This window comes from Gossypium hirsutum, chromosome A08, assembly GCF_007990345.1.
Source record: "Gossypium hirsutum isolate 1008001.06 chromosome A08, Gossypium_hirsutum_v2.1, whole genome shotgun sequence".
Lineage (NCBI taxonomy): Eukaryota > Viridiplantae > Streptophyta > Magnoliopsida > Malvales > Malvaceae > Gossypium > Gossypium hirsutum.
In genome coordinates, this window is record NC_053431.1 from 1255539 (window position 1) to 1396338 (window position 140800).

Sequence of the window (140800 nt, forward strand, 5' to 3'; positions counted from 1 at the left end):
TCATGGGAATCCGCGCGGCTATGGAACGCAAAATCAAGGTACTTGAGGTATATGGGGATTCGGCACTGGTAATTTATCAGCTCAAAGGCGAATGGGAAACAAGAGACCCTAAATTGATTAGTTACCGAAGGATAGTCCTAGAATTGATTGAGGAGTTTGACGACATCACTTTTTGTTATCTCCCACGAGACGAGAATCAGATGGCCGACGCTTTAGCTACATTAGCTTCCATGATCAAAGTAAATAGACCAGAGGATGTGAAGCCTATCCAAATGAGCATTTATGATGCTCCAGCCCACTGTTGTAATATTGACGAGGAAGAAGAAAAGGACGACAACCCTTGGTATCAGGACATATTGCGATACGTGAAAAATTGTGAATACCCGAACCAAGCAACTGAGAATGACAAGAGAATGTTGAGGAGGCTGGCCAGTGGTTACGTCTTAGATGGGGAAATCCTGTACAAAAGAGGAAAAGATCAGGTGCTGTTAAGATGTGTAGACGCTGTGGAGGCCAAGCAGATCTTGGAAGAAGTCCATGATGGTATTTGTGGAACACACGCTAACGGTTTCACAATGGCCAGACAGATCATGAGATTTGGATATTATTGGTCTACCATGGAAGGAGACTGCATCAAGTATGCTAAGAAGTGCCATAAATGCCAGATTTACAGAGACAAAATTCATGTGCCTCCATCACCTCTTCACGTCATGACTTCCCCATGGCCTTTCTCCATGTGGGGCATGGACGTCATCGGGCCGATATCGCCAAAGGCTTCAAATGGACATCGTTTCATTTTTGTAGTGATTGACTACTTTACTAAGTGGGTAGAGGCTACTTCTTACACCAACGTCACAAAGACAGCGGTCAGCAAGTTTCTAAAGAAGGAAATCATATGTCGGTATGGAATGCCTGAAAGGATCATATCAGACAACGCATTAAACTTGAATAATAGCACGATAGCAGAGGTTTGTAATCAATTCAAGATCAAGCACCACAACTCATCGCCATATCGTCCGAAGATGAATGGTGCGGTGGAGGCAGCCAATAAAAATATCAAAAGATTGTGGGGAAAATGACTGAGACCTATAGAGATTGGCACGAGAAGTTGCCATTCGCCCTCTATGCTTATCGAACGTCCGTCAGAACTTCTACCGGGGCAACACCATTCTCTTTGGTTTATGGAATGGAGGCAGTGCTACCAATTGAGGTTGAAATTCCCTCTCTCCGAGTTTTTTCAGAACTAAAGTTAGACGAAGCAGAATGGGTCCAAGCCCGATATGATCAGCTGAACTTGATTGAAGAAAGGAGGTTAAGAGCTATCCGTCATGGTCAAATGTACCAGAAACGAATGATGCGAGCTTACAATAAGAAAGTTCGTCCTAGAAACTTCCATGAAGGGGACTTGGTACTGAAGAAGATCCTTCCCATACAAAAGGACTTCAGAGGAAAGTGGATGCCAAACTGGGAGGGACCTTATGTAGTAAAAAAGGCATTTTCAGGAGGGGCATTAATTTTAACTGGGATGGATGGCAAAAGCTTGCCCAATCCTGTGAATTCGGATTCAGTGAAGAGGTACTTTGCCTAAAAAAAAAAAAAAAAAAAAAAAAGGGGAGAGGCCAAGGCGAAAACCCGCAAAGGGCACCTTGAGACCAAAGGGGCTTTGAATTGAAAACCTAGGAATGGGCAATTCGAATTTTCGATCAAAGTTGAGGCATAGAGTAGTTTTGTCTTCTCCGAATTAACAAGAAGGAGAGATGCTACATCTTGGGGCATCAACAAAGTCTTTTAGGATTTCTAAACACAGAGTTTGTGCAGAGAAGCTCATGCTGCGATATCTGGGGCATCTTTTTTTATCTTATTTACATCTTAGCAAAATTTGCTATTTGTTCATTTAAAGCTCCGCTCTCAATAAAGTTCCATCTTATTCATTGTGATAATCTTTTTTATCTTATTCATCTCGTATCTCAGCAAAATTTGCTATCTTGATTTGTTTGTTTAGAGATTTGCTCTCAACAAAATTTCATTTTGTCCATTTTGATAATCTTTTTCAAGCATTTTTTCATTGAGATAACGATTAATGGACTGACAATACACATACAGAAGGAGTTCTGCATCTTACTCTGAAAGTTTCTAAATAATACGAGGACCTGAAACAGGACTATTGTTTAGAACTAACCAAACCTAAGGGTTGGAAACATTGGAGGAAGAATAGTTCAAATTGCATCTATTTCTTTAGGTTTTCTGTCAAAGGTACTGGCTGAACAAGAAGACATCAGTGATAGAACCTTGATGAACAATGAGGAATGACAACCTAAGCATTAAAATGGATCATTCTCATGACGTTCTACAAATATAATACATACACATCTAGTTAGGAGCATTTGATTCATTCTGATCATGTCATCCTAAACACTAGGCATAAATAGGTCCATGAAATGGATTTTGCAGGTCATGTTCCCCAGAGAACAGGTCAAAGAGACTAATCCTATACCCCTGAAGTTACAGTGGGATAGATTGAAGTCATTAAAGTAGATCTTGTCTTCTTGAATTGGCGTGAAGTAGATCGAAGATATCAGATCCTATCTTCCTATATTGGTAGGAAGTGGATCGAAGATACAGATCTTGTCTTCCCATATTGGTGGCGAAGTAGATCGAAGAAAGCAGATCTTGTCTTCATGTATTGGCGTGAAGTAGATCGAAGATATCAGATCCTATCTTCCTATATTGGTAGGAAGTGGATCGAAGATACAGATCTTGTCTTCCCATATTGGTGGCGAAGTAGATCGAGGAAAGCAGATTTTGTCTTCATGTATTGGCGTGAAGTAGATCGAAGAAAGCAGATCTTGTCTTCATGTATTGGCGTGAAGTAGATCGAAGGTAGCAGATCCTATCTTCCTATATTGGTAGGAAGTGGATCGAAGATGCAGATCTTGTCTTCCCATATTGGTGGCGAAGTAGATCGCAGAAAACAGATCTTGTCTTCCCATGTTGGTGGCGAAGTAGATCGAGGAAAGCAGATCTTGTCTTCATGTATTGGCGTGAAGTAGATCGAAGAAAGCAGATTTTGTCTTCATGTATTGGCGTGAAGTAGATCGAAGGTAGCAGATCCTATCTTCCTATATTGGTAGGAAGTGGATCGAAGATGCAGATCTTGTCGTCCCGTATTGGTGGCGAAGTAGATCGAGGAAAGCAGATCTTGTCTTCATGTATTGGCGTGAAGTAGATCGAGGAAAGCAGATCTTGTCTTCATGTATTGGCGTGAAGTAGATCGAAGATATCAGATCCTATCTTCCTATATTGGTAGGAAGTAGACTGACGATGCAGATTTGGTCTTCCCATACTGGTAGGAAGTGGATCGAAGATGCAGATCTTGTCTTCCCGTACTGGTGGTGAAGAAGATCGAAGAAAGCAGATCGACGATGGCAAATTTTACCTCCCTGACTACAGTGGAGTACATCGAAGCCGATAACTCTATCTCCCTGCATTCAACAGTGGAATAGAGTGAAGAGCACAAATCTTATCTCCCTAAGCAATAGTGGAGCAGATCGCATCAAGTCTTATCTCCCTAAGCAGTAGTGGAGCAGACTAAAAACACAAATCTCATCCCCATAGAGTCGTAACAGAGTAGATTGAAGCTTAGATCTTATCTTTATGAAGTTACATTGGAGTAGATTGAAGCTACAAGGCATATGTCAGAAAATGTAGTAGACTGAATCTAAAGCTACAAGATGCAGTGGATTGGAAGAAGATTATCTGAACCAGAAGAACACCAATGAAGTCAAGACCCAGCAAGACCAGGCAAAATTGGCCTTTCATTATGTCTTTGCTCCATTCCCGTTACACGACAATGAGCAAAGAGGGGCAGCTGTACAGGCCAATTTTGGGCCTAGCCCAATACCCAAAACCAACACCAGCCCGAAATAGCCTAGCCCGATAAGCCCAAGTCTCCAAATTTTTTGGAAAGCCAGAAACCCTAAGGTTTCTGGCGCCGTTGCCCATACCCTGCTCCACTATGGTGGCCCCTTACCCCCCTCGTCCACCGCGCCCACGACCTGCAACAGAGACAGAAACAACAGCAAAAGCAGCATGCGAGGAATGGGGGCAAAGAATAAACAAAACAGAAACGAAAAACAAGAGAAATGAATCGGCTTTAAAAAGCCAAAATCAAGAACAACAGAGGACCTTTTTTTTTTCTCTTTTTTTCTCTCTTCGGGAGTTTTTCCTTTCATTTTTCAATTGTAGTATTACTTAAGTATACAAGTAATAAAAGCAGATCGAAGTAAGAAAGACCAAAAACAGAAAAGGCAGAGATCTAAGGTCCCTTTTTTATTCCAAAAACTCATCTATTAGATATTTTTTTACATAGCATAGGTTTAGAAAAAGGAAATAGCAAAAAAATAAAAAATTTTACCACGCGGTGGCCGGCGCCGGCGCCGGCGAGCCTCCAGCGGCCGTCCGGTGACCCCCCCTTCGCCGGAAATCGCTCCGGGCTCCCCTCTCCTCTCTCCCTTTTCTTTTTTTTTTCTCCCTCAGCCTTACAAATGATTTTTTTTGAAATTTTTTGACTTTTATAGGGGGTCAAAACGCACCGTTTTGGACCCCCAGTTTAAACAAATAAAACGACGTCGTTTTGAACGCGGGTCGGGTCGACCCGACCCGCACCAGGGAGGATCCGCGTGTTTTTCTTTGGAAGGGCTAATTGCACTTTTAGCCCTTCCGCTTTTTCGGGAGTTTACAATCAAGCTTTTCTTTATTTTTAATCTGGCTCCATGGTTTCGCCCCGAATTCATTCTGGTCCCTCATGCTGCGCAGCGTTTTAATACTTGGGTTTATTGCGCTTTTGACCCTCCAAGTTGCACGCGCGTTACAATCAAGTCCCTTTTCTTTGTTTTCATTTTAAATTGGCCCTACAACTTCGTTTTTAATTCGATTTTAATCCTTTTTTCGTTTATTTTTGTATTTTTATCAAATATCCTTGTTATTTTTATATTATTAGTATTATTAGTATTACTATTATTATAACTATGTACTAGTGTATATTTTTATTACGTATGTGTATACACATATATTTTTGTATTTAACGTTTTTCATTTCACTTTATTTTAATATTTTATTAATTTTATGTACGTCTCTTTTATATTCCAATGTTATTATTATTATTATTATTATTATTAGTTTATGCTTTGTTATATATCTATATATTTATAATATGTATATATACGTACTTATACATACTTAAATATATTTTTTCACATTTCATAATTTTTATACACTTACATATATTTATGCATATTTTACATCATGTACATACTTATATATTTTACACTCTTAAAAATGCTTTTTGTATATTTCACATATTTTATAATTCACATACATATATTTTATATTATCATGATGTGTAAATATATAAATACACATTTACATTTTTTAGTATTTACCGATTTCATATATGTGTACATACTTATCTATGTTTTCATATTCTTAATTTATATGCATTTCTTATCTTATGGCTTAAAATTATATGCATATACATTTTTACATAATTGTATTTATTGTCATTATTGTTAGTTGTTGTTTGTTTATTCATGTACACATGTGCTTTTTCTAAAATGTTAGTCCTATTTATTTATTTGTATGCTTTGTAATCGCCTCGTCATTTCATTTTGCCTATTGTATTGTTGTTACTCACTTTACTTTGCTCACCTTGTTGTATTCGTTATTGTTTTGTCAAGCATCGACACTAAACACCAAAAGGAAAATTTTCCTAAATAAGGCAATATTTCGCGTTTGGAAAATCGAGAAAACGTGCCCTAACGTGCTGGGTTTCGATTTCTTGTTCGACCAAATAGCCAAATATCCTTTTTAAACTTTTAAATAAGGCAATATTTCGCGTTTGGAAAATCGAGGAAACGAGCCCTAACGTGCTGGGTTTCGATTTCTCGTTCGACTAAACAGCCAAATATCCTCTTAAAGCTTCAAAATATGGTTTCATTAAACTATAAGGTGATCTTGGTTTCGATGGTTTAGGGTATCGTGTCCTAATGTGCTAGATGTGATATTCCTTCGGAACAAGAGAATCTTATATTTCAATTCACGTTATCAGAGTTTTCTTTTAAGGATCGCATTTTTAAAACCCTTCAAATTTTCAATTTTCGACACTAAGACACTAATTAATCAACTAGGTACCAATTTTGGGCGTATCGAGGGTGCTAATCCTTCCTCGTGCGTAACCGACTCCCGAACCCGTTTTTTTTAAATTTCATAGACCAAAATCTTTGTTTTAATAAAAATTAAATCGTTTATTGAAAACAACCACTTTTCAAGGTGACCCGATCACACCTCGTCAAAAAGGATCGGTGGCGACTCCCGTTTTCATTCTTTTTTTTAATCCAAGTTGACCCCGTTTTCATCCAAAAATGGTGTCAACATATGAGATTTAAATTTGATTCAATTTTTACAAACCATTAATACAATTATCGTCATAATATCATTTTATGTTTATGTATTGTATATATAAATAATTATATTTATCAAACATGAAAGAAAATGGATGTATTTATTCTTTAAATTGTGTACAATTGAATAAAATCAAAGTGTCATGTGTGCAATTAAATTAAATTAAAGTTTTCATTAATATAATTGCATCAAATCAAATCAACAAAGTAAAAAAAATAAAAAACAAAAAACTACACAAGCAAACTTATGATTAGAGCTGTTCATGGGTCAGATTGGGCGTAAGCATAATAAGAATGCACTTTGTGCTTATCCAAGCTTAGCCTGACAAAAAATATGGACTTACAATTTTGTCCAAACCCACTCATATTTATAAATAGGTGACCCAAGCCATTTTAAACCTACCCAATTATTTTTTAAAAATTTTTTATTTATTAAAAATTTTATATATAATTATCTTTAAAAATTTTTTAATGTTTAAATTATAGTAGTATTATATGTTACTATAAATTTAATTTTTATGTGTTATAAAATACATAATATAAAAAAATTAAAAATTAAAAACGAGCTGGGCTTGAGCTTTAAATGTTTGATTATAAGCTTCACTCATATTTTAAACGAACCTAATTTTTTTACCCAATTTGATTTTTTGAGCATAAAATTTTTATCTAAACCCTCTAAATTTTAGATAAGCCTTCGAATTTAAACCAATAATCTAACTTATAAATAAATCTACATAAAATAATATCATTTATTTATTTTTATTGTAGTAAAACAAAACGCTTACATCATTTTAAACCCTCTTGTGAATTTTTTTTTCCTCAATAGAATAATTGCTGTGGGAATAAATAGTGAGGATGTTGTGGGCTTGGGGGCATGTAGACTGAAGCAGTAGCTAGTCTTGAAGCATCTGAGTTTAGTTGTGAGCTCTGTAATGGCCCATTCACCTTTTATTAATATTGGTATTTGGTCACCCTCGGTTAAGAGACTGATTCTTCAAAAATAAAACTCACAAAAAAAAATACCCTTCAAAAATAATATTTATTCTGGATGATTTAATATGATTTTACCGTTTAATAAAATTACAATAAATATAATATAAATTTTATCTATCAAAATTTGTCATATCAAATCATTAAAAACAAAAGCTAAATGTGATATTATATATGAATCTATTGATATGTTGAAATAATTAAATATCGTGATTTTAATATTTCAAATTAACGTAAATCGTTTTAGAAAATATGACTCTTTTTTTGGAAGATGAATGTGCTATATGTAATTTTCTAATTTGGAAATTGTATTAGTCTAAATTTTTAATTAGGCCATCATTAATCGAAATTTAATTATTTGATTATTTACAATTTTTTTAACTCATACTTTGAAATTCAATTAATTTTAATCTAAATTACTTTTATATTATGAACCTCATACGTATAAATGACGACACTTTCATATTGTCTATGAATATATTTAATTTTTAACATTTAAAACATTATACTCTAATTTGTAGCAATGAGTAAATGTGAAAAAAACAATAAAAATCAAGGTTTTTCAGGTGTCATAGCTAATGATGGTGATTTGAGATATAAAAAATGATGATGGCCATGGTAGAGAGTAGCATATGGGTTTGACCAGTAAAAAAGAGAACCCCAAAATAAAAGTGAAAAAAAAAACAACAATCAAAAGAGAATGAGACCACCTCTATGGCTTTCTTTAAAATTTCCTTTAATTTCTTTGTTTTTCTTAGCCTTAATGATGACCATTGCCTATGGTACTCAATAAATCACATATTGTCTCATCCTTTTTTTCTTTTGTTTGGGTGTAAATTCACTCAGTCAAAGCCATGCATGGTGCCATTCATTTGACATAGTGTTTCTCTTTTCTCAGCTTTCCCAGTTCCATCAAGTTAAAGTACCATCAAGGGTAGTAGTCTTGGATGTAAGTCATTATAAAGATACATATGAATTCCTCAAAATAAAGTAATATCAAGAGTGGTAGTTTTGGTGGGTGATAACCCCGGCCTAGCCGTTCAGACTGAGTTCAGAGAATTACAACATCATATTAATAATTTAACAAACTCATAAGATAGATAATTTAGAATATCTAAATCCAGATACCCATCAGAATAACTTTAGTTCACAAACGTCTTAAATCCATAATACAGTAGTGACATGATCTCATATTAAGCCTAGCAAAAGATAAGGTTGACCGAGCTGCCGCGACATCGATCCCATTCAGTGTAATGGTTCACCTGAAAGCCAAAAGTAATAGAGTAAGTGGTAAACTCAATGCGTTACAGAAAATGTACTATTAAGCTTTCGTACGATCATGAGGTGATCTTATTCGGAGTACCAGATAGTCCTCAGTGCTCACAGTATCCATATAAACGAATCAATTATACCTAGTTAATACAGACTGACGGTAGCAGCTTATTAACATGCTTAATCAGATATCAGAACAGATTATAACAAAATTTCCTAGTTTCCATCCTCTGTACACCATCTCTGACCAACGCAATACACCATTAAGGACATTCAGTGTCCATCCATCCTTACGCACCGTAATGTGTCGATTTGACACGTTACAGAATCACATCATAGATGCTAGCACAGTTAGCGTTAAACGCTAAATTCAGATTTAATCAGAAAGTGGCAAACCACTGTTCAGAACAGAATACTTCCTTCTCCGTATATTTCCAATCCAACACATTTAGAATACAGAAGCTTACGTATTACTTAGAGATTATTTGTCAGAAATCAATTACATATTAACCGTAATTTCACATTGTATCTCATTTTGTATCAATCATATAATAAATAGTCAAGATTACTCAAAGTAATGATTTTGGTTGCAAAATGAGCTTTTGAAAGCTCAGTTGGCTACCACACGGCCTGGAAACACGGCTGTGCCCTTACTCGTGTGGTCCACATGGCCTGGCCACTCGCCCGTGTTGTGTACCCGTGTGCTACCAGTCAAGAACCAGAGAGTTACACAGCTTGGACACACGGTCGTGTCCTTTCCCATGTGACTCACACGGCCTAAGCACACGCCCGTATGATGGCCCGTGTGGTCCTTAATCAATAACAGTGAGTTACACGGCCGTGTCTTGTTTCCGTGTTAACCCTATACCAACTTGGTCAGACACGGCCGGAACACACACCCGTGTGCTAGCCCGTGTGGCCCTACTTCGACAAATAGTAAGTTACACAGCCGGTCGCACAGCCTTTCACATGCCTGTGTGGCTCATACGGCTTAGCCACACACCCGTGTACCTGGCCGTGTGGTGTTGACAGTCACTATTTTCGTCGACCTAAAACCTGCGAAACTTGCAAAATTGTTACGCACTTGATTTCTCCTTGTCGGAAATGGTTACGGAGACTAACCGGACCCTAATCAATCATTTCACAACCAAATTCACAAATCAATTTCCACATTTCAACAACATTACTCAATGTCAAACATGTCGACAACTTCAACAACACACTCTTATACATTCCAGTCTTACCGAAATTCAGCAACGATCACGAATATCAACCTGCTGTTGTTCCTTGCCAGTAGTATTCCCGTCTATAGGGAAAACAATGATCGTTTATTAGCGATTCATACAAATCACAGTTTATTTGATTTATAACAATTTAGAAACGAAAAAAAACAAACATGCAACGCTCACGTTAGCAAATACTTACTCAACGGCCCTCTGACTAGCAATTAGCAACAACACTTACTGATTTCGTACCCATCTTGACCGTAAATTATATATTAAAAAAAAGAACGCGAAGAAGAAAAAGAAAGGAATGGGAGTTAAAGGAACAAAGAAGCAAATCTATCGTTACTTAATTATCTAACTTCCACTTAGCTTTTCCGGCATTTAGCAAAATTTTTCTAATGCATACAAGGAGACTCGAACTCAGGACCAAACAAAATATAGATTAATGCTTAACCAATGAACCAACAAACTCATTCTTGTCTTAGTATTGTAACAAATTGAACTTAAGCGGCAATGCTTGCTTATAGGTAGTTTTAAAAACAATAAAACTTTGACAGTGCAATTCGAACCCCAAACTTTAAACACAAAAGCAGAATCACAAAACTAGAAATACAGAAATTAATTACTACAGATTTTTCCCAGTTAAAAACTAAAAATTTCAGGGCATTACAGTGATTATATTGAAGCTATTACGAGGTTTATCGATTCTCGACGAATAACACTTTTTAAAATTTTTAAAATCTCCTCAAAACTATTTATGGTACCCATGCATTTGATAACTTCTTATAGTATTTTCTCAAGTTTCACTAATTCTCTCAAATTAAAGCACGATCAAGTAGTAGTAGCTTTGGATGTAAGTCATTATAAAGATGTATATGAATTCCCTCAAATTAAAACACTATCAAAGGTGATGGTCTTCGTGGGTGACAATATGAGAGATGTTGAGGGATCTGTTGGCTCTTGATGAATGATACTTTATAATTTTTTTTCAACGAATCAAAATTCCTTCATCAAATTTGTCTATTAAATTTACTTTGAAATTAATATTTTAAATGTAAAAAAACCCTTCAAGATCATAGACTATGGTCATTCCCAACTTTTTAATTACTTTGTTCTAATGCATGGTCAATAAGAGGAGAGCAAGCAAAGCTATGCAAACGCAAGGGTTAAGTTATTGGGATGAGTTGTGGTTTTTTGGGTGAACACCCTTGGGTTCAACTCTCTACATTTTAAAACTTGAAATCTAACTCGATTAATTTATACAATTACTCTCTAACTTTTCGAATATATATATATATAAACTGAATCTTTAACATTTAAAATAATTTTATGAACCCTTCATATTTTTTTTTTTATAAAAAAAGGGAAAAGTGTTGATAAGAGCTAGTGTAAGCATATGGTTGCAAAAGCTTAGACAAGCAACATAACAACTAGTCATGGTGGAATGGAAGTTGAAAAAAGGATTTGGGTGTAGAAGAAAAGGAAACTATCTTTAAAGAAGAATTTTCACTAACATTCTATTTGTATACCTAGTGGGTTTCTTTTAGGGTTTTGGGGTCCTCTTTGTAAAGGTGCATATGTACCTAACTCCTTAAAATTGATTAACCATGGCTTGACCTTTTATGCTTTTGGCTTTTTCTTTGGTGAATAAAAGAAGACAATATCATGTTTTCCTTAGAAACAAAAAAAAAAAAAAACTCATCTCACTCTTTGCCCCCATCTTCCAGTTCTTTATGCTTGTTACACTACTTTGAGATCATTTCATCATTAAACTTTGTGCTTAGGGTTGATAAATTGAATACAATATAATTATACATCATGAATACAAATAAAAATTTTAAATTTTGATCGAGTTTTAGCTTAGTTGACATTGTTGTTATTGTAACAATCCAGAGGACATGAATTTAAGCGCATTTAAGCACATTTTTATTCTAATTTAAGGGTTGGGAGTAAGAAATATATGTATAATGGATTGTATGAAACTGTGATTCTACATCATCCTTATCCCTTTCCAATAGAAGCATGACAAATTAGATTTTTCCTTTTAATTTTTAGCATTTTTAGTTGGATTTAAATTTTTTCAGGAGGAAAATGCTGGAAATCAGGAGGAAAAATCTTATTTGTCATGCTCTTATTGGAAAGAGATGATGTGGAATCACAATTTCACACAATCTTTTTTCTCTCTCTATATATTGGTAAATTCAATTCCATATGACATGCAAAGGAAAAAATGTTGACATGGGAGTCAAGTAAAGGTTTAATTTGTTCTAGATATTGCAATTATTTTACTTTAACTTTTACCAAATTAATATTTATATATTACATTTATTAGTTTATCAATTTAAATTGTAAATGTTATTAAATTTAACAAAAAATTACAAATTCTATAAAAATAGTCAAATTAAAAGTTTTGGAATTTTTAAATATTGATTATAAGGTAAAAAAATTGAAAAAACTTAAAATGAGGTTAAAATGAAATTTTACAAAATTTAGGAGGGCTAACCCTGCAACCCCTAAATTCTCCCTTGCTATATGAGTTCATTTTTGACACATTGATAGTAGAGTTTTTTTAACTCCACACATTGAGTTAAAAAAATGTAATTTATATAAATCAAAGTAGTTAGTATCACGTTGGTAGACATATAATTTCTCTACTGTTATTGGTACGTATCGATCTATTTCGGTGTACCGTTTCAGATTTTATCAATATTTTTAAAAAGAATTAAACATATGTATATAAAAATATTTACTAATAAATGAAATTGAATAAATTTTAAATATAAAATATTTATCAGTTGTATAAAATACTCATTAATAAGCTCCACGTATAAAAATTCATCATTCAATAAATTCAAAATTAATAAGGAAAAAAACCAGAAGGGTGAGAAGATTTTTTTGATAAAAGAAGTTGAAGGATGAGTGAGGATTTTTTCTTTGATAATCAAGCGAGTGAGTTTTTTTTTCTTTTATATATTTTAAATGTGAAAATATGTCTTAAAAAAAGTTTTTACTTTCCAATGTAATATTTTTTATTGGTCAAGCCATATATAGTAAAAAATAGTTAAAATTTTTATATTTTTTAATACTATTCATGCAACGGCGGATGCACCATGTTCTGGTTAGTGCGATAAGTACGAACTAGAATTTTCACCCGTACGGAAAAAGTTGTTGCTTGTTCTGCGTTAGTATTGAAACAATGTGCACCGATTGGTATGACCGGAATCAATGCGGAACTGACTGAAGTTTCAATTTTTTTGGAAAGGAAAATTTAATGGTTATTAATTTAAAAAGGGGGAAATTGAATTGGTTTGATAAATTTATGAAGTAGGCGAAATTAAGTGAAAGAAGAAAAAGAAAATAGAGAAATGAGCATAGAAGAATAGGTAAATGCATGCAAATTTGGGACACTAATTATTGGAATTTTTGCATTGCTATATATTCAAAAGCAAAGCTTCCTCCTAAAGCCAAAAATCTAAAGTCTTAAGCAATGATGGAGTGGAAGATAAAGAGAATGAAAGGAAAGGGAGTGAAATGATGAGGTTGGAAGAAAATTAATTGAACCTTTTTAACTTTATATAATTCTTAATAAAATATACTTAAAATCTTTTTTTATTTAGAAAAGTAATTGATTAAATATGATTTTTTAAACAAATGTTAAGTCAATAAGCAATACTTTTCTTAATAGTAAAAGGGTATATGTTCGAATCATATCTGTTTTTTTTATAAAATATTTAGAATTACTTATAACCCCTCCTTAATCTATAAATAGGTGGATAATGCATATCAAAGTATTCAAATCTATGTCCTTTTAGATTAACAATAATACCCATACCAATCGAACTAATACTCAATCGATAGATTTTTTTTAGGAAGTAATTTCTTTATATAATTCTCAAAACCCTTACATAGAGGTAGATGAGAATGTAACGAACAAACAAGAGTCCTGACCCAAAAAAAAATATAATTTAATCCCTTTATAAATAATAATATTTAAAAATAATGAAATCATAAATTAATATATGATAAAATTATATTTTAATTTTTAAAAATTTTATAATTTAATTCTAACCCATCATAAAAATTACTAAATTTACACTTAATTAAAAGAAAACGAATTTAAACACACTCAAATTCATAACCTTTATATTATTGTAACTAGTAATTTGATAAACCGATCGAAATAACCTAATTTAATAAATTTAAACCATATATATGGCTTGATGGCAGACTTGATGGCAGACAAAAATGAGTAGCATGGAATAGATATACCCAAAAATATCACAAAAGAGACAATCACAATCCTCATTTTTTCCCCCTTTTTTGCTTGATATATAGATTTCCCATGGAAAAAAACCTCTAAAATGGCCACTTTCATATGATCATCACCACAAGTCTTCAAATTCCAATCCCCAAACACTTTCATCTGCAAAATCTGCACCCATTTTTATCGCAACATCAGGCACCAAAACCCATGCATTTTGACTCTTACTGTCCGCTCTAATATTGTCAAAACTGTTCCATTTTTTCTTCAGAAGCTCAAACTCCAAGGCTTATCAAGAAAAAACCAAAAAACCCTTTCCCATCATAAGTTTTAAAAAAACCCAGAGCCCCCAAATAGCAACGAATGACATAAAGAGAGTGTTCGTACATTATACACCTTTGGGGGTAAAAAAGGGGTTTGATTAAATCCCATGCATGGTGTTTGAAATTTTGAAGAATATATTATGAAGATGAAGAGTTCAAGCAAAAAGCTCATTTGCTTTTATTTGCTTCTTCTTTTGTATTTCCAGTCTTCTTTTTCTTCTTGTTCAAGCTTTGTTGTTTCAGCTTTTTCTCAACAGTTGATGCCTGTTGAATCCCATGGTGGGTTTGAAGCAAATGATGATGATGATCATGGTGATGAAGGTGAAGATTTTGGTGATGAAAAGAGAAAAGTTCATACAGGTCCAAATCCTTTGCATAATAGATGATTTTGTTTCCTTGCCAGCTATATATGCTTCTTCTTTTTCTTTCTTTCATTTTTTGTTCTTCTTTCTAATATATTGGATGGATATGAGCTTTTCTTTTAGTTGTTTTGTTTTTTAGGGAATTAATTTTGTGTAATATGAAGCCAATCAAGCTTATAGTTTGCATATAAATGATAAATAATTTTGATTATCAGTGATTTTCTTTTATATATATATATGTGTACATGTATGAGATCATTGTTTCTTGCCATTGATTGGGCTTGGATGGATGTTTTCTTCCGATGTATTTATTTTATTTTTTGTTTCGTGCTACAGGATTGTTACAATATCTAAATTTACCGTCACCACTATTATTACACTAAATTTTTGATATAATAACTGTGAATGATGCTTATTAAACAACATGAAACAATTCAATTACATTGACTAAATTCTAAATTACCCATTGTTCACTAGTGGAAGTGTACTATCACTTCTTCTAAATTTAAAATCCTTAATATAATATTTGGTATTTGAATTAAATATTTTTTAATTTGATTAGATATCTGAATTTGACATTTTTTTTCTTAATTTGATACTTAAGTTTTTTTGGATCCAATTTGGTACTTGAACTTAGCACTTCTTTCTAATTTGGTACTTAAGTTTTATTTTAGGTTCAATTTGGTACTTAAACTTATCAAATGTTATACAAATTACTTCAAAACACTAGCGATTTGTGTTTTTTTTTAATGAAGGGATGGAAATAGCTAATGTATGACTAACATGTGATAAATGACATGGAATTTAGTGGCAGAAACAATTACGATTATTTGGAGTTTCTTATGTTTTGCTAAACAATATGGTCAAATTTTACTTTTCATTAGGGCTGAGACTATTTTGACTATTAATGGCAAGAATGATTCGAGAGGGACCACATGCTTAAAGCATAGTCTAGTCTTCACAAAGCCCTCAATTCCATAAAAATATAGCTGGTGTTAGAGAAAAATTGTGTTAAAAAATTGTGCATTAAGATATGATTAATTGAATAAGAAAATAAGAGTTTTAAAACCCCAAAATAAAATAAATTCATTCATTTAAATTAATAAAAAATACATTAAATTAATTAAAATAAAAGTAATTGAACATTTAAAATGCAAAAAAAAAAAAAATCATGCTATCCGCCACATGTGGATCATACGTTAGTTATTTTTGCTACCTCATAAAAAAAACAACATTGTTAGCATACTGGAGTAATTTGTATAACATTTGATAAGTTTAAGTATCAAATTAGACCAAAAGCAAAAGATTAGGTGCTAAATTAAGAAAAAGTGTCTAGTACATGTACTAAAATGGATCTCAAAAAGATTAAGTACCAAATTAGGAATAAGTGTCAAGTTCAGTACCGAATTAAGAAAAAGCATCAAGTTCAAGTACCAAATTGAACAAAAAAGTCTAGGTATAACAAATTAGAAAAAAAAGTATCAAGCTCATGTACAAAATATTACATTAAGCCATCAAAATATAAGTGGTTTTGAGTTTTGTTGAGGGAGTCAACTCCTTTAGGAGAAGTTTTTGAAGTTTTGTCCATTAGGTACGTAGTTGACAAGTCCCCCCAACAATTGAAGGTATTGTCTCAATGTGGAAGTTTTGTCTCTCATGCTTTGCCAAGAGTCAGTGTGATGTGAGTGGTTTCTTGAAGGGCTTGATTCACATAGGAGTGCTTAGTTGGCACCTTCAAGACTAACGAAATAGGTGTTAGTATATAGACTTGTCACAGGCAGGGTCAGGTGGCCTACTCAAAAAGTGGAAGGGCTTGGATAAAAATATAAGCCCGAAAAATGGGCTTAGGTAAAAAAAAAGCTTGTTTAGAAAACAGGTTAAGCCTCGAGTAAGGTTTTTTGGGCTCGGGCCCCAACCCTAAATTGCCAAAAAAAAACCCTATTGTTTTGCTGCTGTTTTTCCACTATTTTGCTCTTGTTTTGCTGTCGTTTCACTATTATGTCACTATTATTTTGTTGTTGTTTTTTGGATATTGTATTACTCTTGTTTTATTGTTAATTTTGTTACTATTTTAGAGACATTTGCTTGTTAAGTTGCAACTATCTTAGTGTTATTTAAGTATAAAGATTTTTTAAATTTATTTTTAATTTGTTGGGAAACATTTATTTTAATGTTTTTAGTGTTTTCGATGTATTATATTTTCTATATAAAAATAAAAGAATTAATATGGACGAGCCGAGTTCGAGTTTTATCATTTTTATTAGGGCTAGGCTTAGACAAAAATTTAGGCCCATTTTTCAAGTCAGGCCGAGCCTAGGCTTATCAATCGGGCCTAGAATTTGTTAGGGCGTAGTCCAAACCCAACCCTGCTCAGCTCATGAACAACTCTATTAGTATAGGGCATGAGTATAATTATGTAAATAATTTGACTTGCGTGCAAGGGGGGACTCAAACCACAAACTCACGCTCTCAAGTAGCTTCATAACTGTTCTCATGCACGATACTAACACCTCTTTCAAGTCTTACAAGTACTATAACCAAGGCACTCTCAACTTTGTAAACCAAGCTCTTTGGATAGTTGCACACAATACACTGGCTCTAGATAGAGCATAGGAGACAAAGACTCCATTGAAAGATAATATCTTTAGTTGTTGAGAAACTAATTGACTATCCGAAAAATAACATTTCAAATGCTTCTCCTAAAAATACCAATCCCCTATACCAGTGTCTAATTCTCCATGACATAACCAACAAGTAGTACGTCGAACTACTAGCCCCATCTTTGTGTATGATCCATAGTGTGTAATCTATTTTGCACAGCTAACAATGTTATAAATGAATAAAATGTCATGGAACCTTCTCTTTCTTAAACTTGTTCTCAAGTTCAAATTTTATCGTAATTGAGTTTTTATTAATTTTATATAAAATATATAAAAAAAATCATCTTAATAAATATATAATATTTTGTACATAGAAAGATATTTTTAATAAATTTCCAATTGAATAGATGCTTGATTGATTCGTAACACTAATTCAATCAAAAATTTATATGTAAGTATAAATTTCGATAATGATTGGATTAAAATTTTGAATTTTTTATTTTAGAAAAATTACAAATATGTGAGTCTTGAAGGTGGGTGGTTTATCATATCTTTCTTGGCTGTAAATTAATTATTATGACTATTAAGATGTCAATTTTTCTTCTTTAATGATGGAATTCTTCATTAATAATTCTTAATTATACCCAGTTTGTCCAATATCTGACATGATGTCCATAATTAATTGTAAAAGTAAACTATCAACTTATTTGATGTTGATGATAGCTTAATTACCTAATATTTTGTACAATGATTTATTAATTAAATTAATTGGTTATTATTAGTGTTAGAGTTTTTGTGATTCGAATTCTGATTGAATAAATAAATACAGTGATAAAATAAATAATATATGAAATTTTATATAAATATTTATAATTTCAAATATGATTATAATTAGATGGGGGTCGAAATATTAGAATAAAAATTTTAAAATCTGAAATTTAATAATTTTTTAAATCTATTTTTAATTATTATTAATTATTAAAGCTCTTTTGAAATAAAAATCAATATAAAAAAAAGTCTTAAAAACCCATTGAACTTTAATTTCAATTATTATCATTCATGTTGGATATTTAAAATAATTTGGTAAATTATCTCGTTAATCACTTTAAATAGGAATCAATTTTATTTTGGTCATTTTAATATATTTTTGGTTAATTTCGTCATTGCCGTTTAAGAAATTGTTCTAATTGATCACTCTACCGTTAAATCCATCTTTTCTACTGTCATTTTCCTCATGCTACTCTTTCTTAAACTCATCTATTCCATCAACTTGTCGCACCTTCACTTTTAGGGTTCAAGATTTAAGGTTCGTAAGGTTCAAGGTTTAAGATTCGAGTCTTGGTTTAAGGTTTGGGGTTCAGGATTCAAGGTTCAAAGTCCAGGATAAAAAATTACCAAAATAATGTGTTAATTGATATGAAAAAAATTGTTAAAATGTTATTAAATAATTGGAAAAGGAACTATGGATGATGTGGTGAGAAAGGTTCATAAAATAATTTCTTATTTAAGGAGGGATCATTCTTTTTTTAGTTATTTTAATTTTTTTTATGTTAATTTAGTCATTAACGTTCAAGAAATCATTCAAATTGATCACTCTACTATTAAATCCATCTCTTCTGCGGTTAAATTTCTTTCAAATTTTTCTTCTTCTTTTTTTTCTTTCCTTTTTGACTTTTCTCCTCTACTCATCCTTAAACTCATCTCTTCCATCAAATTGCTACACCTTCACCTGATTAGCTCCTTCTTTTAAGGCTTATATATCTTTCTTTCCTCTAATCTTGTTTAAATAAACAAAATGATTAATTGTGGAAGTGTTAGGTATAACTTGGATTCAAACAGCTGTTAATAAGCTCACCAATGGCCTATATTCATTAGAAGTATGTATTTAAGACCCTTCTTCTTTCATGGAAAAAAAGAAAGAAACTTACAGTTGACATGGGTAATCCTTAGTGCCGATGTTTGTTGAGTTATCAAGCCAATATTTGACATGCATAAACCAACACCATCTCTCGTCAGTTGTAGAAAATCAACATCAACATATATTAGGATACTATGATTAGCCATTTTTCTCCTTGCAAGAAAAGACAATTCAACTTACAATAGATTGATTATATGTGTAATCAACAACAACATTCCTCTGTCAAGTTTCTGATAAACTATATATGGAAGAAATTCTCCAAGGGAATGCAATGTAAGGCTACTTAAGGAACAAAATGAGGTATAGAAAGATCAATTTATTTAAAGTTTTTGTTTTTTTTTTGGGGTGAAAAAACATAAACAAAAATACAACTTAAGAGATTCTAAAAGACACTAAAAGCTTTATCTTGCTGGATAGTCATAACCACCATTTCAGGAGGAACTTCAAATATCTGGAGTGGGGTCTGCCAATTAGAAAGATTGATATTTGCCAACTGGTCAACAATTAAATTACACTCTTTAAGAACATACTTAATTTCCCATTGATCTACAGAATGCAAAACTCGTTTAATTCTTCTAATCAAGGTAATGCCGGAGCCCATGTTTTCTTCCAAATTCAAGGCCTTGGCCACTTCTAGATTATCCATCTAGATCCTGACTCTCTTATACTCTTTATTTAACAAAATGAGAATGCCATCAAGAATACCCCCAAAGTTATGCTTCCAATGGTGAACACCTGCCTAGATAATGTGTGAATCTCAGGATCCAATTTTCATCCCGATCCTGAACCACTCCACCCGCTGAGGCATTTTCGGAGGCTCTTGCCACTGGTCCATCAGTAAATAAATGCACCCACTCATGTGAAAAGTGATGATGAATCACCTAAGAGCTTGATCTATTATTGGTCCCAAGCAGGAAAGGCTCAAAATGTTAGGCCCAACTGAGAGAGGACTTAAGAACATCATAACCCCTTCAATTAATATTTTGGAAGATGAACAAATTCCTATTCTTCCAAAGTTTTTGTTTTTGATTACTCCCTTTCAAGTTTTTTTACATTAAAAGCTACTCAAAATTTATTTAAATCAACGATTATTTGACCATTTGTTTATTTAAGTTTTATTTTAAAAAAAATATGTCTATTATACGTTGATAATAGTAGTAAGAATAATCGTAAAACAAAAAAAAATAAAAATTCCCCGATTTTGCGTGAAAAAACAATAATACAAGAAATTTGTGGCAATTTTTTAAAAGGTTAAATAACTCTTTCAATAGAAAAAATTTAGTCTTTTAAAAATTCAACTTGTACGGTGTGACAAATTGATGGAAAAGAAAGATTTAAGGAAGACTAGTGTAAGGAAGAAGATGAAAGAAAAGAGAAGAGAGAACGAGAAAAAAATAAAGAAAGAAAGGAAAAAGAAAATTAAAAAATAAGTAAAAAATAAATTGATATAACGGTGGAATAGATGATTGAGTGACCATTTTGATTGATTTCTTCAATTAAGGTGACCAAATTAACAAAGAAAATTTGGGATAACTAAAATAGGAATAACTCCCGTTTAGAGTGATTAATGGGATAATTTACTCAAAAAATTAAGGCTTAAAGTATGATTTAGCCCTTAAAAGTATATCACTTTTCTCACTTAGTACTAATTTTTTTTTAGCTTAGATTGATAGATAAAGTTACACTCTCTTAACCGGTTTAGTCCAACGGTGTTAACGGTGTTTAAAAAATGATTGATATGTGGTCAAATTAGATTTCTCTAGCTGGCACTTTCAACCAATTACAATGTATGGCTTCCTTGTTTATATTTATTTATAGATTCTACGAATTTTTTTAAATTAAAAAATAGATTTTTTTAAATTAGAAAATGATAAAATATATCAATATAATTTTCAAAAATTTTAAAAAAACCCTCAAAAAGTTTTATTTGAATTTTTAGTAGAAGGGGAAGAAGGGTTAATGTAACTTTTACTCTTTGAACTTAACAATTAGGTCCACATTAGTATCTGTACATTTTATTGTTCATTTTGATATCGAACTTAGCAACTAGGTCTATTTTAATCCTTAAATTTGACAAATGTAAAAGTTTAATGATGTGACACTTTGATATTGTGTCACATTATCATTTGAAAATTTTAAAAATATATTTTTAAAATTTTATGTGATGATGTTACACAATATCAAAAAGCTACGTCATTAAATCTTGATAGAAATATAGAATCTAAATCTAGGAACAAAAATTAACTTAGTTGTCAAGTTCAATTAGCAAAGTGTACCAAAAAATATAAATACCAACATGAATCTAATCCCCAATAGAGGTGTTCATGGGCCGGATTGGGCCCAACCATAATTTTAGGCCCGTTTGCTAGGCTTGAACCCGACCCGACCCAAAAACGCTAAAACTCGAGCTCAGCCCGTCAATATTAATTTTTTATATTATTTTTATATAAATTTAAAATATATATAATACATCCAAAAATACTAAAATAGTAACAAAATTCACAATAAGAGTTATACAATATTCAAATAATAACAACAAAATAATAGCAATAGCAAGTGAAATAGTAGCAAAATAGTGAAAAAAAAAAGAAAATAGCAACAAAATAACAAGAAATAGAAAAATCAAACAACCGTGCATATTTGGGCTTATCTAAGACCTAGCCCGTTTTTTAAATGGACATTATTATTTTAACATAACTCATTTTTTAGCTCTATATTTTTATTTTTACTTAAACTCTCTAAATTTTTGAGCAGACCTTTAGACTGGGCTAGGTGCCCGGCCCATGAACAGGTCTAATCCCCAAGGACTAAAATTTATATTAGCCCAAAAAAAAGTGTTTTATGACAACGTAAGAAATTAGAGGGAAATATGTGTAAACTAAAAAAAAACATATTTTTATTTCTTTGGCCGCCAGAACCCAAATTCAGTGCTCGCTTCCTCCTTTCTTTCTCACACATCTTTCGTTCAATTCATTACCTCTTAGTGAAAGTAGCCGACGTTCTTCCGTCAGAAACTTCCTCTCTCGTCGGCCAAAAGTAAGGGAACGCTTTTTCTCTTGGTTTTGGAGTTCAAGTAAGACCATTTCTTTCTTATTTAGTGGGAATTTATTACTTTAGGGATGGTATCTCATAGTGTATTTTCTTATTAATATACAAGTTTATCAAGTTGAGAGAAAAGTTTAGTTCATTTATGCTTCTGGGTAATTTGCTTTTTTATTGGTTGCTTTGTTTTTGTGCTGAAATTGTGAAAATCAGGGTTTTTTTCCCCATAAAAGAAGACCCTTTTTTCATATTAAAGAACTGACTTGATGTTGTTAACAATGGGTGTAAGTTGTTTTGAGTTTTCAATTTGGCGTTATAAAGGAAATGATTGATGTTTCTAAGGTAGTAAAAGGATGATTTTTTAGTGGGTTATTGAGGCAAATTGGTGTTGCTGTTGATTTTAGATAAAAGCTGGTTTAAGTTCTATGTAGATTTTTGAGCTATATATTTGGCCGAATTCAATGTCAAAATGATTCTTTTTCGATGCTTCGAAGTAGAAAATTTATAGCCAAGTTGCTGTAGCTGTTCGAATTTATGGTGAATGTTTTAGCATGAAATCTGCAAGTGTGAGAAACAGAGAATGGAATTGATCATCTATGGTATACGATGATATACTTAATCCTTTTTAATGTTAAAAAATTATCGTCTTAATAGTTCGATAAGATTCGAGCTAATGATTTATTCTGGTTATCGACAGAGATGTTATACATTATAGGCCTTGGATTAGGGGATGAGAGGGACATTACTCTAAAAGGTTTAGATGCAGTGAAGAAATGTGAGAAGGTGTACATCGAGGCCTATACGTCTCTTCTATCCTTCGGTCTTTCTACGGATGGCTTATCCACTTTGGTATTAAGAATATTCTTTCTTGATATATTTGTTATCTTTGAATTTTCAGGATTGTCATTTGTGCTCGAATTTTTAAAAAATGTCAGGAGAAATTGTATGGGAAACCGATTATACTTGCGGATAGAGAAATGGTTGAAGAAAAAGTAGATAATATTCTGTCAGAGGCTCGTGGATCCGATGTTGCTTTCCTTGTTGTTGGTGATCCTTTCGGGTATAATCATAGTGTCTTTCCGGTTTATGATAAGTTATTTGTATGTCATATGCTCTCGTTGATTTTCATCATGTGCTCTTTCGAGTATATATATGGAATTGCTTTTCTTTATTCTATTTGCATATAATCGTGGTCCTTTTCTTTTGTTGGAGATTCCAAGTGTATTGAGCTTCGATTACATCAGTAGTCTTTGTTCACCTCGAAATCTTTTTCTTAGTTGCTTAGCTTTCTCATTAGGCTTTTGATCGGGATAATTGCAGAGCCACAACACACACTGATCTTGTTGTTCGAGCAAAGACAATGAGGGTTGATGTCAATGTAGTACATAATGCATCCGTGATGAATGCAATCGGAATTTGTGGATTGCAGCTATATCGTTATGGGGAGACAGTTTCAATACCATTCTTTACTGAAACATGGAGGCCTGATAGCTTTTACGAGAAAATTGAAAGAAACCGCAATCTTGGATTGCACACACTCTGCCTTTTAGGTGAGGTTGCTTCATACCAACTCCTGTTTTAAGGTTTTTAATTGCACATTAACTTATGGATTTACGGGCTATTGTTGTATGCTCTGCCTGATTGGGGAGTCTTAAATTGATCATTCCCTTCTTCCTACAGATATTCGTGTAAAGGAACCAACATTGGAATCATTGTGCAGGTCGGTATCAGATGTTGCAGCTCGTACTGTTTTTTTTTAACTATGTATTATATTTCTCGTTTTTATATCGTATTATTCCAGGGGAAGAAAGCAATATGAACCACCAAGGTTCATGACGATAAACACTGCCATCGATCAGCTCTTGGAGGTTGAACAAAAGCATGGTAAATCTGGTGAGTACGAGGATATGACCCTCCAACGATCTTTAAAATTACAATTCCAGTAAAGCATAGTTTATGTTTACTTTGCATTGCAGCATACGATGAAGACACGAACTGTGTTGGGTTTGCTCGACTGGGAAGCGAGGATCAGATGATAGTTGCAGGCACAATGAGACAACTTCGTACAGTCAATTTTGGGGAACCTTTACATTGCCTCGTCATAGTAGGCAAGACTCATCCGGTGGAAGACGAAATGTTGGAGTTCTACAAGATTACAACCGAGAATCCAGAACAGAAAGGCAACGGGATCCCTTGAATCTTCCTCCTGGTGTGGATTCATAGGTTACTGTTTCTTTCGAAATCTATATTGAGCTTTGCTTTTATTTGGTTCCGAAAAAAAACAATTTTACGGTATGCATGTTTGTGGATTGAGACCAATATATACCTTGGTCTTTATCTACATTTTTGATGTCTGGAAATGAAAATGGAACACATTTTGAACTGTATTATATCAGTTTGGACTGATTTGTAATACTTTTTACTCATTTTTATTTTCTAGAGCTGTGTTAGTTTTCCTTTTATTGAAGAACTTATAATACATTTACACAATCAAATTTGTGCCCCTCTCTCTCTCTCTCAAATTTTTCTTAGGGTAAATTGCACCAAATGTCATTAAACTATTAATAAGTTTACATTTTAGTCATTCAACTTTAAAAAGTTGCAAAATGATCTATGAACTATTCGAAAGTTTATATTTAATATATTTTTTTAAACTCCAGCTAGCAAGCTTTTAAGCGATGATTGGTACGATGGATTAGTATCCATTGATGAGTAAAATAATATATTTTAAATCCAAATCGATTGAATAGTCAGTGTTAAAGATTGGAGAAGAAAGTTATTTGGATTTCGGTTTGCAAATTTATGACGTTTAAAGTTATTTCATGGAAAAAAAATTGTATAAAGGGAAGAAAGGTTTTCAATTGGTGTAGGTGGTGCGAATGAAGCTCACACAATAACGATTTTAATAGTTTAATGACTTAAATGAGAACTTTCGGATAGTTCAATGAACATTTTGTAATTTTTAAGTTGGGAGGCAAAAATATAAACTTACTAATAGTTTAGTGACCTTGAGTGTAATTTACCCTTTTCCATAATGTTATGTGATTAATATTTTAATAATCGAGGCGTTCAATTTATCAACATGATTGTCCCTGTTACACACCCAAAGTTTAAACACCCAAAGTTTAAAATCAATATGATGCTTCTATTATATCAATCGAAAATAAAATCCATCAATATACATATTTAAGAATTGAAATTTTTTTATATAAAACAAAATTTTCAGCTGCATAAATTTTAATATACACAACATATATGCATGCCATACTTTCAGCTGCAAATTTCAATGAATGAAAAACTTTGGTGTATATATACATCACAACATATACATGCATGCCAATTTTTCAGCTCCATTCTACAATAATTTATGAATATACCATTTTGATTGGTATATAAATATTGTTCCATTCTCATACCAAAATCTAAATAAGCTTACCATTCACATTCCAATGGCATTCCACTTCTTTCTAGTCCTTGCTTTACTCAATGTGAGCTTTAATTTTCAATATTTAGTATTAATTTGTTTTAATTAGGCTCACTTTTACATTAATGTGTTGTTGTTTTTAGATTGTATTTGCAAGGAGCCATGGTGCTATGCTTGAGGAAGATTTTTGGAAATCAATGTTCCCAAATAATCCAATTCCAAAGGACTTGAAATATATTTTACCATCACCTGGTTTGTATTCAAATCTCTATAAATATTAAAATTTTTATTAAGTCTGGTGTCACGAGTAAATCGGACATCAATTTAATTAGGTAATGACGAAAAACCCTTATTTTACAAAGTAAATTATATTATTTTGAGTGTGTTTTTTTTCATTTTACATCTTTTATATGGAATAATAAAGATACACGTGTAATAGGATTTGAACCCAAGTTTCTGTAGTTTTCAACGTTTGTATTTTACTATTAAACTAAAACATCATTTATTATTTACATCATTTTTTATAGAATATAATTGTTACAATTTTTTTTTTACCCTTATCATTTGTGTTTTGTATTTTAATTTCAGTTGAGGTGTCTAATTCCGAAGAGTTAAGCACCAAACGAAAACATGGAGATGAAAACTTAGGTAATAACCTTGAAACTGCGAAATTTGAATAATCTCATTATAGGTTTTGATCATATCTGTTCATTTTGATATAATGTCTAGAAATACTCATAGCGCCTCCCCAACTTATAAATTAGAGGATAATGCACTTTAGCGCACTCGAATTCACGTTCTCTTTCATTGGCAACAATGTCCAAGCCAATCGAACTAAAACTCAATTGACATCAAAGATAAATTATTAATGTTTCAAATTTTAAATATAATATTCAATTATCTTTTTTTTTGTATTATTCATGTCCGTTTTACGGTCCATATTCGAGGTTCGTGACTATTCCTCTCAACAATGTTGGCTTCAAAATTTAATCCTGTATTTTTCCCTTAAAAATACAATATGCCTTACCATCGCACCCATATAACATTCAATTATTTAAACAAAATTAATTAAACTTTTAACATTTAGAATTTGTTTGTAAATATTTTCATGCCATTTAGGCAGCATCGATGGACCACTTTATAGATATGAAGACCCATCTATAGGATTAAAAATTCCAAACTCTCAAAATTGCTATTTGCGAGGAAATTACATAAATGGGGAATCAATTAAAGGTAAATTATTTGATTTAGATAGTATAAGCATATTGATAAATTTAGTTTAATGTTTATATTTTCTATCAATTTAATTGTTAATTTTTTTTTAGTTGAATTTAATTCTTAACTTTTAAAAAATTAGTCAAATAGTTGTTTTTAATGGAAATAATAATTAAAATATTAAATTTTAACATTGTTAGCGCGACAACTCGCATGGAAGTCCATGTGCACATCATATTAACATAGCATCATTTTTTTTAAAAAAGCAGCATGGAATATAAGTAGACTGTCATGCCAGCTGCCATGTTTAAAAATTTAATGTTTTAATTAATATTCTCATTAAAATGAAATTTAAATAAAAAAATTAAATTGACAAAAGATGTAAACATTAGGGACTAGATTTGCATACTTTTTATATCCAAAATTTATCTATTTGAACTGAATTTAGGGAAAACAATCTCTGCAAAAGGCCACCAAGAGGTCTCTATTGAATCAGATAATATTACTTCAATCAATGAAACTACCGACATCTTTGAAAAGGATCTACGCCCTGGTAAGCTTGTGAATTTACCAAGTCTCATTACAGCAGGTGATAGAACCGAATTTTTAGCTGACCGAGTTGCCAAGTCAGTTCCCTTTTCAAGTGCCAAATTGCCTGAAATTTTGAACCATTTCTCGTTAAAACCTCAAACAAGGGAAGCCAACACCATTAATGAAACAATCAGAGGTTGCGAAAGAGCAGCCATTGATGGAGAACAAAAGTTTTGTGCCTCATCATTAGACTCCTTCATAAATTCAAGTATCTCGGTGCTGGGGAAAGAAATCCAGCTTCTATCAACCGAGCTTTCCAAAGAAACAAACAACCCATTATTTACAAATAGTAAGGGAGTACAAAACATGGGAGAAACCGAGCTTGTCTGCCATAAGAAGAAGTATCCACGTGCTGTATTTTTATGCCATTCCATCATCAAGACACCAGTGTATAAGGTTCCATTGATGGGCAGAGATGGGCAAATGGTAATGCTTTGGCGGTCTGTCACAAAGATACATCGGGTTGGAACCCAAAGCATATGGCATTTCATCGTCTCAAAGTTAAGCCCGGAACTGTCCCCATTTGTCATTTCCTAGTTAGAGATTCCCTACTTTGGGTTTCCAACTGAAGATGTCTTCAATGTCTCTTTGTTTATTTTAAGTGTGTTTGTATTTCCATAATCTCTTATGTTATTATGAATATTCAATAAGAATATGACTTTATCAAGTCTATTTGCGGAGGAGCTACCACCAAAACTTGGATATTTTGGTACTTAAATGTAACGATATTAACTTTTTAGTGTTTAATTCAGATTTTAATGTTAACTAGTGTAAGTTAATTGTTAATACGGTTATGGTTTGAATTTTCATTATTTTTTAACAGAATAAAATTAGTTTTAAGTATGAATTGGTTTAATTTACTACATACAATATAATAATTGTGGTTTTTTTTTCGGGTTTTAGTATTGATTTCATGAAACTTGATTATCAATATTATTAGTTAATTATGATTTTTCATCAAATCAATCCCAAAACTCGAAATAAACATTTAAAACTTAACACTATTATCTTAGAGTACTAAAATGTATAACTTTTATCAAATATAGGTACCAAATTGAACAAAATAACATAAATTTTGCATTAGAGAAAATGTTAAGCCAAAATTTAAACAAAATTCAGAAGAAAATTTTCATCTATATATATTAAGTTCATTTCTGTTACGCATGTACTTTAATAAAAAACATAGGTACTTAATATAGACAAAAAAAAGTTTTAAGTGCCAAATTGAATATAGAAGCCAGAGGTACTTAATTAGGATTAAAAAAAAACCTCAAGTATCAAATTGAAAAAACACAAGTACCAAAATGAGCATTGAAGCCAAACTCAAATACTAAATTGAGAAAAAAAACTCGGGTATCAAATACAACAATTGGAAACCAAGCAATAAAAACAATAGCTTAATAATAAGAAAACATTACTCTAACAATGAAAATAGTTTACTATAATTTATAATCTATAAGTCAAAAGGTAAACTCGACATGCCCATAATTTCTTATAATATACTATTTGGTACTTGAATTTAGTTTTAATGTTTAATTTGATACCTATTTAACTTCAACGTTCAATTTGGTATTAAAAAAGCATACTCTAATAAAAAAAACATAAGTATTTAACTGAGATAAAAAAAGGGTCAAGTACCAAATTGAATATTAAAGCCAAAATTAGGTATTTAATTGAGACTAAAGTATTTAGGTACCAAATTGAATACTGAAGCTAAACTCAAGTACCAAAGTGTATATTAACCCAAAGAAAAAGAACTATCCTCTTACTGTGCAAATTGTAGAATAATAAATGCTGATAATTTCAATGAATGTTGACTTTTGGTTGCTATTTTTTTATTGGCTATCCATTGACAAAAAATATGTATGGATGGGTATAAATATATGTAGCTTATTGCACCAATTTCATCCCAAAATCTAAATGAGCATACCATTCTTACTACATTCAATGTCATTTCATTTCCTTCTAGTCTTTGCTTTACTCAATGTGAGCTTTAATCTTCAATATTTAGTATTAATTTGTTTTTATTAAGGCCATTTTTTTACATTAATTAATTTATTAGTTTTTTCTCAGATTGTATTTGCAGGGAGCCATGGTACTGTGCTTGAGGAAGTTTATTGGAAATCAGTGTTTCCAAACAATCCAATGCCAAAGGCATTGAAAGATATTTTACCACCATCTGGTTTGTATTTAAAGTCTATTTTATTTTGAAGTGATTTGATAAAAAAATGTAAATTTAAAATTTAAAAAAGACGAGAAAATAAACAAAAAAATTAGAATAATTTTTTTGTAAAGTTGGAAAGTCAGAAAATCATTATACCTTAAATAAGACATGACATGACGACATTTTCTTAAGCTTGGAGCTGAAAAAATTCCACCCTTGTGTAATAATCCTATATAAGGATTGAAATATCTTAATGTTCTAAAATAGATGTTACTTGAACATTTCAGGCCAACCTGAAACTGCAAAAGTTTCTAAAAGCAATCATGGAAAAAGATTTGAGCTTAGTGGTAGTGAAGGAGATGAAGAAGATAAATATAATGATTTATGGGGGTCTAAGCTTAGTGGTAGTGAAGGTGAAGAAAGTGGTGAAGATGCATATGTTGATGATTGGAGGTCTAAGCTTAGTGGTGGTCAAGAGGCATATGCTGATGATTGAAGCTCTAAGCTTAGTGGTAGTGAAGGTGAAGAAAGTGGTGAAGATGCATATGCTGATGATTGGAAGTCCAAGCTAGTGGTGGTCAAGAGGCTTATGCTGATGATTGGAGCTCTAAGCTTAGTGGTAGTGAAGGTGAAGAAAGTGGTGAAGATGCATATGCTGATGATTGGAGGTCTAAGCTTAGTGGTGGTCAAGAGGCATATGCTGACGATTGGAGCTCTAAGCTTAGTGGTAGTGAAGGTGAAGAAAGTGGTGAAGATGCATATGTTGATGATTGGAGCTCTAAGCTTAGTCGCAACCATGGAAATGGTGAAGATGCATATTTTGATAATTGGAGGTCTAAGCTTAGAGGCAACCATGGAAATGGTGAAGATGCATATTTTGATGATTGGAGGTCTAAACTTAGTGGCAGCCAGGGAAATAGTGAAGATGAATATTTTGATACTTGGAGATCTAAGCCCAGTTCCAATAATGGAAACGAAGAATTTGACGATTGGGACCATGATTTTAGTGCCCGTCATGGAAATGGAGAAGAAGCACTCAAAGAATCCAAAGGTAAATTCATCGTTGTGGAATCCTAAAATTTTATCAATATTGGATGAGATAATTTCTCATATATGCATGAAAACTTAATAAGTTAAATATGAGAATCAAGTTATACTTGGGCTCATGCATTCTTTTTATATCCAAAATGTAGGGAAAATGGTTTCTTCAATCCATGAAACTATCTACTTCTTCCCAAGGGATCTACGCACTGGTAAGCTGGTGATTTACCAAGTCTCATAGCAGCAAGTGATAGAACTCCATTTTTGCCTGACCGAGTTGCCAAGTCAATACCCTTTTCAAGTTCCAAATTTCCTGAAATTTTGAACCATTTCTCGTTAAAACCTCAAACAAGGGAAGCCGAAATCATGAAAAGAACAATTGGAGTTTGCGAAAGAGAAGCCATTAATGGAGAACAAATGTTTTGTGTCAGATCACTAGAGTCCTTCATAGATTTAAGTATTGCAACGCTTGGGAAAGAAATCCAGCTTCTATCAAACCAGCTTTCCAAAGAAACAAACAACCCATTGTTTACAATTGCTAGGGGAATGCAAGACATGGGTGAAAACGAGCTTATCTGCCATAAGGAAAGGTATCCACGTGCTGTATTTTTCTGTCATTCCATCAACAAAACAACATTGTATAAGGTTCCATTGCTGGGAAGAGATGGGACAAAAGCTAATGCTTTGGCAGTTTGTCACAAAGATACATCGGCTTGGAGCCCAAAACATATAGCATTTCAGATTCTCGAAGTGAAGCCTGGAACTGTCCCCATTTGCCATTTCCTTGCTAAAGATACCCTTGCCTGGGTCTCCAACTGAACAATTATAAGATGTTTGGAATAAGTGAAAATGGTCTCTTTCTTTGTTTACTTTATGTGTGTTTGTATTTCAATAATCATCTTATAAGATGAGTAAAGAAGCTTGTATAAATGGCATAAATCATCACTCAACTTTCGCAAATCTTCTATTGTGGTGCATATATTTCCAAAATGTTGATCTTGATAGCTAAATTTTCATTCGGTTTATCAATGTGGTACCTCCTCGTAACACCATTAATCTTTGTTAGTGGTATTGTAATATGACCAACAAAACCGTACGTATGGCACTTTTTCCCATGTCATCATTTTTTTTGTCAATTTTAAAGGATTAAAAAATAATTTACCTAAATTGAGATTTTGCTTTGACTAGAATTTTTCTTTAATCTCTTTTTACTTTGTTTTAATTTTGATTTTAATCCCCTTTATTCAAGACTTCAGAAAAGCATGACACACAGGTAATTGGTTTGAATGTCAAAGAATGTTAAGGCATGATCTTATGCTAGAATAGGGAAAATGGCATGAAATCTCAAATTGGTACGTGTAATTGGGGGTCAAAGTGTCATATGCAAATGTTGCAATCTTTCTGTAATATTACAGTGTGTCGTCGTGACGAGCTTGATTGTCGTTGCGACGAGCATCCATTGTCGTGACGTCATTTTTTGCATCGTTGGGATGAAGAAACTTCTCTAGACTATGTCAGGACACCAAAAATCGCATATTCTCGACATGACTGCTGAGTGGCTTGGGCATGTTTTGAGACCTTTGCAAATAAGTCATTATTTTTATATAATAAAATTGGAGGCCTTAAACAAATACAAAGTGTTTTGAAAATTTACATGACTTGGTTTTCTACATTGAATTTCAGTATGGTAACTTCAATTTCTTAAAATATTTTATTTTGATGTTTGCAAATTTTACGAGTTAACCCTTAAACTTCGATTTCTAGTTAAATGAGTTTTAAATATCGTTTCGAGCTGAAGTTTTCACCAATGGTTTAAAATAAAATGCCTAATATACTAGTGGGACTAAATTCCTTGAATTACGAGTTTTCGCTTGTTATGTGTAAAATGACAGTTTTACCCCTTTTCTTAAATTGCTAATTTGTGTTAGTCGAAGCACGATTTAGGCTTGCATGTTTATAAGTACTTGATTAAGCATGATTTGATGGTCTGATGGTTGGTTTTATGGTGTGTTTGGATGACGGTAAAAAGAGTCATGTAAGTGGCTAATGTGACGTTTCGAATTTGGGTCAGTCCAGCTAGCCGGGTTTAGGGTGCCACATTTTACATTTCAATACCAACTTCAATGCTTACTCATTTGGCCCTTATTATTCGAATATAGACATGAGAATGGATAGCCAGATCTATATAACAAGTAAATCCACAATCCTTTGGGAATTGAGAATTTTTTTTTTTGGCTATCTCCAATTACCCGGCTATGATGGCTTTGAGTATTTGCCCATGATCCTCAAGGAATTGGAGCTAGTAATTTATTATACTGGTGACCCTATGACATGCCAACTATACTCGGATTACGTCTAACATCGTTTAATGGGGCATTATCATCATAATCACCATTGTCACACATATCATAATATCAATGTATCAATATTTATATACATATCAAACACAATTTCGAATATTCATCACATATTTCAACTATCATCACATCAAATCCATCATTCAAAGTTTATAAAGGAAAGATACCATTACCTCGATGTATATTCATATTAGATTATAATGAAAATTTAGTTTACAAAAGCAATTTGAAATGGAATTATAGAAGCACAAACCGCAGTAACTATTCAATGTTCACCTTTTCTTTTCCCTTTGTCTTTGATGTTTCGCCGTCATCTTTCACTGAGTTCGATAATATAGTTTCAAAAGACTATCAGTTTTTCAATCAAATTCACATATTGACATTAGTTAAACATAAATGTATTTTTATTCATTCTAGTCCTTATAAGCCCTATTAATCTGATGGCTTATAACCTTCGATTTTCCCAATTGAATTCAAAATCGACTTTATAAATATAGTACAAGGGGCTCCTATTATCATTATTTAAGATTAGACCTCAAAATTTCTATCCTTTACAATTGAGTCCTTAATAATACATAATTAATCAAATCATTTAAATTAAGTCCAACATTATTTGAATACTTCTTATTATATTTGTAGCATGTTCGAGCCATAAACTAGCTAGTTTCTAACATACATGTATTCTAATCTCTTAACATTCAAGTTCCTAAAACTCCAAACAATGGAAATTGAACCATAATTCCATTAATTCAATGATCAAGCAAATGGGCTTTAAGGATTTAGCATTAGCAATTAAAAATTTATCATTAATTCACGAAGAAGACTTAACAATTGCCTTAATTATGGATCGGTAATGGTAGAAAGCTTGAAGAAATTGGAAGAAGAGAAAATAGTTTTTCTCTTTCATCCCACTATATATATATATACATGATTAACATGGTGTTTAATTTAGTTCACTTAAGTAATATTACCATGGATTCACAATGGTTTAATTACTCCTAAAGTCCTTTGTTAAATTGCCATCTAAGACCTTGCTAAGTCATAAATCACTTACACTCATTTTGTCACATAACAATTTAGTCCTTGTATTATTTTTAATAATTGATTTAATTAATCAAATTCACTAATTTGACCCCCCTCAATTCTGTAACGTAATTGTTCTATTATAAATTATTTAATAATATGATTCATTAAATTCAGTTCAAAACCGAATTTTTCAACACCATTGGAAACCAAATCGTTACACCACAATCTGGGTTTTCAAACATGGGTCAAACACGTCCACAAAATCATTTAAGTCATTGCCAAGTTGAAATGGTTGAAAAGATTTCCAACTCCAAATAAAGCAAGTTATGTTGCCTGTTGAAGTGTTAGCCGAAGTAACCACTTTCGTTGGCAATTCGACAGCTACTTAAAAAAACATTTGCCTCAGTAATAAAACCTCTATCAAGGTTGAACAAGCCTTCAATATCTACAGCACAATTTCATCTTCACAAAGTAAACTTTAATCCATCTTGATGTGCTTAAATCTCATCAAATCAATTATCCTTAATATAATGATACAAAAGATCGTAAATTTAGTCCATCTATTCTTGGATTGCACATCTTAATATACAAGATAAGTAGGTTGTACAGGAATCCTTGAAAAGTCTTGTCCGATTCAATCTCTTATCCAATAATAAACACAAGATTAACTGCACAAAATCTTAAAAAATACAAGAAATATTTTGATCAAATGTACCGACAAATAAGACAAATTATAAGTCGACATAATGATAACTGAAATGAGCACTTCCACTGACACATATTCAATCACTTCAAGCACTTACCTTATCCATGCTCATGCACCATAAAAAAAATTCCATTTTCTCTTAAAACAAACCCCATTCTCTCTAAAAAGTATGCCTCTTGAAAAACTGTCATTTCCTTATAAAATTACAATTATTTTAAAAGTCATTTCCTTGAAGAAGTCAACTATAAAAGCGGCAATGTCAAAAGATAACATCATATGCAAAAACAAAGTAGCACTATTTTTTAAGAAAAGAAAAAGGTCAACCAATGTTTTCCATTTCTCTTGACAACAACTATTTAGTATTTAAGTTTTACCTACTTTTTTATATAATTTCTCACTAATCTTTAAATAGAAAAATAAATATATTTTAACATATTTAAATTCACGTTTTTCTGCATTAACAATAATAATGATACCAATTGAGTTAAAATTCAGTCGACAGATTGACATTCTTTTAATGTGATATTTTTTTTTCTTTTTCTTTTTTTTTGTCTGATATGATATTTGCATTTGACAAAAGTTATATATTTTTTTTATACCCAAATGCAATAATGTTAACTTTTTAATATTTAATTCGAGTTCTAGAATTGGTTGAGAAAAACTATTTGCTAATATTATTAGGTTTGTATTTTCATTATTTTGTTCATAAAATAAAATTAATTTTAATTGCGAATTTATTTAATTTTTTAAATAATTGTGATTTTTTTGAGTTTTAAAAATGATTGCTAATATTATTACTTACTTATGATTCTTCGTTAAATCAACCTTAAAACTTGAATTAAATATTAAAAATTCGGCATCATTATTTTACTAAATTATATAACTTCTTGTCAAATAAATATATCACATTAGACAAAAAAAAACCCACAAATATTACATTAGAAAAAAAAAAGGTTAAACTCAAATATAATACGATAGATTAATCCGAAATGTAAACAAAATTCAAAAGAAAAAAATCTATATATATATTGATAATATTTTTTATTATTGATGATGAATAAAATTATAATAACCCGTCGTGCGGAGACTCAATATTATGGTATTATTTGGTATATAAGTTGATTAAGTTGAGTCGGATAAAGTGTGTTATAAAAAATAATTTTGCAAAAAAGAAAAGTTAAATGTTAATTATAATCCGGTTTAAAGACAGATAGAAACCAAGAAATAAAACAATAGCTTAGCATTTAGAAAAAATTTCTCCAACAATGAAAGAAAAGTAATTATAATTATAAGTCAAGGGAAAATTAGACAACTAATGTCGATAATTTCTTTAGAAAGAAGGGTTAATATACCATTTTGTAATTGAGTTTAGTTTTAATATTCAATTTGGTACCTGAGTTTTTTTCTCAATTTGGTACTTGAATTTGAATTCAACATTCAATTTGGTACCCAATCCAAACAAAATTATGTGACCCAATAAATATTTAACGCCTGCGCTTTAATAAAAAATATAGGTACTTAATAGAGACAAAAAAATTAGGTACTTAATTAGGATTTGTTGAGTAATTTTGTGTATGTCTCATTAGAGGAAACATTCAGGTATTTATATATATTATCATTGTTCATGACTTAATCCCACTATTCATAGGACTGACATTTTAAGTAGGCCTCGAGCATGTTGGACATGTGTACCGTTCCAAGTTGCATGCTAGAGTTCGCAGTCTCCTCCATGCGAACTCCTTGGGTGTACGCGAGCTGGGACCGCGAACTCTTTTCGACTCCTGCAAGTTGATACCGCAAGCTCCTTTCAACTCGTGCGAGCCAATATCATGAGCTCCCCTAACTGTCCTCTCACTGTACGTCTCGTGTGCATCCATCTAGTGGGGTCTGGTCGGGTCGCGAGTAGGCAACCCGAAGCTTATTTGGATCTCGGGTTGGTGCCTATTACTGTATGACAAGATTAAAAGTTAAAGTAAGCACTGAAAACAAACTCAAGTACTAAATTTAAATAATAAAAAACTCAAGAATCAAATAAAATATTAAACCAAACCCTGACACTAAATAGTATATTAAACAACATAAAAAGAAAAGAAAAGAAAAGAAAAGAAAAAACTATTCTCTTAGTATGCACATTGTGAGCTAATAAAGGTTGATAATTTCAATGAATGTTGACTTTTAGAAGCTATTTTTTATTGGCTATCCATTTACAACATATATGCATGCATGGGTATAAATACAAGTAACTTATTGATCTATTTTCATACCAAAATCTAAATGAGCATACCATTCTTACTACATTCAATGGCATTCCATTTCCTTCTAGTCTTTGCTTTACTCAATGTGAGCTTTAATCTTTAATATTTAGTAATAAATTGTTTTAATTATATGGTCACTTTATTTTGTATTAATTAATTAATTTATTAATTTTTTTAGATTGTATTTGCAAGGAATCATGGTGCTATGATGGAAGAAGTTTATTGGAAATCAGTGTTCCCAAACAATCCGATGCCAAAGGCTTTGAAGGATATCTTACCATCATCTGGTTTGTATTCAATTATCTTATTAACTCTCTTTTAAAAAAACATTTAATTGTTTATTATAGAGTTTGGAAACACTTTTTCGTCGAGATGTCTAATTTTGAAGATTTAGATTTTGAGTTTAAACTTATCTAGAGATTTCGATGCTTCAACTAATATGCAGGGAAATAGTAATAAGTATATAATTGACGACACTCTTAAAAGTGAGTCCATTCTAGCACAAAAAAATAATATATCGATATAAAAAATGTAAGTTTAATCATTTGTGATATTTTAATGACTTTATATTTACATTTGTTATTTTTTTCTTCTTAGAAAAAGTAAGGTATTTAAGTGTTTAACCTAGAGTTTAGACCGTTTTTAAACATTTTTGCTTAGTTAATGTTATAAATTATATTGGGGTATTTTCAGATCCATCTAAAGACTTCAATGGTCCAACTAATTCACGAGGAACTCCTGTAAATAATGATAAGTATGTTACTGATGACGTTTTTAAAGGTGAGTCTATTCTCGCACACAAAAATAATTTATCTATGTGAAAAAGATAAGTTCAATCTTTTATGTTATTTTAATGATTTTATATTTACATTTATTTTTTTTTCTTAAAAAAGAAAAAGGTATTTAAGTGTTTAACCTAGAGTTTAGACACTTTTTTAGTTGTTCAGTTTTGGAGATTTAAATTCAAGAAATTGGATTTGATGTTGTAAATTATAATAGGAAATATTTAGATCCATCTGAAGATTTCAATTGTCTAACAAATTCACAAGGAACTCTTGTAAAAAATGATAAGTATGTATTTGATGACACTTTTAAAGGTGAGTTCATTCTCGTACAAAAATTAATATATTTATAGTAGAAATAAAAACTATGGATTTAGAATATAAATATGTGTTTAAAAATGACATACAATTAATAAATAATGAAATGTATGGTCTGAAACTAATTAATAATAACAATATATAAAATATGTACGATATTAAAATTAAAAAAATAGATTAACTTGTGACACCAACTCAATCAAATACATTTATTAATAAGAAATCCTATCACACGCGTATGCGTGTGGAACTATAGGTTTAGAATATAGATGTGTGTTTAAAAACAACATACAATAAAAACATAGGCATATATTTATTGTTTTTTAATTGAAAAGACTAGGGTACTATCGAATAATATAACTTATTTTAAATATGAAAAGTCATTTTTGTAGGCTATTAATTGAGTTGGTGCCCAGTTGACTCGTTATACTAACTCAATCAGGGATTATATTAATAGTATAGACAAAATTTATAGAGTCAATAAACTGTGAATATTAAAATAAAATAAAATAAAATAAAGGCTCGAGTGAGTGGTCAATTTAAATTTTTTTCAATAAAAGTGAATTGGGCTCAAATCTCATATGCATAAATTTAATCTTTCTAAATAGTAGTATACACATAAAAAAAAAAGAAAAAGAAGAAGATAGATTCAATCATTTGTGTTTTATATTTTAATGTTCTAAAATAGCTGTTACTTAAACATTCCAGGCGAATCTGAAATTGCTAAAGTTTCTAAAAGCAATCATGCAAAAGAAGTAGATGAAGGAAACGGTGATTGGAGGTCTAAGCTTAGTGGTGGTCAAGAGGCATATGCTGATGATTGGAGCTCTAAGCTTAGTGGTAGTGAAGGTGAAGAAAATGGTGAAGATGCATATGTTAATGATTGGAGGTCTACGCTTAGTAGCAACCATGGAAATGGTGAAGATGCATATTTTGATGATTGAAGGTCTAAGCTTAGTGGCAACCATGGAAATGGTGAAGATGCATATTTTGATGATTGGAGGTCTAAGCTTAGTAGCAACCATGGAAAGGAGGAATTTGATGATTGGAGCCATGATTTTAGTGGCAGCCAGGGAAATAGTGAAGATGAATATTTTGATACTTGGAGATCTAACCCCAGTTCCAACAATGGAAACGAAGAATTTGACGATCGGGACCATGATTTTAGTGTCCGTCATGGAAATGGAGAAGAAGCACTCAAAGAACCCAAAGGTAAATTCATCATTGTGGAATCCTAAAATTTTATTAAAATTGGATGAGATAATTTCTCATATATGCCTGTAAACTTAATTAGTTAAATATGAGAATCAAGTTATACTTGGGCTCACCGCTCATGCTTTCTTTTTATATCCAAAATGTAGGGAAAATGGTTTCTTCAATCCATGAAACTATCTTCTTCTTCCAAAAGGATCTACGCACAGGTAAGCTGGTGAATTTACCAAGTCTCATAGCAGCAAGTGATAGAACTCCATTTTTGCCTGACCGAGTTGCCAAGTCAATACCCTTCTCAAGTTCCAAATTTCCTGAAATTTTTAACCATTTCTCGTTAAAACCTCAAACAAGGGAAGCTGAAATCATGAAAAGAACAATTAGAGTTTGCGAAAGAGAAGCCGTTAATGGAGAACAAATGTTTTGTGTCAGATCGCTAGAGTCCTTCATAGATTTAAGTATTGCAACGCTTGGGAAAGAAATCCAGCTTCTGTCAAACCATCTTTCCAAAGAAACAAACAACCCATTGTTTACAATTGCTAGGGGAATGCAAGACATGGGTGAAAACGAGCTTGTCTGCCATAAGGATAGGTATCCACGTGCTGTATTTTTGTGTCATTCCATCAACAAAACAACAGTGTATAAGGTTCCATTGGTGGGAAGAGATGGGACAAAAGCTAATGCTTTGGCAGTTTGTCACAAAGATACATCGGCTTGGAGCCCAAAACATATATCATTTCAGATTCTCAAAGTGAAGCCTGGAACTGTCCCCATTTGCCATTTCCTTGCTAAAGATACCCTTGCCTGGGTCTCCAACTGAACAATTATAAGATGTTTGGAATAAGTGAAAATAGTCTCTTTCTTTGTTTACTTTATGTGTGTTTGTATTTCAATAATCATCTTATAAGATGAATAAAGATGCTTGTATAAATGGCATGAATCACCCCTCAACTTTCGCAAATCTTCTATTGTGGTGCATATTTTCCCAAAATGTTGATCTTGATAACTAAAAGTTTCATTCGGTTTATGAACGTGAGACCTCTTCATAACACCCATAATCTTTGTTAATGGCACGGTAATACACCCTTAACTAACCTGTTCATGGGTCGGGCCACCTGGCCCTGTCCAAAGACCCGCTCGAAATGTGAGAAAGTTTGGGCAAAAATATAAGCTCGAAAAATGGGCTTCGACAAAAAAATAAAAACTCGTTTAAAAAATTGGCCAGGAATTGAGTAAGACATTTTTGGCCCTGCCCGAATTCACTAAATGAATTTTTTTTTGTTTTTAATATATTTTCTTATTTTTTTCTCTCTATTTTGCTATCATTTTACTATTATGTTTCTACTATTTTATTGTTATTGTTTAGATATTGTATAAAACTTATTTTATTGTTAATTTTGTTATTATTTTAAAGACATCTGTTAATTTTGTTATTATTTTAAATGCATTTACTTGTTAAGTTGCATCTATTTTAGTGTTATTTAAGTATACATATTTTTTTAATTTTATTTTCAATTTGTTGGGAACTATTTATTTTGATGTTTTTAGTATTTTTGATGTATTATATATATTTTAAAATTATATAAAAATTAATATAGGCGGGCCGGGTCGAGCTCGGGTTTTAACATTTTTATCCAGGTCGAGCCTGGGCAAAATTTTATGCCCATTTTTCGAGCTGAGCTGGGCCTAGCAAACGGGCCTAAATTTTTAGTTGAGCCCAGCCCATGCACACCTCTAGGTAGGACCTATATATACATCTGATTATGTAATTGCTTTTGAAAATGATTCTGCATCTTATTTGCTAATTGAAATATATCTGAATTTGTATATGAGAATAATCTAAGATATTCTCTATAATATTCATGCATATGATGTTTGAGATATTTTGCATACTGAGCTTGTAAGCTCACATTTTGGATGTTTCCTTTCCAATAACCACCAACCATAGGGTGGATCGGCATAGCAGGAGCTCGGTTTATGAATTGCGATTTCTTTAAAACTATTAAGTTTATAAATCATTTTCATGTGGACTGTTTTAATTGGACTTTAAGGGACTATTATTGGTTTTAGTTTAATTCTTTACTTTGGAACGGTTTAATTATATTTTGAATGTTTTATTTCAAACTGCAAGGTATTGAATTTTCAAGATCGAAACACACTTTTCAAAACTATACTGATTTAAGATTTTTGCTACAATAAAATTTAAAGAATAAATATTAAATGATGTATTCTTCTAAAGTTTTGAAAAGGGACAAAGACAAGGTTTGATTTTGAAATGTTTTAAATTTAAAATTTTGGATTTCAAAACGAATTTATGCTCCTAACGTCTAGATTTGGTATGAGATATTACATAAATAATTATCATATAATGTAAATAAATGATTTTATATTTAGGTGTCAAGTGAACATATATATATATATATATGTATATTAGGCTCAGGAGCGGAGATAGAAAATTTTTTTAGAGAGGCCAAAATTAAATTTTATTTTTTATGATAGTAAAAATATAATTTCATCATTTGAATAGTCTATATCTTTATAATTTTCAAATAATTAAATCAAATTTTTATTATTTTTAGGGGAGGCCAAAATATAATTTCACCTTTATTAATTTAAAATTTTAAAAAATTATAAAAACCTAAATGAAATTCTTTCTATTTTAGAGGATTGAGTTACCAACCAACCCCTCTCTACGGCCTGATTAAGTTACACATATATACAAATATATATATTATTTGTTCTCAAAAGTCAACTATAAAATGGGCAATGTCAAAAGCAACATCTTTTACATCAACAAAGTAGAATTTTTTTTTTACAAGAGAGGTCAAACATTATTTTATAAGAAAATATATATATATATTATTTATTCTCAAAAGTCAACTACTCAAAAGTCAACTACAAAATTGACAATGTTAAAGGCAACATCTTTTGCAAAAACAAAGTAGAATATTTTTCCAACAAGAGAGGTCAAACATTATTTTATAGGAAAAAAAATTCTAAACAAAAACTTTGCTCCTAAAAAAGAGAATACAAAGTCGAATTTTAGAAAAAGTATCATCACGAATTTCAAACATGAACCATAAAATTAAAAATAGTATATTTTTTAAGTTTAAATTTTAAAAATAACATTTTTAAAAAGAGTAGTTACGAATCCTTTTCATAAAATCAACATTAAAAAACTGAGATATTTCTATTAAAAAAACTATCATTGGTAATTTTTCATAATAATATAGTCTGAATTATATTTTTATCATAATAATATTTCTGGTTAAAACCTCAAACAAGGGAAGCCGACACCATTGATGAAACAATAAGAGGTTGTGGAAGAGAATCCATTAATGGAGAGCAAAAGTTTTAGAGTCCTTCATAGATTTAAGTATCCCAAAGCTTTAGAAAGAAACGAAGAACCCATTGTTTACAATCGCCAGGGGAATGCAAAACATGGGGGAACATGAGCTTGTCTGCCATAAGATGGAGTATCCAGCTGCTATGTTTTTGTGCCATGCGATCAACAAAACAACAGTGTATAAGGTTCCATTGGTGGGCAGAGATGGGACAAAAGCCAATGCTTTGGCAGTCTGTCATAAAGAAACATCAGGTTGGAACCCAAAGCGTATGGCATTTCAGATTCTCAAACTGAAGCCTGGAACCGTCCCCATTTGCCATTTCCAACTCAACAGCAAAATGACGTCTCAATTAGGTGACAATTAATGTCTCTTTCTTTGTTTATTTCAAGTGTGTTTGTGTTTCAACAATCTTCCTGTAAGGACTACTTGATCATAAGCCAAAATTCGGGCTATCAAGATGGATTCATTAAAGTAAAAAGTATTTTGTCCAAACCCGAAATCAAACCTACCATACTTAACAAGTTGCCTTTTGCATGGATAAGTCTATAACATAACATCATAATATACGATTATATCAAAACCCTAAATATTTTTGTTGGATCAAAAGTTTCTCCAAACTTATATATTATGGATTATAGATATAACTTTTAGTACTTAAACTTGTCAATTTTTTCTAATTAAATATCTAAATTTTTTTATCCAATTTAAAATCTAAACATATCGACTATTATACAAATTACTCCAAATACTAACTATGTTAATTATTTATTTCATGTATAAGGTGACAAATGATATGATAGAAACAAAGTAGCACTATTTAGAGCAAGAGAGGTCAACCATAATATTTTTTATTCTCGGCCAAAAATTTAAACAAAATTCAAAAGTTAATTATATATTTTTAACATGCTCGGATAAATTTATACTGTTTTTATAAAATATAAAAAATATATTAATAATGAATGAAATAATTTTCCAAAATTAATTTTAATTATAGTCCGACACAATACAACTAGAAACCGAGTAATAAAAATAATAACTTTTTGACATAACGCCTATAACTATTCATAGCTCCTCCCCAACCCATAAATAGGAAGATAATGTGTTTCAGCGTAATTGAACCTACGTATTTCTGCATTGACAACAATACTCATACAAATTAAATTAAGACTCAATCAACGTAAAAACAATAACTTAAAATTAAGTAAAGAATTCTCTAAAAATTCTTATAGCAAATTAGTATGATTTATTGAAAAAGTCATAACAATTAAACAATGAGAGTTTAAGTTGAAAATTTATGTCATTTATGTTTGGTTCTATTCTATAATTCCTAGATTTTTAATTGAGTTTGATAGAAATAATTTGGCAAAAAGAAACTCAGTTTTAATATTGAGCAAATTCATCCCTATAAATATTAAAGTAGTTTAGTTTCTATCAGTTTTGAAAATGAGCAACAAATTACAACTAGTCGTAGGGTTTACTTTCTCCATCAATTTATCATACTTTTAATTGGTATAATAACAAGTTTAATCCTCGATGTTTACAAATTTTATTATTTTTATCTTGATTCTGAAAATTCAATAAATTTAGCCCTCATTGAAGGCTATTGCACCAATCAAAATAAATTGAGGGAAGAAGTGAACACAATGATTAATTGTCTTTAATTGCTCACCTTCGAAATTGAAAAGAACTAAATTAATTTAATATTCTAAAAAAAACAATTTACTCAATATTAAAATTGAGATGAACTGAAGAGATCTTTTCACCAAATAATTTTAATTAACTCTTAACAAAATTTAACATTTGAGGCACAGTAATTTTATGAATTGAGATAATCAATTCAATAGACAAAATTGTTTAAAAATACAATAAATTATAATGATTATAGATTATAGAATAAGGGACATTTTTTTCAAAAGAAGCAAAATTTTACAATATATGTCAATTGAGTCTTAACTCGATTGGTATAGGTATTATTGTCAATATAGAAGAACATAGAATAACAAAATTTTATTATTGTCAAAATTTTACTTTATACTCCTATTTATAAATTGTGAGAGATTATGAGTATTTTTAAATATGATCAAAATTTATAATAAAATTATTTTAAAAAATACAAATTATTTTCCATTTTACATTTAAAATTTTACTTTAAAAATAACTAATTTCATTTTTTCTAGAAAAAGTAATATTCTCTTACTATGCAAATTGTAGACTAATAAATGGTGATAATTTCAATGATATGTTGACTTTTGGCAGCTATATATATATATAGTGCTCCATTTTCATACCAAAGCCTTCAATTTCTTAACTCTGAAAAACCAAACTATTTTCCAATGGCATTTCATTTCCTTTTGGTCTTTGCTTTACTCAATGTGAGTTTTAATATTTTCTTAATCTCCCATATTTATTATTATTTGTTTTAATTAGCTTTCATTTTTACATTAACTAAACTCCCTTCCTTAATTGTCAAAAATATATCAACATTTACTCCATAAATTTACCAACTTTTCTTAGCTTGGTTCACATTAATTTTAAAATTTAACAATTTTTTTTTTAATTTTGATCTTTACAATGACGTGACACTTTAAGATTATACCATATCATCACTTAATTTTAATTTAGGATTAATATGAACATAAAAAATTCAGGAACAAGTTAAGAAAAATTATCAAAATTTAAGACTAAATGTTGATTTCAACCCAAAATCAAATGATTTTAGCTTCCATTAGACCACTAACAATATCATTTATTTCAACTTCAACTTATAGTTTCAAACTTGAGTTTTATTAATATAGAAGCTTAAAAAGAATTTCTTGTTTTTTTTTTCTAGATTGTATTTCTAAGTAGCCAAGGTATTGTGCTTGAGGAAGCTTATTGGAAATCAGTATTCCCCAACAATCCAATGCCAAAAGCTTTAAGAGATATTCTACCACCATCTGGTTTGTATTCAATTTTTCCAAATCACTATTAACTTATACATACTATAAATAGGATTATCTTTGTGATTCAAATCTTCAAAATATACTTTTAGTGAACACCCAGAATTGCTAAGTCAAGAGCTAGGGAGAAAAAAATTAAAAAAATATATTTTATAGCATTAATATTTGGTTCACCGATAATATACTTTTTTTTTTCATTCAGATAGCATTAATGGATCAATTAAGGATTCCAATGCTAGCTACCATGCAGGAAGTTATAGAAATGAACAATCAATCCAAGGTAAATCATTTTATTTCCATTATATGTACATATGTTAATGTTTAGGTTTTCGAGAACAGAATTCGACTATTTAAGCCAAATTAACTAAGCTTTAACATTTAAAATTTGAGTTTAAATGTTTTTAGATTATTCAGGTAATAGTACTGGACCATCTAAGGAATTTAGTGCTCCAAGCTCTCTAGGAGCCTACCAGGCTGGAAGTTATAGAAATGAACAATTAATCCAAGGTAAATCATTTGATTTTCATTAAATGTATGTATGTTAATATTTAGGTTTTCGAGAATAAAACTCAATTGTTTAAGCCAAATTAACTAAGCTTTAACATTTAAAATTTAGGTTTAAATGTTTTCAGACTATTCAGGTAATGGTACTGGATCATATGAGGAATTTAGTGCTCCAAGCTTTCTAGGAGCCTACCAGGCTGGAAGTTATGGAAATAAACAATCAATCCAAGGTAAATCATTTGATATCTATTATATATATATATTTAATGTTTACGTTTTCGAGAATAAAACTCAACTGTTTAAGCCAAATTAACTAAGCTTTAACATTCAAAATTTGGGTTTAAATTCAGATTATTCAAGCAATAATACTGGACTATCTAAGGAATTTAGTGCTCCAAGCTCTCTGGGAGTCGACCAGGCTGGAGGTTATGAAAATGAACAATCAATCCAAGGTAAATCATTTGATTTCTATTATATGTATATATGTTAATGTTTAGGTTTAGGTTTTCGAGAATAAAACTCAACTGTTCAAGCTAAATTAACAAAGTTTTAGCATTTAAAATTTGGGTCTAAATGTCTTCAGACTATTCAGGCAATAATACTGGACTATTTAAGGAATTTAGTGCTCCAAGCTCTCTAGGTGCCTACCAGACTGGAAGTTATGGAAATGAACAATCAATCCAAGGTAAATCATTTGATTTTCATTACATGTATATATATGTTAATATTTACGTTTTTGAAAATAAAACTCAACTATTTAAGCTAAATTAACTAAGCTTTAACATTTAAAATTTGGGTCTAAATATTTTCAGACTATTCAGGTAATAATACTACACCATCTAAAAAATTTAGTGCTCCAAGCTCTCTAGGTACCTACCATGCCGGAAGTTATGGAAATAAACAATCAATTCAAGGTAAAGCATTATGCCTACATATGTTAATGTTTACGGAGTATTCATACAGTTAGGGTTCATCTTGCTCATGCATGCTTTTTAAATCCAAAATTTAAGTCGTTGACTTGAACCAAATGTAAGGAAAATAATCTTTGCAGAGGCCTCCATTGATTCAAATCTCAACAACAACTTCAAAGTGGACGATAATATTGTTTCAGTCGATGAAACTACCTTCTTCTTTCAAAGGGATCTACGCACCGGTAAGCTGGTGAACTTACCAAATCTCATTGCAACAGGTGATAAAACTCCATTTTTGCCCGACCGAGTTGCCAAGTCAATTCCCTTCTCAAGCGCCAAATTGCCTGAAATTTTGAACCACTTCTCGTTAAAACCTCAAACAAGGGACGCCAACACCATTGGTGAAACAATCAGAGGATGCGAAAGAGCAGCCATTAATGGAGAGCAAAAGTTTTGCGCCACATCATTAGAGTCCTTCATAGATTTAAGTATTTCAAAGCTCGGGAAACAAATCCAGCTTCTATCAATCGAGTTTTCGAAAGAAACAAAGAACCCGTTGTTTACAATCTCCAGGGGAATGCAAAACATGGGAGAACATGAGCTTGTCTGCCATAAAATGGAGTATCCAGGTGCTGTGTTTTTGTGCCATGCGCTCAACAAAACAGGTGTGTATAAGGTCCCATTGGTGGGCAGAGATGGGACAAAAGCCAATGCTTTGGCGGTCTGTCATAAAGATACATCTGGTTGGAACCCAAAGCATATGGCATTTCAGATTCTCAAAGTGAAGCCTGGAACCGTCCCCATTTGCCACTTCCTTTTCAGAGATACCCTCGTCTGGGTTTCCAACTCAACAGCAAAATGAAGTCTCAATTAAGTGAGAATTAATATCTCTTTTGTATTTCAACAATCTTCCTATAAAATATGTGGAGCATTGCATCAACTATGAATTAAGAAGCTTATATATATATATATTATATATATGAATAAAGAATATTCATTTTTGGTGTAAAAAAAACTGGAGTTAGATTTTACATTTATGTATGCAGAAGGTCCATGATGTCTGTTTAAAAAACCGATATTACTTGAGCACAAGCCGAAATTTAGCTGAACGCCCAACTGGTTTTTTTTTTTTGTTACAAATAGATATGATTATGGGTTGGGCTGCTCGAAAGCTCGCTCAAAAAGTAAAGGAGTTTAAATAAAAATATAAGTGTTAAAAATAGGCTTAGTTAAAAAATAATACTTATTTTCTAAATGGCTCAGGCCTTATATAAGATTTTATGGCCCGAGCTCAACTCAAATCAATTGTTTTGTTGTTATTTTGTTATCATTTCGTTGTTATATTGTTACCATTTTATTGTTATTGTTGTGTTATTATTTTACTCTCAATTTGTTAAGAAATATTATTTTTAATATTTTTAATATATTTAATATATTATATTTTTTAATTTAATTTTAACGAATCAAGTTCGAGTTTAATATTTTTAATTTGAATTAAACTTAAATAAAATTTTAAATAGACCAAACCCAAATTAAAAAACGTACTTGACCCGAAAAACCCATTTAATTGATCAGTCTAAATATAAATATGTATTTATGAAGTTTATTTGTGGTTGCAAATTATTGATTTATTTATTTCCTTCTTTAAAAAAAAAGGGAGGAGAAAGAGTAGAATGTGCTCAATACGCGCATGATTTGGCGCGTGGATAGCCATAGCAACAATTGAAGAAGAGTTAAAAGGGAAATGCAGTAGACAATGGAAGAAGAACAGAACAAAACAGATAAAGATTAGATTACAAGATTATGTAAGAGATAATGAAGTAAACAAATAAATAAAAAAAGCACCCAATTGTTTGTTTTGTTGAAAAATCAATAGCATTTCCAGCTATGGCATTAGCTACTACTTGTTCTTCACTTCCCCTGTTTCATCTTTATCTTCAATCATCTTCCCCTGTTCTCTTCTTCCCTTCTTCTTCTCGTTTCAACCCAAAGAAACGATTCCACGCTCGAAGCACCACTCGCTTTTCTCGCGTTCTTGCTGTTTCGAACACTGCTTTAGATTCCAACAATGGGGCAGCAGCAGCCATTGGTTCTGAATCTGAAGACCCTTCTTCTTCTTATGGAAGACGATACTTCCCTTTAGCTGCTGTTGTTGGCCAGGTTTGTTGTTTATGGAATTTTGAAGGGATGGGAATGTTTTAGTAGTGGTAAAGAAAAATGGGTCGTTTGGTGAATTGAATTTTAGTGGTCTCTTTGATTTGATTAACTGTTTGTTATATAGGATGCTATTAAAACTGCACTTTTACTTGGTGCTATTGATCGTGAGATTGGTGGGATTGCTATTTCTGGTAGACGTGGAACAGCTAAGACTGTAATGGCTCGTGGATTGCATGCTGTTTTGCCTCCTATTGATGTTGTTGTTGGTTCAATGGCTAATGCTGACCCTACATGCCCTGAAGAGTATGAACATTGAACTCTTATAATTTCATTGCTGTATCTAGTAGTTTTCCCCTTTGATATGCACACATTCATGATGCAAATTAGTATGGGATTATACTGCAAGGGAATGTCAAAACAAGAGTTTTTGAGGGGAGGGTCTCGAACCCTCAACGGAAGGTATTGTCCCGTAGGAGTTCTGTCTTCCGTACTCCAAGGAGAGCTAAAAGGGGTTCACGGAAGTTAGACAGCACCTCGGTTGGTGATACGACCTGGTTGCAAAGGTAAGGCTAATATGCCTTGGCAGGTTGTATCTCCCGTGAGTTTGCAAGTCGTATCTCTACCAACCAAGACACTCCCTAAACTTCCTTTAGGCGCTCCACAGAGTACGGGAGACAAAACCCTTACGGAGACAATACCTTCTATTGAGGGTCCGAGACACTCCCCTCAACTAGAGTCATTTTGTTGTTGCAATCCTTATGTAGAACATATTGGTATTCCCTTGAGTAATTCATATGTGTCCTTGCACCGTTTTCATGATAGTGAATAGGTAATGATCATACCTTCTGTTGAGGGGATTGTCTCAGACCCTCAACGGAAGGTATTGTCCCAATTGGGTTTTGCCTCCCATACTCCGAGGAGAGCCCAAATGGGTTCATGGAGTTTAGGGAGTACCTCAGTTGGAGATACAACCTGCAAGCTCATGGGAGACTGGAGAGGTATCAGCATCTTCACCAACAGAGGTGCTCCTTAAACTCTGTGAACCCTTTTGTGCTCTCTTTGGAGTACGGGAGACGAAACCCATACGGGGACAATACTTTCCATTGAGGGTCCAAGACACTTCCCTCAACAAGAGTCATTTTCTTGTTGCAGTCCTTATGGAGAACATATCGTTATTCCCTTGAGTAATTCATATGTGCTCTTGCACTGTTTCGTGATAATGGATATAAGAGTTAATTGATTTCAGTATGAACATTGAACTCATATCTTATAATTTCGTTGCTGTGTATGTGAGTTTTCCCCCCTTATATGCAACATTCGTGATACAAATTAGTATGGGATTGAACTGTCAAAACAAGAGTCCTTATATCAGTATTCCCTTGAGTAATTCATATGTGTTCTTGCACCGTTTTCGTGATAATGGATATTAGAGCTAACTGATTTCAGTATATTACCTTTGAAGGTGGGAAGATGGTTTAGCTCAGCGAGCTGAATTCGATTCCAATGGCAATGTTAAGACACAAGTTGTTCGGTCTCCTTTTGTTCAGGTATGTTTCATGCTAGAAAGCCTTTTGTTATCAAGTTTGTTTTATTGTCATAATGCCCTTTGCCACTCTTGCTTAAGATACCACTTGGAGTCACGGAGGATAGACTCATTGGATCTGTTGATGTCGAGGAGTCTGTGAAAACAGGAACGACTGTTTTTCAACCTGGCCTTTTAGCTGAAGCACATAGAGGTGTATTATATGTTGATGAAATTAATCTCCTGGATGAGGGTATTAGCAATTTGCTTCTTAATGTATTGACTGAAGGAGTTAATATTGTCGAAAGAGAAGGAATAAGCTTCAAGCACCCTTGTAAACCGCTCTTAATTGCCACTTATAATCCAGAAGAAGGTGCTGTACGAGAACATTTATTAGATCGAATTGCAATTAACTTGAGGTACAAAGCTTGTTTTTAGATGATGGAATGAAATTTTTCGGTTTATACATACCTATCCCATTAATGTCAGACACTTCCTTTGCAGTGCAGATCTTCCAATGAACTTTGAAGATCGTGTTGCGGCAGTTGGGATCGCAACACAATTTCAAGAAGCTAGCAATAAAGTTTTTAAAATGGTTGAGGAAGAAACAGAGTATGCAAAGACTCAGGTAACCGTGCAGTTAGCAGTTTAGCTAGTTTGCCAGTCTTCTTGCACTTTGGTATTTAGAAGGATGAATTTTATTCCTCTTGTGCATTTATATTTTACAGATCATTTTAGCAAGAGAGTATCTGAAGGATGTTACGATTGGCCGGGAACAATTAAAATACCTGGTTATGGAAGCCCTTCGAGGCGGTTGCCAGGTGCTTTTATTCTTCAACCACTTTAGATAACAAATATTACTTTGAATCCTCTTATGATGTAACACCGAAAAGTTCTCAGTTGATGAGGAATCAATGTCCCGCATGCCTAAAAGCTAACTGAGTTTTTATTGTTCAACAACCATGGTTGTTTGGATGGACATAAAAGCAAAAAAGATGGTAAAATGAGAAAACAACTTGATAAAACATCCAACGTAGACTAGCAAAGAATAGGGAGTGGACTACCTCATTGTAGGGAAGTATATGTTGTACAAGCCATTCTTAAGCATAAAGCATAGGGATGATGTTTTTGTAGTTTAAGAACGACATAAAGTTGACACTTGAGCTTTTAATAATATTGATGATTGTGAGATATTATCTTGATCATGCTATGGAAAAATAATTAGTACTCGGAAATTTACAGGGACACAGAGCTGAGCTATATGCTGCTCGGGTTGCAAAATGCTTGGCTGCTTTGGAAGGACGAGAAAGAGTTGGTGTAGATGACCTGAAAAAAGCTGTTAAGTATTCTTACTATGATTTTGCACCGGTTATTTTGTAGGCACATCGATATGCAACAAATTGTCACATCCATTCATACCCGAACTTTTTATATGTTTCTTCTTTATGTCCAGATTTTTTTAAGCTAATCTTGCTTATGATTGCTGAAGTATTTGCGCCGTTTCCTAGTTCAATCCATCTTTCTATCATACTTCTGGTTCGGACTATATGATGTTTATGGATGGCATTGCTGGTTTTATTGAAATGTTTGCTAATCACTGGTTGTCATGTGCATGATTATATTGGTTTCATTTTGGAGAACAATATATAAATTTGTGTTGACATAATATATGATACAGGTGGAGCTTGTTATACTCCCTCGTTCGATTGTCAATGAGAATCCACCAGACCAACAAAACCAGCAGCCGCCACCTCCACCTCCACCTCCACAAAATGAAGATTCCGGGGAGGAGCAAAATGAGGAGGAAGAACAAGAGGTATGTTAACATTAAGATTTCAACAATAAGCACTGAACTTTGAATTTTGTTGAGGGAGGGTCAGCTCCTTCGGGAGAAATCTTTGAAGTATCATCTGCTAGGCAGCTGATCTAGTCCCCTAACAGCCAAAGGTGTTGTCCCTAATGAGGGTTAAATGGTACCATATACCCCAACAAGTGACCTATATGGCATAGATCAGGAGTTCGAATCCCACCAAGGGCGAGCCGGTTACGTCGTCTCTTGGTGGGCGGCCGTACGTTCACATACGGTCGAGGCACCCCCCTCCATGAACCAGACTCTCAGGGCAGCTGCTCATGGCACATTGGCTCTCCGCGGAGGCTGAGAACAAAACCCTTCCCGGGGGACAATGCCTTCAGTTGTTGGGGGACCAGATCAGCTATCTGGTGGATGACACTTCGAAGACTTATGCCAAAGGAGCTAACCCTCCCCCCCCCCCAAAAAAAAAAAACAAGTTTCTTAATAAAATTAGCCATTGGTTTGCAGGGGTTGTTGTTTATAATTAAACTAAAATCTACCCAAGTCCTTGCCATTGAGGATTTAACTATCATCTTTACTTCTATTTCAAATATTATCCCGATAAAATAAGATTACACAAAGTGCAGTGCTTTGTTTACAACAGGATGAAAGTGATCAGGAAAACGAACAACAGGAGCAATTACCTGAAGAGTTTATCTTTGATGCGGAAGGGGGTTTGGTCGATGAGAAACTACTTTTCTTTGCGCAACAAGCACAAAGGCGACGGGGGAAAGCTGGAAGAGCCAAGAATGTTATATTCTCTGAGGATAGAGGTCGATATATTAAACCAATGCTCCCAAAGGTCAGTCTTGTCTCTTTCCTCGATCATGCAGGTTGAACTGGTGAATTAGCAATCTTCTTCACTATTTCTGATCTTTTGTATGTTATATTTGCTCGCTCAATCTTAACTTCATTTTTAGAATAAGTTGCGTCGCTTGTACCACAGGGCCCTGTGAAAAGACTAGCTGTTGATGCAACACTTAGAGCTGCAGCACCATATCAAAAGTTGCGTCGGGAGAGAGATATTCAGAAAAGCAGGAAAGTTTTTGTGGAGAAAACTGATATGAGGGCTAAAAGAATGGCAAGAAAAGCCGGAGCATTGGTACCAATGAGCCTACTTCTTTTGTTTACATCTATTTGTAACCGGGATCACTCTACGGAGTTAAATAATTCTGGGGTTCATACATATCCATTTTATGTCAGGTAATATTTGTGGTTGATGCAAGTGGGAGCATGGCATTAAACCGAATGCAAAACGCTAAAGGAGCTGCACTTAAGTTGCTGGCTGAGAGTTATACAAGTAGAGATCAGGTAAACAAAAGAAACATTTGTTCTGTCTTTTCGAGCATACAGACCTTGCTAGTTGTTAATTCATTTTAGGAGCTTGGTAATGCTGAATAGGTCTCCATTATACCTTTCCGTGGAGATGCTGCGGAAGTCCTGTTACCTCCTTCTAGATCAATTGCAATGGCTCGAAAACGTCTTGAGAGACTTCCATGTGGTGGTGGCTCTCCCCTAGCTCATGGTTTAAGCATGGTATGTCTTGAAATTCCGTGTTAACTCCAACAGGAATGAGCCGACGAGATCAAAACTCTTTTGCATATGCTATCTGTGATTATGACTTGTCGTTAATGACTTCTACTCATAGCTTTTGTAGTATTGTTGCTTCAAAAATGTTGGTAAAATTTTTTATCTTTTGTAATATTTTGATAAAAATATAATCAGGCAGTCAGGGTTGGACTAAATGCAGAGAAAAGCGGTGATGTAGGACGTGTAATGATTGTTGCAATAACCGATGGAAGAGCCAACATATCACTAAAACGATCTACTGATCCCGAAGCTGCTGCTTCTGATGCCCCTAGACCCTCAGCACAAGAGTTGAAGGTAAATTATTGCATCATATCTTATTCTGAATCCTTCATATACAACGGTTTCAGGGTTTGACCAAACGGTTTTCATACGATTCGTGTGTCTAAATAAACATTGCAGGATGAGATTCTTGTAGTGTCCGGGAAAATATACAAAGCAGGAATGTCCCTTCTTGTTATTGACACCGAAAACAAGTTCGTTTCAACCGGTTTTGCCAAGGAAATTGCTCGAGTAGCTCAAGGTGCGTCTGCATAAACATCTGTTTGTTTTTACACATACGGAACATAACGATATCTCGTCATTGATTTAATCTTACAGGGAAGTATTATTACTTGCCAAATGCTTCAGATGCCGTCATCTCAGCTACGACAAAGGAAGCATTATCGGCTTTGAAAAGTTCGTAATTCTGAAGCAAGCATTATTGGCTTTCACCGACTCCATAACGCGTATGAATCGTATAATGTCTGCAATTTTTTGTGTTCCTCTAACATAAAACACAGTTTCGAGTATATGAAAAATGAAACCAAAATATATTTCATTTTCGATATTCATGTCTGGCACATATTTAAATACGATAAAATGAAACAAAATATTAAATTGTAACAAGAAATCTTCGGTTAAATTAATCTCTGCTCCCTTGAACTTTCACTCAATAATGCATTATATTCATTTCTCAAGCTGTGATATTTCTCACACAGTTCATTGAAAGCTTCTCTTCTCTCATCTCTGCTACTGTTTTTCTTCATTTTCGTCTTCGCCAAACGAAGCTTCAACGCTTCGATTTGTCTCTTGAGGTCTCGGATCCTTATCGTTTTCTCCTCGTGTTGTTTCTGAAGTGTTTCGATCTCTGATAGTTGCACTAAAGTTATTTCAAGTGTTTAGTGTTTCAGATAATCAAAAACCAAGAAACAGGTACGTATACCAGAATATGATTCTTCAAATATATGCTCAAACATGAATATTTTATTTAAAACAAGGGCTTATTTGAAAATATATATAAATTAAAAGTTAAGGGATATTTATAAACAAGGCCTTTAAACTTCGAAGTTAAGAGAGTGAGCGATGAGAGTTTTGTAAAAGTTTCGGAAAAACTTCAAAACCAATTTGGAATGACATTATTTAGCGGTTAAATTAATTGTTTTGATAATAAAAGGACCTTATTGATAAAATCTCGAAACTAATTAAAAAATGGCAAGAAGTTGATACCTTGATGATTGTAAAAGATGCCATTGCCATCCTCCATGATAGTTGCAAGGTCCTGAAGAATTTCTATCACGTATTTAATTATCTAAATATATAGATGAAAAAAAAGTAACTATTAATTGTTTAGTGAAATAAAGGTAAATTACATTCAAAGTCACTAAATTATTAGTAAATTTATGATTTAGTCACTTAACTTTAAAAAAGTTACAAAATAGTCCTTGAACTATTTCAAAGTTTTCAAAACCAAAACAGCTTTTTTCTCCAATCTTTTTTCTCCAATCTTTGATATATTCGTCAGATTGCCTTAAACAAAGATATAAACAATTGAAAGAAGGAAAAGCCATAGAAATTACCTCGAAAACTATAAGTACGGGAAGACAACGATAATTCCAAGTGTCGAATATGAATATATATTCAATAAGAAGTATGTAATTCTTTTAGATTTTTTTCCATATATATAGAGAACATTATTTGAATATAGATTGGACATGAAATCCACTAATGCATGTCATCCACGTGTCAAATTACATTTTAAAAAATTATCTTTTTTGACAGTAAAACACAACTCAAAACTGTCTTGTAATGAAAATCCCAGAAACAGCCGGATGTTGCAATGTTCTTCTTTGGTGGGCTGCCGCCCACAGTGTAAACACTTGAAGAACTTTGACTACAAACATGGAAAGTGACACCAAAACATGATAAAGAAAGTAAATGCTTTTAAAGACTTTTGGTCAAAATTCTACTTTTACTTCACATTCTCTGAATTTCTTTTTGTTGTATTCTTCGAACCCATTAATTTTAATCTTTATATTAGAGTAGTCAGTCTCATATCAGTGAATATCTCGATTTTTTATCGATATTGATACGTATTGATATTAGTTTATTTTAATGTATCGTTTTAAATTTATTAAATATGTATAAATATCAAATAATGAAATTAAATAAAAAAATAATTAGATAAATTACATTTATAGTCACCTAACTATTGATACGGTTTTTTTTTGCCACTCAGTTATAAGAAGTTACAAAATAATCACCTAATTATTCTAGCCGTAAGATATGGCTAACAGGAAGATGACATGATAACTTTTGAAATTGGTATAATAATAATTTAACCCACAATATTTATACATTGTGTTAATTTAGTCTTGATTCTAAAAAAATTGATCCTCAACGGTTACACATTGTGTAATTTAGTCTTTTTTTTTGTATTTCTTTATGACCGTTTTCACTTAAAAAGCTAAAAAAAAAAATTACCAACTAAATTTGATTGGAAATATACCAAATACGGAAACACCCAAAAATCCAAATTAATAATTTTCATCTTTTCACATTCTTTTAAAATTAACCCTCAATGTCACAAATAAAAGTAGAATTGCAAAAAAAAAGAGACCAAATTATACAATGTGTAAATGTTGAGGACTAATTTCTTTGGAACTAAGACTAAATTGACACAAGGTATAAATGTCGAGGGTTAAAGTTGTTATATTATACCAATTTTAAAAGTTGCCAAGTAGTTAGCAATTTAACAGTTAGTGATCAAAAAAGAAAAATTGGAATAGTTAGGTGACAAATTTGTAACTTTTCATAGTTGAGTGAACAAAAAAGAATTTTACTAATAGTTGGGTGACTACAAACGTAGTTTGCCCAAAAAATCATAGCATAAATTAAACAATAAGATTATCCCATACCATGCATATAACAATCCATAATTCAAAACAAATACTAAAAAATTAAATTTAAACTTACTTTTTGTACCAATCGGTGAAATCAACCGGTACGCCGATACCAACTAAAATTTGCACTGAAGCAGAACCTAGAATTTGTTGTTTCGGGTTACTATTAGAATAGAGCATTCTAGCTAGAACATGCAATACAGGAATGAAACTGACTACCTTGCTCTACCCTTTCCGATTTTTGAAACTTCAGTCTGTATTTATTTCTTTTACGAGTTGATAAAAAAGTTGAAAGGTTTGCAATTTGCATGCTATATTTATGTTATTTTCTGAATCATGTTGTATTTTGTATACTTATTTAAAATGATTCAATTTTAAAAAATATTTTATTTATTTATTTATTTATTAATATCTGTTTGTTTTTTTATTGTTTTAATTCATAACATAATTTATTATAGTAGTTTAATTTTTTTTTTTGAATAAAGTGTTTATGTCATTTTGTTTGTGCAAAATATTATAATTTTAATTATAATTATATATATATATATATTACTAATTCATTTTGACTTAAATTTTGACATTTTTGTGTATTTAAGTCGTCATCATTTTATTTTTCATAATAACATATTTTAATCATTTTTGTTTTTTTATGCTTTGATTCATTTATTATTCAAAAAATTTTGAATAATTATAAGTCGATTTGTTGCACAGAAGTTGTGGGTCCAAGTGCATTTAATCAAGCAACATGTGAATATAATTAGTTTGTACTTAGTGTCAATGTATCACTTGACTTAACAGAATAAAATTGTAAGTACTTACTTTGACCATAGGTACCTATAGTGAAAAAGTTGCATAGTCTAGTTAATTTTCTTTTATATAACCTCTAAGTTAAAATATATATATAATTATCCGAATCAAATCGAATTTATTTTTTATTTTTTATTAGTTTTTAATTTTTATAATATAAAAATAAATATGACACTTGTCATATTCTCAACTCACTTGTGGAATTTAAAAAAAAAATAGACTCATAGTTATTAAATAATTTTTTTGAATAATTTCATTATAACTTCTTATAATATCTGGGTTTTTTGTTTAAGACAATACTTAGAACTACCTAAAATCTCTCCCCAACACATAAATAGGAAGATAATGCATTTCAGCGCACTTAAACCCACGTCTTCTTGCATTGACAACAATATTCCTGTCAATCGAGTTAAGACTTAATCAACACTGTTATCAAATAAATTCCCACAAATTAGTTTCACGATGAGAATTTTTTGGGCTTTTTGGATGGACCCGAACTATAATTATTTAGAACTGAGTCTTGACCTGTCTATTCTGATCTATGAAAACTTATACTTATAACTCACGATAATCAATGTTGTGCGTTATATTGACATTTATTATTTTTGTTAAGTATGACTCCTATTTCAGTCAAATTTGAGAAATAGTCTTCTAGTTAAACTCTATTTATTTGTTTCAATCAAACTCTAATTAATCTAGATTATTTTATTATTATTTGACATATAAATTTAGCCTATAAATAGGCTCTTTTACAACCTTAGAATACACACTTATTAGATATTAGAACTCATAACACATTTAGAGGGTTCTTTGTTTTCAGGTTTTTCGGAGTTTAGTTTTTTATCTTCATATTTTGTACTCTTCGTTCTTTTGCCATTATAGTAAAATTATCTTTACTCGTAGTTTTTTATCCTCTTGGAGGGGTTTTTCACGTTAAATTTGTATGTTCAATTTCTCAATTTCTTCCGCTATTTTCACATGTTTGTTGCTTAATCAGGTCGATCCCCAACAACTTTTTACCGATTATGAATTTATAATTTATACATTATAAAATACTATGTTTATATTTTTTTTTCTAATATAAAATTTTTGCATCAAATCTAGTAGAAGAAGGTTGGGTACTTCATTTTAAGATGGTAAAGGCTTTTGTATTATCAAATTTATTGGGTAAAGTATTGAAAGAGCTCGATTTCTCTTAAGTAATAACTTAAGTTTGAATTTTGTAGATGAAAAAAATAACATCGAGAGAGTTTTATTTTTGAGTAATTAACTCGAGAGAGTCTCAAACAAAAGAAAAATAAAGACTTTTGTATTGAAGCCCAAATTGATTATATACTGTTTCACTTTTTATATTAAATTTTGATAAAATATACTACTAGTCACTAAATTATTAGCGTGTTTTTATTTTGGTCATTAAGCTATAAAAATTTTCAATTTCGAGCTTTTTTATCCCAATAATACAATATAATAATAACTCAAATTGTATGTCCATGAGATTATTTACCAAGATGGTACGTTTGCTACAGTGTTCTGTTAGTGCCACCTGACAAATTTCTCATTTTGATTGAAAAACTTTAATGGTACTATGACGGCACCAAGCTTTAAATAAGGTAAATTGTTTCATAAACCTTTCTTATTTATTATTTTCTTTTATTCCCCTTCAACACAAAAAATTTAGAGGCCTCTTACTAATTAGTCCCAAAAAAATTTTCTACCAAAAATTATTTTTTTTTTGTAAAAATGTTTATTCCAATTGGAAATCAATTTTATTTATTTTTCAAAAAATAATTTTTTTTGTTCAAATTATTTTTCATACCCTTAAAGCTTTTTAATCAAAATGAAAAATTTACATATCAGGTCCTTGAATATTTAAGCCATCACATTTCAGTTTGGTGTTGCCAATTTGTCAAGCTGCACCTGCATAACATTGTAGCAAACGTACCATTGTGATAAATAATCTCATGGGCATACCATTTGAGTTATTACTTCTTCTTCTTCTTCTTCTTCTTCTTCTTCTTCTTCTTCTTTGGTATTATTGGGGTAAAACAACCTCAATTATGTCACTAATGTTTTAGATCGTTTCTGTTTGAGTCACCTTCCATTAAATGGTTAACGAAAATGATAACATGACATTTTTTTAATTGGTATAATAACACATTTAGTCTTTAATATTTACACATTCCTTAAATGATTATTATATATTATGAAAATGTATAAAATATAAAATTCTCTTTTATATATATTGAGGAAATTGTACCCAAACTAGAAGTAAATAATATAACATTTCCTCAATATATATATAAAATATTATATTTCCTATCTCATTTTTTCTATAACAAAAATCCAAAGAATCATTTAAGAAAATTGACCAAGAACCCTGATTTATCACCAAAATCTTAGCTGAAATCACAAAAAGACATACCCAAAGGCAAGGGCAACCTGGATGAGGGATCTCCCTTAGGGTCCTCAACAGGAGGGACAAAGACAAATGGGTCCCTAGAAGCAAGGATACCGAGAAGCCCCAAGCCCTAGGTAGTCTTTGAGGAGAAACCGGAGCGTTAAACTGTTGCAGCACAAACAAAAAAATACCCATCCACAGATCAATTCAAAGCTCCAAACTCTGACCAAAGTCATTAAAACTTAGCACTTTAAAAAGAATCAACATTAATAATCCATTAACCCCAAAAATGAAAAGAAGAAGAAAAAAAAGAAGGTTCTTTGGTACAAAACAAGAAATGGTTATGGCCATGAGAAGTTGATATATGTTATTGATGTCCATGTTGCCCATTGTTTAGCTTCCTTATATGTTGCCTACTGTCCATTGGTTGTTGTTGTATAATGACGAATTGGTGAAGTTGTCTGGCATCAAGTGTTGGTTAGAGCTTCCATTCTACCTTAGTACATCTAAGTATGATGATGTTCTGTCATTTTTTCGTCATTTCTAAGAAGCCTACAAGAAGCAATATTGGAAGAAGAAGGTTAAACCTACTTCAAAATGAATTCCTTCCTTTTTTTTCCACAAGACTACGGGGGAGAATGTCTAAGTACGATATGTTCTGTCATTTTTTGTCATTTCTAAGAAGCCTACAAGACGCAATATTGGAAGAAGAAGAAGAAGGTTAAACCTACTTCAAAATGAATTCCTTCCTTTTTTTTTTTCCACAAGACTACGGGGGAGAATATCTAAGTACGATGTTCTGTCATTTTTTGTCATTTCTAAGAAGCCTACAAGAGGTAATATTGGAAGAAGACGGAGGAGGAGGAGGAGGAGGAGGAGAGTTAAATTCATTAAATTATTTAAAATTAGGATCAAATTGATATAATGTGTAAGTATTGAAGATTAAATGTGTTATTATACCCGGTAGAAAAAGGTCACGACATCCATTTAACGTAGAGGGACCAAAAGAGAAATGATCTAAAATATTAGTGATGAAATTGAAAATTTTTATAGTTTGGTGGTAAAAACAGAAACAAACTAATAATTTGGTGACTAATTGTATAGTTTAATCCTTAAAAGTTTTGGCTTAACTATGAAATTGATCCTAAAATTATATCCGTTTTTCAACTTAGGTACCTAAAATATTTTTCTTGTCAAAAGTAACACTTAAACCATTAATTTCGTTTCATTTTTTTTCCCAAAACACGATAACAACCGATAATTTTTGGTCAAAAGTGATCTTTTTTTTTTTTGTAAAGAAAACAAACAAACGTAATAATCTAATTACAATATGACTCTTTGGGCAATGCTGCCTCTAGTTTGATCAGTAAAAGAAAGTGCAAGCACCTCTTTTGGGATATGCGCAAATAACTTCATCTCAAAACTTGTATCAAAAGCCATTTTGGCTAGGTAGTTGACAACTTTATTGAAGTATCTAGGAGAGTATTGTATGGTCTAAGATCTAATGTTTTTCAAAAGAAAATGAATACGTCTAATAAGTGCAGAGTTCAAACTAGTTAAATTAGGATTCTAAGTGGCATTGAATCTTCAAGCCCCATAATGCATGTCTTGAATGATGGTCAGTGCATCAAGAGTATCCCACAACTTAACATCAAAGACTTGAGTAGTTGCCCAAGTGTCTATTATATATTATAATCCACTCCTCATTTTTGTTTCTTATGACCCCTGCTGCAGCAGTATTGACCTGAACCGCTCCATCCATGCAAAAACTAATGTTTAACATTTTTTTGGAGCCGAAATAATTGAATGATTAATAATAATTAATTGTTTTAGTTTGATACTTCGATAGATTCTATGTTCGAAAAACATCTCTCAAACAACACTAAACTCTTAATTAAAATTAATTAAATTCATTTATAATATAAGCTAATAACAAGGAAGGGGTTGTTTGTATCTACACCAAAAAGGGCCTCTTATTTCGCCATTTTCCATTTCAGTCAAACAAAGCTGAAAACAAGCTCTAACCCACACTTTACTCTCTTCTTCCTTTCATCTAACCCCCCATTTTTCTTTCTCATTTTTTCAGAAGAAATGGCAAATGAAAAGAAAACCCAAACTGGGGTTTGGCCAAAAATCAAACCTTTTGTTAATGGTGGTACCTCTGGTATGTTAGCCACATGTGTCATTCAACCCATTGATATGATCAAGGTTAGATCACACCCGTTTTTGTTTTTAAGATCTGGGTTTTGCTTGGATTTCAATTTTGTTTAATGGTGATTTGTGAGTTTTGGTTTTTGGTTTGGTGTAGGTGAGGATTCAATTGGGTCAGGGATCAGCTGCTACTGTCACCAAAACCATGCTTAGAAATGAGGGTATTGGTGCCTTTTACAAGGTTCTTTTTTTTCTTGATTTCAAAATTTGTTTTTGTTTTTCTAAATCATTTGTTTGTATGATTGATCTAATGTTGAGATCTGTTTTAGAAGCTGCATCTTTTTAATAAGGATGTTCAAAGTTCATTGATTTTTTTGAACATTTTTGTGTAATTGTATTATATGGCATTGTTTTATTGGTTTGGTTTGTCAAAAATATTGGAATTTAGTACTGTTTCATTGGATCTAATATTAGAATTTGCTGATCAGTGGTTTAGACATAGAGTTTTTGTTGGTAAAACTACCACGGAGACCCTTGTTTATAAGTTAGATCAAAGAGCAACCTGATCATTTGTTTAAAAATTTCATCCATTTATTCGGTTAAAAACTGATCCCTATACATCAGCATGAAGTACATGTGATATAGGGACTAATCTGCTCATTTTTTGAGTACAGAGGGTAAAATGCAATTTAACTTCTAATACAGGGACTTCCATGGTACTTTTACCAGTTTTTTGTTAGATTTTCTCAGTTGAACGAAGAAGATATTCGTTATGTTACTTAGACTTGGGTGTTAACGTTGAGTATCGGTGTATATGTACATTTTTTTTATGTTTTCCCATGTATTTGGAGAACCCTTCGAGTGTTATATTATTATACTGATGTCCTAATATACGTATATCTAACTCAGACCAACAAAGGATATTTCTGTTGCACGACGAGCCTGTCTCACCTGTATTATTTTTGTGCAGGGGCTGTCAGCTGGATTGCTCCGGCAAGCTACATACACTACTGCCCGACTCGGATCATTCAAGTGAGTCTTTATGCATAGGATAGAATTTTTGTTGTTGTTGTCGTCGTTGCTCTGAGGCTTCAATTTGCTTGTGACATTAAACTCGGATTATTTACGTCGATTCCAATTTAGCTTTTGATTGCATTTCGATTGTTTTTTTTCAGAATGTTGACAACCAAAGCAATCGAAGCCAATGATGGGAAACCCCTACCTCTATATCAGAAAGCATTATGTGGTCTTACTGCCGGTGCTATTGGAGCCTGTTTCGGCAGCCCGGCCGATTTAGCACTTATCCGTATGCAAGCTGATGCTACTCTGCCTGCTGCTCAGCGCCGGAACTATTCAAACGCATTCCATGCACTCTATCGTATCGTTGGGGATGAAGGGGTTCTCGCACTTTGGAAAGGTGCTGGTCCGACCGTAGTCCGAGCCATGGCATTGAACATGGGAATGCTTGCCTCTTATGATCAAAGTGTAGAGTTTTTCAAGGATTCCCTTGGCTTAGGTGAAGCTGCAACAGTCATAGGTAGTCTCTAAACTCTTTCTCGGTTTTGTTATCGGTGAATGAGGATGTAACCTTCGATGATTCTTTCTTTTTCTCTGTCTTAGGTGCAAGTGCGGTTTCAGGTTTCTTTGCTTCAGCTTGTAGTTTACCATTTGATTATGTGAAAACACAAATCCAGAAAATGCAACCCGATGCCGAGGGGAAATATCCATACAACGGTTCTCTAGACTGCGCTATGAAAACCCTCAAGTCCGGCGGACCGTTGAAATTTTACACCGGATTTCCTGTATAGTGTGTTAGAATTGCTCCTCACGTCATGGTACATATGTTATATACTTGTTTCCAAAAGCTCCGGTTCGGAATTATCCCTGATGGCACTAAATCCGGAATGTTTTCTCTTTATGCAGATGACTTGGATTTTCCTCAACCAGATTCAGAAAGCACAGAAAAATATGGGGTTGTAGATATCTCAACAATGGGGGACCAATGCCTCAAATAAAAGTTGGATTCTTTTCGGGTTTTGGCAATTTCATACACCCTCAAAAGTGAAAATCAATTTTTTTCTAAAACAAAATTTGAAGTAGGATCTTCAAAGTTTCTTCTTTTATTTTCTTCAAAGTTCATTTTTTTTAGTGAAATAAATGAAGCTGGCATTTGGGATAATTCTTTTTTCATTTCATAATCAAATTCAATGATTTAAACAAATATTAAGTTGTTGGGTTAAATTTTATAGTTAATTTTAATTAATATATATATATTACACAAATTACTTAAACCTAATCTTAGTCTCTCTCCAACCCTTCAATAAGAAGATAAATGCATTTCAGCAAGTTTCGAACCCACATCATTCTACATAGGCAACATCGAACTAGGATTCAATCAGAAAAAAAAAAGTTTTTAGACATTGGGTAATTTTTTTCATTTTACGAATATGTTTTAAGTGGTTACGTGATAATAAATATAAAATTTTACTTTTGGCCTTCGAAGTTTTACAAATTTTAATCTAGTAAGGTAAAATAAACTTAAAATGATAAAGATATAAGTTATTAAAATTTTCCATTTATATTTTAATTTTCGTAAAAATATACAATTTAATTTCGTCCCAGAAAGAAATTTTGACTTTACCTTATAAGAAGACATCATATTCTTAGCTTGCAAAAAGTTTTCTTTATTGATTTCTCAATCTGTTTATTCTATACAATTTTTTACAAACTCAATTTTCTTTTTCTAAGTTTGTAAATTTTTTTCACATTGTTATACCGATGTATATGGTACAACACGTGGCATGACATAAGACAACTTCAGACGACTTTTCGTTGGAAGCAGTTTGCGTACAACTCTACGTTAAGGATCGTCTATGGCAACCATTCACATAAGACAATCCGTAGATAATCTCCTATGCATTCTGTCTAAACTAGCTTAGAAATACCATCGTGCACCCTCCGCGGAGACCACTTGCAGCCCACCCTTAATGAGGACCACTAAGGTATAACAACTTCGTTCTACTTTAAAGAAAAAAATGTCATAGTACATTATATGACAACAATTAATCTATAACTGTCCTGTCACTTGATTGACTACACAATTATGCAAACCCTTTATACTGTCGATTACATGGCCTTATAAGACAATAATAACCCCTTTATATATGTGTATGGAAAAGGAAGGATCAACTTCTTTTTCCCCCTAAAAACCCTAGATAACAATCTTAGCTCCGACTCACCACCTATAATATTTTTTTATATATTTTTTCTCACATGTAACATATTTTTATATTATTTTAATTTTTTTTTTTACAAAATTAAGTCAAGTCCACAAGAACAGGAGAATACATCTACCTTATATTGAAACATTCAAACTAAACCCCAATTTTTTATTAAAAAAATTAATTTACAATATTTTAGTTTTTTTTAATATCTATAATAAAATTAACCCCAAAGTAAATTATATTGGTTTGAACCGGTTCAACCCTTGTTCTTTTTAAATTTTTTTTTATAAAATTACTGCATTTTCACACTAATTTGGAATTATAATATATATATTATTATAAAAATAAAAACCCAATTTAAATTTTTTTAATTTATAAATTAAAAACTGAACTAACCCACATATATTTAATTATTATTAAACGGAAATCAAATCGATCCATTCTATATATGAAAATTAAACCGAACCAAATACTAAAGTTCGAGTCTTTTTTTTTAATCAATTTTAGACAAATAGAGGTTTTAATTTTTTTTTAGTGTTATAATTAAAAATAGAAAATATAGTGAACGAAAAAAAAAAGCGAAATTTGAGGTGCTTAAAATGGAAATTGAGGAAATTGATTATATAAATAGCCATAGCCATGACCTTAAGGAAATTCCTATAGATCCCCCTCAAAATAAAAACCCAATTATTCATCCAAAATTTTTTTTATAAAAAATAAAAAGGAAAACAAAAATACAACTGGGAACAAGCAATGGCTGTATTGATGTTAACCTTGTTCTTATGTCTCATGACCGGTTCGGTTTTAGTGGTCGAAGGTGGTGATCTGACTATATTTTTCACTTGGAATGTCACTTACGGTGTCATTTCTCCTTTGGGTGTTCCTTAACAAGGTATTCTTATAAACGGCGAATTCTCTGGACCTAATATCAACTCAACCACCAATAACAATGTTGTCGTCAATGTCTTCAACAACCTCGACGAACCCTTCCTCATCACTTGGTAAACAAAAAAAAAACCCAAAATTGAATTATAAAAATAGGTTCAAAAATTAGAAGTGTTCATGGCCGAGTGAAGCTAAGTTTAAGCTTAAAAATGATATTAATACACTTTATACTTACCTAATCCGGCCTGAAATATAGGTTTAAAAATTTATTCAAACCTACCCATATTTGTAATTAGCTAACCCAAACTTATTTTAAGCTCACTCATATTTTTTTTAAAAAAATTATATTTATATTATTTTAATTTAATAATTATTTATTTATTACAATTATATTTTTTAATTATTTTTAATGTTTAAGTGGTATTGTATATTACTATAGATTTAATTTTTACGTGTTATAAATTATATAATATACAACATTACAAACTTTAGAAAAAACTGATTGGGTTGGGCCAGACTCATAAAGATGAAGCCAAAAAAAAATTTTAAAAGGAACCGAGATTAACATATACATATTTTTTTTATTAGAACTAAAACGCCATTTTACCCTTGTATTGATTAGTTTTCAAAATGACTAAATTAAAATTCTAGTATTTTTGGGCACTAAAATATAATTTTATCATTTATTAATTTAAGATTTTATAAATTTTGAGGGACTAAAGCTGAAAATTTCTATTCTAGAGTCTACCCCCTCTCTTCACCCTTGCGGGCTCGGACTTGAATATCCCTTATGGACAGCAGGACTATTTTTTGCCCAATCTCATTTTTTGAGTATAATATTTTTGTTCAAATCTACCAAATTTCTGAAAGGATTAAAAGTGCAATTTTATTATTTTTGTTGCAGGAATGGGATACAACAAAGGAAAAATTCATGGCAAGATGGAACAGCAGGGACTACTTGTCCAATTCTCCCAGGAAAAAATTACACGTACGTATCATTTCCAAGTAAAAGATCAAATAGGTTCATACATGAATTATCCAGTAACCAACATGCATAAAGCTTCCGGTGGTTCCGGCGGCCTTCGTGTAAACAGTCATTTACTTATTCCGGTACCATCCCCTGATCCGGCCGACGACTATACACTCCTCGTCGGCGATTTTTTCAATAAAGGTCATAAAAGCTTAAAAAAGATATTGGATAGTGGTCTTAACCTTGGTAGATGTGATGGTGTTCATCTTAATGGTAAAGTAGCTAAAGGTGATGGTAAAGATGAACCCCTTTTCACCATGGAAGCCGGCAAAACATATAAATACAGAATCTGTAATGTCGGACTTAAGACAGCAATTAATTTTAGGTTCGAAAATCATCAAATGAAGCTTGTTGAAATGGAAGGTTCACATACAATGCAAAATGAATATAAATCACTTGATGTTCATGTTGGTCAATGTTTTGCTGTTCCTGTTAAAGCCGACCAAGATCCTGAAGATTACTATGTTGTTGCTTCAACTAGGTTTACACGCCGGCAGGTCACTGCCACAGGAATAATACGGTATAAAAACGGGAAAGGACCAGCTTCGTCGGAGTTACCACCACCGCCGGTTGGTTGGGCTTGGTCACTTAATCAGTTTCGTACTTTCCGATGGAACTTAACAGCTAGAGCTGCTATACCTAATCCACAAGGTTCATATAAATACGGTGCTATTAATATTACACGTACTATTAAATTGGCTAATACCGCCAGTGAAGTTGACGGTAAATTCCGATATGCTCTTAATGGTGTATTACATGATAATGAGTTTAAAACACCATTGAAATTGGCTGAATATTTCAATATTGCTAAGAAAGAATTCGAGTACGATACAATCCCCGATAATCCTCCAGAGAAAACCGAGACGATCCAAGTAAAACCCATTGTTCCTAACATAACGCATCGGCACTTCGTCGAGATCATCTTCGAAAATCAAGAAACCGCTATCCAATCGTACCATTTATCCGGCTACTCCTTCTTGGCCGTCGCGTAAGTTATAAACTGACAAGGTGTTCGATGAAATCCTTTTTTTTTTTTTAATGTTGCTTTGTTAATTTGGGTGCTTTCTGTAGCATCGAGACCGGAACATGGAGTCCGGAGAAAAGGAAGAATTACAACTTACTCGACGCACGCAGTTAGCCGACACACGATTCAAGTGTTTCCTAAATCGTGGGCGGCAATTCTCTTGACGTTCGACAACTGTGGGATGTAAAATATTTAATTTAATTTAAATATTTTTTCCCCAAGCATATGGTAAAATTGAGCTTTAGGACATGAGGATCTAAAATTAATCAATTTAAAAAAAATAAAAATAAAAATAAAAAACCAAAGTAGTGAAGAATTTGAGGGGATGAAATTTATACGTTTGGATGAATTGAAAAGAAAATAAAATTACTTTTTCTTTTACTATTTTTGTTCTATACTTTTTAAAAATTTAAAATTTAGTTCATTTACTTTTATTTTTAAGAATTTAATTTCTCTATTTTTTCAAATTTTAAATTTTAAGTATAATTATTTAAATTACAATGCTATTTTTTTAATTACATGGTTACCACGCGAGTATTTTTTTTTTAAATATCACACTAATAAATTTAACAAAAAAATTAATACCATTTAAAAATTGGACCTAAATTTTAAAATCTGAAAAATGGATAGACTAAATTCTTATAAATAAAAGTAAATGACATACTTTAACCTTTCATTTATTATATTTACTTTATATCCGAAATTTATATTATATTATATATGTGGGGCAATGGAGTTTTTAAATTTCACAAGCACGGTGAAGAGATTGACCAGTGTATTATAAGAATACAGTATAATATTAAAATAAAAAATATTTTTAAAAAAATAAGCTCATGACAATTTTTTATAATTGTTTGTGGAATAAAAAAAGTACGTTGGAAAAAACTTCATAAACTCGGATTTTGAAAATTTTGACTTGCTTTTATTTGGATTAATTTTGAGTTAAAGTCATTTTTTCTGTTTGTATCAATTACGGGTTTGAGTTATTTTGGATTCGCATGATTCGAGTTTAAGGTTAAAGTTTTTTTAGTCGAATCATTATAACTTCAATTCATCTTGAGTTCAAATTGGTCATGTTTGAATCAAATTAGAGTCTAAATGAATTTTTTCGAGTTATTAATTATTTTTACGATCAAATCAAGTTGATAAAAATTTAATTTAACATTGATGGAGTCAAGATCATAGTTGTAATCTCTCTAATTTTACATCAATATGAATTTCTTTTTATGAAAAATAAATATTCTGTAATATTTAATATGTAAATTACCATAACAAGTGGAATCAATTAGGTAAATTTATTAAATTAATTATATATCCGAATAACAATAAAATAAAATTTCAACATAGTAAAAGGACCAAAACCGGAATTATACCTTAAACATTTTCAAAGTCTATATATGAATACACACTTGTGAAAAAAAAAAACAACAAACATATGATGAACTGATAATGACATAAATTGTAATAAAAGAACAATACAAGAATACATCAACCAATTACATTTTGTAATATAATCAAAGCAATATGAATCAATTAAACAACCTGTTCAACATGTATTAATTCCATCTTTGCAATCTTTAGTCAGATTATAAAAGGTTTCAACCCGAGTTTTCGCTCGATAAAGTACCTCGGTATCCACAACAGCTCTCATGTAACCATCGAACTCGACCGGTTTCCCGCTGTTAAGCAACGTCGTCTCGTTGTACCACTCGCTCGCCTCGTTCCACAATTCCTTGTAATCATCAAGCAAATGAACCTTGTAATGTGACCTCAAGTTATCGAAGTAATTGTAGAAAGGCTCGTTTGTCGCAACATAAAGGTTCCTCCACGGTTGAACCAGTTGTTGAAGCTTGGTTAAGATTGCGTTAGGGGAGGTATCGGAATCCAGATTCGGCCAAAGTTGTTTGTTTTGTGCTTTTTCACCACGGATGACGTGAATAGCTTCGAAATCCCAATCCATACGTCCGCTTATCTCGGTTACGATGTTCATCAATCGTTTCGATTTCCATATTGTATGCCACGGTCTGTGAATGTACTTAGCAGCTTGCCCTTCACATACTCTGTACCAATAATTATCAGGCTCTGGTCCATCAAATTGTCTCCATATGATTGTGCTTTTATCCTTTTTGAGTTGCATTGGTGTAGTTTTATGGCTCTTTATCTTCTTCAATGGTACTTTTCTTTTATGACCTTTATCCCATTTCTTCCAATCTCGTAAAAACTCAGTTTCTTCCACAACAGACGCCGTTTCTTTAAGATGCTCGAAGTCGAAATAAAACCGGAAATCTTTGCCTTCTTCGTCTTTGTGACTCGAACTATGAGTTGCAGATAAACACATGTTTAAATCCATCACAAATGTTCTATTCAAATACACAGCTTCCCCTAAACCACATAAGAAACTCCATAAGTAATGGTTCATTCCCTTACAATAATCTCCTCCTCTTGCATAATACAAATACTTCCCTTTCCTAAAGTTCGTTTCCGGTAAAGTCGGGATTGTATCGTTTATCTCTTCATCACGTATCGGTTGAGTGAACTTTGGGTTAGGCCGAATCCAAGGTCGTCGAGCGTTGATTCCCGAATGCCAACGGCCTGTATGGATCACTCTGTAAGTACAATTCACTCCGATCCCGAACTCGAACCTTCTAAAATCTCTGTACTTTCTCCAAGATCTTTCCTTTTTATTCCGAAACCTCCAAGCAACATCACATTCATCCGGTTTCGAGCTGTTGACCGGTGTTTGATACTCCAAAATCACAATGGACTTGAAAGTTTTTGAGTTGAATTTCTTGATTGCGCGTAAAACCAGTGGATCTGAACAATTCACGTGTTTTAACTCCTCACAATCGGATTTCGGGGATTTTGCTTCGGTTTCAACAATGGGAGTGGGTGCCAAAGCAAGGGACGTTGCCGGAGCTGGAGCCGGACCGGTTCTGACCAGCGAATCGTTGGTTTTAGTAACAGGATTGGGTGCTAAAGCAGGGGACATTGCCGGAGCTAGTGAAGATTTGCTTTCTTTACCGGATTTAACAACCGAATCATTGGTTTTAGTAACCGGATTGGGTGCTACAACAGGGGACATAGCTGGAGCCAGCGAAGAAACCGAATCCTCACTGGTTTTTACAACAGAATCATTGGTTGCTAAAACAGGGGACATTGCCGGAACCGGCGAAGAAACCGAATCCTCACCGGTTTTTACAACGGAATCATTGGTTGCTAATGCAGGGGGAATTGCCGGAGCCGGCGAAGAAACCAAATCCTCACCGGTTTTAACAATGGAATCATCGGTTTCAGTAATGGGATTAGGTGCTAAAGCAGGGGGAATAGCCGGAACCGGCGAAGAAACCAAATCTTCACCGGTTTTAACAATGGAATCATCGATTTTAAAAGTGGCATTTTCAGTTTGAGTGAAGAGCTTGGTTAAAGAAGGAGCTGATTCCAGCCATGGATCTGGTGGTTGATAAGTGATAGCAATGGCTGTAAATATAAGAACCGACAACACAAAAACAGAGAAACAGAGATTACTAATCAATTTGATCAGATTTTGACCGATTGGCTCAGTGTTTAACTCTGATTCTTTTGTGGGTTTCCTCATTTTTCAAAACCCAATTTCAAAAACTAATCAGATCTCAAAATAAGTCAACCAAACAAACAGAATTTGATCACTAAATAATGGGGTTTTGCTTGTTTTTGAAAACCCAGTAGTAGAAACTAAATAGATCTTGATGACTGTAAATGAATTAGAGAAAGAAAAAAAAAGAAGCTTACATGTGAATGTTGAATGGGGTTTAACTTTGCTTGAAACCCAAATTAAAGAAGTAACCAGTTGCTGTCTTTTGAAGAAGAAAAATGGTGTTTGGCAAGAGAGAAAATGAGAGAAAAAATGGCAGCCGACAGTGGGGGGAGGGGGGACAATGATTTTAAGCTGAAAGTGTGGTGTGGGTTCGTTGTCGAAAAGACTTTGAGTTGAAGCTAAATGATGATATGCTGTTGCAGAATCAGTTGTTTATACTTCACTTTCTTACATAATCACAACGAAAGCAAGAATTTATTTTTTGGACATGTTTGATGATCTGCAAAATGTTTGTTTAATTGTAATTTTCAACAAGCAAAAAAAGATTCTTTTAACATAAAAATGTGTTTTTTTTTAATTTATTTGTTTGAATAATCTAATTTGTCGGTAGGGTTCAACTAGACTTTAACCTTGCATTAAAATTACAAAAATTACACAAAAGCATGGTTATAATCATGATAATGGAAATTCTTGTAGATGAACTGAGCCAACCATTTTGAAGCTGTAAAACAAATGATAGCCATTGATACCATTGTTGATTTAGCCACCATTGATATCATGTTCTGCTTTGTCACAGCAACGATCCCAATCGAAATTACCGACATGGTTTGTAGCATTACTTCAAGTGTCTTGAGACCTTTATGTGCTGTATTGCAACTGTTACAACTCACCACATGAGTCCAATACCTGCACAAATAATGTTAGTATCGAAAACCCATACTTCAAGAAAAGTGGAAAGACGAAATAATGTAAGAAAAAAGATATTCTTGGGAGGGAGAACCCTTCACAATGTTCCGGTATTATCCTCAAGTTATATCGAGGTTTCCTCAACAATGTTAAAGTATTGTCTCAAAGTGCTCTCCTTTCGTGAACCGTGCATGGCTCTTGATGGAAACTAGAGATAACTCGAGTACAAGGATTAGGCCAATTGCCCAATGAATGACACTTTAAAAACTTCTCCCTAAAGAGTCGGTTCCCCTCATTACCTGTCCATCAGTTGCTCTCTAGGAGGAGATGGAGGAAGAGCTCCGGTAAACTTCCCTTTCCAATCAACCACGCCACGGCCATACTTGTTCAACCACCTTCGGAAGCCAACCACAAAGGCATCTGACTTTGTAGGCACAAAACAAGCTTCTTGCCAATTGGTAGCTTCAAGTTCCATTATCTTATGCTCCTACAAGGAGAGATAAGGTGTCAACTTGCATAAACATGGGTGCGTTGATATCTCTATTATTATGTCCAAATATGCATCATGTACAAGTACTTACTAAAAGAAAAGGACAAAGATAAAGAATCACCTGAACATGAAGAAGATACAAATCAGAATCCAGAATCAAGTTTTGTCCAATGTGAAACATCCATCTTGGAACAATCTTGTCAATCCAAACACCAAAGTTCTTTGGAAAAGACCAAATAAATCTACTTTTACCCGGACTAACCGGAACACACATAAAAACCAAACAAAATCTTCGATTTGACTGCAAAATTATAGTGTCCAAGTAAAAACCAATTCGACCTACCGATCCAGTCCAAATAAATAGAAATATAGTTAAAATGAATGTCGAACCTTTTCGGTTTCGGATATTGCAGATCCATTTTGTTGATCAACATCAATAAAAGCATGATAGATGCAAGGTGCAATAAAGTAAGAACAACCCCAATCTTGTTTTCCATTGAAACCATTTATATCCAACTTCTCAACTTTCATACCAAGTGGACTACCCCCTTCCCTATCTACCTTCACTGTGAAACAAAATGTTACAAATTTTAGATACACGAATTCGATATCTCAAAATAACATCAATAACTTCTTACCTTTAGGGTTCGAATTGAGTATTAATCCGTAATGTGCATATGGAAGATGAGCAGGATCCATAAGATTTTCAATCAACACCTCGTACCTGAAAACACAGTTAGTTTCCCGAACAGATTTCAATTTGTGTACGCTATAACTCTTAGTTTTTCTTGAAGTACCCGAAAGGAAATTCTCTGTTTCCCATTAGCCTTGAAAATGAAGGATCATCCAAGACAGGAACGTAAGGAGGTTTTTTCTTCATTATAATATCTCTGTATTGAGGATCAGCATTAGGCCAAACCCACAAAATATCATGTTGCACAGTGCTTGGATAAACAGTCACACATGCTTCCTTGAATGTATGGACCTGCAAATTTGAAAACCAGTGTTAAATAAGAGTACCATTTTTAGGTAAAAATATTATGAAGGCCCTTGTATTAGGAATAAGATTACATTCAGTCTCTTTTATTAAAAAAAAAGAGCAAACTAACCCTATAAGTTAAAATGTCATCTATTTGTACTATTAAAAACTGGGTGATTGATAGAATGACCAAATAGTGAAATGTGACATGTCACGTGTATCTTGTGTTGATGTAAAATGACGAGTTTTTAACTGTAAAATTGGATGGAATTTTTAGTAAAAAAGACTAGTTTGCTCTTTGATGTAACATATAGAGACTAATTTATCCATTTTTAAGTAGAGAGGGCAAAATGCAATCTAATTCCCTAGTACAATGGCCTCTATGGTACTTTTATCACTTTTTATACCATATGATTACAAAATCAAAAAAGGGTTACCGGTGGTCCATCTAGGGGGGCTTGAGGGATGAGTTTACAATCACCATTTCCATTAAAACACCAACCATGATACACACATTGTAATCTCCCCCACTGATCAATTCTTCCATCAGATAAAGGAGCTAATCTATGGGGACAAGTATCATCAAACACTTTCCATTCATTCTCATTCCTATCCCACCACACCACTAGGTCAAGTCCCAATACTTTCTTAGCATGGGGCACCCTCTTATCCAAATCACATATTGGCATCACCGGGTACCAATGTGAGTACCAATCGAATCTCTCTTTCTCGCAACCATCAGCCTCAAGTTCCAGCATAGGTGGCTCGATGGATTCCGTTGTCGATGCCGGGGACGATGGTAACGTCATAAACAACCTCAATTTCGATCCATTTCTTTCAAACAATGTGAAAGATGAATCAAACACAGTTAATTTTAACTTTAAATGGTGAAAGATGGGTTTAAGAAATTGGGTTTTGTTTCTTCTTGTTGTTGTTGAAATGTATGGTGAATGAACAAGGGTAGAAGAAGAAGCTCTAAGAACATCCATGGCTGACTATCTTCCTTTTGTTCCTTCGTCTTTCAACACTCACTGGTTCTTCAAAGCTTAATATCCATGTATCATTCATTGTATATATACTAGTTCCATGCATGCATACATCAACTTATGGTAATTAACAAGATACATATGGTAAACAGATACATAGTAACCAAATATGTGTATACATATATAAATATTAACCTAATATATACTACATTAATTATGGTAACAATATCTATATAATGCTATATATTAGGATAATTACGGTACTTACAGTAATTATGGTAATTATAGTAAAGGTTATATCATGATAATTATGGTAACAATATCTAACACCCAATTTTTTTTCCCATTTTACAGAGTAATTTTATATAAAAAAGTAAACACATTAAAGTTTTTTAACATTTTTGTTGATTGAGTATTATCTCGTTTAACATGGATATTGTTGACAATGCAAGAAAACATGAATTCAAATGCCACCCCATTTTACGAATCGAGGTTGAATGAGTAAATTGTTCTCTTATTATTTTATTTTGTTCAACTGAATTAATTTTGCATACTCTTTGTAATTATTGCTTTATTAATGGTTAACTTGTATTAATAAATTATGTAGTTTGTGAGTTGAGTCAATTGATTGAAGTCATTCACATATGTTCCCGTGGGTTCAATCTTTAGAATATTTCATAACGAATTTATTTTACATCACAATGATATTAAGCACATAAATTTGACATTGTGATCACTCTTTTCAGCTTCTTGATGAACAATGTTTTTTTTTTTTTTACATTACCCTTTACATAATCTTGTTCTGTTCTAGCAAAAACTTTGTAAGCCTTTCATACGAAGCCCATAAGGTTTGCTTCAAGCCATATAAGGCCTTAGTGAGCTTGAATACATGATTGGGGAGTTCTGGATTCTCTAAGTCTTTAGATTTTTCCACATGAAACCATTCAAAGTGTGGTTTTTATGTACCACTGAGGATGATTGTGGTTGGGAGAGATTATCTATGGCTGTAAGTTAATCAACACTGTCAATCTACCTAATTACTTCAGCAACTAACTCCATTGTGTCTTCATCTCAATACTCACTATCTAAGGGTCTTCTAGGTTTATATTTAACAACTACATTGAAGGACTATCATTAATTAGGTGTTCTTATAGTACACTCTATACGCTTTGTTGTTGTTTGTGGAGTACCTAAGAAAATACCTTCATCACTATATGCATCGAACTTTCCTTGGTAACTTTTGTCTCGAAGTAGGTAACACACCCTCCTTTTAACACGTGAAAGTATCTCATTGTAGGTTTCCTTTTTTTTCATATCACATAGGGTGTCATCCTCATTTTAGGCCTCAACGAAACTTCATCAATCTCACGACAAGTTATATTAACAAACTTTACCCAGCACTTATTATAGTAATAATTAATTCATTAACTTCAAATAGGAGAAAAGCTTACCTTCTTAGTTGAACATTTATTAATATTAATCCGGATCTATGTAAACTCCAGATAATAAAAAGTGTGATCCAAATTAATTTTAAATTTATATATGATAAATATTCGTAAGGCACTTTATAAATACTTATAACTCGAAATACATTCTAAACATCAAACATAAATATTTTCTTACCTTTTCATCAACGGAAAAGAGAATGGATGGGCAAGGATTGATGTTATAAATGTCATCCGCCAAGCAATTGATAACTGAAGGTATTGTTCGATGTTGAGGTTTTGTCCCCAGCTTTACTAAGAGCAATGTACAATTCATGAAGGGAGGAGCTTTGGTTGGTGGAGATACAACCTATAATAGTTCATGAGACAGGTGTTTGTATTGCGCGTGAGATTAATTATAGAGAATGCGTACGGGAGAATTCAAACCACCAACAACTTAAAAGAGAACATTCGATTGGTGCAAGCAAATCGATTAAAGAAAGCTATACAATAATGATTTTAACAGCTAAATGATTTTTCAACTCTTTTTTAATAAAATTTCTAATCATTGTTGGTATAGGAAAAAAAAAGTGTTGAACTAGATTTTACCCTGCATACAAAGTAAAGGGTGTCATATTCTCATCAAATTACACACAAAATCTTTCAACGAAAGGCATGGTTATAACCATGGTAATGGAAGTTCTTGTAGATGAAATGAGCCAACCATTTGGAAGCTGCAAAGCAAATGATAGCCATTGATACAATTGTTGTTGTAGCCACCATTGACATCATCTTCTGCTTTGTTACAGCAATGATGCCAATCAAGATAATCGACATGATTTGCAGCATTACTTCGAGTGCCTTGAGACCTTTGTATGCACAATTACAGCTCTTACAATTCACTACATGACTCCAATACCTACACACCAAAAAAAAGCTTCTCGTTAAACTATGTTACTCATGGTGGCTTGCACATGGAAGTCAAGATTGTAGGGATTAATATACATATTCAATACATGTATGCTCATTCTTTTTACATCTAGTTCATATGTTAGGAGTATTGCACCTATACTTATGGGGCACAAGTACTCACAAAAGAAAAGAAGAGCGATGGGTATAAGTATATGTCCAAATTTTCATGTTCGGAATGTTTGGATATATACTCGTATACTTGAAGAAAAATGAAGAGTCGAAAGTTATTAAATTTACCTGTCCATCAGTTGTTCTCTAGGAGGGGATGGAGGAAGAGTTCCACTATACTTCCCTTTCCAGTCAATCTCACCGCCGGCATACTTGTTGAACCACCTCCGGAAGCCAACCACCGTAGCATCTGACTTTGTAGGCAAAAAACAAGCTTTTTGCCAATTGGTAGCCCCAATTTCCATTATCTTACGCTCCTACAAGGAGAAATAGGTTGTCAACTTGCATAGACATGATTAAAAACAGTTTCCAGTTTGTTAAAATATGCCATAGGTCTCTGCACTCTTCACAGATTCGAGTACTTGGTAAAAAAAATGAAAAATTCAAAGCATCAAAGAGCCAGAGATATAGGAATCACCTCAACATGAAGAAGATACAAATCAGAATCAAGAACCAAGTTTACTCCAATGTGAAACATCCATCTTGGAACAATTTGGTCAATCCAGACACCAAATTTTCTTAGGAAAATCCAAATCAATCTACTATTACCTGGACTAACTGGAACACACATAAAAATCAACAAAAATCTTCGATTTTCTTCATCAACCTCAACATCAGCAAAAGCATGAAAGATACAAGGTGCAATAAAGTTAGAATTGCCCCATTCTTGTTCAACAAAACCATTTATATCCAACTTCTTGACTTTCATATCAAGTGGTATACCCCCTTCTCTATCAACCTTCACTGCGAACAAAAAATTACAATTTTAGATACAGTAAAAACAAAAACCTCTCGATTTCGATATTGAGCAATTCGATCCGTCTCAAAAAAACATTGGAGCAATTTAATCTCTGTCAATTTCGAAAGTGAGCAAATAAGGATAATTAATCACAAGATTAATGTTTTTCCTCAATTTTACATAAATTTGATTAGCATAATAAAAAAATTTAGCTCTCATAATTTACAAGTTCTATCAATTCGATCATGATTTAACAAATTTAACCTATATATATATTTATATTTGTAAATGTGTAAATGTTGAGGCTAAATTTGTTGAATTTTTAGAATCAAGATAAAATTAACAAAAAATGTAAACGTGGAGTACTAAATTTGTTATTATACCAATCAAAATTATGCACAATTGGCGAAATATATTAACACCTTGATTGCTCTATTATTTTTCAAAGGGACTAGCTAGTTCAATTTCGAATTCGAGAGAGTTTAGAGAAATCTTTTTACGTACTCATACGTGAATTCCATATCTCAAAATACATTAAGAACTTCTTACCCTTAGGGGTCGGAGTGCCCATTATTCCGTAATGTGCATATGGAAGATGAGCAAAATCCATAAGATTTTCAATCAAGAACTCGTACCTGAAACCACAAAATTAGTTTCTCGAACAAATTTCAGTTTACGTATATTATATTACTCCTTATTTTTGTTGAAGTACCCGTAAGGAAGATCTCTATTTCCCATCTGCCTTGAAAACAAAGGATCATCCAACTCAGGAATGTAAGGAGGCTTTTTCTTTGTTATAATATCTTTGTATTGAGGATCAGCATTTGGCCAAACCCATACAATATCATGTTGAACAACACTTGGATAAACAGCCATACATGCTTTCTTCAATGTATGGACCTGCAAATTTGAAAACCATTACCCCCTTTTGCCAACAATGCCATACACCATACATCACATTACATTGCTCAAAATGAACCATGGTTACAATATATATATATACGTAGAGATGTTCATGAGCCGAGTCGAGTTGGGTTCGGACTCGACTAAGTATGATATTAATACATTTTACGTTTGTCCAAGTCCAATCCAACATGAAATATGAACTTAAAATTATGCCTAAACCTACCCATATTTGTCAATAGTTAACCCAAGTTTATTTTAAGTCCATTCATATCATTTAAAAAAAATTTAAAAATATCTTTATATTATTTTTAATTTATATTTAATAATTTTATATGTAACCATCTTAACATTTTTAATCTCTACATGATAGTAATATTATATTTTTATGTGTTATAAATTATATAATATAAAACATTACAAACTTTAAAAATATGGGTCGGGCTCGAACTCAGATCTTGAATATTCAAACCCAAGTTCAGCCCACTTTTTAACTTAATACTTTTTCTCGAACCCCAAATTTCGAGCTAACAGTTAGATTTGCGTGGATAACTTGACCCATAAACAGATCTAAATATTCACATATGCATATAGATATATATATACTTTATAAAAAGTTGAACTTAGGTGATCCAATATCATATGTCCAACATAAATATGCTTATAAATATGACACACAAGTATAAGACTATGGCTCCTGGATACTCAACATGCTTGTGCCAGATACATAAATGTATCCAACATCACAGCCGAGTTCAAGTAATATAATCATCCATACCTTTGTAACAGTCCTAACATTAGAACAGCAAAAACAACATAATTAAACATGATGATATGAACTAAAAGAAAAGGGTTACCGGGGGCCCATCTAAGGGATCTTGAGGAATGATTTTGCAATCACCATTGCCATTAAAGCACCAACCATGGTACACACACTGTAATCTCCCCCATTGATCAATTCTTCCCTCAGATAAAGGAGCTAATCTATGAGGACAAGTATCATCAAACACTTTCCATTCATTCTCATTCTTATCCCACCACACCACTAGATCAAGTCCCAATACCTTCTTACCATGTGGCACCCTCTTATCCAAATCACATACTGGCATCACCGGGTACCACTGTGAGTACCAATCGAATCTCTCTTCCTCGAGACCGTCGGCCTCAAGTTCCGGCATAGGTGGCTCGATGGACTCCATTGTTGATGATGGGGTCGATGATAAGGTCATAAACAACCTGGATTTCGATCCATTTCTTGTAAGAGCTGGTAATTTTAAGTTTAAATTGTGAAAGATGGATTTAGGAAGCTGGGTTTTGTTTCTTGTTGCTGCTGTTGGGATGAATGGTAAAGGACAAATAGCAGGAGCAGCTCTAAGAACATCCATGGCTGACTATATGATATTCCTTTATTTTCTTCGTCTTTTAAAACACTCTATTGGTTCTTCAAAGCTTAAGCAAAGAGGTGAAAGAACTTGAGGCTGTGAGGACATGAAACGACTGATGTGATGTGATGTGATCTTCGTGAGGCAAAAAATGAATTACAGAAAAGTGCATATTGAAAAGTCGAGGAAAAACAACAAATAGTAATCAATGAACACCCCCAAAGCAAAGACTTTGAAGGTTTGCATTTTGCAAAAGTCAACATCGACTTTGTAGGATTACAATTGACTAGACTTCTCCGTTGCTAAAGGGAGACCAAAAAATAAGAAAGTTTGGGAATAAATATAAATTCAAAAAATAGGTTTAGGTAAAAAAAAAGTTTATTTTTTAAATAGATCTTATCTCGAGTAAGTTTTTTTGGTATAGGGTCAGTTTGGCTCGAATACCTTTAATAAAGTATCGATACATTTTTTAAAAGTATCGACACTTTGCTTGAGAATCAATACCTTGAGGAAGGTATCGATATCTCATAGTAAGTATCGATACATTCCCTATTATATCAATACTATAGGCTTTAATATGAGCCGAAAAGGATCGAGCCCGAGTTTAGTATCTATAATTTAGGTTGGGTTTGGGTAAAAATTTAAACTCATTTTTTGAATCGAGCTCAGGCCTATTAATTAGACCTAAAATTTTATTAGGGCTTAGTCCGAACCGGCCCATAAACAATTCTACGAGGTAGGAACCAATAAAATAAATGTGTTGAAAGTAGACTCAATTTATACTACTTTAAATAATAACTTTTTTAAATTCGAAATAATCTTGATCACCAAAATTAGCATGTGAAAATTAAAATTAACTTTTAGAAAGAAAAAAAAGTTAAATGTTCAATTTGTATTAAATATTTTACTATTTAAGCATTAATTATTTTACCAAATTAATATTTAGATAATACTTTGTATTAGTTTACCAAATTAAACTAAAAATGTTATTAAATTTATCGTAAAAATTTATAATTCTATAAAAGAAATCAAGTTAAAAGAAACTCTGGAAAATTTTGGGGGGTGGAACACAAATTTACCCTATTTTTAAGCATTAATTATAAGGTCAATAAAAAATTTTAAAACTTAAATGGGTTGAATTGAAATTTTATAAAATATAGGAGGCATCCCTAGTAGTAAGATGAAAAGTCATCGTATTAGGTGGATAAAAAGATAGAAAGAGTGGTTAAAAGAAGCAGAAAGAAAGGCAAATTACCAATAAAAGCCCTCTTTTTTTTAAATTTACCGAAATGGGCCAGGTCAGAAATTATTAACCGGAATGGGCCAGTTTTTACAAAACGCGTCCACGTCAGCGCGTTGTCAGGGGAAAAAGCAGGAAAACGCTTCCTCAAGGAAGCGCTTTGCCTACGTGGACAAAAAATGCTTCCTTGAAGGTGCGCTTTCTGTCCACTTAGGCAAAGCGCTTCCTTGAGGAAGCGTTTTCCCTGTGTTTTTATTAGGGTTTTTTGCAATTAGAGTTAGGGTTTTGAGAATTTTGGGTTTTTAAATTTTAGGGTTTTAAAGAAAAAATTAAATAAATTAAGGTTTAGTGTTTGTTAATTAAATTAATTACTAATTTTAAAAAATTAGATTATGGTTTAGTGTTTATGGTTTTTAAGGAAAAAATCAAATAAATTAGGGTTTTGGGTTACTTGAGTAAATTAATTATAAATTTTAAAAAAAATTAGATTAAGATTTTAGGATTTAGGGTTTTAAGGTATTTAAGAAAAAAATCAAATAAATTAGGGTTTGGGGTTTAGGATAACTTAATTGAATTTTTTGTTAATCTAAAAAAGCTTCTACGTGGACGCTCTTTTGCTACAGTAGTCTCTGAAAAAATAAATTTGAGAAGACGTGTCTGCGCAAATAGTGTCAAAAACGTTTCAAGTAGGATGCATTGTCAGCAAAAGTACTGAAAGAAGCTCCCACGTGGACGCTCTTCTGCTACAGTAGTATCTGAAAAAATAATTTTGAGAAGACGTGTCTGCACAAATAGTGTAAAAAACGTTTCAAGCAGGATGCATTGTCAGCAAAAGTACTGAAAGAAGCTTCCACGTGGACGCTCTTTTGCTACAGTAGTCTCTGAAAAAAATTTTGAGAAGACGTGTCTGCGCAAATAGTGGTAAAAACGCTTCCAGCAGGATGCATTTTCAGCAAAATTACTGGAAGAAGCTCTCACGTGGATGCTCTTTTGCTACAATGGTCTCTGAAAAAATAATTTTGAGAAGACGTGTCTGCATAAATAGTGTCAAAAACGCTTCAAGCAGGATGTATTTTCAGCAAAAGTACTAAAAGAAGCTCCCACGTGGACGCTATTTTGCTACAATGGTCTCTGAAATAACTTGGGCTATAAATGAGCCAAATTTTGTTCTCAGGTTGCAAACTTACAGCAAAAAAAAAATAGAGAGGCTAAGAAGGATAAAAATTAAAGATGAGTGAACGCATTAGTGTTGTTATTTACTATGATGGTGAGGTTCGTCACACCGAGAACGGTGTTGTTTTTTTCGGAGAATACAATACGACTGGTTTTTAACCAGAACATAGATTTGACAGAACTTCGTAAAAGGATTAGGCGTAAAATATTCGGAATAACGCCAATGAAAGTGTTGTCTATTAAGTATCGATTTTGTGCTTCTATTAATCTAGTAACATATGACTCATTCGACATTAAAAGTGCTCGTAGCTTGGAGGCAATGGTGCAGACTCATCTTGCTAGTGGAGCACCATATATTGAGTTATATGTACAATTTGCATCGCCAAATGATACATTTGCGGCTGCTGTTCGAGAGGAATACACGACCCCTGCCTGACACTCCGTTAGTGGGTTACATAACACGGAACCGCCAGTTTTTGGTAGCGGTATGGAATACACAACCCCTGCACGACACTCTGTTAGTGGATGGGACATGCACCTAGGTGGGTCGATGTTTGATGCTGGAAATACGTATTGGGGAACGACATCAACTTATAGTGCTTGGCAATTTACATCCAATTGGGGACGTTATGAAACGCCCAGAAGAAGGGATAATGTACTCCCCATGACGTCTATTGGTGAGAAGACCTCATATGCCGTAGATGATGGTGGGTTAGATGATGAGTCCGATGTGGATCCACCTCGAGAGCCCGGCCACAATGGTACAGAAGTTGGATTATTTTCTGAACCTGAGCCTATTCCAACTGAACCTGAAGATGTTGAAGGGGGTTCAGATGAAGATGAAGATCCACGATTTAGGGCATACTCGCCTCCAGCCCACATGCATAATGTTGATCTATCTGCAGATGATACATTGGAGTTTCCAGATCTACCACACAGAACACGTGATCATACAAGTTCGTTATTGGATTCGAGAGAATTTAAAGTTGGTAAGGAGTTTTCCAATAAAGATAGTTTTCTTGGTGCATTGAAACAACATAGCATCAATAACGATGTTAACTACCACGTGGTTAAATCTAAATCCGATAAGTTTGAGGCTAAGTGTGCAGTGCAAGACGGAAGTTGTTCATGGAAAATCTACGCCTTGTTGAGAAAAATGACAAGGTTATGAGAGATAAAAAAGTATAAAGGCCCACATACATGTGCTGCAGGTACAGTATTTAAGGTTTTTGAATAATGCTGTTATTATGTAATGTTACATTATTTAACGTACTTCGTTGACAGGTATTTCACAAGATCATCCCAAGATGGATTCAGCTATGTTAACTACTTAATACTACCCACGGTGAAGGCAGATCCTAGGACTTCAGTGCCAGTCTTAATTGCCAATATTCGTAACCAAATGGGGTACACGCCCTCTTACCGCAAGGCTTGGATAGCTAAGCAGAAGGCTTTGGAGAAGATGCATAGTGGGTGGGACGCTTCATATAATGAAATATGGCAGTGGTGTCAAGTGCTAGAGAGATACGTCCCAGGTTGCATAACAAACCTTCAAACAGAACCTGCATACTACAACGACCGATTGCTCCGTGGATGCCAAGTATTTAAGCGTCTCTTTTGGAGCTTTAAGCAATGTCGAGACGCATTTGCATATTGTAAGCCATTGGTACAAATTGACGGTACCTTTATGTACAGTAGATATACCCATCGGCTATTGTTGGCAGTCGCACAGGATGGTAGTGGAAGAATCCTTCCAATTGCATTTGCAATAACACTGGGGGAGTCAGCTGATGACTGGGATTTCTTTCTTTCTATGTTAAGGATGCATGTTTTCCCCCAACCTAATATATGCGTTATATCGGATCGAGGCACCGGGATCCTAGCTGCAATTGTGCGACAGGGAAGCCTATGGCATCGCACACACCATCGGTATTGCCTAAGGCACATTGCTTCCAACTACTACAGGCAATATCCATCTAAAGGTGAACGATGGCAAGTGGCCAACATGGGTATTTAACTTTGTCTCTATTAATATAATTTCGTTTGGAATATTAAATTTATTTTAAATGGAAAAGTGGTATGTAATTTTCGCTATCAACTTATATTGGCAGGGTATGAGATAAGTAAAGACCGTTTTTATGAGATGTTGGCAGTTTTCCATTCAGTTAACGAAGAGGGTCATGACTACCTATGTAATATACCTTTCGAACAGTGGACATAAGCATACGACGGCGGCTTACGATATGGTCACATGACCTCAAACCTTGCCGAATGTATAAATCCTGTTCTGAAAGGAACACGTCATTTACCGATAACATCAGTTATGCGAGAGATATATTTTCATTTAGCGGCACTATTTCTGAAACGAGCAGCGAGTTATGCAGGCCAAATGTAGGGAGGCCATGTATGGTGCGCAAAGGTATTGCAAGAAATTAACAAGGCGAAGGCACGAGCGAACACTATGCACACAGTGTCACAATCGAGACAACTTATGGTTTCATGTGACAGAGTTTGAAAAACCGCACCAAGGTATTACTGACGGGCAATATCGTGTACACTTAAGAAATAGGATTGCGATTGTGGGAGGTTTGACGCACTTCGTTATCCATGCGCTCATGTAATTGCAGCTTGTCAAAATCTTCGTCTGGATCCCATGAGTTATGTCGATGACGTGTACAAATTGGAATACATGTACAACGTGTGGAGACACATATTCCCACCGGTCCCAGATGAGCGTAAGTGGCCCTCTGTATCGCTTGCTCCGTTTAAGCTGTTACCGGATAGAGAGTTGCGGCGTAAACCAAAAGGTCGACCTTGCTCAACTAGAATACGCAACAATATGGATATCCGAGAAACAACCAATCAACAGAAGTTATGTGGATGGTGTAGGAACCCAGGCCATACAAGTAGATCATGTCCAAATCGCAATAGGTGATAGTTGTTGTAATTGTCAATATGTTGTATTATTTATATTTTATTACTTGAAATAATATAAAAATATTCAAAATGTTGCTTTATTTAAAATAATTTTCATTTTATTAAAAATATAAAAGTAAATTATAATTACTTTATTTAAAACAACATTTTATCTAATTACATGAAATAATATAAAAATATTCAAAATGTTGCCTTATTTAAAATAATTTCCATTTTATTAAAAATATAAAAGTAAATTACAATTACTTTATTTAAAATAACCTTTTATCTAATTACATGAAATAATATAAAAAAATTTAAAATGTTTGTACAAATATATTAAAATAAAAATCAATGTCCGTGCCGGTCGGATTCAGTGCCACATGGAGGTCGTCGACGGTTACGCGTTGGATTCCTCTTTTTTCCAGCTTCTGGCGGGGGTTGTGCTTGCTCCGGCGAGGATTCTGGTTGTGGGTGTTGGGAGGATGACCCGCCTTGATAGAATAGTGACTGTGGAGGTGTTTGCATCATTAATGACGGAGGTGTTTGAAACCCATAAGGTGATGGGGATTGGTAAAAAGAAGAGCTCCTCGACGGCCACTCCTGCGATCCCTCGTGCGACGGCTGCCTATAGATCAGCGGTCCACTCGGAGTAATCGAAAATGGAGATGAACCGGGCTATGTATTCCAACCTGCCATAGGACTAGAAAAAGGAAACATATAAGGGCTAGGATACATAAAAGGGCTAGGATACGTACCTGGCATCATCTGAAGAGGCTGTGTTGTGGGTGTCGACGGTTGAACTGTTGGGCCTGGTGACTGTGTAGGTCCTGTTGCTGGGCCGGGCGATTGTGTGGGCGCTGTTGATGAGCCTGCGTCGTCGTCCCTTCTTCTAGGATTTAAAGGGCCATGTCGTTCCCTTTGGACACGCAATTGCCTCTGCCTCTCCTCTTCTGACAGTAAATATGGCTTGCCATGGATCATAAACCATGGCATGTATTCCGGCACATACGCCAACTCTGGAACGATGATCGGTTCCCGAGTAGGTATATAATCATACCGATCTTCCCACATTTGGATATAGTGTGACCAGAATCTCGGCCAATCTGTATGCAATTGCCGTAAGTCGATTTTGTGATGATAATCCAACACTTCAGGTGCCACAGGAATCGGTTGTCGGAATCCAAATTGCCATAATACTCTGTCTGATTGGTGCATCTCCACAATAACAAAGTTGACCAATGGGACCTTCACGTGCCAAGCGTTCGGATTTTGCAAGTATTCATCCGGAATTACTGCCCGAATTGCCGAATCCTCGTATGGTGTCTATTGAAACTATATAAAAATGATGGAAATATTAGTTAAATAAAAAATACTAAATACTAAATACGAATCCACTATTTTATTATGTATGTATATATATTTTTAATACTTACTTGTGCTTCCAATCGTTGATCTAATAGAAGCCGTATATCTTCAAGACAGGTAGGTAATCGAGCATAACTTGCCGAATGGTTCCACCTAATTAAATAAATTTTTAGCATACGATTATATTTTAAATCTACGTAATAATTGTAAAATCTAATATAAAATTTACCTCGTTATGAGTGGGAATGTATATGGGTGGTCCACTCGAGGACGTAAAAATGGAAAGCGAAACCGTGCCCATGATTGCAGTAGTGATAGGCAACCTCCGATTTTTACTTTATTCGGTCGCGTAGCCCCGCACATCTCCCGGTACAGTGTTGCCAACACGGCAGACCCCTAACTAAATTCACCAGCTGCTCTAAAATCAACGAGTTTTAGCAGCCATCTCAGATGTACAAGGTTCCGTGACAAGTCTGGCATCAGATAACCTCCAATTATTTGAAGAATGTATGCTCGAGCATATCGAATTTTTTCTAGTTCAGTAGAATCATCATCCGGCTCCGAAAATGTGTCTCGTAACCAGCCCATCTCGATCCGACCTCCGTTAATATTGTCCGGAATAGCACCCAAAAGCTCGTAGCACACCACTCCCCAATCAGCAGAATGAATAGACCCAGTGACTGCGTCCCCGTCCACCGGCAATCCTAATTGCAAATGCATGTCTTTCAAAGTGATAGTGCACTCTCCACATGGAAGATGAAATGTGTGCGTCTCAGGTCTCCACCTTTCTATCAACGTACTAATAAGTTTCGGGTCCAACTTGCACCCCCGGCCTATCATCGCCACTTGCCAAAAACCCACTTCCCGTAGGTAATCCTCTATCAACGGTGATGGAGGACCAGTCATGTTACGGATATAGCATTGCAATATCTGATCTACAGACTTTTATAAGAAATAATAAAATAAAAATTATTTAAATTTGCATAAATGACAAAAATCTTAAATAATATTTAAATATTAAATTTAACACTTACCATTTGCATTTGTTCAACGGATATGTGTTTATCATCGAAGCGAATTAATTCTCCGGCCATTGCTAACACGATCAAATTTTTTTATTTTAAAAAATAAATCTAGAAAAATAAAATTAGAGCTTTTTTGAAAAAAAATTAACGAGAGTTTTGAGAGGAATTTAAGAGAAATTTGAGAGATTTGAGAGGAATTTGAGAGAATATTGAAAGATTGAAGATTGAAAGGATTTAAGTGTGAAAAAAATAAAAGGGGTGGGGGGTTTTATAGTTTTTTTTTGGACCGTTGGGGGGTTACCAACGATCAAAAAAGTAGCCGTTGCTACTGTTCAAACACGGGAAAAACGCTTCCTCAAGGAAGCGCTTTGCCTACGTGGACAGAAAGCGCGCCCTCAAGGAAGCATTTTCTGTCCACGTAGGCAAAGCGCTTCCTTGAGGAAACGTTTTCCTGCTTTTTCCCCTGACAACGCACTGACGTGGACGCGTTTTGTAAAAATTAGCCCATTCCAGTTAATAATTTCTGACCTGGCCCATTTCGATAAATTTAAAAAAATGGAACTTTTATTGATAATTTGGCCCAGAAAGAAAGTAGGAAAAATGTTCTCTTTGTATTGTTTTTATAGTCTCTTCAGTGCAATGATAAGTCATATATATGACATATCACAATGTTCTCTTGTATTGTTTTTATAGTCTCTTCAGTGCAATGATAAATCATATATATGACATCTCACATGTCATGACCTCTCTAGCAAAAAGGTCACGTCTTGTCTTCTCATAGGTGCGACAATGCGAATTCATAGGTGAGTAATGCTGTAACACCCCTAACCCTTATCCGCTGCCAGAACAGGGTTTCAGAGCATTACTACCATTTACAGATCACTAAAAAAAATTTAAATACTTACCGATTCAATGCATCATATAAATAAATATATTACCATTCAATCAACAGTTTTGACACTTGTATAAGCATCAAACAGCAGCATTGTTAGTATACTTGCACATATCTCATATAAATTCAACATTGATATATCTATTTTCTCGACATATCGCACTTGAGTTTAATAATAGTCTCAACTTACATAATTTCCTTGTATCAACATATCAAAGATAATCATATATGTACATGTCATGAAACATATCATGCTCTTACCGTTTCTTCATAAGCATATATCATTCATTTCATTATATCAATATTTCATGCTCTATCATTTCCATATATTTTATGTATATTTATTCCGGTAATAATTTATATCAAACTTAACATAAATTATATTCCATGTACTTATACTTATTTCGTTTATCTATCTTTATAATTATTTCATATAACCATTCGTCGTCTGATACATATTACCTGAATATCAATTGTTCAACAGATGTCATAGCGTCTCCCATCCACGGTCTTATTTATCTTTGACATGATGCCATAGTGTCTTTCAACTATGGTCTTACTCATTTTTTTGTCATGTTGCCATGGTATCTTTCAACCATGGTCTTATTCATTTCATGTCACGCTGCCATGGTATCTTTCAACCATGGTCTTATTTATTTCCCGTCATGTTGCCATGGTATCTTTCAACCATGGTCTTACACATTTCATATCAGGCTGCCATGGTATCTTTCAACCATGGTCTTACACATTTCATATCAGGCTGCCATGGTATCTTTCAACCATGGTCTTACACATTTCATATCAGGCTGCCATGGTATCTTTCAACCATGGTCTTACACATTTCATATCAGAGAGCACACTCCCGCGAACCTCATCCTTACAGTGGGATTACCAGTCCAGGCTAAATCCCCTGTAATATAAACTCATAGAGTATTGTCGGGATTACTAGTCCAGGCTAAATCCCCTGCAACGACAATTACTCTAATGAGCTTGGATCTGAATTACCAGTCCAGGCTAAATTCAGACCCTAATTCGGATTACCCGTCCGGGCTAAATCCATTTACACGTATTCTTCGGGAGGGCTATATCAGGATAGGATCACCAGTCCGGGCTAGATCCTTTTTACCGTCAATTCCTTTTTAGAGATCCATCGAATTTTTCTTTCATTCAACCGGGATTTCTTCCTCTTTTATCAAATATGTCAATGTTTCATAAAATTTCATATAATGAACATTCAAATCATATTCATATCAAAAACATGCATTTCAAGCATTTAAGAATATAATTCAAGTTACATGAACTTACCTCATTGCTTATTTGTGTTTATAATTTCAGTAATCCGATATCTTTTCTTTTCCACGATCAAGTCTCATATTTGAGTCGTCCGGATCTTTATAAATAAATTTGATCATCATTTTTATTCATTTCATATTCTAATGCATTTAATTAATGCTCTAGGTAAAATTATCATTTTGCCCTTAACTTTTAATTAATGACGATTTCGCCCTTAGGGTCAGGAAAATAAAATTCTTGCAATTTAATCCTTATTTTCAGCTATTATTCTCATATATATATTGATAACAGTCCATGAATTCTATAAAATATCAGAATTTTCCATAATTTCAACACCTTTCAATTTAATCCCTAAAACATGTTTTCCCCCGATCTTGAACTAAATTAATAATTTCATTCAATTTTGTAATTTAAATAATAAAATAATCCATTTCATACAATTTGGTCATTTCTGACATTTTTACAAAATTGCCCATAAAGTTTTATTTTTATTCAATTTAGTCCCTGAGCGTAAAATATGCAAATTAGCCATGCTAGATGAATATTCATACATATTTTTCCTCCTCCTCCTCTCCATTCCACATCCTTAATGTAGATAACACACTTGTAAGTAACATTATCCATAATTTTTATTATTTACTTTTATGAATATTCAAGTTGTCCATCTATGTCATAGTCACTAAATTATTTATATCTGGAGCTCTAGAACTCTAAATTAAGATCCGATAATTTTCCCTGAAACTAGACTCATATATCTTCTTACCATAAAATTTTCAGAATTTTTGGTTCATTCAATAAGTACAGTTTATTCTTTAAAGTTACCCCTATTCTGCTGTGTGACAGTTGTGACCCTTCTTCACTAAAAATTAATTATCTTCTCGTACAGAATTCGAATGATGTTCCCATTTATTTATATTGAAACTAGACTCATTAAATATTCTAAAAATATAAATTTAAGCCCATAATTATGATTATCCAATTTTTTATGATTTTTCAAAGTCAGAACAGGGGAACCCGAAATCATTCTGATGTTGTCTCACAAAATTTATTATATCTCATGATTTACAAATCTATTGCTTACACCGTTTCTTCTATGAGAAACTATACTCAATTATCTTTAATTTAATATTTTTTTCATCTTCTAATTCGATTTATACAATTTATGGTGATTTTTCAAAGTTAGTCTACTGCTGCTGTCCAATACTGTTTTAGTACAAGATATTAATTACCATGTTATAACATCCTTATTTTCTTTTTCTACACCGTTTCTCATCACTTTCTCTTATTTTCTCTTCACTAACATATCAAGAACATAAGACCTTATGTAAGAAAACTCTACTATAACATCATTTCCATGTTTTATCAATAATAACAAACTTAAAAACATATTGAAATCTTGATATACTTACCTTGTTCTATTGATACTAATCTTTAACTTGGATTTTCTCTCTCCTCCAGCTTCTATTTCTTGAATCCAACTTGATATTCTAACTCCCCATGGCCTCCTTAACATTTCTCTCTCTTAGTAGCAATGGAAATTCTTTTGATTTCTAGGTGGAAATGGTAAATTTTTTTGTGGAAGAACCAAATTGTAAAGAAAAGAAAATTTCTTTCTTTTCCTTCTCTTCTAACGTTGGCTGCATGCATGGAAAGATGATGAAAATTCCTCATCTTTCCTTCCTTTTATACTAAATAATTAATAATAAATAATAATAAAATATCTCATTAAAATAATATATATCTAATTAAATAATCATAAAATATCATCAACATCATCATTACTTTCTAGATTTCTCTCTCTTCCAATTGACCATTTTGCCCTTTATTATCTTTTAAAATTCCATCCTTGAGTCATCATTTAATTTTGGTAAAATTGTAATTTAGTCCCTCATAGTTCTTCACCTATTCAATTTGGTCCTAATTCATCCATTTTCCTTAGTTTCTAGATCATTCCACTCTTAAAATATTTACACTATTGGTCCTTCAACTTTTTCATATTTACACTTTAACCCTTTAAATTTTGAGTATTTACTCTTGTGCAACAAAACTTTTCTCACTTTTACAATTTAGTCCTTTCTTGAATTAATATATCATAATATACTTCTTAATATTGACATAACTCAAAATTTCCCTTTATGTCACTTTATTTCCTTATTTTACTATATCAAGGATAATATCTTACTGTAAAAATTTTCAGGGTATTACAAATGCAACGTCTTAAAATGGTTAAACAATTAATGGGTGTCAGGTTCCATATACTCTTAACAAAGTTAGTCTATAATGAAGGTTCGTTCGCCTTATTATAGAGCCACTCCATGTTATGAGTTCAACCAATAGAATTAAATTTTTTAAAATCTTGTTCATGGCATGTAATCTAGAACATTTAAAAGTAGAGTTGAAAACACATAAAATATGTATATTTAATTTCTGATCATTGTTGGTATAGAAAAAAAAATGTTCAACTAGCTTTTAACCTTACATACAAAGTAAAGGGTGTCATATTCACATTTAACTTACACAAAAGCATGGTTATAGTCATGGTGATGAAAATTCTTGTAAATGAAATGAGCCAACCATTTTGAAGCTGCAAAACAAACGATAGCCATTGATACCATTGTTGTTTTAACCACCACTGATATCATGTTTTGCTTTGTTACAGCAACGATGCCAATCAAAACAACAGACATGATTTGTAGTATTACTTCGAGTGCCTTGAGACCTTTTTGTGCAGTATTACAACTCTTACAATTCACCACATGACTCCAATACCTGCAAACAAGAAAAAAGGTTATAGGGTAGGTTACCCGGGTTCAGAGCGTTGGATTCACGTACATATTCGATACAGGTATGTTCATATGTGAGGATACAAGCTCCTATACTTCGAGAAAAGTGAACAGTCAGAGCAATATAAGGACAAAGTTACTAAATTTACCTATCCATTAGTTGTTCTCTAGGAGGGGACGGAGGAAGAGCTCCACTATACTTCCCTTTCCAATCAATCTCACCGCCGGCATACTTGTTGAACCACCTTCGGAAACCAACTACTAAGGCATCTGACTTTGTAGGCACGAAACAAGCTTTTTGCCAATTGGTAGCCCCGATTTCCATTATCTTACGCTCCTACATGTAGAAATAAGGTGTAAAACAAAACGAAGTTTACTAGGCAAGAATATTGCATATGGCTATGTGTTAAACATGAGTTTTTCATATATTTAGAGGGGCCTTAAAAGTTGATTGTCCAAATAATCATGGAATATGATTGTCAGATACTGAGTACTCATAAAAAAAGTGAATGTACATAAGAGGCCTCTCTGTTATAGGGATTTGATCAAATTAGCCCTTCAACTATTAAATAGATCAATTTAGTCCCTTTACTATTAAAAAGAATCAAATAAGACCAAATTAGAATAGAGTTAACATTTACTATTTTATGGTTTTGTAAATAAAATCTTTTGTTTAGAATTGAGTTGCAATTGAAAAATAATAATTTTCAATACATTTTTTAGATAGAGAATGTTAACTCTATTACAATTTGGACTTATTTGATTCTTTTTAATACTATAAGGACTAAATTAATCCATTTAATAATAGAGGGGACTAATTTGATCCAGTCCCCATACAGGTACTTTAACCCATAAACAAATGAAAAGTCGAAGCAATATAGATTTTTTGAATGAAACTCATCAAAGAGCCAGAGATATAGGAATCACCTCAACATGAAGAAGATACAAATCGGAATCAAGAATCAAGTTTTGTCCAATGTGAAATATCCATCTTGGAACAATTTTGTCAATCCAAACACCGAAGTTTCTCGGGAAAGTCCAAATCAATCTACTATTACCTGGACTAACCGGAACACACATAAAAATCAAAGAAAGTCTTCGATTCGGTGGCGGTGCCTGCAAAAAAATACTTCTTTATTGGTAAACAACACTCGGAAAACAAATAATATACTGGACCTGACAGTCCACAGGATCAACCAGTTCAACCTGCTGATAAATAGCAATATATAGTGAAGAGAATGTAGAACCTTTACAATTTCGGAAGATGTTGCAGATCCATTTTCTTGATCAACTTCGACATCGGCAAAAGCATGAAAGATGCAAGGTGCAATAAAGTTAGAACTACCCCAATCTTGCTTTCCAAGAAAACCATTTATGTCCGACTTCTTAACTTTCATATCAAGTGGTCTACCCCCTTCTCTATCAACCTTCACTGTGAACCAAAATGAACAATTTTAGTTGCAAGAATTCGATATCTCGAAAATACCTACATCAAGAACTTCTTACCGGTTGGGGTCCGAGTGCGCATTAGACCATAATGTGCATATGGAACATGAGCAGGATCCATAAGATTTTCAACCAGTACCTCGTACCTGAAAATACAAACTTAGTTTCTTCAACAAATTTCAGCAACTATTGATGATTTACGTCCACTACATTACTCTCTTCACTTTTCTTAGAGTACTCGCATAATTTGCATACCCATAAGGGATATCTCTGTTTCCCATCAACTTTGAAAATGAAGGATCATCTAATACAGGAATGTAAGGAGGCTTTTTCTTTGTTATAATATCTTTGTATTGAGGATCAGCATTTGGCCAAACCCATACAATATCATGTTGCACAACACTTGGATAAACAGCCACACATGCTTTCTTGAATGTATGGACCTGCAAATTTGAAAACCAAAGTTAAAATAAGAGAACCCTTTTTGCCAATAATGCCACACATTACATGAAATTGCTGATTACTGTTGAGGGGAGGCCGGACTCTTTAGTAGGAGAAGTTTTCAAAATATCGTGAGCAGACGAACCCCTCAATGGTTGAGGTATTGTGCTCAAGGTGTCCATGCTCAGTTTGTCTCTCGACTCCACAAGGAGCCCTGACGGGTCCATAAAGTGAGAACACCTTGCCCACCAAGGAAATATGAGCATTTGGTCTTGGCGGGTTTGAAACCATGCCCTTATATGGCATTAGTAGGTAAGAATAGTACCACTTGAGCTAGTGACCTCCCCTCAACAATTATAATATCAACACTTTAAGAAAAGGATCAGTATGTATATACACTATACTAATTGAAGCTGGGAGATCAGTAAAGAATACTATATGTCCACACATTCATTTTTCTTAAAATAGTCGCGTCTGACATTCAATCCAACAAACAAATACGAAGATATGATCCCGAGTCGTATCTTCAAATATATACATGTATTCAATACTCATTCCCGAGTCAGAGTAAACACCCATACCTATGTCCTTACATGTATAGATATATCATACATGTAGGAGAATTAGACCCCAGAAAGTTCCAAATAATCCTAACATTAGAACAGCAAAAACAGAACGTAATTAAACATGGGGATATGAACTAAAAGAAAAGGGTTACCGGGGGTCCATCTACGGGAGCTTGAGGAATGATTTTGCAGTCACCATTGCCACCAAAACACCAACCATGGTACACACATTGTAACCTCCCCCATTGATCAATTCTTCCCTCAGATAAAGGAGCTAATCTATGAGGACAAGTATCATCGAACACTTTCCATTCATTCTCGTTCTTATCCCACCACACCACTAGATCAAGTCCCAATACTTTCTTACCATGTGGCACCCTCTTATCCAAATCACATACAGGCATCACTGGATACCACTGTGAGTACCAATCGAATCTCTCTTTACCGACCTCAGCCTCAACTTCCGGCATAGGTGGCTCAATAGACTCCGTTGTTGATATTGGGGACGATGATAAGGTCGTAAACAACCTGGATTTCGATCCATTTCTTGTATAACATGGTAATTGTAAGTTCAAATTGTGAAAGATGGGTTTAGCAAACTGGGTTTTGTTTCTTGTTGTTGTTGGAATGTATGGTGAATGAACAATGGTAGGAGAAGCTTTGAGAACATCCATGGCGGATTATATTTTTGGTTTATTTTTCTTTTGCATTTTAACGATTATGGCGGTCTTAAAAAGCTTAAAAGCCAAGAGGAAAACGAAGAAGAGTGAAAGAACTTGAGGCTGAAAGAGGATGAGCGTGTGAGTAAATGAAACACGTGATGGAGGTAGAATGTGGAGAACCAAAAGCTGTGAGCTTCGTGTGGCTCAAAACGAATGACAATAGGTGTTATGAATTTTGGTAAAAATGTCATCGAGGGACTTGTCCTACGAGTTAAATTATATTTTGCTCCTGATTTTATCATAGAAGAAGCCTAAAATTTTTTCCGAAAGTCGAAATTATATTGTATATTTTTAAAAGATTAAATGAAAATTTTATCATTTTAGGTTTTACCATGTATTAACATAAATTTTCATAAATTTTAAAGGGCCAAAATGGGATTTCCTATTAAAGGACCTGAAGCCTTTACCATACCCTAGCGCCGTCCCTATCCTTTATTCAAAAAATGAATAAATTAGTCTCTTACATATTATATCAAAGAGCAAAATTTCACTCATTTTTACAGTAAGAAGTAGAATTACCCCACTTCATTCAAGTTTTTTAAGTCTTTTTCAAGTCATAAAGTATTTGTTTCAAAACAATGGCATTTTAAAAGTATTCTTACATCTATTAATTGAATATTAATTCGATTGACATGAGTATTATTGCCAATGTAGGAAAATGTAAGTTTGAGTATACTGAAACATATTATCCTTCTATTTATAAGTTGAAGAAGCACTACAGGTAATTCTAGGCTTTGACATCATTGACACATGACGTCTAACCAGTCGGGTCTTTAGTTGAATATCATGAATAGATATGTTTATTTTCAACCTAAAAGGTTTTTATTTGTTTCATGGTGGTTAAGAATAGTTGGCCACCATCCCCCATGTCACCCCTAGTGTACTCTTGATGCTAGACTCAAGCCATTTTTTCAATAGAAATGGGATTAGCCTTCAAAAGAATACTTTTTCTCTAGTCCAAGGGTTTTGTCATGCTTTGGCGTCTGTGGTGGCTTTTGTGACACTTGAGTCTTGTGGTGACTCATTTTCTCTAAGTACTTAGTGACTTTGGTCTATTGAGTTTTTGCAGGGACTCGTTTTTGTCTAGGGTTCTATTGCATCTATTATTTCAAGTCAGAGATGTTCCCACTGTCAGAGGAGGAAAAATTTGTATAGAGACTAACCCACCTCATTAAAATTATGTTTATCTTGATGGCTAATAGTGTCATTCAATTGAAAAAGTCGTGAGAACGAACCAAGGTCTCTCTTTGTTCTCAATTTAGGTAAAGAGGCTTGATTCGAGCAATGAAAAATTGTTTTCTCCAACATAAAGTTTAAATTTTTCTTGTCTTTCAAGGCTTTATCTAGTTTGGGACCGAGATCCTGGATCACTTTCTTCATTCAGTATAATTAGGTCTATAGCACAATTAGCTTTTGTCTAATGTTTATCCTCAGTTTGCATATAATTTTTTATATAATAAAAAATAAATTAAAATATAAAAATAAATAGATGAAATTTCATACTTTTATTGAAATTTAAATTATATTTCCTTTTTCAAAAAAAAAACTTACAATTGTGATGTCAACTTAAAACACGACATGAACAAATCAAAAAATTGTATGCATGATCGAAAAGAATGATAAAGAATTCCTATATCATCTTCTCTATTCACATCAAAAGAATCAACTACTTGTAAAATATACTTATATCAACTCTAAATTCTCTTTACCCTTTCATTTTTTCCCCTCCATATATCAATTTTAGTATCAGAGCACGTCTTGAAAATCAAACTCCGACACCTTTTAAAGAGAGGAAGCTTTTCTGTAATAAGTTCTCTTTCTTGAGAAGAGGTAAACTTTGTGTTCTCATTTCTTCTCTCATAGTCGTTACCGGTTCAGATAATTTCGGATTCAAGCCGCTAGTAGATCGAGGAGAAAAGTACAATTTTGTATAGCCATCACTTCTCGGAGATAAATTCACTTGTTCCAACGCTCGAAATTGAAGTTCCGAAGGGAAATCTCGAACGCAACCGATTCGAGGTCCTGCCCCTGTAGTCCATTTACATGACAATTGCTTGCCTAATTGATATGATTTCATCCCTTTCCTAGAGTTAATCCTTTGAAGAATCGATTCTTCAGCTATGGCTTCAACATTATGATCATTTTCATTCATCGTCTCGTCTTGAACCGTTGAATTTGAACCATGGTTGTAAGCAACAGCAACCTCAAACAATTCGGTTTTCATCGGTATTTCAAGATGACTCAAGTTGAGGAACCTGCTTGACATTGTGCACTCAAGGCCTTCACTGGTTCCTTCTTCGATCAAATCACCGAGCTTCTCGATCGAACCTTTAACACTGTTTTCTTCAGGCTCTAAGCTATTTTCTTCAGATGAATTGCATCTAAGATGGTGACTGGTTCCATGGAAACTCTCTTCTCCATCAACTGGTGCCATCTGAATGTAACAAAATGAAAGCATTTCATGTCAACCATTCATTTCCATTTCCAGCAAAAAAAAAAAAAATACTCAAAATCATTAAAAACACATTTTCACTGGTAAAAATACCATGGATATCCCTGTCCTATGATTCAGATTGCATTTAGCTCTCTCTACTAAAAAATAAACAAATTAGTCCCTATACGTTAAATTAATAAGCAAATTGATTTTTTTTTTTGCTAAAACTTTATCCATTTGTACTATTAAAAACCAGTGTGGCTGACGAAACAACAAGTGTACCTGATGTTGATCTACAAAAACCAGTTTTTAACAATAGAAGAATCAATTTGCTCTTTGATTTAATATATAAAGACTAATTTACCTATTTTTTGAGTAGAGGGAGAACTACAATCCAATTCATAAAACAGAGACCATCATAGTACTTTTACCCATTTTCATCAATTTTTTTTTACCTTAACATCTGTAAGATCAACATCGTTCTCCTTCAGAAATGAAATGAAATCGTTAAAGTTTTCTTCTGTAGGACGATAATGACCGCTATGAGGCCAGACCGCCTGTTTGAACACAATAATAGTAAATTACTTACTTACTTCGAGAAAAAAAAAACAAAGAATCGGGATAACATATGCGAAAAAGATACCTTAAGGACACCATTGTCAACAACTAATCTACCAGCAGCAATAGTAGCACCACCAGCCAAGAAACTAGAATGTTGAAAAGTACCCTTCTTTTTCTTGCCAACATACAAGATTTTTGATGTACTAAGTACAAAAATCCACTTAGAATCACTGGTTTCTTCTGTAGTCTGAAGAAGTTTCCCTGTTTGCTTGTATATGAATTTTCCATCTACCACAACAATCTCATAGGGCTTCCTTTCCATCTGTATAATGAAAAATAAAAATGAAATCGATATAATGTCAGATATGTATTGGGATTTATGTATGTTCATTTCTTTGAATGGAAGAAAAATGAGGAGTTCGAACAACTCGTATCTATATTGAGATATGACTTTTTAAAACTGTATAAACGCATTGAAAAACATTCATGTCGAACACATAGTGAACCACGTGTAGAACAGAAATAAAGACTCACCGGACCAAGATATTTGATGCATTGTTGTTGAAGCTTTGATCTAGGACATTTTTCTATATTTACTTCTTTGCCTTCTCCAATATCCAGCCTGCATATTCAAAACAAATATATTTTTCATTAGAAATAAATAAAAAAAAGTGTCGAGGGGTTGACTCTTTCGGGAAAAATCTTCAGTGTGTCGTTTGCCGGGCAATGAACCAAAGCCCCTACAATTGAAGGTATTGCCCCTGGGTTGCGTTGGGGGCGCTCCCCCTCTATGAACTGTACATAGCTCTCAGTGGAGAAAAGAGACAAACCCCTAGCACAACAAGTTGACCAGCAAACAACACTTCGAAAACTTATTTCAAAAAAATCATCCCCTCAACACTTTGCAGTGAATAAAAAAATCCAGTTTTAAAGAAAATTACCAGTAAAAAAAGGGTTCTTGACACTGAGAATGGAGCCATTGATTATAATAAAAATGCAAGTTATGTCCATACCTATGCCTTGGATCAATCTGCATAAAAACACAGCAATGGTGAAACTCTGTTCATTTTTTTTCTTCTTGTAATAACTAAAATATCCTCCGGTCCATAAAAATTAATTATTTCAGGGTACATTGGACTTACAGCTTCAAGCCAGTGTTGTAAAGCAAGCTTTTGAGCTTTATCGTTCTTGAATAAACCTTTGCCAACTTTAGCAGCTCTTGTTCTTGCTCTTGACCAGCGAGAAATAGCTGTTTCATGTTTATCCATGTCGAAAAATGATATAGAACTCCTTTTCAATTCAGCAAAATCCAAGAGCTTCCACCTACATCATAACATAATATATTCATGTTACTTGAATTCAAGATAAATGTCAAATTTTGTATCTTTGGGGCAAAGTAAGAAAAATACTTTAAAGAATCAAAGATAAATAATAAATTTTTAAAAAATAAAAATATAATTTTATTAAAATATTAACTTGTAATTTTATAAACTTCAAAAAAATTAAACGACATATTTACTATTTTTAGCCTCAAACGGGCCAAAGTCATTGCCTGCTCCTTTATATACGCCCCTATATCTATCCTATCCGAGTGAAAAATAAAGTAGACAGTGACCTTGATCCCCGAAAATAAAAAATCATCTAAATAAAAATAAATTTACATTTTAACTGCTAAAAATTATTATTTTTAGTCCCTAAAAAGTTTTCTCATTTCACCACCAAATCACATGTTATTTAAATTTATCCATTGGATTTGTCAGATTTTGTGTCAGGTGAATCTTTACCGAGTTAATTGAAGTTGAAAATTTTCATCTCACTAGACAGGGTGACGAAACCCTCTTGCCCCAAAATTGGTAAATTTTTAATTTAAATCCTTTAGAATTTCTGAAATTATAATCTAATATAATCATAAAATTGCATTTTTACCTCCTAAAATTAATAATTCAATTATGCTTAAGTTTAAGTCATTTCAAATTCTAAATTTTTCAAGTTTAGTAGTCGATTTTCCTAATTGGGTCGATTGATTCAATCATTTTAATTAAAAAATCATTAAATATTAAAAAAATTAAAAATATCAGTTAAACTCATCCATACTAATTTTTCAGTCTAGCTAGTTTAAAAACTTTTTTCGAACTAATATCTCAAACGATTTTTTATCGGATGGACCGGTCCGGTTCAATAAAGAATATCACATTCCTATACTCAGAATATGTGCTGGCTAAAGAATGAAAATAAAAAAGCATATAATTAAAAGAGAAAAAGATAATACGAACCAGCTTTGCTCAACCAGAACAGCACAATCTGCTAGCTTTCTCCTTGTACGGAAGCTCTTATAAACCTTTTGCAATCTTATCGCGGCCTCCATTTGTGGATTATTAAGATCTGAAACCCTCGATTCTTTTGAAGATTCCAATGAAAAATCTGGGTTTAAAGATTCAATAACATCCATTGCTTTGCTCTTCGAGCTTGCTACAGCTTCATCAACGGCGGAAGTCATTGTTTCCTCCAAATCTCTGCCTCTAAAACTAATAGATCCTTCCAATATCATCTTCCCAGAACCACATGATTTTAAAATACTTGGTTCTGAATCTGAGAGTTTGAAACTGATGGATCTAAGTGGTGTTTTAGCTCTTTCTTCATCTCCAAAACTAATGGATTTCACAGTCATTGAATCCAAGCTGCCATTGTCCATTTCAGTACTGCATTCACCAAATGGCCATGAAAAAGCAATACCCATTTTCTGTCAAACAAACTTGATATTTTCAGGTAGGCATTTTATCATACACAGAGCAAACATTTAAAAAAAAAAGCACATATTACCTCAAACGCTCGAACTGTATAAGAACTGGAAAAAGAAAGGAAAATGGAAAATGGGTGTTGGGTTGATTCTTGAATTTTGATATCAGTTCTCTTTTTTCCTTCACTTTCTCTCTGGTTTTTTTTTCTCGGGAAAATGATCAACTGTGTATCTCAAGTGTTACCATTGATAACATCGATCTTGGATTTGCTTATATAATGGTAGTTAATCAACTTAATTATATGTAATTTAGAGAGATGGAAAAATTAAAGACACAAAACAGCGTTGTTTTGTGTAAACAATTGATAAAAAGTGGTTGAAACTTCCATGCATGAGTTGCTTTTCTTCATTAGGAATATGACCCACAAGTTGACATGGAAATGAAAAAATACATTTTTAAAAAGTTTATAATTACATGAAATATTTATATATCCCAATTCGTGGGTCGGATTATTCTCCATGTCTCGGAAGGGTTTGAGCAAAAATATTAAGTCCAAAAAATAGATTTAAAAAAAGATTAGGCCCATTTAAAATATGGGTTAGATTCGGATTTAAACATTCAAGGCCAAAATCCAACTTGGTCCGACCCATTTTAAGTTTATAATATTTTATATTATGTTATTTTTATATATTATGTGACTCAAAATTTGCTTAAATTTGATAAAAATAAAAAATCGAGACAAAAAAATTATTTAATTATTGTTGGTTTATTTAATTATTGTTGGTTCGGTAGTCGAACCAATTGAACTAATTGAACCAATTGAATCGAAATCCGATGGTCTAATATGTTAAACTACCAGTTCAATTATTAAAACACTGAATGTGACACTTTAAGATTATACTACAACTTCACCTAAAAATTTATATAATTTCTTTTAATTTTTAAGTGATGATGTGGCACAATCTCAAAGTGTCATGTCATCAAACTTTTATACATTTTTTAAGTTTAAGGATTAGACTAAACCTAACTATCGAGTTCAAGTGCTAACGTGGATAAAAAATACAAGTATTATATTATCTATTTTGTAAATTTTGAAAGGATTAATTTTGTAAATTAATATATTATTTACTTTAATTTTTCCTATAAATTATTTTCTTTAAAATTTTCAAATTATTGGAAGGAAAAAATAAATAAAATGTAAATTTAAAATGTTAAAATATTTCAAGACCTATTAAATTATTGATTAGTTAGGCATAATGAGATTTGGCTCTAAGATTAGATTCTTCTAATCCGAATCAAGTCTCTTATTTACTCAATAAAAAATATTTTATTTAAATTATAAATTTTATATGAAAATATTTTTTAATATTTTAATATATTAAAATCAATAATTCGATTCAACCCGATTTGATTCATAAATAATCTTTATTTCAAAAACAACCAACAAAAGTCGATTAAGTCTTAACTCGATTAGTATAGGCATTGTTCTCAATGTAGAAGTATGTGAGTTTGAGTGCGCTAAAGCGTACCATCCTCCTATTTATGGATTGAAGAGGGACGATGAGTAGTTCTAGGCATTGTGTCACCAGATATGGTCAGAACTTATAATGAAATTATTTAAAAAAACAGTAATTAATGGCACCATTGTTGTTATGGAGTTTTTGATGAGATACGAACAAACCCTCAATTCAAAGATTGAAATTCAAAGATAGCCCTGATAAATCTAAGTCATCTCATTTCCTCATTCTGACCTTTTTCGCCGAAGAACCCTATTTAGATTAGATTGTTGGTTATTAGGGGCAACCCATTCCAAATTAGTGGATGCTACCAAAAGAAATGACAATGCCATACGCAAAAAGAAAGTGACTCATAGAATGGCAGAGGCAAATAGAGCTTTTGCATATTTTCGTTAATCCATTAATAGGATCGATATAGACACATAAATCCATGAATTCATACATCTCGATCGGAAAAGAATTAATAGAAAAAAAATCAGAATTAATCTATATATTTTTCAAAACAAATGTAATATTTATCAATTTTAATTAATAATTTAAAAAATTATATAAAAATATTAATTAATTGCATTTATAATTTTGGGATTAAGGCACCGTCGAACTTGTGTACGTACTTTACACTTCATTACTATACTTTTTGTTTCTAATTAATTAATATTAATTAATTATAAGCTTAATTATTAAAAATATATACATATACATATATATATGTATGTATATACGCACGCGTAGCCGAAAAATCCTACACTTTATACTTGTGTCGGAAAGTAGCATATGGTATACAGCCAACGTAGATGATTAATTCAACATTTTGTACTATATAACCCCTTTAAAATAATATATATTTTATGACAAATGGATAACACTCTTTTTTTTAAAAAAAATTAAAATAAATATATAAGTTGTATACAAATTTAATTTTATACTATATTTAGGTATTGAATCTTCGATAAATTTAATATTACGATCAAGGTTTTATCTTTCGATTTTGTTGAAAATTTCTACGAGTTTAGAATGAAAGCATTGGGTTGTATGCTTTAAATATTTTATATGCTATAAGTCATGAGGTCGAGTCAAATCATATGAAAACTCTTCCGTTTTCATGACAAATTGTTCAAGCACTCCAAGATGCACTCCTGGAATGACTTGCAAGAACAACCAATTGAAGCAAGATCCTATTGATGTATCGGTTCATAAAGGAGTGTGAATTTTAAATGAATTGCTCAAAACCACCATTGAAACCAAGAATTAAAATTCATTGAGCCGATTTTTTTAGCTATTTTTTTTGTCTTAAATCCATAAAATCTTACTTAAATCGATAAAACCTAACTAAAATAAAACCCAAAAAATAAAAAAAATATGGCTCAAATAAATAAAATCCAACCTAAAAACAAATAAAAGCTAAATATATTAATTTTGTTATTTACTTGTGTTTATAATTTTTTTTATAGAATTTTTCTTATTCTTTAATTTTTTTAAAATTTTTTTGGCAATTGAACTGGTGATTTGATTGGTATGATTATCAGTTTGGTCAAGGGCAAAGCTAAAATTTCTTTTTTTTTTTTACCAAGACGGAATTAAGTTATAAATTTTTGTAAGAGTTAACATACAATTTCACTATTGTATTAGATAATATCTTTATAATTTTTAAAGGATTAAGCCCTAAATTAATAAACCATTAAAAAATTTAAATCCATTAAATATAATATTTTCAATGATTTAATATTTTACACATGTTTGATAATTCAAAATTAAAATATCCCGATAAAAAAAATTCTATAAAAAAGTGTGAAAAATAATAAGTAGATGAGAGCTACTTATCATTTAATGGAGAATGTTTTTCAATTAATTTAGTTTAATATGAAATTTTGATTTTTTATTTAGAATAAGGTAAAAAATTAAAAATTAAAAATTAAAGATAAAATATAAAATATATTTTTTATAATTTAAAATTCATATTTATCAAATAACCTAACTATAAGAAATACATCAAGCAAATTTTATAACTAAATTCAGTACCTAATTTTTCAACGCTTTATTTTCTAATTTTAGTTTTCCAGATTATCAAATAATACCTAAATTAAAATTATTATCATTTTTGGGTGAAAATTCTTGTCCCCTCCCCTACCCTTGGTCCTCAAAAATGATAAAATTATAATTAAATCCCTTTAAAAATTTAAGAAATTATAATACAATACAACGATAAAATCACACTTTATCCTTCTAAAAAAAATTAAATTTCAACCATTTTAAAAAAATTCTAATTTCGTCACTATAACCAAAGCTCATCAACAAATAAATTTCATCAAATTAAATTCAAAAAATATTTTTATAATTATTTAATTTTCAATTAAACCAGTACAACTAATAAACCTAAATCTTCATATGAGATGTCAATGTCCCCCATGTTATCTGTCAATTTATAATTGCGTATCAATGGTTTGCAATGTAAATGTTGGTAAAAAGCTAATCCCCACTTTTATCTCAACATAGTTTAGAAAAAAAGTCAAAATTAAGTACTTATGATTGAGTAAAATCGACTCAAAATCACTAACAATATTACCGATTAACATTATTTTACATCGATTTATTACATACATAAATAATTATATTAATCAAATATGAAAATAAACGTATAACTGAATCAAAATCAAAATTTTATGTTCATATATGAACAAAAATCTAAGTTTCATATGTATAACTACGTCAAATTAAAATTCATATATTAAATTACACATTAGGCTAAAGTTTATGTATAAATTCGATACTTATCACTAAATAAATTTAAATTTAAAAGAAGTATTTTATAATATATTAGTTAGTTTAATTATAAAAATAAAATGAAAATGAAAAGTGAGTCAAAAGTCTTGAGTGGCAATATTTGTTAAAATATTAGCCCATAGTACAGCGCAGCAGAGCAGAGCATTGGCCTCAACAACACTGAAGAAAAAATTGGTGTCTAAGCGTTGTAGTAAATTAAAAAGAACAATAATAACGCGTTTTGCTTACAAGTCGCAGCAGCAGCAGCAGCAGCACCGACGACATTGAATGCTGAGCCTATGTGAAGGTAAATTTAGTGTGTATGTAGAATTCGGGGTCGGTATGATATTAAATATTATTTAATTTTATATATATTTTTTATTTTTACTAAATTCCTTTATATTTATAAATAGGCTTTATTCATCATTTGGTTAGTGAATTATACCCAATTTTTCATATTGGTACTTAATTTGTTTTTTTTGTCTCATTTGATACTTAAATTATAATTTCGTTGCACTTTTTGGCCCTTGCAATTAATAGTGTTAAAATAAAAAATCAACAACTAATCATAACATGCCATGTGTCCCCATTGACCGTTGATGTGGTCAAAGGCGAAGCCAGAAAATTTTTTATAGGGGGTCGAAATTGAATTGTAACTTTTACCGATTTTTAAAGAATTAAATTAAATTTTTATTATTTTTAGGGGGCTAAAATGTAATTTTACTTTTACTATTTTAAATTTTTAAAAGATTTAAATTAAAGATTTTTTATTTTAGGGGGTCGGAACCCCTACTAACCCCTAGCTACGCTCCTGGATGTGGTTGATGACATGATTATTGATCAGGTTTTGACTATGTTAATTATGAATTAACCACATTCGTCAAATAAAAAATTATAAAAAATATATTTAAAATTATGTGCTCAATGTTAAGGGAATGAGAAAGCTAATAGATGGCTACAACATGGAGGAATGGGATTGGTTGTTCGGGTTGATGAAGCAAGACAAGTTGCTCAACTCGAAGGTGAAGAGAGGGAAGGTGTTCGTTTTGCCGGACTATAACCAATCGATGGAGCAACAAGGGGAGATGACTTTGAAACGAATCAAGTATTTGCAAGAGGGAAGGGTTTTAAAGGATAGTTAATGGCGGGGAGGGAAAATGTAATCCCCCAACTCTGGCGAACACGTCATTGTCCGTCAGAATAAGTGACCCTCTCGATTTCAACCCGTTTAGCTTCACTTTCACTTTCACTTTGAAGGACAGATAAAGATTTTCCCACCCCATCAATGTGATCAATTCCCTTTCACTAAGCTTAGTGTTCACTTCCCATGTGGTGGGTTATATATTTTTAAATTTTCTTCACTTTTTTTTAGATTTAATTTAAAAGTTTGAGAGGCAAAATTCGAGATAAAATCGAACATAGACATTAATGGCTCAATACTAAACATATTAAGACAGTTTGACATATATTTTGTTAACTATAATATATGCTCTCTCTCTTTTTGTAGATAAAGATAACCTAAAGCGGAAATTGAATAATACACTAGTTTATCAAAGAAGTAACATAATCCACCTTAATTAAGGTTTTAGCTGATTTTGGGGGTTCTTCAAACCAATGAATATCTGTGAAATTTGTCACCATACACTCATGATCAACAACAGTATTTTGGGACCTTGGAATATGACGAACAAAGACCTACCAGTTTCGACTAAACAAACAATGAACAAGACATAATTTAACCAAGTAACTATTTGCAACTCTGCCAATTAAGATCAACTCTACTAATAAAATATTATCACATTCCACTTTCAACTGTCGATAACTCTTTCTCTATAATAGGAGTAGACTCTCAAGTAAGGTTCTTGCCTCAATCTTAAAAATTGAATCATTTCCTAACTGCATCGAAAAACTACCTAAATTATATAATTATGAAAAATAAAAAAAACAAACCCAAAATCTAAATTATTTTTAATTAAATAAAATATTTTTATCCAAATTTATTTCTTTTAGTCAAACTCTTTAAAAGTATCAAAAGAATTCTTGATTTGGTCAAATAACCCCACAAGCTGTGAATGAATTTAAAATTAAAGGTGTGAGGTGCGTTGTGTGGTGATAGTGCTGCTAGGGACCGCCCAATCTCCGTACCAAGACGCTGTAAAAAAGGTACTAAAAAGAAGAGAAACAAAATAGTCAGCGTCTGATTATGTTGACGTTTGGTTTGGCATTTACTTTTGCTTGCTGGATTTCTTGGTTTGTCTGTCTGCCGGATGACACCAAATGATGCAAACTTTTACAACGCACCACGTGTTTGATGAAATACCAGACTGAGGTGAAATGAAAGACGGTGTGACTGTGACAACTTCAACAAATGTCATTAAATTAGTAAGTATCCCAACATTCTACCACATAGGATGAGGAAATTCTACAATGAATTTCGGTATTAATATAATTATTGGTAAAAAAATTATTCGGTTTCTATTAATTTTGATATCGAATAAATTAGTCTCTCTCAAAAATAGTTGACGTAATTTAATCTTTATCAATTTTAAAAGTAAACAATTAACGACAATTGATCATAGTTTCATCAATAATATAATAATAAATTTAGCCACCGATATTTATATATTTTATTAATTTGATCTTTATTCGAAAAATTTCAATACATTTGATATCAACATTTACACAAATATTGCGGGTTAAATTTGTTAAACCATGACCAAATTGATATTTATGTAAATTTGATGAAAATTATTAAAGTCGTAATTAATTGTCCTTGCATTTATAAATGTATTGGGGATAGAAAGGTGGTGTTTATTGTTCTATATGTCGATGACATTCTACTAATCAAAAATCGTGCAGGGGTATCGGTTAAACTGTAGTTAACTCAATAGTTTAGTACAAAACACTTGAGAGAAACTAAATTTGTTCTAGATAAAAGGATCATAAGGGATCGAAAGAACAAAAAGATAGCATTATCACAAGCTTTTAAAACATTATGCAATGACCAATTCAAAGGAGGGAACTTAGCCCTCTGTATCATGCTTTCTATAAAAGTAGAATGTGTGGTTGCTTCTGAGACAACAAAAAAAGCAATATGGCTTTGAAAGTTCCTACGCATCTTGATGTTATTCCTGATGCGGAAAAAAATCACATTGTATTGTGATAACAATGCGGCAATAGTTAATATCGAGGAAACTAGAAACCGCAAAAGGACGAAGCACATTAATAAAAAGTATCACATCATAAAGGAGGCAATAACAAACAATTTTAACAGTTCTATCAAATTTTTCGTCCAAAAGAAAGCAATTTGACAAAATTTTGAAGATTGAGAGCCAAAGTGATCAGAAAAAAGAATGAGGGCCAAAATGAATAAATGTTATGGGTTAAATTTAATATTATGCCATTAAATTATTGATTTAAGATACGGCAATGTTTAATTTAGAATGTCACATCATTATATATTTTTTTATAAGAAAAATATACAAGTTTTAGATGATGACACGAGACAATATCTAAATGTTACGTTATCACATGGACCAAAACAGAAAAAAAAATTATCAAATTATATGACTAATATAAATCAAAAGATATGTAGAGATTAAATTGAGAAAAATTGACAAGTTCAAGAACTAAACGTTACTTTTATTATTATATTTTTAATCTCAATGAAATTGTTATTTCAACAATATTAAATAAAATAATAATATCCAAAAATAAAATATTAAAAAACTTAATAAACATTATTTCTAAAATAAAAATTATTATCTTAGATTTCCGAGTGTTTTTATTTTTGGTATATTTTCGATTAAATTTAATTGATAGATTTTTTTTTAACTTTTAAGTAAAAGTGTCACAAAGAAAAGCAAAATTGAAAAAAAAAAAGAGAGATATAAAATTACAAGATGTGTAAACGTCAAGAATTGATTTTTTTAGAATCAAGACTATAACACAATGCATAAATATTGAAGGTTAAAGTTGCTATTATGCCAATTTTAAAAGTTGTCACTTTTTTTTTTGTCAATCATTTAACCGATGTTGACCAAAAACGAAAAAATCAGATAATTGAGTGATGATTTTGTAACTTCTCATAATTAGATGACAAAAAATTATTAATAACTGGATGACTACAAGTATAACCTACCTTTCATATTCGAATTATTTTATCTATTTTTTAGCTGGATTTAATATGATAAAATAACAAAAAGATAAGGAAAATGAGGAAGGTACAGTTGTTTCTCTTTATATTTTCATTAATTGACTAGTACAAATGGTGTTTTGGGTAAATCATACTCATGGTCACTCAATTATCAGTAAATTTATATTTTAATCATTAAATTATAAAAAGTTATAATTTGGTCACTCAATTATTTGAAACAGATCATTTAGGTTTTCATTAACTTACTAATTGACATTAAAGTGGGTCGTTAAGTCACTATTACTCAAATATATTTACACAAAATTACATCGTTAGTCACTTAATTGTTTGTAAATTTTTGTTTTGGTCAATCAATTGTGAAATGCTACAAAATGATCACTAACAACTAATCGCATGACCCATTTACTCATAGGCTTAATAGCTAATTTGGTCCCTGAAATAGTACTTCTAGAATATTTTATAATAAATCTAAAAAAAAAACTAAAATTATTAGGAAGTTCTAAAAAATCTAAAAATTTGAATTTTTTTTTCAAAAATTACCATTATGCAAAAAATATTAAAAATTCTAAAAGAATACCTAAAATCCAAGTTCTTTTTCCATTTTTTTTTTGTTAATAACTACTTAACGACCCATGTTAACATCCGTTGGCAAGTTAACGAAAAAGTGATTTAAAATATCGATTTTGAATAATTAAATGACTAAATTATAAAATTACTAATAGTTAAGTGACCATGAGTGCAATTTACCTAATTATTCAACTATGTTCTGTCCTGTACCGTACTGGATCTATAGAAATTTAGACAGGGAATTTTCAGATCTCTCATTTATATTATATAATTATAATATGATCCAAATGCATACATAAGCACATGGAATTGCATGATTTTTCCAGCATTTTTCCAATCACATTATTAGCTGTCTTTGGCCTTTTTCCCTTTTACCACCACTGCCTCCAGTACATTTCATGTTTTTAAATGGGATAATTTTAAATTTAGCTCTCAATATTTATATTTTTTTATCAATTTAGTCCCAACTTTTCAAAAAGAATTAAACTTTAACTGTTAGTTTTCTCGGAAAGAGTCGGTTTGTTGCTTTTTAATAGAAAGACTGCCTAAAACAGGGGTGAATAGAAGGGGGTAGTCCTTCAAATTTTATAAAATTTAAGTCCATAAATGGTACAATTGTAGTTTAACCCTCCCAAAATGATAAAATATTAATTTAATTATTCTTAAAACAATAAAGATATATGTCAATAAATGGTGAAATTGCATTCTAGCTTTCATACAAATATATAACTCAATCTCGACCACTAGAAAAAAATTCAACCCCCGAGGTAAAATGTTAAAATTTTAAATATGATAACCCACGTGACAATCCACGTGTACTTCATGCTATTTTTATAAAGTTTTTATCTTATTTTGAGTTTTTTTATTTTATTTTTTGAATATTTTTATAACTTTTAATTTTTTTGTTTTTGTGACTAAGACGAATAGTATCATGTTAGTATGTACATTGCTATACGGATTGTCACACCAACACTATTAAAAAGATAATGTTTTTATCCAATATTCTCATTTTAAAAAAACGATTTGACTTCTTTTAAAGCTTAAAGACCAAATTTAGTTGAAACAATTCGAACACAATTATGTGGATTCCGTCACTAACTACAATTTAGTAAAATTTAATCCTTATATTTTCCGAATTTTAAAATTTTAATCTAACAAAACAATAGCCATTAAATTCATCAAGATAAATTCTTTTATTTTAAAACATATTTTACGATATAATATTATATTAACTTGCTATTTCTTATTTCTAGTATTACCCACAAAATAACCAATTAAAGATTTAACCCGTTGTCACATGTAGCTTAATTTTTTTAATTTAAAAATATAGACTAAATCTGTAACTTTATATATAGTATAATAACAAAAGTTAATTAAATAAATTTAACTATTATAAATAAGTCAAAACTGAAGTTTTGAAATTTAAAAAGTCAATTTAAAATATATAGAAATTAAAATTGATCAAATCAAAATACAGTGTAAAGACCAAATCTATAACTTACTCGGAATACAGGGACTAATAGTAGAATTTGATCAATATAAATAAACCCAAAACAGTATCAGTGGACCATTAAGCAAAAATAGTAGTACACATTGCATATGCTGTAGCTCTTTGCGGTTCAATAAGCAAGTCCAGTGAACATTTTGAAAAGAAGAGGCAAAAACATTACGACCGCGTATATACAGGTTCTCCGATCATTAAAACCTGATGAATTTCTGAAGCTGTCGACAATCTTTGAAAGCATATCAGAAAAGCCGATGCCATGGTGGTCATCACATACACCATTAATGCAACTTGACGTCACATTGAATCATCAGAGTCATCAGAATCGGATCCATCAGGTTCCCCGGCATTGCCTCCTGTATCGGGAACTTCAGGCTTTGCAGCAGCTGCAGGCGGAGCTTTCTTATTCGCATTACGAGCGTTCTCATCACCCGCATCACCTTGTCCATTGACATCAGCATGTAAACCATGATTAAGGTATAAAAACAACCATATCAAAAAGACAAATCATACAATCAAGAAGTCAAGATAGCTACCAAGGAAAATGATTTGTGGAAACATTTTAGTAATGACCGGACCAAATTATAAAATTTGCGACAAATTCAAGACTTAAAAAATGCAGCAGTTGCCAGTAAAAGTACCATGGAGGCCCTTATATTAAGAGTCAGATTGCATTTTGCCCCCTCTACTAAAAGAATGAGCAAATTAGTCCTGTACATTAAATCAAAGAACAAATTGATCCTTTTGTTAAAATTTTTATCTATTTCTACAGTTAGAAACTGGATACCATGCGGAGCTGTCTGATTATTCCATCAACCACGCTAGTTTTTAACATTAAAAATGGCTGAAAATTTTAACTAAAAAGACTAGTTTGCTCTTTGATTTAACGTACAATGACTACTTTGTTCATTTTTTTAGTAAATAAGGTAAAATACAATCTGACTCCTACTACAGGGACCTCCATGATACTTTCACCAGCAGTTGCCAAAGATAATAACTAAAGAAACAATACTGAAATTCATATCAAGGATATCGAGATTTTCAACTGTTCCTCCAGACATGATGTTCACCAAATCTTTTTCAACACGTTGTACGAGCTCTGGCTGCAAAAATAACATAATCGGCATCAGTAAACTACTAAACGAAAAACAAAGAAACAGCTACACAGAAACCAAGTCACTCGGCACAAACAAGATAGACGAGCTCAAAGCTTAGTCACTTCTTAGTTCTTAGCAAAAATATGGTGGCTACACATAAGAGATTCGGATGTAGCTCCTTTTACATTTGACAGTTCCCCCTTTAAGAATTACATGAATAATGAATCATTGAAATTATCATATATAGTCATAATACGAAAAGTTATGTCTATATTTTAAAACTTCCACCTATGTTGCTCTAAATCTTCATTTTGATTGAAGCACCGGTGTCCTATGCATATTTGGACGTATGTACCGAGATATGACTCTCTATGTATATTTGGCCATATGTACCAAGATATGACTCTCTGAGGACTCTTCAGATAAGTGGAAAACCAATGTATCGGACACTCCTAATCCCACACACACCCATATACAAAAAGATTGTGTGAAAAAAGCAAGTATATCGATACATTTAGATCTGGCTCCCTTCGAAATCTTCGCTTCCGAGCATCCCTCAATGGAGGAGTTAGACCGTGTCTGTATTCCACCACATCTGGAGAAGCTTCTCCAGACTCTCTGACCAAAATCATCTATAACAATGACAACAGTTAATATGATCGTATTGGAAGTAAAGCAACCATGCATTATTGTGTAAAAATAAATAATAATATCGAGTACCATACTTGACCGACATCAGCTGTTTTAACCAATGCACTATCGTCGTAAGTTTTGTATGACTCAACAACACAAGGTAGATCAAGGACAGATGCAGGGAAACGATCATTGCCAATGACAAATGTGCCGGTCCGTCCATCCTCTGCAAAGTATAGAGAAGCTTAATGTTCACAAATATAATAGATGCAGAGTCTTTACTTCTTGGAAGCATTCATCACTTAATGCATCTTAATCTTACAAGATAAAGACTAAGCCCTAAAGTGTAATCAGAGGCAAACTCAGAAATTTTATTTGAGGGGGCTGAGATAAAATTATAAAATTTTGGAGAGGCCAAAGTTAAAAATTGTGTTAAAATGCTTAAATTACATTGTTCATTTTTTTTTTTTGGAGGGGCCAAAAATGCAAAATTTTCATTTATTCAAAAGCTAGAAGACTTAATTTGAAAGATTTATATCTTGGAAGGGGCTAAATGGAAAATTTCCCATTTAACCAAGAAAGCCAAGGCCCCTGCCCTGCCTCCCCGCCCCCCCCCCCCCAACAGCTTCGCCACTGCCTATAACCCCTAAACAATATCAACTGTTTTCCTATTTTCTCCAAGGAAAGTAATAAGTTTGTGTGAGGAATACACTCTTTAGGCCACTACGAGACAATGGGGTTGTTTATGGTTCAGTTAATATATAAGTAAAAAAGAAACCCAAATAGAGATTATGGTAGCAGTATAAGTACAAGTTATCTACCCACATAGATGTTTAGCTAAATTAAACTATAGGAATCACAAGCTTCTTAGCAATGAGTTTCACGGCAAACTTGGTATAAGTTCAGAAAGAAAATAAAATGTTATGACATAGACAACAGCAACAGTTAATCAGACATTTGTATGTAAAATTGAGTGAAATTCTCACCAGAAAATTCCAAATCCAGTGATTTGTCCTCGGAAGATGAAGCGTTTTCACTTAAAAGACGATTTATGCGTTCAGCGACAGAAGGTGGAACTCTAAGAATGAATTGCTCATCCATGCCTGCTAAATGAAATGACATATAGGAAATATGAAAGATTTAACATATTTCAAGTCCATCATCAATCTTGAAACTAATGCAATACCTCAAAACACAAATCCCTGTAGTTTATATATCATACAATCATAACAAACTATGGCTGAGCTAATCATGCAACTCCAAAACCAATATCATTTGGGAAGTTCTATAAATTAAAACAATGGATTTTGAACAATTCTTAAAATCATAGACCGCATTCCTTCACTTTTCAAAAAGATACTACAAATCTGAAATGACAGACAAAAATTTCTGTAAGTCCATTTGCTTCCTTCGCCAATGAAGGTCATTAATCATCCATTTTAGTATCATCTTTAAATCAAGAAACAGAAACTGCTCCGACCCTTGACTCGAGTCTTAAACCTGAGTTTTATATCTTGGGTTTGTCTATGGCATAAGCCTATCTAGGGTAAAAGTACCAGCCCTAGTACTATCAGTCAGATTACATTTTGCCCCATAGTCAAAAAATGAGAAAATTAATCCTTGTACGCTAGATAAAAAAGCAAACTGATACTTTTGTTAAAAATTCCTTTCATTCTACTGTTAAAAACTAGTACTTGTAAGTTAGAATGAGTTACATGTGGCATGCTAGCTTTTAACAGTAGAAATAAATGAAATTTTTAATAGAAATGATCAGTTTGCTCTTTAGTCTAATGTACAGGAGTAATTTGCTAATTTCTTGAGTAAACAGGGCAAAATGCAATCTGATTGTAGGCTACCATGGTACTTTAACCGCCTATCTAGAGACTTTACATAGACAAACAAACCCTAAAACAACCAAACTAGGATTAATTATATCAGCTGAAATGCAAAATAAACATTCCATATCGGATACTACTCAACAAAAATAAGCCTCTCTATGAGAAACTATGAATTAGTTACCAGATTACAAACATAAAATCAAATAAAAAATTCTAATTTTTCTGATCATAGTTCCACAACAATATCAGGCATTTCCAATGATTAAAAAAGCACCAAAACTGCATTCTTCAATGCAAATTGTCTAATTGATTGAGGCAAATAATTATGGGAAACCACTTGAATATCAAATTATAAACAGTTTACACGAACAATAAAGTATACAACAGGCAATTGATGACTAACTTATAAACACTAAAAATCATAAAGATTAAAGCAAAATTTGAAATACCTAATCAATCAAAGAGAATGGTGAAGCTTGTACAAGCAATTTCTCACCACCTGTTCGATGAAAACACCCAAAGAGAAACGTTTTTATATGATTAATATTCTAAAAAAAAAACCCAAAAAGCCTCTGAATTTAACAGAAACGAGCAATACCCAGAAGCAAAATATCAAATTTAAGCGACGAAGGGTTGAAAATCCCGTAAGCAAAACCGGATTCAGGAACCTATAAATTTAAAGAAATATGGTTTTGAATTTAAGAGAAAGCTAAAAAAAATTAAAGAAACGGCGAGGAGAATTGCGAAACCAGTATTTATAGAAATTTGATTATGTTACTAACTTTTTTAATAAATTTAAATAGTTTGATATAAATAAAATAAGGGTAAACAGTAAATAAAGTCACTAACTATTCGTAAATTTACGTTCTAGTTATTTAACTTCATAAAGTTATAAAATGGTAATTAAATTATTCGAAAGTTTGCATTTAAGTCGTTAGAATGTTAAAATTATTGTTGCATTACTTTATATGTTCATATTGTCTAAACTAATCGAAAATTGTCATTCCCGTTCTCTTCTACAATTAAATTTTCTTTTATGAAATAACTTTAAACAGTATGATTCTACGACCCAAAATACAAATAACTTTTTTCTCCAATCTCCAACATTTACCATCAAATCGTCACTTGAAGCTCACAAACCAGACTTGTTTTTATAAAAATAAAATAAAACTTGATGACCCAATATTTAAATAAAAATATTTAAATAGTTTTATAACTTGAATGAAAGTTATGAATAATTCAGTGATTATTTTATAATTTTTTTTAAAATTAAGTGATCAAAACATAAAATTACTAATAATTTAATGATATTGAGTATCAAAATTTTAAGTTTAGTGACCAAATCGTAAATTAATAAAACTTTAGAAGACTTCAAAAACTGAATTAAAATGTTTTGAAGTTTAAAAATTATAGAATCAAATTAGACCAACCAAATTAAAAGTCAATCGATGTAATGGTCGAGACCAACTAGATCAAAAATCAGTCGACATAATGGTCGAGAGAAAGATATTCAACCAATTCACTCACGAATCTATACAAACTAATTTAACCTATTTTCTTAATTTATAATAATTTATTTAATTAAATTAGAAGAATCAATTTAACCGAAAGTCAATAACCCGACCCATCCAACCATGGATTCAGTTAAAAAAACATTGATAAGGATCGAGCTTTGCGTAAAATAGGGCTGGAAATTGCGAAATCCAAATCGGGCTTGCAAAGGAAAATCATGGTGGCTGATGATTATTGGAGTTAGGCCTAGTTCAAATCATGCCCAATCTAACCGCAAGAGGCCCACGGTCGATACGATGTGCTGATAAAATTTTCTGGTTTGGGAAGAAAGTTGGGGAGAGGGGGAGACACGCTTGTAATGGCCATGGAGTCGGTTTCCGTAACTCACACAATCTCTGCAACGAATCAAAAGAATCCCTTTAGAATTACACCAATAATTCATTCAAGAAGATTGTTTCACTTGCAAGCTGCTGCTCGTTTTCGCTTTGGGTTCATCTCTTCTTACAAGAAGTCTGATTTTCAAGGTACTTTCTTTTAACTTATCTGCTCTTTATATATATATATATAAGTTTGTATAGGATTAACAAAACAGCTTTTAGCTTTAGCCATATAATTTCACTCTCCATGTACTTAAACTTTTATATTGATTCTGTTGCGAAGAGTCCGAAATTTTTTCGAAGAAGTTTTCAAAGTGTTGTTGATTTAAAATTCCTTAACATGTTAGTATTATCTTCGAGTTGAGTTGAGGTTTTATCTATCATCTTCATTGAGAACCGGAGCACCTCGTGGTATCGGCCTTGCGTGACAGGTCACCTACCACTTGACATGACTTGATTTGATGAGACCCTCTCGCTCTGTGAACCCCACCTCAAGCCTGTTCTATAGATGTAATCGGGAGAAAAAAATTCCTATTTGATCTGTTGAGGGGGCTCCAAACAGCTCGGTATTGTCTTTAGGTCAAGCTGGGGTTTTATCTACCAACTTCGTTCAGTGTCTTGTTGTATCAGGCCCTGGGTGCCTGGCACCTACCACTTGGCACAGCCAGACTCAAGGAGATGCTCCCGCTCTGCAAACCCCACCTCAATCTCGATCTCTTGACCTAGTATGGAGAAAAAACCTCGGCTGAACCTATTGAGGGGTCTGTCAGGTCCAAGCAGACAACACTTGAAAGACTTCTCCGAATAGAGTCTGGTCTCCCCTAACAGATTCAATATTTCTATCATATGTATTTAACCATTGAATTTTTTTAAAATAAATAGTTAAACAAGAATGATCTACATGAACAGAACATGATCGAATTAAATACATATAAATTGTATAAAAAATTGTGCAAATTTGTAAAACTAAAGTTAATCTTATAGTAGTGTAAGTGAATCTATCCTCGTGTGTGTTTTAGGCGCTTAGAATATTACCATAAGAAGATAAATTGATTGAGATTTATTGGAGAGTTTGATGTAGTACTCAATCTCTACACCAGATTTTCAGGGTTTTGCAAAACCTTCACGGCTTTTTCCGTCCACGGAACCGAAAATCTGTACCGAAGCCTTGAAAGAAACTATCTTTCCATCAACCGGCTTGGATGGAGCTCGGACTTTGTACAAAGTTAGGCTGCAAACAAGTAACATGTACGGCTCGAGTTTGAGTAATATAAATGTCGGAATACTCTTGTGTTTGATTGATGAGAAAGGAGACTCAATATTAAAGAGAATACCGGCATATCTGTTAAGTGAACATTCTATGGAATTGGAGAACACGGTGGTGCCTGAAACTCTCCATTTCCAAAGAGGTTCCATCGATGAATTTGTCTTCGAGGGGTCGGAATTGGGGAAAGTTCAAGCTCTTTGGATCGGTATTGAATCAGGTTAGCGTTGAATAAGAATTTTTAGTTTTAAGACCTTGATTCATGCAAGTGCAATCAGAAAATTTAAATGCTCGTCTTTCTTGTTTCTCAGGTCAATGGAGATTAGGAGGTGTCAGCCTGGTCATCCTTAATCCATCTCGATCTTCCTCGGGGGGAAACTTTGAACATATTGGTGCTAAATACGACTTTGAAGTCGACGATATCTTGCTCGGAGAGGGTGGTGATGAGTCCATGGTAGAACTAAGACCTTGTCTCGTTTCCAAGTTATCAGAAAACGAGGACTTTTCTCAACCAACTTCACCCTTGAGTGACAAGGTATCTAAAGAACAAAGTATGAAGGAATATGCAGATTTGAAGTTCTCTTTGTTACTTTATGATGCCGTTCTTATACTTTCCGGTGCATCGTTTGCATCTTTCTCGATCGGGGAAAGTTCTGCTTTTGCATTCTTACTTGGTGGGATCATCGGTTTTCTTTATTTGTTGCTATTACAACGGTCTGTTGATGGTTTACCAGCTTCGGAATTAATATCCAGCAGCAACCCAAAAGATGAAACGGTTCGGTTTAAGGGTCCGGTATCAAGTCTTGCACTAGCTATAGCAGTTTCTTCATTAGTAATCAAATACAGCATGGGGGAAGGTCCATTTGTGTTGACTCCAAAAGAACTTTTGGTCGGAATGATGGGATTTCTTGCATGTAAACTGGCTGTCATTTTGGCTGCATTTAAGCCCTTGCGTGTGGGTATTGAAAAGAGTAAATGAGTCCCGATTAAAATTCCATAGAAGTCCTTGTATTAAAAGGCAAATTACTTTTACTCCATCTAAAAAAATTAAAAATTAATCATTGTACGCAAAATCAAAAAACATTTAAAAATGAATAATAATTTTAATAATTTTTTTTTAGTAAAGAAGATAAAATGCAATTGCTTGTCCGATATTAAGAACTGTTCAATAGTCGAAAAAAAAGCATTAATTATAGGGCAAATGTTCTCAGCATCTTTCTTCTACAGATCTTCCCAAGCCTCAAAAAAACAAAAATTAAAAATCAATGGAAAAAAAATAAATTGTCTCATTGTTTACTGGAAATGGTACATATGCTTGTGTTACCAGCTCTTGCGGTGATCCTTTCTTCTGCCATGGATTCTCATCAGTGTGATCAGCCTTATACAATGGCTTTGCTGCCACCCAACCGCCCGGAAAAGCCCATTGACAGGGACCAATCGCTGGAGACTCGTTGATTAAATGCCGGTTTGTTTTTATAGGAAGTAGTCAGGTGTCCTCCGGGTCACATCCGGCTCTCCTCTCCTTGGAGCCGGCTCAAACTGTATGAACAGAATAGTTCTTAAATGATTATATATGTATATAGTAAAAGAGTATATATGGTAATGTACCTGAGAGGTCCCTCTATTACAGGAACCTAATCAAATTAGTCCCCCTACCATTAAATGGATTAATTTAGTCCCTCTACTATTAAAAAAAAACCCAAATAAGCACAAATTGTAATTAACACTTATTGTTTAAAAAATATCATTTACTGTGTAAATAAAATCTTTTCTTTGAAATTAAACTGCAATTGAAAAAATATATTTTTAAGACATTTTTTATAAGGTTAAAAGGCTAACTTTATTACAATTTGGACTTATTTGATTCTTTTCAATAGTATAGAGACAAAATTGATCCATTTAATAATAGAGGAACTAATTTGATCCGGTCCCTATAGTACTTTAACCGTTTATACATACACAATGGGAATAGCTCCGATCTTGCATGCAGAGTGGCACGAGTACAAAGAGAATAGCTCACCTGAATGAATGTATGACCCTGGCAATCGTCTACTTCCAAGATGGAGGCCATGTTTCCACATCGATAGCAATAATTTGGCGCACTGAATATAGTAACAACCTTTTGTTCCTGTGGAAGAAACGATATCAGTTGCACGAATCTCATATCAGAACTCGAATTTTCTGGCCAAAGCATCTAAATAGGGTAAGTACTTACATGACCCCAATTGTATCCTTCCATGACCAGCTGATGAGCCCTAGCAATCAGCTTCAAACTGTTTGTATGGTTAAATTGCTCGGATATGTCCTGAACATAACATATAGGTTACCTTTGACCATTTTCGAGAAATATAGGAACAAAAACTGAAAAAAAGGAAAGCAAAAAAATATATATATACATACTTGGCCAAAGGTATATCCGGCACCCCTAGGTGAAATGCCCCATCCACACCGATCATCAGGGTCAGACCACAAAAGATCGCACATAGGACCCTCATGAGGAACTTCTTGAACACGGTCAAAGTTACGTATGTTATCCAGTGTTTCAATGGATGGAGATAACCCACCATGGAGACAGAAAATTTCAGATTCAACCTTCAAAACAGCAGAAAGTCAGCAGCTAAGAACCATTAACAAAAACGATGAGGGCTGGACCTCCGTGCCAGACAAAGGTACTTCATCGAGAATGATGCATAACAAAGAATCACTGTTTAAAATTTGTGCACCTCATTGAAAACATTGTGGAAGTAAAACAATCAACCGGTGATGAACGTGGTACTGAGTGTATAATTACTGAAAGCACATCCTAATATCCTAATTTTGAGCAACCAACAACATAGAACTTTACTGAAAGGTCATTCGAAACAACATCAAACTGTAAATAATTAAATTATACTAACCAATGCTGTTAGTGGAAAATAATCAAACAGATCAGTGAAGATCTTCCAAACGTTGGCACTGCCGTACCTGAAGATGGAAAAGCAAAAATTATCTTCAAAGAAAGACCAAAAAAATTAACTAAACAGAAGCTTACTAATCCAAACAGTCAATAGAAAACAATTTACATATGTAATGGGACCAGTGTATATATATACCCTAGTGTAACAGAGAATGTAGTCCCAGGCTATTTTAACTATGCAATTGTTTTTAAACTAGTTCATTGCCCATTTGTGTCATCAAGAAATATACACGACATGCCACCCTAACAAAGCTTACGTGAAAAGTCGTTTGTGTTAAAAAAGAAAAATCCGGTAGCTATTGAAACATTGTCATACATCAAAATCAAACTACTAATTTAAAAAAATCCACATCAACCTGTCCCTATCCTAAACCTATTCTCTTTGTTTCATCTGTTTGCCAGAAAAGGATCATGCATCAAAGCTGCAAACGAACAACAAAACATGACCTTCAGAACCCTTGTATTATTGATGGAAAGATAGAACAGGGAGGAAAGATCACCAGCAATAATAGTTTATAGTCGAAATAAAGAAAGCCCAACCGCAATCTAAACTTTCAAAATGAATGCATTTCTGCATTGGCAATAAGCCTATATAGAGATTATAAGATACTCACTTCCTTAGGCACTCATCATAAAACCCATACACTTGAGTAATCTGCATTTTCAACATAAACCAATTATCGGAAAATTAAAACGAAAAAAAAATCAACTGGATAAATAAGTTGCAAAGAAAAATGAAAAATGATAATGACAATTCATGTTTTTCCTATATGCATTACAGCTTATGACAAGAACACTGACAAATTATTCTTGCTTAGTAAGCTCTAACAAGCAAAGTTCAGGACTGAAACATACATCATGAAGAATCATTTAGGAACAAAGCATACCTGACGGCTCTCATGATTTCCCCTCAGAATAGTTATCCGTTGGGGGTAACGCACTTTGAGAGCTACCAAGAGCTGAACAAAAGTCAATCACAAGCAAATCATGAGTTGCAACCACAACTGAACATAATTGAAACTAATTAAGGTGAATATGAACATAACCAGGAAAAAGGTTGAAATGTTCAGGTTTCATATATAGAAGAACTATTACTAGTAAAAAGAACATAACCAGGAAAAAGAAAAACTAAAACAGTCCAGGTGAAACATCTAAAAAGCTGAAAATGAAAGATAGAAACTCATACTTACTGTTACAGTTTCAACTGAATAGTAACCACGATCAACATAATCTCCCATGAACAAGTAATTTGTATCTGGACACTGAATAGAAAATTTGCAGCAAAAACTAAATATTAAAAATAAACAAATAAAAAATAAATGAAACATTCCATCTAACCCCATCCCACAAATATGAAAATCTACTGCACAGAATAATAAATGGATGTGCATGATAGCTGTAAGTGTGATTTATGAATGTTTGCTGAAGACTAGACAGAGAACAAAATACTGCATGCATCTCAAAGAGTTCATCACAGTCAGCATCACATTTGGAACAGAAAATTGCAACCTGAACCAGAAAAATTACCTTCCCCCCAATTCGAAAAAGCTCTGCAAGATCATGAAATTGCCCATGAATATCACCGCATATTGTAACAGGACTTTTCACAGGCTGTGTTGCACCAAACACAAAAAACATTCAAGTCATAATCAGTCTATCAACCATGGACTAATGGAAACAAAATAAAAGTGTGTTGACAGAGGCAATGGATGATAAGGCACACCTGAACATTGCTTTCATCCATCAGTATCTCCTTAGCCTTATCACATAATACCCTAACCTAATTCATAAAGATATCCAGAACGAGATCAGGTAACAATAACTTCAAAAGTCTATGAAAAAATCAAAAAGAAAATTGGTTATCATTTAAAAGGAGGGATGAACAACAATAAGTCCTAGCAAGCCATAAATAATCACATTGACAGGTATAAAGAATGTAAACAAAATTAGGCAACTTGAAGATGCAAGGCACACTCAAACTTAGGGATAAAGAAAATACCTGTCCTTGCAAAAAAAGGTTGCTAATTTCTACAAAATTTTAAAAATATAAAATAAAATAAAATAAATAAACATGACGATTTCAAAGAAATAGTCTTAATGACTTCAAAACCAATAATTCTCGTAGCAAACTTTGAATTGTTAACTCCAATTCATTGCCAAATATATTAAGAAGACCAAGCATTACTAACATTATTACACTCTAGCATGAAGTTTCCTACATTTCCATCACCATGGAGAGTTATAAAAAGACAGTAAGTTGATCTTGAAAAGGACACATTAGTTTTCTTTTTTTCTTGATTGAAAATGCATCCGACATAAAGATAAACAAAAAAAAAAAACGTTGCCTATCGAAGTATATGCATAGGCAGAACAAGAATGTGGGTCAAGAAAGGTTTGCTTTTGCTAGATCAGTTCAGTTCCCTGGCCCCTAAACATGCAACTTAACTCTTAAAAACAATAAATAGATTTATAACAATTCAAATTGTTGCTCCTAGGGTACTTTTGGGGATAGATAACCAAAGGTTTTTGTGTAAAATCCTTACAAAAAGAAGCACAACTTGTGGTAACCAAGTACATCAAAAGAGACGGCTAAACACCACTAACTTCGCGAAGTTTAAAAAGAAATTTAAGAACATTTCTACACTCTAACAATATTTCCCTGAAGCTATCAATTCTCAATCTCAAAATCAATATCTTTAGCCAATTTGTCAATGGCTATTGCTACTACTAAACGTCCAAACCTCCAATTTCCAGGACGAATATATTCCCAGGGAAATGAAAGCAAGCAAGAAAAATCAACTTACTATCACTACTACTAAACCTCCAATTTCATGTACTTCCGTTTATGAAAATGAAACCAAGCAATAAAATGCACAAACATGATGGATCAGTTTTTTTTTTTAAGCAAATCAAAATTTGAATCCATAAATATCATATCTTCCTTTTCCTTAAAAAGGCTCCAGCAAATAAACTAGATCTGATCCAATATCCGGAAAAAATACACAAGAAAAAAAAAATTGGATCGGTGGGAAAAGCAAAAGGCCCAGGTCAAGCCGTAAATCTATAACCTCCAAACAGATCCGTTTTCAACTAATTAAGAATTGAAATTTTTTGAAAAAAATTTAAAAAAAACCTCTTGCTCCGATAAGGGCTTGCACTGCATCAACTGCGAAATCTGCTCGTCTAGGTTTCCATGTGAGTTTGAATCCACCGAAGACGTCATGTTTTCTTTCTCTTTCTTATTTAAAAATCCTAACCCTAGATTACGAAAATTTCCCCCAGAATTATAAAATTTCAAAGAGATTTTTTAGTTTAGTGGAGAGAAAAAAAGTTTAAAAAAAAAGGGAAATGAAATGAAAACGAAGCGTTGGTGAAGAGCCCAATGCTTTGGTGAAGAGAGAGATGAAGCTTTTCTCTCCTTTTTGTTTATTACAATACTTTTATCATAGGGTTTAATTATTATTTCTATACATTTATTCATATAAATCATAGCACAAAACCCAAAAATTATATTATCTTTCAAGGGTTAAAATTAAATTTTACAATTTTAAAAGGGTTTAAAACTGTAATTTTATCTTTATATATGTTTATTATTTTAAAATTTTAAAGAGATTATATAGAAAATTTGTAATACCCCTACCCGTATTCATTGCCGAAATAGGGTACGAGGCATTACCGGAGTTTACGAATTAAATTTTTTTTTCAATTCAACATATTTTCATGATAGATTCATGCATTTATATAAGATAACGTCATCACATATCTATAACCAGGTTTGTTAATCATACTAATGGCTAACTTTACATTCATTTCACGTTAACATTTACTTTGTTAGCTTATACATGCCATTGATTTCCAAAATAAAGTTTCTTTATATACTGAAATCCTGAGGTTGACAGTGTGATGTGTCTCCGACCAAATCCGACCTCCGAGCTCTTAACACTACAAAACAGGGAAAAAGGAAACAGGGTAAGCACTTTGTGCTTAGTAAGCTCATGTAATAAGAATTATACTTACCTAATATTTTCAATACAATATAATAAACATTCATATATCCATTCAATGCATTATTACCCTAACATGCACAAACTCAACATTCAAGTTAGTACAATAATTTTCATGTATCAATAATATATATACCATGATTGATGAGCTCGTCAATACCATGATTTCCATTTCCTTGTTATTTTTCATATTTATCCCGTTGAATTTATCGAAATTTCGATGGATTTTCAGACGTACACTTTTAGTGTACAATTCCGGGTCCGTCAATTCATATTCATGTGCGCACATTTCCATTTCAGATAGCACACTCCCGCGAACCTCAACCTTGCAGCGGGATTACCAGTCCAGGCTAAATCCCCTGCAACGACAATTACTCTAATGAGCTTGGATCTGAATTACCAGTCCAAGCTAAATTCAGACCCTAATTCAGATTACCCGTCCGGGCTAAATCCATTTTACACATATTCTTCGGGAGGACTATATCAGGATAGGATCACCCGTCCGGGCTAGATCCTTTTTACCGTCAATTCCTTTTCAGAGATCCATCGAATTTTCCTTTCATTCAACCGGGATTTCTTCCCATTTTATCAAATATATCAATGTTTCATTAATTTTCATACAATGAACACTCAAATCATATTCTCATCAATAACACACAATCTCAAGCATTTCAGAATATAATTCAAGTTACACGAACTTACCTTGATACTTGTTTGTAAACAGTAAAAATCTATTAATCCCGAACTTTTTCCTTTCCTCGATCTAGCTTCGTATTTGAATCTTCTGGATCTAAATAAATAAATTTAATTATCAATTTAATACATTTCATGTTCATATGCAACATTCTTTATAATTCAACTATTATTTATAGTTCATTCAAAGCTGTCTACTTGAGTCATAGTCACTAAATTATTTATAACTTGAGCTACGGAACTCCAAATTAAGATCTGTTAATTTTCCCTGAAACTAGACTCATATATATTTTTACCATAAAATTTTCAGAATTTTTGGTTTAGCCAATCAGTACATTTTATTCTTCAAAGTCACCCCTGTTCTGTTGTCTAACAGTTCTGACCCTTCTTCACTAAAAATAAATTATCTCTTTATACAGAATTCAAATGATGTTCTTGTTTGTTTCTATTAAAAATAGACTCATTCAGAATTCTATACATATAAATTTAAGTCCCTAATTATTTTTATTCAATTTTTTATAAATTTTCAAAGTCAGAACAGGGGAACCCGAATTCATTCTGACCTTGTCTCACAAAATTCATTATATCTCAAAATTTACAAATCCATTGCTTACAATATTTCTTATATGAGAAACTAGACTCAATAAGCTTTAATTCCATATTTTGTTCATCTTCTAATTCGATTCCTACAATTTTTGGTGATTTTTCAAAGTTAGTCTACTGCTGCTGTCCAAACTGTTTTAGTGCAAGCTGTTTATTACCATTTTTCCCCTAAGTTTTTAATAAATGATAATTTCGTCCCTACTCAATTAGCCTCTCAATTGAGCTGATTTTTCTCAATTAACATTTTATTCTATCACCTTAAACTAGTTTACAACCTTTAGGAATCAGAATTTCAGCAATAGACTTTAATTCCAAATATTTTCACAATTAGGTCCCAAAAATCAATTTCCATTGAAATTGCCTAATAAAATCATCTCATAAACAAATTAAAGCTTTAATTTCACTCTATTTCATCATAAACTTACAGAAATCAACCATGGTGACTTTAAATTTCATCCATGAAATAAAAAACTAATGAATTTAATAGTAGGATCTAGTTGTAAAAGTCTTAGAAACACAAAAATTACAAGAAAAAGGCAAGGATTAACTCACTTGGTGCAAAAATTTTGAAATACCAGCTTAGAGAACCCTCCTATGGCGTTTTTAGCTGCTGGAATTGAAGAGAAATGAAGAGAAATCTAGATATTTCCTATTTAGTCCTAGTTTTATTTAGTTAATTTTGCAACATTACAATTTTACCCTTAATTTATCAATTTTTCTGCTGATTTCATACCCTTGCCGTCCAGCCCAAATAACTTTTGGGTCTAATTGCCTTTTATATCCTTTCTCATTAGACTTATAAGCTATTTAATCACTCTAGCAACTTTTACACCTATTACAATTCAGTCCTTTTCATTTAATTGACTACCCAAACATTAAAATTTCCTAACGAAATTTTAATACCACATTAATAACATTTCATAAATATTTATAAAATTATTTTTGACTCGGTTTTACGAGATAGAGGTCCCGATACCTTATTTTACCCAATTTCTTCAATAATTTCTTTTTCTAATTAATCACTAAATTGATAAAATTTTCCTATCAATATTTTCATACGATTTTCCTATCATATAAATTTTCAAGCAAAAATATTGAAATAAATTTCTCTTTAAATCGGATTTGTGGTTACGAAACCACTGTTCCGATAACATTGAATTTACGCCATTACAAAATTTTTCATCTTTAAGAACCATAGTGTATTTTTACCATTAAATTAACTTAGGGTGGGTCTGGATAGGCAGTGCGTTTATCTACAGTTAGTGTAAAAACAGCGGTGACGGTGAGATTAGATGATATTATAGCATTAGACAAAAAATAAGCTAAACGTACTGCATTACAACCCACTGCCCATCTAAATCCAAATAATAATTTTTTATTTTAGAGGGGCCAAGACTCCTGTGTACCTCTTTAACATTATCATTATAGATCATGCACATCAAATTTAACATAAATTAATTTTTTAATTATTTATTTTATATAAAAACCTTTAACCATTCAATAAATATTAATATATACAATATTTTAGATATGTATGATGGAGATATCGAATCGGTTCGAAAATTTACATGCATGACAAGTATAATTATATTATAAATTCAATAGTTAGATCATTAAAATATTAATTGTACAAAAATATATAAAAGGGTGTAAAATTACTGCGTATAAAAAATAATAACATCCTGGCAGTAAAAATATAACGATGTGGGTGGAAAATTTTTTGTTGTAAATTTATTTAAAAATTATATTAAAATCAAAATAAAGCTTAAGTGGTAAATTTGATTTTTTTATATAAAATGGTATTTTAATTATTTCTCTAATCGAGTTCGGTTAACTCATAACACTAACTTACTCATGGATTTAAAGTTAACAGAGATAATTAATATATATATATGTATATGTTTTAAAAAAATTGTATATAGAAGGGTATTTCAATTATTTTTCCAATTAAGTTTGTGTTCGGTTAAGTCATGACACTGACTCACTCAACCAGAAATTTAAAGCTGGTAAAGATAATTAAATGATAATGGATAAATTTAATTTAAAGTTAGTAGACATAATTAAATAATATTATAGAAAAAATAATTAAATAATATATATTTGTTTTGAATAATTTAATTATATAATTATTTCACTTAACAATTTTATAGGATTTTCTTTTTTATTCTTCACGTTCATTTTACGGTTTATATTCTAGGTTCATGACGGTCTCTCCTAATATTGTCGTCTCTAATATTTGAATTTGCGTTCTCTCTTTGGGAGCATAATATCATAAGATGTACAAACAATTACTAAAGATGATGATGGTTAGACTTGATTATATGTCGGGTTGGGTTCGGGTTGAGCCAAAACAAAATTTTAGTTTCATTTTCTAGGCTGTTAAAAATTAGGGTTGTTACTTGTTAAGGATTTAGAAATTGGTTTTATGGAGAATAGGGTTGATTCGACGGAGAAAAAAGAAAGAGAAAGTATAGGCGTGTATTCGGGTCAAGTTAGGCTAGGCTAAAAAATCCTACTTGAGGCTCGACCCGTTTAGAAAATGAGTATTATTTTTTGTCCAAACTCTTTCATTATTCAGAAAAACCAGAGTAAGTGACCCAACTCATTATCAGGTCTTATGGTAATTCACGTCGCATAAATAAAACAAAATTTTAATGACATGATTAAATTTCCGACACCAACTAATTAGAAAATAAAACAAAATTCGATAATGAATATCGAAATGTCCATGTTGAAATCCATCTTAAATATTACACAATACAATACACAATATTAATTTTTTTTGGCAAAACTATATAAAATTTATCAAAATTTATATAAAACCATATAGAATTTGACATGATACAAGAGTTAAAAAATGCATGGGTAAAACCTTGGTATGTGTCGAAATGAGTGGAAGTAACAAAGCATCATGCCCAAGGGAGCTTATACGAGGGATCCAAGGTTTAGATAATATCATGATTTACTTTACTTTTTCGTATAGTAGATTCGAATTCAGATAATGGATATTCGAAACCACTTCACTTTTGTAATTAATGAACTCTTGTTTGGGTTTAAATTCATTTTAAAAAGTTTATTATTATTGAATGCATATATTTTGTGTACTTAAATATACTATATGATTTAATTGATTTTGATTTAGATAATAATACCCAGATTTAATACGAAATATAAACAGTGGGTTCTATGGCAACCATTCGGGATAACAAATGAGAATCGGTAGTTGAGGCTTATCAACATATTTCTAATCAGGGATAAATTTAATATTTTTTAAAGGGGCCAAAATTAAATTATAAAATTTTGAGATGTCAAATTAGATTTTATCATATATTGATTTATGATTTTCTGAAACGACTAAATATATTTTGTTTTTTGTCCGGGGAGAGGGGCAAAGCATAATTTTCCCTATATTAAATTAATAGCAAATTTTCCAATTTCGGAGCACACATCCAGTAAGGATAATCGATATGTTGATATGCTTGCTAGATTAGGGACCAATTTTCAAATCCCTCTAACGTGGACTTTTCTTGTTGTAGTTATTTGTTTGTTAATTACCAACGACCACCTTGTTTCCATTATACATGCTATGGCTGCAAGGTTTTTAGAACCGAATATGTAGTTAGACTAGTCAGATAATCGGTTTTTAATTCAACAGATTTAATCGGTACAACCTGTTCAATTAACTAAACAGTTTTAAAGAATAAAAAAATAAGTTCAATTTTTGATTCGACAGGTTAGCCTGTTAACCGGTTTGACTCATTATTTCGAATCAATACTCTAGTCAGTTCAATTTAATTATGAAAATAATATAAGGCTAAACGCGAACTCATATATCCATTATTAGAATCCACTCTACTTTATAGATAGGAAATTCATATAACCAGTATCCAAATTTACTTTACTTTTCTAGATAATAAATTTGGGTTTAGATTCGACTTCATTATCTGTTTTACTCTTTAAATTTTATTTAAAAAAATCGTTCTTACTAAATGCAAATATTTTGCGTATGTCTGACGTATAAATTAATTAATTTGGATTCAGATAATAATACATAAATTTAATGTGAATGATAAATAAAATTGAATTCAAATTTTAGTAAAGTTACAAATGTTCGACTCATTGTCGTACTTTACAGAAGTGAAAACAAATTAAGAACAAGTTAATATATCTTCTAAGTCTATGTACTTTTCATGTATTTAGAATTTAATCATTCTACTTCCGAATTTAAAAATACAAGTCCAATTTTCAATTCCATCAAAATTCTTCTCTTAAATCCAAATCAAATTTACTTTTATTTCAAAATATGAAATTAATAGTAAGCTTACATTTTGATCACTTAATTTTAAAAAAGTTACAAAATAGTCACTGAACTACTTGAATATTTTCATTTAAGTTATCGAACTATTTAAAAATTTTTATTTAAATTATTGGGTTGTTAAATTTTCTAAAGTTAATCCAGCGGCCATTGACGAAATTGAAGGAATAAATTGTTCAGATTCGAAAACGAAAAGAGATATCTCGATTGATGCAAGTAATATAAATAGAAAATACCATACAATAACTATTTTAATAATCTAATAATTTAAATAAAAACTTTAAATTTATTAAAATAATATTTTATAAATTTTTAAAATCGAGTAACTAAATCATAAATTTATTACGGGAAAATGTGAACGTCTTAAAAATCAAACAAAAAGTTTTGGCGGACGGAAAGACCCGCCACAAACCTGTTAGTTGAAAATTTTAAGGACCTCTGAATTTGACCCGACCCAACCAATTTATCCCTGTGGGTCCCATTCATTTCAACAGTTTGCACGGATAAAAGAGAGTGCCCCACTCAGCTTATAAAAATACAAATGGTTTATTTCTCAATTCCATCCCTCGAATTTACCAATTTTAAAAATTTAGTCCATTTACTTTAGTTTATCATTTTTACTTTATGAAAACTGAGAAATTAGTTCAATTATTGGTAAACAAATCAACTTGAAGTGTCTATTTTCGCTGTTTTATTGTATATAAATTGTTTTAGATAATTACTTTTTGTTAATTTTTTTGGATATAAACTGTTAAATTGTTGATTTTTTCATGTTAACAATAAGGTTTAACAGTGTTATCCAATTAGATTTTTTTTTAATTTTTATAAAATGTATTGATATCTGGAATTTTTTTTCCTAATGCGGTATCTGTATTTATTTTTGTTCAACGTGGTATTTAAATTTGGCAAAAGTTATACATTATGGTACTTCAAAGCAATTGTGTTAATTTTTTAGTGTTTAATTCGGGTTTAAGAGTTGATTTTGATGAAAATTCATAATTTTTTTAATAATATTAGCAATTAACTTTTATAAAATAAACTCTAAAACTCGGGAAAAAAATCACAGTCTTCATACTACATTTAACAAATTAAATAGATTTATACTTAATACTAATCTTATTCTATTAACAAAATCATGAAAACCAGAACCTAATAATATTAGTAATCAACTTTCATCAAATCAACCTCAAACCTTAATTAAACACGAAAAAATTAATATCATTACTTAAAGGTGCCAAAATGTATAACTTTTGCCTAAGGGTGTTCAAATGGTTAATTGAATCAGACTAGTATTAACCGAATTAACCAAACTTTTTAATCATTTAATCGTTAACCGAATCAAATTTTAAAAAAATTAATTGAATTGAAATATTTCGATTAATTCGTTCGGTTAACAGAAATTTATATGTTTTTTTATTATTTATTTTTTGGTTAAAACAAGTATAAAACATATAAAAATAAATAAATTGATAATGTTCATTTAATCGAATTATCCGAATTAAAAGTTCAATTAATTTTGTTAATTATTAGATTTTGAACCGAATTAACCGATAATCAAACTTTTAAAAAATCATTAACCAACTTCCGATCAAATTAGATTGTTTAACCATCGGATATTTAATTTTGACTGGAATTTGAGCACCCCTACTTTTGCCCAATACAAGTACCAAATTTGATAAAGAAAAAAATACCATATTAGAAAAAAAAATTGTTAAACTCATATATTAAATGGTATATTACGTATTCTGAAAATGAAAAGACGGAAATTTAATAAATTAAAGGGACTAACATCTCAATTTTTATAAAATAGAAGGTTGAAATTCGTAATTAAATTAAATAAAAATACATAAGTTCATCTTCTTCATGGACCACTGTTTACCAAATATAATAATAACAGTTGGTCGTAAATTCCATTACTGTATTACACACCAAAGTTAAGAAGAAGCACAGTGAAAACCCATAAAGAAGCTCCCAAAGCCATCTCATTTCCCTTTCCTCCCCCACTCTTCTCCGTACCATTGCCCGTGGACTTTCCTGCACATACAGCCACGAATCTCCACATTAAATTTGAAAACTTTCAGGGATTTAGTGAGAATTTACAAAAATTTAAGGGCTTAATTGAAAATTTCTGAGAGGCCAAGGCTTTCTAGCCCTAATCACCGTCCGCTCCTGGTGATACATGTAAAATGAAGTTGCTAAGTAAAAGTATCACGGTGGCCTTATATTAGAAATTAGATTACATTTTGCCCCTTACTAAAAAAAATGTTAGATAAAAAACTTATGGCGTTGACAAAATAACCAGACAGTAACACATGGACAGTACCGCATGTTACATATACCTCATATTAACGTATAGAGAATAGTTTTTAACAGTATAAATGGATGAAATTTTTAACAGAATGACCTATTTGCTCTTCAATCTAACAAACAAAAACTAAATTGTTCGTTTTTCAAAATAGAATGAGCAAAATATAATTTAACTTCTAGTACAGGAGCCTCCATGATATTTTTACCAAAGTTACTATACAAATTTCATATTCATTTTCGATCACATTATAGATCATAATCTATAATTTTACTCATAAATTTATTTTTATATGTCATCTATATAATTAGATTAAAACTTCCAAATAAGATTATATGAAGTAACACCCATAAAAAAGAATGCTACGATAAAAAGAGTGAAGTAAAGGAGAAGTACCATGAAGGCTTCTGTATTAAGAGTTAAATTGTATTTTGTCTTATTTAGTCAATAAAATGGACAAATTAGTCTCTCTACGTTAGATTAAAGAGTAAAATTACCCATTTATATTAAAAATCGGTGTGACTAACTGAATAACCAAATAGTACGTCACATGTACATCATGCTAACATATAAGGGCTGGTTTTTAACAATAGATACGAATGGAAATTTTAACCGAATGACTAGTTTGCTCTTTTGATCTAACGTACAATGACTAATTTATTTATTTTCTAGTAGAGGAGACAAAATACAACCTAAATCTTAATATAAGGGTCTCCATGATAAATTTACCAATAAATAATTTTAACTAGTATAAACCATAAATGAAGTAATAAAAATAATCATGATATAATTTTTTTCAAAGTAAACTTGTTTACGATTACTTCAATTCCACTCGAGCTCGAATAATTTCAAAAAATAAATTTCATTAATAAATATTTCTAATATTTTTATTAATTATGGTGAATAATATATATTCAAGAAAAGGGTATAAAGAGGTGTTGTAAATGTTACCGGTGGTAGATGGGGTGGTAGTCGCCATTATGGGGTGCCTTTCTGTCAGCTTTTGGTATCCTTCAAATAACTTCGCTTCCTGGGAATTTGGTGCCAAATGGAGAAGGGCTGAATTGACATTCACAAATTAATCTTTTTAATATATATATACACTAATAAAAGTACATTAGAAGAATATTTTAAGACTCTGATTGTATTTTACGTATTTAAAAAATAATAAATTAATATTTTATATTAAATTAAATAATAAATTTATTCTTTATTAAAAAATTTATTAATTTTTACTGTTAAAAACAGGAATAACTACTAATTAATAAAAATATGAGAAATAATTAATAAAATTAATAATTAATTTTTAGATAAACATCTCATAAATATATATTATAAGTCGGTTGATTTAATTATGAAAATTTAAAATTAATTATTATTATTATTATTATTATTACAATAATTAAAAGGATATGAATGCCAACTGATTATTTGAAAAGATTAGTATAAAAAGAAGACAACACTTACAAATGCAATCAGTCATGTTAACTTTGGCACGGCAAGCGTAGGGAAGAGCGGCGGCGAGTGTGGCGTTGATCTTAAGCCCGGCGCTGGAATCATCCTTATCTCTGATCACCACACAGAGACACTTCTTGCTCTTACCCAACACCTGTTTAAGCCCACCACAGCAATCCACGGTGGGGGTTTTAGCCTCACCGTCGACGAACGACAAACACGGAGCCAACCCCATCAAATGGTTCTTGCACTCGGCTTTGTCTTGGTTCACGTCGGAGCTCGCTAAACCGAACAGTGCTGTAATAAGTAATATGCATGGGAGTATTGAAGACGCCATTGTTTTTCACTTGAGACGAAAAGAAAGGAAAGAGATGAAGATGAAGATGAAGATGAAACGACTGTTGGAGAGGCTTTTAATGAAGGTAGTCAATGAAATCGTACCGCCCTCCTTTTTTTCTCTGTTTCCAAATTAAATACATATCCGAAAAATTTAATTCAACTCGGTAAATTTTAAAATTATATATATCTTTTCATTCGATGGGTAATTTAATATATAATTTTTGATTTGATGTATTTATATATATAAATTTTGATTGTGGTTTAAATTATACTTAAAATTTAAATTTTGATTTTGTTGAGTTGGAATCCCATTCTAACTAAAGATTCTTGTGGTTTTAGGAATTTTACTACGGGAGAACCAGGAACGGCGGAGAGCTTTTCCTCATTCGACTATTTGGTCTTAAGAATGTTGGTTTAAAGAATGAGTGATTGTCTTTTTCCAACCCTTACCACCCAACCTGAGAGCGGATAGCTAATGCATTCCGCTTATTGAATATGGTTTTATGGTCGATTCGTGACCCCTGAACACTGAAGGCATACATGGGGTGATTTCGTAGTTCCTACAAGTGGAAACGATGGGGTTGGTCCATGAATTTTCTTTCCTTTTGTCGCATTTCGCTCAAATGGTTGAAGGGAGACAGTGTATCGAGCTGTTCACAAGGGTCAACTTGATCCTCTTCCCAAAGGATCCCAGATGTGGGAACCTAGGAAAGTCGTCGACTCCAACTACCATTTATGTACCATCCTACCTTTTTCTAAGTTATTGACAGCCTATCTTTATCTTAGTACAGTCTTTCAGTGGCATGTTTTGGTAAATTTTAATTTGGGATTACCCGGGTAGAATATAGGCCTAGGGTTGAAAAACTTTTTGGAACCCCGTGGATAGGTCTAAGTAAATAACACTCTTAAAATTTTTAAAATTTTGTATATTTTCATTTATTTTTAAATTGTTTATGTCCTTTTAAAGGGTAATAACCAAATTGACACAAAACTATAAACAATATAAGCTAAAAGAGTTACTTCACCTTTTTTATATCATCCAAATTAACCATTTTAACAACAACACTGATGGATGGACCAAGATCTTCAAATAAAAAATGGACAAGGACTCAATGTATTAAATTTAAAGTATAGAGACTAAATTTTGAATTTTAGAAAAGTACAAGGATCTTGGGCATATTCAATCCATACAACTTTTGTAAAAGCCTTGAAAGCCTCAAAATTAGGATTTCTAAAACACCCATTTTTACAATATTAATTTTTCATTGAAATTTTCATTTTAAATTGTGTCACATAAGATTAGACATGTCACTTAACAGTTAAATTAATGATTTTAGTAACATAATGACCTAATTGATATAATCTTAATAGTTTGAGAATGTAATTAGAATGATATGAAATATAAGGACCATTTTAAAACGAGGGTTATAGTTTGGGCATGTTTGATCCAATTAACTCAAATAAAAGAATGAAAAATTATAAATCCAATTTAACTGGTTTAAACATTGGTTTTCTGTCCTAGTTTTCGATTTTTTACCTATTTCTAGCGATTCATTTAAAGATAGATTCAACCCTTATATTTGAACTGGTAAATTATTGAATTGATCAGTCAGTTCAATTCAGTTTAAATAACAAGAGTTTTGAATTTATTGACTTTTCAAAATATTTTTTTCAGATATCAAAGTGAATATGAAAAGTAATTGAATCAAATTGAACTGCATCTCATCCGTTTTTTCAAAATGGGTAAACTACACCTAGGTCACTAAATATTAGTAAGTATACAATTTGATTATTCAATTTAAAAAAAGGTACAAAATGTTCACAAAATTATTCAAAATTTTTTATTTAAGTCACTTTCAAATAATCCAGTGACCATTTTGTAACATTGTAAAGTTAAGTGAGTAAAACGTAAACTTACTAATAGTTTAAATGACATTGGGTTACCCTTTCAAAATTTGGGCTAGGTGGGACCAAATTACAGAACACTTCAAATTTCAATCCCTATTCAGATAGGCCCATGGGCTATAAAATTAGAAAGGACAAATTTCATAACCTAATTGTAGTAAAATTGGGCAATCTTTCGGCCCATTTTTTTTATCATCAACTTCAGCCATAACCGATCAGCTTTGCTGATGATGATCGCTGGGTAATCAAAATTCACATCGTTATTCCATTTTTATGCTCCGACACCTTGCTTGTCTCGCTCCGCTGGGTTCAACTCGAAAGCCCATAGGGTTAAACTCAGTTCCTCTGCCGTTAAACCCTAGGTACGCTTCATACCTTTGCCTTTATCTAATTTTGCACTGTTAAGTTCCTTTTTTTTACGTTTTGGGATTCTCATTTCCTATTAACTGTTTTGATTGATCTCTGAGCAAATGTAAATTAAAAAAGAAGAAGGAAAATTTGTGAATTTGTTTTTGGGAAAGAAAATAATACTGATATTTCGAGGAATTATGATTACTATGTAATCGTGGCATGTTCATTTCCATGTTATTTGTTATTTGTTTTTTCTACTCAATGATTTGGTTTTGGTCAGTAAATTTGATATTTGAAGAAGGAATTTATTCAATTTATGAGTAAATCTGCATTGGTTTACACTGCTTGCTATTGGTTCCTGGTCTGAATCAATTTGGAGTCTCCAATAAATAGTTTGAGTTACAAAGAAAACCCGGTTGCTTGGACTTTTTAAAGTAGTTTTTGTAGGAATGGAGTTATGAGTAAACCCGCTTGCTGTTGCTTGTTTGTAATCAGTCGAATTTTTATCAAGAACATGTTGCCAATAGTAGGTGCTTGTATCCGGCTCGGAGAGCTAGCTCAATGCATCCTTTCCCATTCAAAAGGGGAAAAGAGAAAAAGAGAAAAAAACTATTTTGGCTTCCTGCAAGTTAATGAGTCTGATTGAAGTATTTGGATTAAGGGTTATAGGCTTATAGCATACTGTTCAAACCTTGAACAGCTGTTGAATGATAGCAACTGATATACTCATATATATTTGGGTATCTTTCATGTTCTTTTTATGGTCCATGTTCGGGGTTCGTAGCTGCCCCTCCCAACAATGTCATTTTCAAGGTTCAAACTTATGTTCTCTCCTCGGGAGTGTAATGTGCCTTACCGTTACACCCAACACATGTTGGTCATATATATATTAGCATTTGAAACAATAAGATTGGTGCTATTACCTTTTTCTGTGGCAATTATATCGGTAATATAGATAGGCTCTTTTCTTCTAGAAGTTTTTTTCTTTTTCATGTTACAAATTCTCTTGCATTTAGCTCTCTTTTGTCAAGCTCAAGGTCTAGCAGTGAAAGATTTAAGAGAATACATGCATTAAATGCTGAATTTTTTATCTTAAGTAGTAACTCTAATTTGGCTTGAAGTCTTGGAGCTATTGAGTCATACTTTAAGATTCTACATTAAGACTAAATGAAGAATTGACTGCTAAACAAAATCTTTTATCTGATTCCTTTTATCATTATTAGTTGGCGCTTGGCAGTTCTTTTACTCCCTTTTTTTCCTTTGACAATTGACCGTATCAGTGGATATCTCCCCAACTCTGACTAATTTTATATGCCACGTGCATATGTCAGGGGCAGTAGGAACTTGTTGAGCATACAGGATGAGTACAAAGGTTGACCAGATATCTGCTGTTGGACCTCACATTGCCAATATGTCTGCAACAACTACTTCATCCACTGCATCAACTACAGGCCCAAAGGTCTCAAGGTTTGCTGCGAAGACTGGCTTT

General features: G+C 32.3%; 19 protein-coding genes and 2 long non-coding RNA genes across 28 annotated transcripts in view; 12 read left to right on the top strand and 9 right to left on the bottom strand.

The window, feature by feature from the left end:
• Nucleotides 1-22283: 22283 nt before the first annotated feature.
• LOC107938393 (probable diphthine methyl ester synthase) lies at nt 22284-24942 on the top strand. 3 transcript variants are annotated; one of them, XM_016871533.2, is made up of 7 exons: nt 22284-22483; nt 23150-23301; nt 23388-23512; nt 23773-24002; nt 24133-24172; nt 24254-24345; nt 24429-24942. In XM_016871533.2, the coding sequence occupies exons 2-7, from the start codon at nt 23152-23154 to the stop codon at nt 24647-24649; spliced, it is 858 nt and encodes a 285-aa protein (XP_016727022.1). In that variant the 5' UTR covers nt 22284-22483; nt 23150-23151; the 3' UTR covers nt 24650-24942. The 3 variants fall into 3 exon arrangements, with proteins under 3 accessions (XP_016727022.1, XP_016727023.1, XP_016727021.1); XM_016871534.2 differs by having other exon boundaries at nt 22285-22446; XM_016871532.2 differs by lacking the exon at nt 22284-22483 and adding an exon at nt 22490-23051.
• Nucleotides 24943-25782: 840 nt separating this feature from the next.
• LOC107938370 (BURP domain protein RD22) lies at nt 25783-28349 on the top strand. 2 transcript variants are annotated; one of them, XM_041075518.1, is made up of 5 exons: nt 25783-25940; nt 26020-26128; nt 26465-26524; nt 26996-27109; nt 27540-28349. In XM_041075518.1, exons 1-5 carry the CDS (start codon nt 25902-25904, stop codon nt 28217-28219), a joined length of 1002 nt encoding a protein of 333 aa, XP_040931452.1. In that variant the 5' UTR covers nt 25783-25901; the 3' UTR covers nt 28220-28349. The 2 variants fall into 2 exon arrangements, with proteins under 2 accessions (XP_040931452.1, XP_040931453.1); XM_041075519.1 differs by lacking the exon at nt 26996-27109 and having other exon boundaries at nt 25784-25940.
• On the top strand, nt 28337-31706 carry LOC107938365 (protein RAFTIN 1A). Its single transcript, XM_041074660.1, has 5 exons — nt 28337-28391; nt 29769-29864; nt 30134-30316; nt 30409-30897; nt 31129-31706. Exons 1-5 carry the CDS (start codon nt 28337-28339, stop codon nt 31704-31706), a joined length of 1401 nt encoding a protein of 466 aa, XP_040930594.1.
• A 7243-nt stretch (nt 31707-38949) lies between these two features.
• Nucleotides 38950-40476, top strand: LOC107938364 (uncharacterized). The gene is made up of 2 exons (XM_041075520.1): nt 38950-39543; nt 39693-40476. The coding sequence occupies exons 1-2, from the start codon at nt 39091-39093 to the stop codon at nt 39762-39764; spliced, it is 525 nt and encodes a 174-aa protein (XP_040931454.1). The 5' UTR covers nt 38950-39090; the 3' UTR covers nt 39765-40476.
• LOC121204582 (BURP domain protein RD22) lies at nt 39908-40360 on the top strand. The gene has a single exon (XM_041074661.1). The coding sequence runs from the start codon at nt 39908-39910 to the stop codon at nt 40358-40360; it is 453 nt and encodes a 150-aa protein (XP_040930595.1).
• Nucleotides 40477-42981: 2505 nt separating the features above from the next.
• On the top strand, nt 42982-48162 carry LOC121204583 (polygalacturonase non-catalytic subunit AroGP2). The gene is made up of 9 exons (XM_041074662.1): nt 42982-43191; nt 45718-45826; nt 46029-46106; nt 46241-46333; nt 46459-46560; nt 46681-46782; nt 46914-47015; nt 47143-47244; nt 47355-48162. Exons 1-9 carry the CDS (start codon nt 42982-42984, stop codon nt 48101-48103), a joined length of 1647 nt encoding a protein of 548 aa, XP_040930596.1. The 3' UTR covers nt 48104-48162.
• A 759-nt stretch (nt 48163-48921) lies between these two features.
• LOC107938384 (magnesium-chelatase subunit ChlD, chloroplastic) lies at nt 48922-55186 on the top strand. The gene is made up of 15 exons (XM_041075521.1): nt 48922-49401; nt 49523-49701; nt 50861-50945; nt 51023-51339; nt 51425-51548; nt 51649-51741; nt 52163-52258; nt 52599-52736; nt 53377-53574; nt 53719-53874; nt 53976-54083; nt 54174-54308; nt 54498-54656; nt 54762-54882; nt 54960-55186. Exons 1-15 carry the CDS (start codon nt 49129-49131, stop codon nt 55043-55045), a joined length of 2268 nt encoding a protein of 755 aa, XP_040931455.1. The 5' UTR covers nt 48922-49128; the 3' UTR covers nt 55046-55186.
• On the bottom strand, nt 55151-56292 carry LOC107938385 (uncharacterized). The gene is made up of 3 exons (XR_001694880.2): nt 56198-56292; nt 55848-55899; nt 55151-55500 (listed from the first exon to the last, which is right to left on the bottom strand). It is a non-coding gene; the product is annotated as an uncharacterized lncRNA (long non-coding RNA).
• Nucleotides 56293-62676: 6384 nt separating this feature from the next.
• Nucleotides 62677-65055, top strand: LOC121204834 (mitochondrial dicarboxylate/tricarboxylate transporter DTC). The gene is made up of 6 exons (XM_041075522.1): nt 62677-62933; nt 63034-63117; nt 63847-63908; nt 64052-64413; nt 64497-64711; nt 64800-65055. The coding sequence occupies exons 1-5, from the start codon at nt 62817-62819 to the stop codon at nt 64682-64684; spliced, it is 813 nt and encodes a 270-aa protein (XP_040931456.1). The 5' UTR covers nt 62677-62816; the 3' UTR covers nt 64685-64711; nt 64800-65055.
• A 2790-nt stretch (nt 65056-67845) lies between these two features.
• Nucleotides 67846-69092, top strand: LOC121204835 (L-ascorbate oxidase homolog). The gene has a single exon (XM_041075523.1). It carries the CDS (start codon nt 67892-67894, stop codon nt 69005-69007), a length of 1116 nt encoding a protein of 371 aa, XP_040931457.1. The 5' UTR covers nt 67846-67891; the 3' UTR covers nt 69008-69092.
• A 1383-nt stretch (nt 69093-70475) lies between these two features.
• On the bottom strand, nt 70476-73137 carry LOC121204836 (uncharacterized). Its single transcript, XM_041075524.1, has one exon. The coding sequence runs from the start codon at nt 72632-72634 to the stop codon at nt 70586-70588; it is 2049 nt and encodes a 682-aa protein (XP_040931458.1). The 5' UTR covers nt 72635-73137; the 3' UTR covers nt 70476-70585.
• Nucleotides 73138-73203: 66 nt separating this feature from the next.
• Nucleotides 73204-76017, bottom strand: LOC121204584 (protochlorophyllide-dependent translocon component 52, chloroplastic). Its single transcript, XM_041074663.1, has 7 exons — nt 75426-76017; nt 74807-74994; nt 74648-74733; nt 74400-74575; nt 74131-74310; nt 73819-74006; nt 73204-73519 (listed from the first exon to the last, which is right to left on the bottom strand). The coding sequence occupies exons 1-7, from the start codon at nt 75975-75977 to the stop codon at nt 73264-73266; spliced, it is 1626 nt and encodes a 541-aa protein (XP_040930597.1). The 5' UTR covers nt 75978-76017; the 3' UTR covers nt 73204-73263.
• Nucleotides 76018-77929: 1912 nt separating this feature from the next.
• On the bottom strand, nt 77930-81729 carry LOC107938382 (protochlorophyllide-dependent translocon component 52, chloroplastic). Its single transcript, XM_016871509.2, has 6 exons — nt 81038-81729; nt 79990-80177; nt 79827-79912; nt 78957-79282; nt 78608-78795; nt 77930-78317 (listed from the first exon to the last, which is right to left on the bottom strand). Exons 1-6 carry the CDS (start codon nt 81563-81565, stop codon nt 78062-78064), a joined length of 1572 nt encoding a protein of 523 aa, XP_016726998.1. The 5' UTR covers nt 81566-81729; the 3' UTR covers nt 77930-78061.
• Nucleotides 81730-93864: 12135 nt separating this feature from the next.
• LOC121204837 (protochlorophyllide-dependent translocon component 52, chloroplastic) lies at nt 93865-97614 on the bottom strand. Of its 2 annotated transcripts, none has more exons than XM_041075525.1 (7): nt 96858-97614; nt 95954-96141; nt 95759-95844; nt 95500-95684; nt 95180-95368; nt 94402-94589; nt 93865-94238 (listed from the first exon to the last, which is right to left on the bottom strand). In XM_041075525.1, exons 1-7 carry the CDS (start codon nt 97377-97379, stop codon nt 93983-93985), a joined length of 1614 nt encoding a protein of 537 aa, XP_040931459.1. In that variant the 5' UTR covers nt 97380-97614; the 3' UTR covers nt 93865-93982. The 2 variants fall into 2 exon arrangements, with proteins under 2 accessions (XP_040931459.1, XP_040931460.1); XM_041075526.1 differs by having other exon boundaries at nt 95506-95684; nt 96858-97517.
• Nucleotides 97615-98910: 1296 nt separating this feature from the next.
• Nucleotides 98911-103531, bottom strand: LOC107938358 (IQ domain-containing protein IQM2). 2 transcript variants are annotated; one of them, XM_016871483.2, is made up of 8 exons: nt 103243-103531; nt 102696-103162; nt 101565-101745; nt 101364-101452; nt 100957-101044; nt 100505-100744; nt 100317-100418; nt 98911-99861 (listed from the first exon to the last, which is right to left on the bottom strand). In XM_016871483.2, exons 2-8 carry the CDS (start codon nt 103157-103159, stop codon nt 99193-99195), a joined length of 1833 nt encoding a protein of 610 aa, XP_016726972.1. In that variant the 5' UTR covers nt 103160-103162; nt 103243-103531; the 3' UTR covers nt 98911-99192. The 2 variants fall into 2 exon arrangements, with proteins under 2 accessions (XP_016726972.1, XP_016726973.1); XM_016871484.2 differs by having other exon boundaries at nt 98916-99861; nt 102696-103121; nt 103243-103414.
• A 10172-nt stretch (nt 103532-113703) lies between these two features.
• Nucleotides 113704-118003, bottom strand: LOC107938391 (transcription initiation factor TFIID subunit 7). Of its 2 annotated transcripts, none has more exons than XM_016871527.2 (7): nt 117831-118003; nt 117682-117731; nt 116381-116497; nt 115487-115620; nt 115274-115393; nt 114698-114767; nt 113704-114125 (listed from the first exon to the last, which is right to left on the bottom strand). In XM_016871527.2, the coding sequence occupies exons 3-7, from the start codon at nt 116493-116495 to the stop codon at nt 113962-113964; spliced, it is 603 nt and encodes a 200-aa protein (XP_016727016.1). In that variant the 5' UTR covers nt 116496-116497; nt 117682-117731; nt 117831-118003; the 3' UTR covers nt 113704-113961. The 2 variants fall into 2 exon arrangements, with proteins under 2 accessions (XP_016727016.1, XP_016727017.1); XM_016871528.2 differs by having other exon boundaries at nt 116381-116500; nt 117831-117990.
• A 910-nt stretch (nt 118004-118913) lies between these two features.
• On the top strand, nt 118914-121495 carry LOC107938379 (uncharacterized). Its single transcript, XM_016871504.2, has 3 exons — nt 118914-119268; nt 120222-120605; nt 120697-121495. The coding sequence occupies exons 1-3, from the start codon at nt 119103-119105 to the stop codon at nt 121362-121364; spliced, it is 1218 nt and encodes a 405-aa protein (XP_016726993.1). The 5' UTR covers nt 118914-119102; the 3' UTR covers nt 121365-121495.
• A 59-nt stretch (nt 121496-121554) lies between these two features.
• LOC107938380 (serine/threonine-protein phosphatase PP2A-2 catalytic subunit) lies at nt 121555-126824 on the bottom strand. 2 transcript variants are annotated; one of them, XM_016871505.2, is made up of 11 exons: nt 126475-126824; nt 125065-125121; nt 124869-124952; nt 124532-124603; nt 124229-124300; nt 123956-123996; nt 123283-123349; nt 122786-122977; nt 122601-122690; nt 122406-122513; nt 121555-121924 (listed from the first exon to the last, which is right to left on the bottom strand). In XM_016871505.2, exons 1-11 carry the CDS (start codon nt 126562-126564, stop codon nt 121859-121861), a joined length of 939 nt encoding a protein of 312 aa, XP_016726994.1. In that variant the 5' UTR covers nt 126565-126824; the 3' UTR covers nt 121555-121858. The 2 variants fall into 2 exon arrangements, 1 of the variants encoding a protein (XP_016726994.1); XR_001694879.2 differs by lacking the exons at nt 121555-121924; nt 122406-122513; nt 122601-122690 and adding an exon at nt 123109-123196 and having other exon boundaries at nt 122785-122977; nt 126475-126793.
• Nucleotides 126825-134731: 7907 nt separating this feature from the next.
• LOC107938367 (non-specific lipid transfer protein GPI-anchored 6) lies at nt 134732-137053 on the bottom strand. The gene is made up of 3 exons (XM_041075527.1): nt 136729-137053; nt 136213-136320; nt 134732-134990 (listed from the first exon to the last, which is right to left on the bottom strand). Exons 1-3 carry the CDS (start codon nt 137051-137053, stop codon nt 134878-134880), a joined length of 546 nt encoding a protein of 181 aa, XP_040931461.1. The 3' UTR covers nt 134732-134877.
• LOC121204838 (uncharacterized) lies at nt 136893-137840 on the top strand. Its single transcript, XR_005900018.1, has 2 exons — nt 136893-137138; nt 137395-137840. It is a non-coding gene; the product is annotated as an uncharacterized lncRNA (long non-coding RNA).
• Nucleotides 137841-139165: 1325 nt separating this feature from the next.
• The window catches only part of LOC107938377 (splicing factor 1), a 5891-nt gene continuing 4256 nt past the window's right edge, over nt 139166-140800 (top strand). The window contains exons 1-2 of the mRNA XM_016871502.2: nt 139166-139322; nt 140643-140800. The exon at nt 140643-140800 is cut by the window's right edge and continues 180 nt beyond it. Of these exons, the coding sequence (XP_016726991.1) occupies nt 140672-140800 (129 nt within the window). The 5' untranslated portion in view covers nt 139166-139322; nt 140643-140671. The remainder of the gene's footprint in view (nt 139323-140642) is intronic.

Coding starts and splice junctions, on each gene's coding strand:
- LOC107938393 (XM_016871532.2), top strand. Junction 23,513..23,772: donor GTTGTTGGTGATCCTTTCGG/GTATAATCATAG, acceptor GGATAATTGCAG/AGCCACAACACACACTGATC. Junction 24,346..24,428: donor ACAAAAGCATGGTAAATCTG/GTGAGTACGAGG, acceptor TTTGCATTGCAG/CATACGATGAAGACACGAAC.
- LOC107938370 (XM_041075518.1), top strand. CDS start 25,902: ATGGCATTCCACTTCTTTCTAGTCCTTGCTTTACTCAAT. Junction 26,525..26,995: donor ACATGGAGATGAAAACTTAG/GTAATAACCTTG, acceptor CATGCCATTTAG/GCAGCATCGATGGACCACTT. Junction 27,110..27,539: donor AAATGGGGAATCAATTAAAG/GTAAATTATTTG, acceptor AACTGAATTTAG/GGAAAACAATCTCTGCAAAA.
- LOC107938365 (XM_041074660.1), top strand. CDS start 28,337: ATGACTTTATCAAGTCTATTTGCGGAGGAGCTACCACCAAAACTTGGA. Junction 29,865..30,133: donor AGATATTTTACCACCATCTG/GTTTGTATTTAA, acceptor TGAACATTTCAG/GCCAACCTGAAACTGCAAAA. Junction 30,317..30,408: donor GAGGTCTAAGCTTAGTGGTG/GTCAAGAGGCAT, acceptor GATGATTGGAAG/TCCAAGCTAGTGGTGGTCAA.
- LOC107938364 (XM_041075520.1), top strand. CDS start 39,091: ATGAAGGAAACGGTGATTGGAGGTCTAAGCTTAGTGGTGGTCAAGAGG. Junction 39,544..39,692: donor AGCACTCAAAGAACCCAAAG/GTAAATTCATCA, acceptor TCCAAAATGTAG/GGAAAATGGTTTCTTCAATC.
- LOC121204582 (XM_041074661.1), top strand. CDS start 39,908: ATGAAAAGAACAATTAGAGTTTGCGAAAGAGAAGCCGTTAATGGAGAA.
- LOC121204583 (XM_041074662.1), top strand. CDS start 42,982: ATGGGGGAACATGAGCTTGTCTGCCATAAGATGGAGTATCCAGCTGCT. Junction 43,192..45,717: donor TCAAACTGAAGCCTGGAACC/GTCCCCATTTGC, acceptor TTTTTTTTCTAG/ATTGTATTTCTAAGTAGCCA. Junction 47,016..47,142: donor AAATGAACAATCAATCCAAG/GTAAATCATTTG, acceptor AAATATTTTCAG/ACTATTCAGGTAATAATACT.
- LOC107938384 (XM_041075521.1), top strand. CDS start 49,129: ATGGCATTAGCTACTACTTGTTCTTCACTTCCCCTGTTTCATCTTTAT. Junction 50,946..51,022: donor TTCGGTCTCCTTTTGTTCAG/GTATGTTTCATG, acceptor CTCTTGCTTAAG/ATACCACTTGGAGTCACGGA. Junction 53,575..53,718: donor TTAAACCAATGCTCCCAAAG/GTCAGTCTTGTC, acceptor CTTGTACCACAG/GGCCCTGTGAAAAGACTAGC.
- LOC121204834 (XM_041075522.1), top strand. CDS start 62,817: ATGGCAAATGAAAAGAAAACCCAAACTGGGGTTTGGCCAAAAATCAAA. Junction 62,934..63,033: donor AACCCATTGATATGATCAAG/GTTAGATCACAC, acceptor GGTTTGGTGTAG/GTGAGGATTCAATTGGGTCA. Junction 64,414..64,496: donor TGAAGCTGCAACAGTCATAG/GTAGTCTCTAAA, acceptor TCTCTGTCTTAG/GTGCAAGTGCGGTTTCAGGT.
- LOC121204835 (XM_041075523.1), top strand. CDS start 67,892: ATGGGATACAACAAAGGAAAAATTCATGGCAAGATGGAACAGCAGGGA.
- LOC121204836 (XM_041075524.1), bottom strand. CDS start 72,634: ATGAGGAAACCCACAAAAGAATCAGAGTTAAACACTGAGCCAATCGGT.
- LOC121204584 (XM_041074663.1), bottom strand. CDS start 75,977: ATGGATGTTCTTAGAGCTTCTTCTTCTACCCTTGTTCATTCACCATAC. Junction 74,311..74,399: donor CAATATCCGAAACCGAAAAG/GTTCGACATTCA, acceptor ATAATTTTGCAG/TCAAATCGAAGATTTTGTTT. Junction 74,007..74,130: donor TGTATCTTCTTCATGTTCAG/GTGATTCTTTAT, acceptor CTCTCCTTGTAG/GAGCATAAGATAATGGAACT.
- LOC107938382 (XM_016871509.2), bottom strand. CDS start 81,565: ATGGATGTTCTTAGAGCTGCTCCTGCTATTTGTCCTTTACCATTCATC. Junction 80,178..81,037: donor ATCCCTTAGATGGGCCCCCG/GTAACCCTTTTC, acceptor TCAAATTTGCAG/GTCCATACATTGAAGAAAGC. Junction 78,796..78,956: donor TGTATCTTCTTCATGTTGAG/GTGATTCCTATA, acceptor TTCTCCTTGTAG/GAGCGTAAGATAATGGAAAT.
- LOC121204837 (XM_041075525.1), bottom strand. CDS start 97,379: ATGGATGTTCTCAAAGCTTCTCCTACCATTGTTCATTCACCATACATT. Junction 95,369..95,499: donor CATCTTCCGAAATTGTAAAG/GTTCTACATTCT, acceptor ATTTTTTTGCAG/GCACCGCCACCGAATCGAAG. Junction 94,590..95,179: donor TGTATCTTCTTCATGTTGAG/GTGATTCCTATA, acceptor TTCTACATGTAG/GAGCGTAAGATAATGGAAAT.
- LOC107938358 (XM_016871483.2), bottom strand. CDS start 103,159: ATGGGTATTGCTTTTTCATGGCCATTTGGTGAATGCAGTACTGAAATG. Junction 101,453..101,564: donor TACAACACTGGCTTGAAGCT/GTAAGTCCAATG, acceptor GTTTTTATGCAG/ATTGATCCAAGGCATAGGTA. Junction 100,745..100,956: donor GCATCAAATATCTTGGTCCG/GTGAGTCTTTAT, acceptor TTCATTATACAG/ATGGAAAGGAAGCCCTATGA.
- LOC107938391 (XM_016871527.2), bottom strand. CDS start 116,495: ATGGATGAGCAATTCATTCTTAGAGTTCCACCTTCTGTCGCTGAACGC. Junction 114,768..115,273: donor GAAGGGAGCCAGATCTAAAT/GTATCGATATAC, acceptor TTATTTTTGCAG/CCAGAGCTCGTACAACGTGT. Junction 114,126..114,697: donor AGGAACAGTTGAAAATCTCG/ATATCCTTGATA, acceptor ATCATGGTTTAC/ATGCTGATGTCAATGGACAA.
- LOC107938379 (XM_016871504.2), top strand. CDS start 119,103: ATGGCCATGGAGTCGGTTTCCGTAACTCACACAATCTCTGCAACGAAT. Junction 119,269..120,221: donor CAAGAAGTCTGATTTTCAAG/GTACTTTCTTTT, acceptor TCTCTACACCAG/ATTTTCAGGGTTTTGCAAAA. Junction 120,606..120,696: donor TTGGATCGGTATTGAATCAG/GTTAGCGTTGAA, acceptor CTTGTTTCTCAG/GTCAATGGAGATTAGGAGGT.
- LOC107938380 (XM_016871505.2), bottom strand. CDS start 126,564: ATGACGTCTTCGGTGGATTCAAACTCACATGGAAACCTAGACGAGCAG. Junction 123,997..124,228: donor GAAATCATGAGAGCCGTCAG/GTATGCTTTGTT, acceptor TTGAAAATGCAG/ATTACTCAAGTGTATGGGTT. Junction 121,925..122,405: donor AGGGTCATACATTCATTCAG/GTGAGCTATTCT, acceptor CTGTTCATACAG/TTTGAGCCGGCTCCAAGGAG.
- LOC107938367 (XM_041075527.1), bottom strand. CDS start 137,053: ATGGCGTCTTCAATACTCCCATGCATATTACTTATTACAGCACTGTTC. Junction 136,321..136,728: donor TAACATGACTGATTGCATTT/GTAAGTGTTGTC, acceptor ATGTCAATTCAG/CCCTTCTCCATTTGGCACCA. Junction 134,991..136,212: donor TACCACCCCATCTACCACCG/GTAACATTTACA, acceptor CTGTATGTGCAG/GAAAGTCCACGGGCAATGGT.